General features: G+C 37.9%; 1 protein-coding gene across 1 annotated transcript; it reads left to right on the plus strand.

Annotated features, from left to right (window-relative positions):
* The first annotated feature begins 3,054 nt into the window (after positions 1–3,054).
* On the plus strand, positions 3,055–115,769 carry LOC149167945 (protein ALWAYS EARLY 3-like). Its single transcript, XM_089433264.1, has 12 exons — positions 3,055–3,145; positions 28,579–28,856; positions 29,033–29,089; positions 53,399–53,761; positions 53,854–54,032; positions 54,361–54,643; positions 79,836–80,081; positions 80,209–80,373; positions 113,435–113,575; positions 113,717–113,932; positions 114,315–114,626; positions 114,786–115,769. The coding sequence occupies exons 2-12, from the start codon at positions 28,617–28,619 to the stop codon at positions 114,996–114,998; spliced, it is 2,415 nt and encodes an 804-aa protein (XP_089289390.1). The 5' UTR covers positions 3,055–3,145; positions 28,579–28,616; the 3' UTR covers positions 114,999–115,769.
* The last annotated feature ends 28,410 nt before the right edge of the window (positions 115,770–144,179 follow it).

Raw genomic sequence — 144,179 nt, forward strand, 5'->3', positions numbered from 1 at the left:
AATAATCTTTTAAAAAATCACATAATTAAAACATGATCAAAATTTAAACATACACATCATTGTAGGACATCTTCAAATTTCAAAATTTTGAATATCATCAAAGTCATCAACACATGGAATTCCATCATTTGGCTCATCTAATGAGTCATCATCAATGCTAATATAATAAGGAAGTCATAAAGACATTTCAACGAGACATGTGACATATCGTGGCAATAATGTATCAAACTTTTGATATCATACCACAAAAAATATTTCATCTCCAAATTTAACCCAGAAATAAAGTTTTAAGCATACTTCTAGTTTTAATGCCCTAGGCCATGGAATGACTTGAAATTGATTATACATGTTCGATGCTCTTGCATAACTCCAGTTTCATATATTACCCTGGTATTGTTTTAGCTATAACCGTGTTGGAAATCATAGACATCAACAAATGCATGACTCTGATTGGGGTACTATTGGAGGTCTAGTTGGAAAAATTAAAGATAAGAAAACCCTATCGCTAACTTTACAGTTGGCCTCTAATCGTCAAAGAAATTCTGAGAATATTAGTCGGAACGATTACACTCGAATTTTTGTATGCTTGTTAGATGAAGAATGTTTGTGCAGAAATTAAATGGTTAATGATTTGAAGGTGGAGTTGCTATCTAATATCTGTACACCGGAGTTAGGACAGATAAAAAATTGTCTACGTGAGATCATTTAACTTCTACAGTATTCAGAGTTCATGAATCAATGATGTTCTTTATATTTGTTGCACGTCTTTAGTACATCTTTCTGTTAAACTCTTACAGTTAGAATGAATTAATTCAAGTGTTAGTTGACAACTAGTCCCTTCACTGTCGGGTTGTTACTCGCTTCGTTTAGGTTCGATTGGGTTCATTGAGGTTCGATTAGGTTCGATTGAGTTCGATGAGGTTTGGGTTCGACTTTCAGGTTTGCCGAACCTGAACGAACTTCAAATTTTTTTTACAGGTTCGCCGAATTTCGAACCTGAAGCTTCAGGTTCGCCGAACCCTGTGACATAGGTAAAAAGGTGGCGTATCGGTACTTGGGATGGCCCGAAACGTCGAAACGGCCTTGAAATAGGGTTGAAACACCGTTGGCTGTACCATACAATGTTTCGAAACTTGAAACGCCATATGGTATGCTAGCGGGTGTTTTAGCCCTGTTTTGGCCGCTACATGTCGTGTTTTGGGTGACAAAAAGGCAAAATGATTTTTTTTAGCTTTTTCGAACAACTCAAGGGGTGAAGAAGGGAGTGGGCCCCTTCTAACACCCAAATGTCTATATTTGAGCTCTCTCTTTCTGCTCTTGATATTTGTGCCATTGGTGGTGCAAGTGCAATTGAAAGTACTAGTAGAGTTGCCTCTTTTATTGAACAAGTATCTTTTTCTATTTGTGATGAGGATGAGTTTTATTAGTAATGATATGTTAATGTAGCCATAATTGTTTTAGCTCATGTTTTATTTCATTTTTTAGCACATATAGCCTCACATATAAAGGTTGATTTTGGAGCCTTGGACGTAAAGCCTCATCTATAAGGCTAATTTTGGATATTTGCATCATGTAATCATCTGTTGGAGTTAATATAAATTTGGATTTCCTTGTAAATATCATTTATATGTCATTCTTTCTTTTCGGCCGCATTTCCATTCGGGGGCTGCGTTTCAGGCCATCCCCATTTCAGAAACTTCTAGATGTTTCGGCATTTCACATAACTTTGTTTTTCATGCTTGCGTCTTGGAGGGTGCATTCTATATTGACTTATAGCATGTTGACTTGGTTACAATGCCTATTTTTAGTTGTACGCCCTCTCTTGGTGATTTTTGATCTAATTTCCTTCGTATTTTTGGTATGAGGGTGAGCTTTCTTAGAGAGGCTAGTGTTCATGTATCTTGACATGGTCAACCATCAGACAAGGAGGGATCTAACTGCTACATTTTATATTATATCTATGACTTGCCATAGAGTTTGTTAGCTATATTATTTCTATAAAGAGGGGCTTTCTCTCCATTGTAAGGGCTGTTCAGAATTGGAGATTGAGGAGCTCTTCCCTTGGATTACATTCATACATTATATGCATGGAGCTTTATGGAATATTGGAGGTGTAGCATTTTGTTTAGGTGAGGCTTTCATGCGTGCAACTCATTTTTCATATGTTGTTTTTAGCTGTAGGAAAGCCTTGTAATGTTTATATAGGCCTAATAATGAAGTATCTGTCATTTGGATGGTGTAATTTGAGGATGCAATCCCTCTTATGCTTCTTGTGTTTATCTTGCACCTATCAAAACTAGTTGTTGTTAAAATTTGTGTACCATAACCTCCATAAATAAGTTAATGAGCAGCAATCCTAGCTATCCAAGGTTGATTTTCTATAATAACTCTCAGCCAGCGAGGGTTATTTTGTGGAAGTGAGCTCTCATTCACCTTACATATCCATGCACCTGCCCTCTTAGATCCATACTTCCTTGACTCCATTTTGCCCAATGTTTGATTAGGCACTTGGTGCTGTGGTTTTCTACCTTCACCTTTGGTTCTTTTATCATTTACTTCTCCATCCATACTATAACCATTCATTTTCCATAGGCTAAGTCTTCAATAAATCACCTTGTGCCTCCATTCTATAGCCTTAACAATCCTATGCTTAGGGAAATCCCCCTTGAGTTGGAGAAGAGCCTACCAAATGTGAGAGGAAGAGTTATTGTGGTGATAGTGGGTAGCTTTTATAAGTTACGTAAGACTAGCTTCTTGATGCTTGGGACTTTACATCATATTGGAAGCCAGATTTTGTTGTAATAGGGTCAAAGCTTTGCTTTGCAGTCTTTTCATTCACTTGTAGCTATTGAATATGGTAGTATGACCATTTTCAAAGTTCCTGACTGTTTGTTCATGTTCAATATCTTGTGAACTCCACCTTTTAAGTAACTATTGCATATATCTTATTTTTATAGATATGGACATGGAAAGGTATTAAGTAGATATTTTTAATGGAAAAATTAATTAAGTTATGTTCCAGCTTGTGTTTTTGTACTAAGTTTCTTATTTTCTTTTGTAGATGAAAATTTTGGTCTAGACGCCTTGGCAACTTTGGCAGATTTATCTCTAAATGGACTATTGCCATCTCCTACTGTTGATTCTGGTAACACAAGCCTTTCTTTTTCGTTTTTTTTTTTTTTTCACTCATCTTTGGTTGTACTTTCTTGTTTTTGAAATAGTAAATAAATGGAAGTATCGTTGAAGGCAGTACTGATAGTCCATATTTCTAAATATTATTAAATTGAAACATTCTGAAGATTTTGAGCAATTTAAAGGACACTAGTGATTTATGAATATCATCATTTTTAAACCTGGTCAGGTTAAGATGATTGCTTCTACAAGTTTATTACGTTAGTACCACTTCCATGACATTACAATGCAATGCCTTTGATAAAGTTGCTACAAATTGATTGAATGCTTAGCATTTTGATAGATTCATGTATCAAACTATTCCGCCGGCATGGATTTGATTTCAGTTTTCCATACTTCAAAGTTCTAACATACAATATGATCAATTAAACAATTTAAAATGTCTAAGACAATTTATTGTCAATCCATATAAAATGTTTCATTTTGCCTTATACTGTGCTATAAATCATGTTTCAATTGTAATTTTGAAAATTTGCAGTCTCTATCATTACATGAAAATTGGTGAGGCGATTGCTATTTTTCTTCCAAGTGCAAATATGAAGGTGGTCATTCAGGACAAAATAATTAAACTACAACTGTTTGTCCTGAAGTAAATGTATTCTGGTTGAAAAACATGTTAGAGAACTCAATTTGCTATGATGAATATCAAAATATTTGGGTATGTCATAAGAGCTATTTCTTGCTGGAACTTCAATGCATAGGAAAATGCTCATCCTGCACTGGAATTAAAGTTTAGTGGGTCTCCCTCAGTCATCATCTGTTTAATGGATCCTTGCAGCATCAATCAGTAGTCACTGAAGTACTCATCTTATGCTCTTCCAGACGTGTTTATCGACCTAGTGACAAATGGTGTCCTTGCGCTTGTCATGATTACCTCTGCATGGCTTCAATGGTTGCAGTTGAATTTTATTTATTTTTAATCCCTTTGCTGACTTCTGACAGGACTTATGCTATTCTGGCCTTTAAAGAATTCCTGCATCTGCAGCTCACAACCACTTTCTGAACATTTCCAGCTCATCTCCAAGGTCTAGCTAAAATATTTGGAATTACAAGGCATCTTCAGTTTCATCTATATTCTTTAAAACATCTTCTGTTGTGGTTCTGTGCCATTCCCACAAGTTCACTGCCCCAATCAAATAAACTGTTGGAAAACTGAATAGGGAAGCATTATTAATTTAACGTTTTCGTAACATGACATTTACTTGTGATATTTTATTTTTCTCCTTAATTATGGTTATGTTTTTTATCATCAAATAAATGCCAGAAACAATAAAGATCACGTGAACACAAGATATAGGCTCCATGCCAGGGCAAAACCCCTTCAAGGGGAAAACCCATCAGAATTTTCTTTTCTTATCAACTTCAAAGGAGACTTCCAAGGCCAAACAGAAGACCTCTAGCTCTCAACCAACCGGCCAAATGTGTTTTCTTCACTTCTGCAACATTGACCCTGTGGAAAGTCTAGCAGAATCTAGGGACCTCGCATACTTCAGATTTCGGTCTTCATAAATGTACTTTTGATATTTGTATTTATTCAAGAAAATAAATATTATTTTTATAATATATGTCAATGAGTTTCTTGCTCATTGAAATAGGTTTAGCACATGTTAACATGCTATAGGTGAGTCAAAGAGTCAAAAGAAAATGTTGAAGACCTTAAGGTCATGTCACACCATGTATGTTTATGTATTAGAGTCAAGAGAATACCTCCAAGCAAAGTCAACAAGTCTCCGCCAAGCAAAGGAACCACCAAAGAAGCTATCCGAAGCAAAGACATCAAGTCGGCCTAAAGGAGGTACAAACCTCTATATATAGAGGCTGTCCACTCCCTCAAAAGACAACGCATTCATATCTCTGAAATCAGCGAAGTAAGGAGGCAAGTAAAGGGTAACGAAGGATGAAGAAAGGGTTTCCAACTGCAGCAAAGAAGAAGGGTACACAATTGAGCTCAATAGGACTGTTTCTAGGGCAAGCTGCAGTCACACGTGCGAAGGGAAGAGCCTCTTCCTGCGGTCATTATAGCACTACCATCACAGTCCCATAACTTTGTTGGTTGGGCAATCTAAGTAGGCCTATAAGGCCTCTCTTTCAAGCGAAGAAGGAAGAGGTCAATATCACAAGGAATACAATCACACGTGCGAAGAGAAGGAGGATGTCTCTGCTGTCATAACAACCCTTTCTTTACAGTGATACAAGTTCGTTGGTTAGTGAAGAGAAGGAAGGGATCATCATAAGGAAAGGGTCTCATCAAAGGTATCTCTTCTAGAGCAAGTGCAACAAGATCTAACAACAATTGGAAGGAGGACGAAGTGCCGGAAGAAGGAAGTGCCGAGGAACAAAGTGCAGAAAGAAGGAAGGACTTGACTTGTACTTGGAGGATATTCTTGTCGAGGGTCTAGGGTTTGGAATTAATCAATAAGAAGCTTCAATAAGAGAAACTTACTAAAGAGTTTTCCTCTCAAGAGAAGAGAGGCCTTGGCAGAGAGCCAATATCTTGTGTTCTTGTTCTTATGTTTTTGGTAGCAGTTTAATGAAGTACACACACATGCATTTATAATAATAAGAAGAAGATTAAGCTAACAAGAAAAGTAAAAAGACTCCACAAATCGTTATCAAGTCAAGAAGAATCACACTACACTTGATTGCCCTTGATTCTTCAACAACTCTCGCCAAGATACCAGTCAACCAAGCAGCGAAATGTGTTTTCTTCACTTCTGCAACTTCGACTTTGTGAAAACCCTACCAGAATCTCGGGACCTCACATATTTCAGATTTCAGAAGACTTCAAACATCAGATCTTTAATGACTTCAAAACATCTTCCTTTCAAGGCTTGTCTAGCCTCCTAATGACCTTCGCATGCCTTACCAAACCACAATCCATCTCTCTCAAGTAGTGCGCAAAAATGTGTCTCTGAGTACAAAATCTTTCTTTATATAGCCTTCCAAGTGGCTTTTCAAGCCCACTCTAGGTTGACTTTGACTGGCTGGCCGACTTCTTCTTGGGAGCTCACCTCGACACTTCAATAGCCAAAAATAAATGTTGTTTTCTTGATATAAGTACCCAAATGGGTCCTTTACATCATAACAATGACCATGACTCAATACAAAGACCTAGAAGCATACAATGGATGCTTGACCTATTGACCAAATGACATAAGCATGAAACCCATGCTTTATAAACAATTTTTCTTTTGTCTTTTGGTCAATAAATTATATCATGACATGAGACAAATAATAATTATGAAGGCTGATACTACTGACATTTTCCAACACTCCCTCTTAACTAGGGAGGTATTCATATTTGTTTAATTGGCACAAGGAATTTATTCACTTTGAAAAATTCTCATAAGAAGAGTATTATAAAACAACATGTACAATGTTAGATATCTAGATACCATCTAGGCAAACTGCCAAGGTATAAACCCATCTAGGTACCATCTAGGCTACTTTCCAAGGTACCATCCCAACAGTGATCTAGGTGTCATCTAGTCTACCTGCCAAGACACCAGGTGTCATTTAGGCTACTTGCCAAGACACCAACCCTAACAGGGTTCTAGGTATCATCTAGGCTACCTGCCAAGGTACCAACTCAACAAGGATCCAAGTGTCATCTAGGCTACCTGCGAAGGCCCAAGACACCAAGTGTCATCTAGACTACCTACCAAGACACCAACCCTAACAGGGTTCTAGTTATCATCTAGGTTACCTGCCAAGATGCCAACTCAACAAGGATCTAGGTGTCATCTAGGCTACCTACCAAGGCACTAACAAGGATCTAGGATCTAGGCTACCTGCCAAGGTACCAACCCTAATAGGAATTTGGATATCATCTAGATCAAGATACCAACCCTAATTGGGATCTAGGTATAATTGAGACTAAGATATCCACCCTAACAGGGACCTAGGTATCATCTAGATTGCCAAGATACCAACCCTAAGTACCATCATACAAGCTATTCAGCCTAAGGTACAACAACTTATCAAAACTTCTGTCTGAGGTCATTATTTTCTTTGCATGTTTCATCTTCAAGTAATAATGAGGTTCTCCATCTTTAATCATCAATGTGGAATCTTCAATATCATCATCACAACTCCTTCTTTCGATCATGCCCATCATGAAGTCTTTCTTAGGCATGAGATTTTACCTTTTGTCTTGTTCTTACATCTTTTTCACACAATCATGTACTTTTCAAGATAGGGGAGGTGCTTTGATTTTCCAAGTTTTAATATGAGGCTCCCTCTAAATCAAGGCTTCTTCTTCAAAATTCTTTCAAGATTAAAATTTTCCTTTTAGGGTCCCTCTGAGTCTAGCTACAGCTTCTTGACTTCATATTTGACGAATAGACTTTGGAATATACTTGCTCTACTCTTAAGAAGATATAGTTAACTAAATTTAGACATGGAATAAACAATAATATAATGAAGAAAAGGAATAGAATGCTTATCTTTTGAAAATAGAAGAAGCTTCCTCTTTCCTCGATATATCATTATAGATAGCATGCTTCCTTTCATGGTATCGCGGATCACAGAGTTATCTTCTCACGACATGTTCTAGGTCATCCATCTTGCACATAATTTTCATCTTATCTTCATTCATGAAGGCATTCTATTGAGCCTTTCCGACTTCAAGTTGTTCATAGTTTCTTCACAAAAGTGATCTTCCTTTTTGACCTTTAGGTTATCTTCTCACATTGCTACCTTCCAACCCTAAGATGAGCACATCTTTATCTTCATAGATGTCAGGCACCGTATGTTGAGCTTTCAACATCTACATAATTGAACTTGCCCAACTAGTTCTACTATGAAAATAGAAGAAGCTTCCTCTTTCCTCCATATCTCATTATAGATAGCATGCTTCCTTTCATGGTATCACGGATCATAGAGTTATCTTCTTACGACGGGTTCTAGGTCATCTATCTTGCACATAGTTTTCATCTTATCTTCATTCATGAAGGCATTTTGTTGAGCCCACCAATGTGATGCAAAGAAAAAGACATTAATTAGTAACTTAGTTCATTTCATTACTTATTTACAAATTACAAGTATTTATAGATATTATGAATTGTAAATTTGTAAACAATTTAACTTGAAAAGAAAAACAAATTGGAAATTGGAATTGCTTACTTGGTTGATCCACAACTCTTTCCATCTTTGCCAAGTTTTTGCCAAAGGTACAAGTTGCCATATTGAAAAGAGTAAGTTGTCTATGTATTTCCAACTGGTTTGCATGGCTAGGGACCATGTGCTCCAAGCAATCAATCCATCCAGCTCAGACCTCCCCATCCTGCAGATCTCCTAGCTGAGCTTTATAATGATATTTTGGGTTTAAAAAATACCTAGCTGCATGTATAGGACGATGGACTTGATTGTTCCATCTGTTATCAATGATCTCCCATATACGACCATATTTAGCTAACTTGTCCTTGTAAGTTGCCCGTATTTGCTCCTTTGCCTGATCCATAGCCTCATAAATGTAGCCCATGGCCAAATTTCCCCAACCACCATCCTTAGCACTTTAACAAGGGACTCGGTAATTTTCACAAGCTCTACAGGCCTTTTCCAAAAATAATTGTCAAGCACTTTCTTTGTCTTTGTTATCTTGTGTACGAGCCCACCGAGATTCAGTCCAATCATGAAAAGAAAACATTTTCTGCAGGTTTTTATGTTGAGCATTGAGACATTGCAACATGAGGAAGTGAGTTGCAAATCTTTGTCCCAATGTTTTTCCTCATTAGGCTCAATACCCATGAGTGGTTGTAAATGTATTTTGTAATGCACTTGGCATGCTCTACAGTGTTTTTTACCCACTCCACTTTGCCTATGTCCTCAAGCATGAGGTCTATGCAATGTGCAACACATGGAGTCCAAAATATGGTCCTATATTTTCACTCAAGCATCTTTCCAGTAAGAACATACTTTAAGGCATTATCGGTGATGACTTGCACAACATTTTGCTCCCCAACTTCCTGAATAATGTCATTGAAATGCTCAAATAGAAGGGTTGCATCCTACACCTTATCAGATGCATCAATTGATCTCAAAAACATGGTTCCTTGAGGGCAAGAAATAAAGAAATTAATGATAGTGTGGTTCTTTCCATCGGTCCATCCCTTTGACATGATGGAACAACCTGTTTTGAGCCATGAATCTTTATACTTGGCCAAATACTCATCAATGGAAGAAATCTCTTTTTGCAAAAGAGCTCCCCTCAAGTCATGCATACTAGGGAATTTGAACCCGTTTCCTGCAGCTATAATAGAGTCCCACATAGCTTGGTAATAAGGTGAGGAAACAACATTAAATGGGATATCTGCATCATACCACCATCTAGCAATGTATTGATGAGAAGTTTCTTTCCATTGTTTTTTCCAATGTTGATGCAAAGTGGGTTGATGATTTGGCTGGGCGGAAATGGGATTAGAAGAGGCAATGTTGGCAGAGGATGAGAAATAACTTTGGATGTTTATTCTCTTTATTCCTTTTGATAGTTGGCCAAAAGAAGGATGGGCATACTGAAAGGGGTCATTGGTGGAAGTGATAGAAGAGGAGTCTTGAATCTCATAATCATCATACCCACTCTCTTTCATGGCTTCTAATAATTCCCTCTTCCATGCAATGTCATCTTGGATGGCCTTCTCCCTCGCCTTATCCTCATGAAACTTTCCAAGATTGGAAAGGTATTCTGCCCTAATAGGACCTAACACTTCATTTAGTGCATCACACAACTTTACTTGGCCTCTTACCCTAGCCAAGTGTTCTTTCAATCTAAGAATACCCCCACCTCCAATAGGTTTATGGCATAATTTGCATATCATTTTTCCATCAATCACATTACAATGAGTCCATGCACTGTCCTTGCCTTTTGGAGCCATCTTTGCTTGAAATAATTAAAATTTGCAAAGAAATTTGCCATTTAAAAAGTATTGCAGCTAAGAAACATGGAAAACCAAAGCTAAATTTAGGAAAACAAGTGCACATGTAGCCTACAAAATTTGATAGCATAGATGATAGAAGTTAGAAGTTTATAACACATAAAAAAATTTAATACATGGACAACAGTCAAATGAGGAATTTTCAAGTGAAAATCCTTACCTGGAAATGCAAACTAGCTTCCTTAGCCTTCTCTTGAAGATGCCAACTCCACTATAGCTCCAAACTATCTCCAAAATAGCTCCAACTCCAACTCTAAGCCTCCAAGATGACTACTCCAGCAAAAACTCAACACCCTCTAAGCTCCCAATCAAACTCACACATACTCCAAATGCGCTGTGTGAGACAAATGAGAGGGAGATGGGCATTTTAAAGGGTTGGAGAGGGTGTTTTTGGAGGGAAAGAACACTTGCTTTCCCTCCAAAACACCCTAAACACTTGGAAAAAAGTGCTACATGGGTCCTCTGCATCCGTGGTAGCTAATCGATCTGTTTAGGACGGAACTGACCGGTGTGATCACAAACCGGTCTGTCCTAAACCGGCTGGTTAGGACCGATTTGCTCAATTTTATGGCGAAATGGTGGGTCAAACTAGGTTTTAAATGCCAGTTTTACTCGTTGGGCTAGCTAATTGGTCGGTTTAACCGATTACTGGTTTAGATCGGCCGATTTTTAAAACAACAGCTAGGAGTTTGAGGAGGCAATTTCGTGGGGTTTTGGAGGAGTTTCCCTTTGGGAAAAGCGTGCATTTTATTGGAGATCGATTTCTGTAGCTCATTGGCAGATTGGGAAGGGCTACACAGTTTTGGGGCCTCAGTGACTGGTGGACCCAACTTGAGATTTTTCTAGGTTTTGGTGGATTGGGTGTGAGGAGCCTTCTCCTATTTCTTCAGAATTTTTGGAGCATTATTGAGGGATCATTTCAAAGTTTGCCTCTAGCAGCAACAACAAGAATAGTAATTTTCTGGGCAGTGGGTTTGAACTTTGGACAGATTAGGCCTATTTCTGTTGGAGCTTAGATATTCACCTGGGTATTGCATGCTTGCAGTAGCAAGCCTAGGTTCTATCATTCTACTCCATTGTATTCAGCATCCAAGAAATATTTAATAAAATGGCTCAGATTTGTTGCTTCTATTCTATGATTTACTGATCTATTTTTGCTTGTGTAAAATTGTGCTTGCATGGATGGATTTTCTTGTTGTAGCTTAGCGCATGTTTTTGATATTCATTGTATTTCCTAGTTTGGGATATTACAGTGGTATCAGAGTCGTGATCTGACCAACTGTGGGAGGATTTCTTTCTATGACCCTGAAGGATAAGTAGAACATCACTTACAAAAGGTGCAAGTACAGGAGTAGAGAGTGGGAGCTGAAAATTACCCCAGATTCAGAGACTTTAGAGCAGGGAGTAAACACAGTAGAAATGGGAGATAGTAATAAGGATTTGATGGCCACAACATTTAAGAGCATCTTGAGTGCCTTGAATGATTTGGTCAAAGGGTAGAATGATGTTGTGAGAGGGCAAAGGGAGGTGATGGATGAATTGAGGCAACAACGCATTAGGGACAACCACAAGGAGTTTATTGGAGGTGAGAGTTCAGGAACATCTAACCACATGAAGAATGACATCCCTCAGAACAACACCCTTATTCACCATGGAGCAACCAAATGCGCTATGCCTACATTTCTGGCTCTGGGGAGTGGGGAACAACCTGATGCTGGGGACATGCCTATGGGGGATTACTTTTGAGAGTGACAGTCCATGGGGGTGGAGTTTCATGAAGCGATTAATTTCGGAAATTTCTGCCAGCTTAAGCATAACAACCGAGGCAAGGGAGCAAGCGGCTCATCGTAGCGACACATGGTCGGGAGATTGTACCTTTGTACATTTGATGGGTCCTCTAAATGCACTGCGAGGGCATGGGTGGAGAAGCTAGACACCTATTTCCACCTTAACCAGATGTTGGAGGTAGAGGCGATTAAGTTGGCCGCTTTGCATTTGGAGGGGGATGCACACAACTGGTGGTTTGATGGATTGGCTATGTTGGGGCATGCTAACACAACTTCTTATGAGGAGTTTACCAAGAGGGTGTTGGAGCATTTTGAGCAGAGAGACCCTCAATCACATTTCTGGGAGTTAATACATTTCTAGGAGTTATTTAGATTGGTGGCCACTGAGCGCCCCCACCAGTACTAGTTACCACCCCTAGATAAATGGGCAAACTGAGATCGTGAATAAATGGTTGGAGGGGTATTCGCGGAATATGTGATAGGGAAGAAGCGTGCATGTGTGAAGTGGCTTCACATGGGAGAGTACTGCTACAACACCACTCACCATATGTCTATCAGTATGTCACCTTTTTGTGCTCTTTATGGTTATGATGCATTATCATTTGCTGACATGATTTTTGGAGACAGTCGAGCCCCCGGGGCAAAGGATTGGATACAGGAGAGCCAGGATATCTCAAGGGCCCTCAAAGACAACCTTCATAGCAGCGCAAAACTAGTACAAGATGTATGCAGATAGGCACTGCGTGGAGAGGCATTTTGAGGTTGGAGACTTAGTGTTCTTGCGTCTCCAACCATATAGACAATCCACATTGAAGCACAAGGGAGCTGAGAAGATCAAACCCCATTTTTATGGACCATATAGGGTGATCAGGCGAGTTGGGGAGGTGGCTTATGAGCTAGAGCTTTCGCCAGGAAGCAAGGTGCATAATGTGTTCCATGTATCTTGCCTAAAAAAGGCCTTGGGACAATAGGTTACAACTGCAGTAGAGTTTCCACCCTTGAATGACGAGGGTCATTTGATTTTGATACCTGAGGCCATATTGCAGGAGAGGGAGTGAAGGCTTAGGAACAAGACTATCAGTGAATACCTTTTTAGGTGGAAATATTTTCTAGAGGAGGACGCTACTTGGTGTTAGTTTTTGTAGTATCAAATGTGTTCTAGCCACAAAATTTGGTGTAGAGGCTAGAATACATGAGATCTCCAAAACCCATAAATCGTTCCTGGAAATTCTGCCTAGAAGTGTCTCAATTAGATTATTAATCGATTTTTTTATAAATTGTGGAATATGGTGAATATGGTGAATTAATCAATATTAATTAAGATGGGGCGTGAATCATCTAGAAACTCATGCAAATTGATCCATAGATGGTCCTTGCCATTGATTAAGTTTTAATCTTGGCTGTTGGTGCTCCAACAATGGATTATAAGACGAAGTCGATGTGGTGATGGAGAGATCATCTAGTGCAGATACTCAGTTGCCCAGGCAGTTCGATTTTCTCAGTAGCAGCAACTCAGCAGAGAAGATAGAGATAGAGGGTGAGTAGCAGGTGGAAGAGGAGGGAAACAACATTCCAAGAGGAAGATTTCTACTTCCCGGAAGAGGCAAAGGCAGGAAGGCCAAAATTTATAGAGGTCTAGCATAAGCTTTGCGCAGAGGGTGATGCAGAGACCTAAACGCAGAGGCTACGGAGGGAGTTTTAGAGGCAGAAAATAGTTGTGGGGTGAGAGAAAATTCTCATGATATTTTTGCCAGTATTTTCCTAAGATTAGATTGCTAGCTGGGCATATAAATTATTGTACTCATAATTGTTGCTAAACATTAATAATAAAATCATCATCTACTGCACTGGTTTTCCCAAGTTGGCTTGTTTCGGCGACAATTGTCCAAAAATAAGTGTGTCAAAATTATTGTATGTGTGCTAGAATTCCTTAGTTTCTAGTATTTTACTTTCCACAATATTTTTATGGTGAAAATTGCAGTAGTGATTTTATTTGTTGTTTGTTGTAGAAAATAAACTGCATAATTAAATTTTCAATTAGAAGATAAATTTCCAGTAGCTGCAATAGATAAAATTACACGCTTGGGAGGGAGAACAACTTTTACAACATCCATCATTCATTGCAGTTGCTTGAGGGCAATCAACATTTAGGAAGGGAGGCCTGTCATGTCCCCAATTAATAATTTTGCTAAGGAAATTCTCAATTTTGCAATTTTGGCGATTAATATAATATTTGATAAAAAAAACTTAGGAGAAATAAGTTGTGGAAGCTCAAATTTAATTTTGATAAGAAATAAAGGTTGCACTTAGGAGAAAAGGGAAAAATTAGAGTGAAGTTAAGTGGTGGGGGTCACTTAGGAAGGAAATTGAACTCCCTAGGAGAAATCGAACCACATGATAGAGGGGTCAAGCAAGGGGGTCGAATTGGTGGAGCCCACAAGGATGGTTGACAAGCAATTCTAAAAGGAAGGGAAGAGCTTCATTTTTGGATCATCTTGTCATTTCATATTTCAGAATTGGAGAGTTTAATTGAGCTGCTTGACAAGTCAACCAGTGTTGTTTAGCATAAGGGATTTCCAGGCGGAAATTCCATCGCTTCTTTAGGGGACTTCGAGTGCCACTCAAGGAGAGAGATTGTGGCGAAATCGTAGTATTTTGCAGTAATTTCTTCAGCCTTTGCGAGTTTCTAGAGGATGTAGTGGAGGATTTCGTAGGGGTTAGAGGAACTAGCGTTTGTTGTCCTTTGGGATGGCTATTTTTTGGAGATTTTCCCTTGAGGAGGATGAATTGATTTTGAGATATTACTGGACTGGAAGTGCTAGAGATTTGTGGGCCGAATTTCTTCTTCTTTGAGCCAAGGTTTACTGGCTATTTTCTGCGCAGGGGTTGAGCAGTGTTATTGTGTTGGATATTGGAACTAATTTTGGCCGGGATTTTGAGGAGGGAATTTTGTGGGGTTTTAGAGGAGTTTCCCTTTGGGAAAATTGTGCATTTTACTGGAGATTGATTTCTGTAGCTCACTAGTAGACTGGGAAGGGATACACGTGGTTTTTTGGGCCTCAGTGACCAGTGGACTCAACGTGTGATTTTTTTGGGTTTTGTTGGATTGGGTGTGAAGAGCCTTCTCCCTTTTTTTTTGTTGATTTATATTAGAATTTTTGGAGCATTATTGAGAGCAGTGTTGATAATATCGGCAAAATATCGGTGAGGGTCCAAAAAACATCTTATGGGCAATATCGGCAAATATTGACAAGCATAAAAAACAGTGGTTTTTTATCATAGATTTAAACATAGCCGATATTTTCAAAATATGGCGATATTTTGCCGATATTTTCAAAATATTGTTCAAAATATCGTGATATTTTGATAAAAATATCGCGATATTTTCTTGGCGATATATCGGTTTGCTGAAAATATCGCGATATTTTCGAATATCGCCAATACTATCAACACTGATTGAGAGATCATTTCAAAGTTTGCCTCCAACAACAGCGACAACAATAGTAATTTTCTGCACAATGAGTTTGGACAGATTGGGCCGATTCCGGTTGGAGCTTGCTTTGATATTCACTTGGGTATTGAATGCTTGCAGTAGAAAGCCCAGGTTCTATCATTCTACTCCATTATATTCAACATCCAAGAAATACTTAATAAAATGGCTCAGATTTGTTGCTACTATTCTATGATTTACTGATCTGTTTATGCTTGTGTAAAATTGTGCTTGCTTGCATGGATGGATTTTCTTGCTATAGCTTAGCGCATGTTTTTGATATTCATTGTATTTCTTAGTTTGGGATATTACAATTTCTCTCTTGACTAGGGTTTCCTATTCCAAGTACCATCTAGAGTTTATAATCCCTAGATACCAATGACCTTCAACAAGACGAAGACTGTAAACCCTAGAGTCCAACATGTAACAAAACCCTAATACACTTCATGTTAGACCCTTTATTCATTTATGCATAAAGCCATAGTCCTCCATGATCACTGGAACCTGCTACAAAGCCTTCTTCAAGGTCTCATAGTGTAAGACATTGTCACTTCCACCGCTGTCACGATCTTTCTATTGAGCCAAGCCAAAGCCAAAATCTGCCTTCTAAGATGTCATGATTGTTCCAAGAGCAATGCCAAGTTGATATGTTCTTAAGATGATTAATTGATGCTTACTGCTAGATCCTTCAAGTTATGCTTTTTCCACTAGCTCTAAAGACTCCATGAAAGTCTTTCTCTTAAGAATTTTAGTGTCACAACCTAAGATGAGCTGCTTGTCTTGACTTTATGTCAATGCAGGGCTTATTCTAATATTGCTTTCCGCAGGTGTCTCTGGATTAGGTACTTCTAATATTTTCTTGTGACTTGAACTCCTACACTAGGGTTTCTCATTTTATTGCATATGCATTTTGAACAAGCCTACAAGGCCTTCCATACAAGTCAACCTAGATCCTCGACTAGATGTTTTCTCCTTTTTGGCTAGATGACTATTTCTAGCCTACCAAAGTTTGATTTAATTTCTCAAAAAAGGTAATTTGAGGAGTTGCTTTTCCTGTTGGAACTTCGATTTCGTCTACAAGACTCTCAGCGTAGGTTAGTTCTCTTTGTAGATCTTTGAAAAGTAATGATAAGGGCATTTATGGCGTGTTGCTCAACCCTTCTAATTCCTCGACCTCTTATCAACACCTTCTATACTTCCTCAGATCAGATTGGAAGAGATTGATTGATACCAGTACGTAGCTAGACTCTAGATTAGTGAGGATCCGTGGGACCTCACCTTGCCACACGAGATCTCAGCAGCAGTTCCGTCTCAGATCCGTTCCTCGGAGATAGACTAGGTCCTCCAACATTCAGCTGCATGTGAACTCCCCGAGGATGTGATTTAGTGGACAGTCTGCACTTGCCATCGGCTCTTCATTGGGCCAACAGACTTTGTTGAGTTTCTTTAGTGTTATTCATTCAGCCTTAGATGTTAGGAGAGATGGGTTTGATCCTTAGACCTATTAGCTCCTGGATCTTCTCCGCTAGGTCCAGATGTTGATTTACTTCATGAATTGTATGTTTGATTTACTTCATTTATTGTATCTTTTATAGGAGACCGTTTGGTTCTCGTGCTTTGTATATACATCAGTGTACTCAACAGACCCTTTGACCTACTTTGTGGTCATTAGTTGGACATAAATATAATTATCTTGTCTTATCTAGGAGGGTTGTCAAGCTTCTTCAGAATTTAGATATAGTCATCTTTCCAGCTGCCTTTACTTTGACCTTAGCTCTGATCCCATGTTGGAAAACTGAATAGCGCAGCGTTATTAATTTAATGTTTTACTTACATGGCATTTACTTGTGATATTATACTTTCCTTCTTAATTATGATTATTTTTTTCATCATCAAATAAATGTCAAAAATAATAAATATCATGTGAGGAGAAGATGTAGGCTCCATGTCAGGGCAAAACCCCTTCAAGGGGAAAACCCATCATAATTTTCTCTTCTTGTCATCTTCAAAGGAGACTTTCAGGACCCGACACAAGACCTCTGGCTGTCACCAAGCTACAAGTCAATCAATCAGCCAAATGTGTCTTCTTCACTTTTGCAACTTCAACTTCTTCTTTGCTGCAACTTAGACTTGCGGAAACCCTAGCAGAATCTAGGGACCTCACATATTTCAGATTTCAGAAGACTTCAAACATCAAATCTTTAATGAATTCAAAACATCTTTTTTTCAAGGCTTGTCTAGCCTCCTAATGACCTCTGCATGCCTTACCAAACCGTAGTCCATCTCTCTCAAGTAGTGGGCAGATGTGTGTCTCTAAGGAGGATGAAATCTTTCTTTATATAGCCTTCCAAGTGCCTTTTCAAGCCCACTCTGGACTGACTTCCATTGGCTGGCCGATTTGTTCTTGGGAACTTACCTAGACACTTCAATATCCAAAAATAAATTTTCTTTTCTTGATATAAGTGCCCAAATGGGTCTTTTACATAATTGCAATGACCATGACTCAAGACAAAGACCTAGAAGCATACAATGGATGCTTGACATATTGACCAAATGACATAAGCATGAAACCCATGCTTTATAAACAATTTTTCTTTCTTCTTTTGATCAATAGATTACATCATGACATGAGACAAATAATAATTATGAAGACCGATGCTAGTTACATATTCCAACATAAACAACCTTGTTAATAGAAGAACTTTGTTCTAGCATACCTTGTGTAAGATAAGATAAATTGATGTACGAGTACCCTTTGTTTATGGGACAAAGGACCCTAGCCACGAAGGAGATCCAATATGCAAAAATTCAGTATTGCTTTTCAATTGTTATTTTTACCAGTTAGATCACTTATATTTAGACCACAAAATGAACAATAATAGAATAAATACTTTTATTAATTTCTTTTTTACAATATATCAAGTACAATAGATGTGTAGGGCTCCAACCATAGATGAAGCGACCAATCTTCTATCTCCCAGGCTCCAACCTGTATTATGCCAAGCACCAACTTGGACTTTTCAAGGCTCCAACCTTATCAATTTGAGGCACCAACCTCTAGGGCTCCAACCCTATCTCTGGTACAGGGTTCGACCTGGTTCATTGAGGACTCCTATCCTCTAGGGCTCCAATCCTATCTTCCAAGGCACCAACCTTGTCTCTATGAGGCTCCAAGAATTCTTCAAGGGTGTTTGTATATCTTCAATAGGATTCTTCACCTTTCAATTTCTGATGTTCAATCAGCTCCAAAACAACTAGTGTTTGACTTCACTTAATTCCACCACTAGACTTCACTCTTGCTATGCTGCAATCATAACTTCAAATTGAATCTGGCAATATAAACTAGGCATGATCACAGTCCAAGAATAATCCTTGTCACAGTTTGAAGATAATACATTAACGAAACATTTGAGTCACTGTTCAAGTAATTGATCATACTGTAAGAGATCACAGAAGGTCACTGTCTGCACCAAGAGTATGCTTATGTCACGAAGCTGCTGCAATCTACATTCTGAGCAAAGAAGTCACTGTAATTATACAATCCGAGTAATACCACAGTCCAAGCTCCGACCTATACCTCAGTCCACAGTCCGAGCTGTGATTAGCTGTTACAGGACTGAGTTATATCACAGTCAAGTAATGGCGTCTATACCGCAGATCTTTATAGGCTGTCCGAATCACTGAATTAACTGCTAGAGAGGCCGAAGTGCAGTCCTGAGGTGGCTGCCCACAGGGCCAAAATTGCAGGCTGTAACAGGACTGTAGTCCGAGCTAGAGTGGTCACAGATCCGAGCTGCAGAGGTGACAGTCCACGAGATTCTGCAATTCTGTCCACAAGCTATAATCCGACCGTGAGAAGGGTAGCCAAAAGAATTGCCAACAGTACTGTCTTCAACAAATCCAAGCAGTGAGCTCCCTTCTGTCCACTGGTTTAAGGACTGTAACTATATACTGTTCTTGAGCTGGAAGAATAAAGGAATTTTTGCCCCAAACTGTAATTTTTATTCCTCCTTGGTCTCTGTCCTGCTCCTGTATTAATCACCGAAATTTGTTGATGAGAAACCAAGTCAAAAATGTGTATTAATAGTGTTTTTGCCAATAAAACCGAAGGGACACGTCTTCAGGATGGAGGCTGACATGAGTAGGCTAGTGTAGGACAGTCCAGAATTATATTCTTAACTTAAAAATATCAATAACTTTTAAACCACTTGGAGTTTCAGGCTGAGTAATAGCTTGTTGGAAAGAGAAAATTATGCTCTTCAAGATGGTGTAGGTGTCATCATGGAATTCTGCCTCTAAGATAGTAAAAAATAATTTTTAATGTGACTGATTAATTATTAGTGCAGAAATGAGGGCAGGGTAGAATGCCTTGAGTGTTGGGCTTCTTCGTAGATTGATTTCTTCATTGATTGTCTTCTTAATCATGTACTTGCCTTCTTCTTCATAGAGTCACCATCATCATGTCCTTGATTGCCTTCTTCATCACCTTGTCTTCTTCAACATATGGTCACCATCATTATGTAGTCTTCATTATTAGGATCACCGGAGGTAAGGACATCAAGCTTCACATCATTGGAGGTAGGACATGTCATCATGTGTATTTCTTCTAGGCCTTCATCAAGTACAGTGATATGGTAGTCTTTTATTATGATCAAGATACATGATTGACACTTCATTTGTGTCTTGACAACTTAAACAAGAGTTGTAGTCATCCTCTGGCATCTTCAAGAATATTTGCCATCCAGTCACTACTGCCATATCAATGATTGACATCAACTATTGACATCAATGACAACCTAGATTAACAGACATTCTCTAAGCAAGTGGATCCTTAATGGGGCCTCAATGCAAGGTGTCCAACAAACTGTTAAGATAAGTCCAATGCCTAAGCGAAGAACACTAAGTCACCAAACTATTTGAGGTGAAGCATCCACTGGGAAACTGTCACAAATGTTCGAATCCTTCTAGGGCAATCTCTCATGTTCAAACATATCTCAGTATGTCACAAGGTTCGTCGAACTTTAACCTTGAGGTTCGAATCGAGAGGTTCGGCGAACCTCATCGAACCTCATAGCCATTGACCAAGTCCATAGATCCAAACTCATAACTTCATGTCACAACTCAAGCTTGTAATTTATCCTTGCAGTTTCCATGTCCGTGATAACATCTGATGTTGATTTCTTACTATTTTATCCTATAATTCATCATGACGAACCTAATGGCGAACCATCAAAACATTCGAACTCAAACAGAACCTAATCATTGTCGAACCCGAACTCGAACCCGAACCATGTGACATTGTCTCAGACCATCCAGGGTTTGAACATACACCATATATCCCAAATCTCATGAATCACCACAACCATTGTGTAAACACTTTCATAGTAACTTCGAAATTTAGCACGCCCTAATTTGTTATGTTGTTATAATACATCATGCATCCAATTCACATTGTTGGTGCCTCATCTTCAATGTCAGATTTCCATGTGCTCTTTCCAATGACATCAGTTCTTACTTCATATCCATTGAGTGGCTCTAAAATCTTGGAAATGGTTGCCCATTTTGATGCTTCTGAATAATCCATGATAGTTACATTCATACTTCAGATTATCTCGGATTTCTATACTGTTCTTTTAACATATGTTTGGGAATGTTTTGAATCTTTTTATGGTTTTTGATTTTCTATTATGATATGGAAGCATCTCAAAGTGTGTCATGGATTCATCGTCTTATTGCTTCTGTTTCTGTCTTCCATTCTGATGTGTTATTTTGTTGAAACTTCTCTTTACAATTTTCTTCTTCTCCCTCCTTTATCCAAGCTATTCCCGTTTTGTAGTTCCAAAAAAGTTATTTATGTAGATAAATTAGAGCTATTGAAGTACTTCCATTCCTCTAATAGGAGTTTCTCCTCATTGCCGTTATCCATGATATTGGATGATTATGAAGCCCTAAAATAACTTTTACATGAAGAAATTCCGAAAGGTTTTGCTTATTGTTATGTCTTATATATGTCAGCCTTTGATGGGACCTGTACAGTTTTGTTCCATTTTTCTTCATTGGAAAATACTTCATATATATACAAATAAATATTTGCATGTTTAAGCGTATTGGCCAGTGATCCTGCGGACAACTCTAGCTGCCCTTTTATTGTTCCAGCCTCCAGGTGTATTTTCCAGTGTTCCATGGGGACATGTTCCCCAAGGTGGGGGATGCGCCCCCATGCTCCCCCATGCTCCGGGGATAGGGAAACTCTTGGGGAAATGTTTCCCCCACATCCCCTTTTTGGGGAAACTCTTGGGGGGGGGGGATGTTTTTCTGGCGACGAAACGCGACTCCTTTGCAGGGGGGACGAGGGGACAGTGGTGGGACGCAAAGGGGACGCCGGGGGGGATGCATATGTGTTTCCACATTGTTTTTGTCTAATAATTTTTATAAACTCAAAAAAAAAAAAAAAAATATATATATATATATATATATATATATATATATATATATAATGACACTATGTTAAAACTTAAAAATAAATAAATATTTAAAACAAAAAATTATATTATATTAAAACTTAAAAGTTAAAACATGGTACTTTTTGAGAAATTTACTAGTATTTCACTTCTCAGTGGTTTCTCTGTTTAATTTTAGTTTAGTATTCTATGGCTATTTTAGAATTCAACATAATGTCATTGTCATTGTCATATGATGAATTTACTTTTTATCATTTTCGATGTGCATTGCATAATTTCAATTGTCAAATGATGAATTTAATTTAGATGTTCCTTGCATCATGCCAAATGATGAATTTAGATGGAACATTGCATAATGTCAAATGATGGATTCAATTTAGTAATTTACTTTTAGATTTACAATGCAAAAATGTCAAATGATAATTTGTAAATGATAATAGTTTAATACCAAATGATGAACATATTTAGTGTTTAGCTGAACATTTCATAATTATTGAGATTTTCGATTTAGTTATTGACATATTTTTGGTATTTTTTTTTTAAATATTTATATATATATATATATATATATATATTTTTATATATAATTTTTAATTTTAAAAATTTTATGACTTTGACGCCCCCCCATTTCCTCGAAATTTCCCGAAATTTTGGGGTTGCTTATATACATCCCCTTGTGTGTATCCCCGCTCACACGCTTCCCTGTCCCGGAAACTTGTTGGATCATTGGTATTTTCCTTCCTTTGGAATACCATCAACTTGCCAAAGTCTATAACGAAATCTGTCAAATTATTTCCTTGTGGATCCAGGCTTATAGAACCTCCCTTTTTCCTTATCTGTAGAGGACCACTTTAAGATCCCACTATCCATTTCAAAGTTAGTAATTACCTGTCTTCTGTTTTGGATTCCTAGAAATACGTTTTAGTTTTCTAGACATGGGCCTCTGCAGATTTTTAGATCAAACGAGAATGAAGGAAATCGACATAAAGGAAATGCAATTAATTCCCAACTATTTTAAGGGTGGGTAGTATATCCAGTCATAGTCGTGTTCGTAAATGTCAAACAAGATGTACCTCCTATGACAAATCCCGTACAGTCCATAGAATTCAAGCTAGGATCATAGTGGTTCTCGAATTGCATTTTTTGTCTGGTCACTGTTTTAATCATCTTAAGGAGATATTCTATTCATTTGATGTGACTTCCTTTTTTGGACAAATAATAGGATTGGAGCAGAAGCAAACATTAAGGTTGAATGAACAATAGAATGCCACAGAGCAGCGTCTTACTTAGTGGATATCTATGGGGTCAAAGTTAAATGGATATGGATACACTTATGGATATACCTCAATTTTGCAAATATAGTTTCGGGAAAATATATAGTCGAAGGGTCCGGAAATAAACTTGGTGGGAATATTCGGAAAATTTTCAGATATTATTGGAAAATATTACAAGCATAAATTTGGATGTGGAAAAGACAAAAAAATATCAGAGACATTGATGACCTGATAAACTTTGGAAAAAATTGGAAATATTGGTAGAAATTAGAGATATTTGCAACACTGATGTGGATACCATATCTGATACCATACATGCAATGACAATATTTTCATGTAATAATTTGTTTAATCTATAATTTTTATACCCATTATAGTATCCAATAGATCAGAAAAAGACCATATCTAAACTACACTGCACTGCACTGCATACACAAGAGATGAAGATATCAGCCCACCCTGAAGAAGGCGCACCTTGAATTCATTGCAACGAAAAAAAATCACAGAACAGTGGATTTTTTGTTTGTTTGTTTGAATTCAGTGCAGAATGTTGAAAACTATCTCACATTGAGAAAAAGTGTTTTTTTGAGTTTTCCTACTAATACAGGTGGGATTTCCTTGCGAGTTGTATCTTGATATGCACCTTGACAGTATGATTACTGGAGCCATATCTGAGATGTAAGTGTGCGATATCTCTACCAGATATAGATATTGATAGACATGAAGTGTGGAGGGCATATCAATAACTTGTTATGGGTTGACAAAAAGTTTGGATTAAATCGGCAAAGGTCCAAAAATTGAAAAACTTGTTATAGTCGGGAGTTTTTTGAAAAAGTCAGCAAAATTAAAAAATACAAAAATATTCACTTTTTAGCATCTAAAATATCCACAACATCAAATAAATGCATTTTCACATAAACATGTAAATAAAGCTAATATATGATATGTATATGAAGTCTAGTGCTACATCACATATCAAAATAGTGAATCAACCCTTGAATCTTGAGTCTTGTTCGAGTCTCAACTCTCAAGAGTCAAAATATCAACAAAAAATATAATAAATGTATATCATGAGTCATCTACATGTCATAAAGTAATCAGTCATTGAGATCCTTTGCTCTTTTTACCGAAATAGGGAATGGCTTTGCCTTTTCCTCTAGAGGAAGAAGGCCCAGCCCCTGGAAATACAAATGGATTGAGTCGTCCTCTAGAAGCCGATAAAAGAGGTGGCCTCTGTCCTATGCTGCTGTTGCCCATCCTAGATGGTGTCACCTCCTCCTCGTCATCCTCATCCAGCTCCGCTTCCTGACCTTGATTCTGCTCCTCCTTTTGACATAAACATGTAAAGAAAACTAATATGTAATATGTATATGAAGTCTAGTGCTACATCACATATCAAAATAGTGAATCAACTCCTGAATTTGAGTCTTGTTTGAGTCTCAACTCTCAAGAGTCAAAATATCAACAAAAAATATAATAAATAATCAGTCATTGAGATCCTCTACCCCTTTTACTGAAATAGGGAATGGCTTTGTCTTTTCTTGTAGAGGAAGAAGGCCTAGCCCCTGGAAATACAAATGGACTTAGTCGTCCTCTAGAAGCCGATAAAAGAGGTGGCCTCTGTCCTATGCTGCTGTTGCCCATCCTAGATGGTGTCACCTCCTCCTCCTCATCCTCATCCAGCTCCACCTCCCGACTCTAATGTTGCTCCTCCTCCTCTACCTCTGGCTCTCCCTCCCTTGCAACTGCTACCTCCTCTGGATCCACATCCAACCAATCAGGGATTGAGTCCATGGTTGGTCTCTCAGTCTCGACCCTCCATGCAATAGTGGTATCAATATTGTCCAATGAGATGGTTTCCACATCAGGAGGTTTCTGAAGTTGTCTCGCCCACAATCGAAGATTGTAGTAGACATAGACCATGTTATTGAGGCGTTGGGACTCCAATTTGTATTAGGGTCGCAGATTGTAAATTAGTAGTTAGAAAATTTAAATATTAAAAATAATCAAATGAATTCAAAAAATTTAATTTGAAATTTTTTACCTATTGCGCTTTTTTCTGTGTATTTTGTCGTATACGCTCTAGTTGCGCTCACACCCAGAGGAACTGCATGTTTGGCCAAGCCCTCGAATGGCAAGCTTTTGGAGATGGGGTACTCTGCCACCATAGCTTGTCCACCAAGCCTCTACAAGTTAATAAAAATGAGAATCATAAAAAAAATTGAAATTCTAAACTTGAAAATCTGAAACAAACTAAAGCTTACTCGACATTTTGGTCGTCCTATTCTTAATAGTCATGGTAAAACCAAATGTGCCACCTCCCATCCTATATACCTCCATTTCTTTAGAAATATCTTCATGGTTCTTGCTCAAATGTCACCATCCTCTCAACATAAGTGAAGAATCCATCCATCACCCCAACACCAAATCTGAAACCACAAGCGTAAGCAAATGCAGGGTTGAGGTAGATACCTATAACACGAATGGGGCGATGGAGAGTATTGTTCCATCTCCCATCAATCACTCTCCATATGACCTGTTGTTTCTCTAGCCCCTCATCTCCCTTATCTTCATAATAAGGACAAATGGCTTCTTTGGCCCTATCCATGGCCTCATACATGTAGCCCATTGCGGGCTTGTCTCCGTCAACCAACCAAAGAACCCTTACCAAAGGTTCTGAAATGGCAGACACCTCCTCTACTCTTGCCCAAAAGCTCTGATCGTATGAAACTAGTTTGCGTATGCCCTCTCCCTCTGGTTTGCGGCTAATAGATAATGCAGGCCAATCCGGTGAAAGAAACATGCTCTTCACATCCGACATAGAATTCAATAGAGACTGAAGAGGTATGAACGCAGTGGCAAATCGTGTAATGGCAGGACACACCAACTCTTTGTTGTTAGTGAATCTTCTCATCAAGCACAAATGCATGATTATATAAAAATGTTGTTATGTTCTTGGATGATTTTACAATATCCCTCACAAGAGGAATCTTACCTATATCCTCCAACACCAAGTCAATACAATGAGCAACACAAGGTGTCCAAAACAAGTTAGGATACCTCTACATAAGCAACTTGTCAGCTGCAACATAATTTGAAGCATTGTCCGTTATGACTTGGACAACATTTCTTGGGCCTACTTCCTGAATGAAGATGTCCAACAACTCACATAATAAACGTGCATCTTTAATGCGTGCAGATGCATCAACAAATTTCACAAACATTGTCCCCTTGGGACAACTAACCAAGAAGTTAAGAAGGGTCATACCCTTATGGTTAGCCCAACCATCTGTCATGACTGTGCATCTAGTGTGTTCCCATGATGCCCTAAACTCTTCGAATCTAGAAGTGCAATCAGTCTTTTCATCTTGAAGAAGAGGCCCTCTCAATTCTACAAAGGTGGGGGCTTTCTACCTCGGGCCAATGACAACAACAACATCAAACATAGGTTGATAGAATGGGTTTGTCTTGGCAATGTTCAAAGGAACATCACCCCATAGAAGACACTCACTGACCAACCTATCAGCTTCTGCCTTTTCCTTTTTTTTTTAAAGTGTCGATTTGATGCTAGGTTGTGCACCAGGTGTGGTTCTAGGAACAAAAAAAGTTGAGAAAGCTAAGGGGTTGGGACATATGGGTGTGGAAGGTGATGCCGAAGAACCACTCTCACTTCCCCCCACTCTTGAGGCTCCTACAAGTTGGATTTTTAGTGCTTGTTTGGTGTCTTTTGCCTCCTCTTTATCCATCAACGATTGAATGGCATGTCGGATGATTTCTGGAGATAGATTTGGGCAAAGGTCTACATTTTGCCCTGGATTTGCCCCAAATGGAATTTTAATCTATTGATACCTCTGGACATATGCTTACTACACAACTTGCAAGTCAAATACATTTTATGGACCCCCCCAGATTCATGTATAGTATCAGGTTCACCATATTGCCACATAGGGTCCAAAAGCCTTGGCATTTTGTTTGAAACTTTGAACTTGAATTTAAACTTGGTCACATTTTTTTTTTGAAAAAAATTAAAAATTTCCCATCGCATAAGAAGCAAACACAAATGTAATTATTGATTTTAGATTTTAAATGCCTCTTCTCACTCACTTGAACACGCTTAGATTCACTAAACAAGGGTTTGAATTTTTGTCATTTGATTCTTGAAAGTTGAAGTTTTGCTTCAATCTAGATTCTAAACAATGTTTTGATTCAAAATTCTAAGCAAAAATAAGATTAAAACAAACTAATAGAATTATAGAAAGATTTAAGAAGCCATTTATGTAACAAAGACTAAGAGAGAAATTAAAATACATACCCGGCAACAGCAATTCGGCACTTTGAATCTCTCACGTTGAGCAGAGGACAAATCTCCAAATCCCCACGACAAAACTAGCAAATCTCCTCCTCTTGAGCAATGACAAACAACTCCTCTCTCCACAGGGATGAATGGGAGAAAAAACAGCAAACAAAGATGTGTTTTTTCCCCTTTTCGGTCGCTTATCCGCAGCCTGGGTAAGGTGCGGCAACTTTTTGGGTCGACTCCCGATTAAATCGGGAGTATTACGATTTATTCCCGGTTTTTCCCGACTTTTTCCACACTGCCCAACAATGATAATAACAATGAAAAACAACAACATTAATCACAATGACACTTAGAGCAAATCTCAAATCAATTAGAGCATTATTGTGTGTTAATGCAAGAGTGCAAATAAATGCCAATGATGCAGAAATACAATATGGATCATTGAACACATTCAAGATTGCACCATCTATAACTATATATTGTTATTTCATTTTCTGTTCTACTTTGATATGTTTGTACTCTTTTACATAGCTCCGAATTATATGGAAGCATAACTTTTGTGACTTTAGCATGTAATTAGCGGTCCTGCACCTATGTGAAGGGAGCTATCATTGTGAAGTATGATATCTCTTTGTGGGTGTTTCTTTCCCTGGGATGCCTTTTAGGGTTTGTCATGATTGTTTGGCGTTTGAGTTGATTTATACTATATGTAAAGTAGCAAGGCACTCTTCCTTTTGATAAATGGTTGGATGGAATTTTGGACGAGTTCTACATATAATTTCTAGTCTTTTTGATATTCTGTCAAATTAAAATTCCCTTTCTGTATTTCATGTTTTAAATATAATTCTCCTGAGTGCTTGTCTAAGTGGATATATTAATGTTGCAGTGCTGCTAATTGTTCACTACATGATTTCATTCTGCTTGCATGGGCAAGCTTAGTGTGTAACATGTACTTGAAGGATATAGCGGGAAGACAAAGGCTGGTTTTGTATTTGTTGAGAACGTGTGAATATTATTCTATTACAATTTGTTGTAGCATTTGCTTATTTGTCGTTCATGCACTCAGATATCATGTCTTTGAATATTATTAAACACTTCATTATATCTGATTAGGGTTTTTAAACTGTCGGTTGCATTTGCAGAGTCTTCAGTGCAGGTGAAGGAAGAGAAGGACAATGGCATGATAGAAAAGGGTGATAGAAATGCACGGCAGGTCAGAGTAGTTGGCAGTCATGAAGAAAAACCTAGAGTTTCATCAAACCGAGAAAGAGGACCCCTGTACAAGGCTTCTGCCAATAGTGTGGAAGTGGTGACAAAGGAAAAGCATCATGAAGATGCAAAAAAGGTTGTCTTGGATGGGGGGCATGTCAGCCCTGTTGTTGACATAAAGAAGAGGAGAAGAAAACCAACTGCACCAAAAGTAAGATTGAATTTAAGGTCTTTCAGACATAAAACAAGAATATTTTTGGTTATATAGTCAATTTCTTGTCCACTATTTGAACGCTTTTAGGTTATGGTCTACCTTTTGATAATTTTTAGTTTGTCTGAATTATCTTGTTGGGATTCTACTAAATGACTCGTATTGACGGCTTTCAGGTGCAGCAGCTAGAAGCATTAGGCGAAACTTGTTCAGGAGAGGTACAAAAGTTGGAGGTATAGGTTCCCCTTTCTTTACAAGTGTGATATATTTACAATGTTCTTCCCAAACTCATTAGCAAAGGTCTAGCTGATGTTTCTCGTAAGCAAACGTATTCAGTCTGATTTAATGTCATATCGAATTTTGTTTGAATTAACGCATATTCATAAAATGCATGAAGCCTCCTAGCTCAGCAGTTTGTTTTATTGTGTCCATGGGACATTGAGATTGCATTGCCACTTATTATTAAATATAAGGTCTGGGGTCATCAGTTATAATCCATCTTAATAGAAGTGAGATTTCTGAAATTTGCTTGTTGATAAAGTTTTGAAAGCAGGCTATATAGTTTTTTTGGAGACAACCTCTCTTAATTTACTGAAAAATATTTACAGACGGTAGAGCAAAAAGTGAAAGCATATAAACAATGAAAACCATAAAGTTCCAGCAAATGCTTCGCAACACTCAAAAGTGAGGGGAGAGTTGTTAGTAGAATGATTGTACACTATCTTTGAACTATCTAAAAGAAGAATACCTGCAAGGCCAAAGGGTAGCCTTGGCAGATATATTGATGCGATGAAATCCATGGCAATAAGAAGTTGTTCATTGACGCAAAAGCTAAGCATTAGTAGAAAGAGTGTTCACCATGGCAACTTATCTTGGCCCAACACCCAAGGGTTTGTTGGCTATTCACCTTGACCTACTCCAAATCTTCCAAAGATGATATAACAATGTCAAGTATGAACCAGCCTTGCACAAAACCTGTCTACTCCAATCTAACTACTTGGTGTGCAAAAAAATGGTGTAATATTCTAACTAGAAATTTACAGTGAAATACCAAAAGATGAACTAGCTACAACACAACTATAACATGTAAAATCTGAACACATTGCATGCAGTAACAAATTAGGACTCCATAGGGCAGAAATATTGAATCTGAGCCATTTTATTGATAATCATGGAGATCTGACTACAAATGGGATGGAAAGTGTGCACCTGGGCTTGCTACAGTAAGCAAGCAAATACCCAGGTGAAAATAAATGAACTACTCCACCCAAAATGGCTTCTCCAAGCTGCGCGTTCAACCCAGAAATTTATGCAACTGCTGTTCAATTTCTCATGAGTCCAATTTCTAAAAATATTTATTAGATAAAAACAGCAAAATTGGGAATTTACGTTAGTCAATTTATTTGTTGGGGATATGACAAATGGCCCCGAATGCTAAATCGCTGGCCATAATTTTGTAGGCAGCATTAAGAAAAGTGATGGCTGTCCAAGCCCCAATGTTTTCTTGTCCTGCATTCTTGGTAATACACTTAGTTACACTTTGATTGGGAATTTTAAAATGTCACCTATAAGAGAACATCTTAGAAGCCAAACAACAAAAGTAATCCCCAATGACAACCCATATGGTCTTGTCCAAGTTATAGGGAGGCCATCCATACTCAAAGATGTGCCATTCTATATGGAAAAAAGTGTAGCAAATCACCGTTAGAGAAGTTTCTTTCTAACCTATCTGGGCCCCTAAAAGATATCATCTCAAGAACAATCCTACAACAAGATTCTCTAGTAACAACTAGCACATATTCTACTAGAGAATAAGGAGAAAAAATGTTCCAGGTGGATATTGGTGGCAACCTGCCTATTCCACTTGGACCCCCAACATTGTCTTTTTCAGTTTTTCAGTTTCCTTAGTTGTAGCACAATTTACTATTTTTGGCAGTTTTTCGAGTCCTGAACTTTCAGAGTCGTTTTGAGGCCCTAAAAACGTTTTTAGGAAAAATGGAGAGACCGGAAATGTCCCAAACTGGCTTGACTGTTTGTTTTCGGCGTTCCTTCTGAGATTTTCAAAACGAGGTATTATGATAGCCAAACAAAGATTGTATGCCAAAGTTACGACCTCGGGAAGTTGATGTACCAATTTACCCAAACGAGGCCCACTGTTTTGGCGCTTTGTCTCCTAGGGTTAGGTTTTTGGATGTTTAGGGCTTTATATTGTTTCTCAATAATAAATAGGCCTTTGAGCCTCATTGTAACACAGTTCAGAGGCATGTAGCCACCACATCTCTTCTCAGAGATAAGTTACCATCACCCGAGCTAGTCTTTTTTCCATTTTGTTTGTAGGCATATTTCAGTATTTGATATTAATGAAATGAAGTGTTATTTTTACTGCATCTTTGTATTTATGGTTATATCTGTAATTTGTTGCGTTCCTGTTTAAATCCGAATCAGTGGTATTAGAGCAGTCTGCTCTTTCTCTGTTTTTCTTTGCATGTCCCCAACGAGGTCGGGATATAAGGAGTTAGGGCTTGAACTTGTCAAACCTTTGCAAGACCAGCGTCGCAAATCTCGACGGCCTCCCATGACGGATGAAAAGAAAGACGAGGGGCAGGAGATCCTATCAAAATCTTGCTCGAAGAAGCCCTCGAGCGACAAAGGAACGCGATGATGGACAATTTTGTCCAAATCCTTCAGCGGCTACCCAAGGGCGACACATCTACTTTTGGCAGCTACTTTGGAAGCCCCACACTCTTTAAGGTACAAGTTAACTTTGACATTCCCATATTTGAGGGTCAAATAGATGCAGACGCTGTAGATAAATGGTTAAATCTGTTAGAAGGATATTTTTCCGTTCATGTTTTTTCCAGCTGGGAAAAGATCACTTTTGCAGTTCTCAAAGCAACCCCCCACGTCAAGGACTGGTGGGAAACCTACTGTGAGCAGAAGGATGAAAGTACGAACTCACTGTTTTTAGTCGCACCCCCTTGGAACTTGTTCCGAGATGTCATCAAGGAGCAGTACTACCCTGTCGGGAGCTATGAGGATAAATACATAAAGTGGACAATGCTGCGGCAGGGAAGGGACCAAGATGTAATGGAGTTTACCAATGTTTTTCATACCTTTCGCACGAAGTTGGGTATCAAGGATTATGAGAACCATTTGGTTCTCAAGTACCGCGACTGCCTACACAGGTACATCCAGGATGAGATGGAGTTCTTGAACATCTCCTCGCTCGGCATGACATAACGATACACTGTCAAGATCACTGTTTTAAGATCTGGCCAGCTCGGATCCGACTCGGCCGAGATGGTCAGAGCCAGATTTTTTTTTTTTGACCTGGCAGAAAAACCAGTTCGGGAGGTTGAGTCATGATTGACTCGGCTGAGTTATTGAATGACTCGGTCAACCCGGCCGGATTCACATCTACTCGGCCGAGTCAATAAATGCGGCCAGTCACCCAAAAGGACTGCGATTTTTCTAAGTTTTTTTTTAAATTTTTAACGTTTAGTTGATTGTTGGGGACTCCAAGGTGTTTTATAAATTGGTTAAGTGTTATTTGGGGTCCATTCCCCTCTCCCAAACCCTATTTAACCCACTCAAATACTCTCATTCTCTCACAATCATCTCATGCATTTGAGTGAGAACTCAGTGAGAGTTAGTGAGCAGTTCTTGAGTTTGTTTTTGGAGCAGCAGTGAGGAGTCTTGGGCAAGGAACTTCTTGGGCAGCCATTTGGAGCAGCATTGAGGACTTGATTCTTGGAGCAAGCTTGAGGAGGCAGTTTGTGCCTAGAGGTATTTTATTTCACTTGTACAAATCTGTTTTTGCTTATTAAACTTTAGGTGCATATCTAGAAAGCTTAGAGAGTGTTTTTTGTGAAAGAAATGAACATTGAATCAATGTTTTTTTTTTTTAATTTTCAGATTGTTTGCTTTCATTTCCTAGTCAAAAATGGCACCTAGAGTGAGAGATCCTACTTGGGCATATGTTGAAATGGTTGATAGTCAAATGCATTGCAACTTTTTCCAAAGGAAAATTAATGAAGGTCTTGGGGGCATTAATAGGCTGAAACAACACTTGGCGGGGATTAGAGGCCAAATTACTCCATGTACCTCACCAGAAATTGGGGAGATTAGGAAGCAATTGTTAGCCAGCTTTGAGAAGTTTAAAGAAGATAAGGTTAGGCAAAAAGAGAGAGGCTGAAATTGGGAGGAAGAGGGAAATACAAAAAATGATGGCTACCAACCCCCATTATGATTTTGCGGGTTCTTCCTCTATCCCTCATATTGATGCATCCAACCCTTTCCGATATGTTCTTCCCTCTTTTGGTTCTGTTCAAGATAAGGGAAAGGGTAGAATGAAAAAGGGTGATATGACATTCAAAAGTTATTTCACTCTCTCTTCTCCATCAGATGCACATGGTCCTCAAGATAGTAAAAGTCAAATGCAGCCTACTTTAGATGACCATTGGAAGAAGGAATTTGAGGGAGACTGCTTGTGATTACATAGCTAGATGGTGGTATGATGCTGATATCCCCTTCAATGCTTCCCGTTCACCATATTATGAGCCTATGTTTGATGCCATACATGCTGCTGGAAAAGGCTTCAAAGGCCCTACTATGCATGAGCTAAGGGGTATCGTTTGCAAAAAGAAATTTTGTCCATTAATGAGTATTTGAAAGATTTCAAGGACTCATGGGCAAGAACAGGATGTACCATCATGTCAGATGGATGGACTGATCAAAGAAATCGTACCATCATAAACTTTCTTGTCTTCTGCCCACGGGAACCATGTTTTTAAAATCAGTTGATGCATCTGATAAGGTAAAAGATGGGCAATTGTTGTTTTAGCTATTGGATCAGGTTGTTGAGGAGGTGGGGGTGGCTAATGTTGTTCAAGTCATCACAGATAATGCCTCTAACTATGGTCTTGCTTGTAAACTGTTAGAGGAAAAACACAAGACCATCTTTTGGACCCCATGTGTTGCACATTGCATAGACCTCATGCTTGAGGATATTGGAAAAATAGATTGGGTCAAAAACAATGTAGATCATGCCAAAAGCATAGCAAAATCTATCTACAATCATTCATTGATTTTGAGCCTCATGAGGAAACACACTGGGGGTAGGGATATTATTAGGCCTGCCATCACTAGATTTGCTACTCATTTTTTGACATTGCAATCTATGCTTTCCCAAAATAGAAACTTGCAAAAGATGTTTTCCAGTGATGAATGGAATCAAAGCAATTGGTCTAACAAACCGGAAGGCAAAGAATTGAAAAATAAAGTTAATGAAGAAACTTTTTGGAGAAAGGCAACAGAGATTGTGAAGCTTGCTGAGCCACTGGTTAAGGTGTTGCGGTTGGTGGATGGGGAAAGGTTGGCTATGGGCTTCATTTATGAGGCTATGGATCAAGCAAAGGAGCAAATAAAGAGGGCATACAAGGATAGAGTGCCTAAGTATGGGCCCATTTGGGCAATCATTGATGAAAGATGCAACAATCAACTCCATCGCCCTATACATGCAGCTGGGTATTTTTTGAACCCACGGTATCATTATAAAGCTAAGGAGTTAGGAGCTTTGAGGGGGGAGGTCAGAGATGGACTGATTGACTGCATTGATCGCATGATCCCATTGGAGTCTGATTAGTTGGAGATATACTGATAGGTCACAACCTTCAGCAATGCCTCAGGTACCTTTGGGAAGAACCTAACAAAGATTGCAAGAGAAGCAGATGAGCGAGGTAAACAAAAATTTCAATTTTCAAATTCTTAATAGTTTTACTTTTTTTTTTTTAAATTTTGTTAAATCATTTATAATTTGAAAGGTGGATATAATTTGTAATTTTGTTGAGCTAACTCATTACACTTTATGTTTTTTGCAGCGCAATGGTGGGAGGCTTTTGGTGGCCATTGTCCTGAATTGCAGAAGTTTGCAATTCGTATTTTGAGTCAAACTTGTAGTGCTACTGGGTGTGAGCGCAATTGGTTTGTCTTTGAGAGGATTCACACAAAGAAGAGAAACCGTTTGGATAAAAAACGGTTAAATGATCTAGTCTATGTCCAATACAACCTCGGCTTAGACGAAACCAATTGCTGAACAAAAGACCTGATTCAGATCCCATTGTGTTGGAAGACATTGATCCAACATCAGATTGGGCAGTGGCGAGTCATCTAGCAGAGTTTGATCTTGATGAGGATCTTGATTTAGATTTAGATATCGAGGCAACAATCGAACATGATGTTCAGTTGAATGCAGATCTTGATCCACCTGTACTACCAGCTTCAGTCTCATAGCCAGCAAGGACTCCATTGCAGGCGCTTCCTCTGCTCAGCCACGACAGAAGCACAGCCGCATATCTTCTCTATCTCGCTTGCATCTGCTGCAGTTGCACATCTTGCTAGTGGTACCAGTTCTACGGTTGCAGTTGGAGATGATGATGATGATGAGGAGCCATGGGCCCCCCTGTCTGACTCTAATGATGATCCAAAGATTGATGGTCATGATCTTGGCTCCTCTGGTAGTGGCTACTAGCCAGTAGTACTGGAGTCTGGTCACCGTTTACTTTTGTTGTAGAGGCCATTTCTAGCCTCCTTGGTTATGTGTTTTTTGTTTTGAATCTTTGATCATGTATGTATTGCCATTGGACAGTGCACTGGGTGCCATTTTGATATAATGGATATATTCATGAGCCTACTTTGATCATATGTTGTCTTCCATCTATATTATAATGCTGTGTGTTTGGAAACATGAATGAAAATCTTTAAAATTATGTTTTTTTATAAAAAAATAAATATTTAATGTATTTTTTACAACGACCGAGTCATTGAAATCGAGCCGGCCGAGTCGATCCTCGGCCGAGTCGGAGTTTTAAAACATTGGTCAAGATCGAGCAAAAGTTTAAACAAAAGAAGGGAGACTTTGGATCTGTGAATCTGAAGCAAGGGAAGGTACCTCCAAACCGCAGAACAAAGGACAAAGCCAAGGTGGGGCAGCCCAGGACAACCAGCGAAAGCCACAAGAAAAGAACAACACTGCGAAGTCGAAAAAGGACACGGGAAAGTGGTGTGAGTTCCATAAGAGCTCCACTCACAACACAAGTGAGTGTGAGGCCAAGCAGTCACTGGTGGCCGAGCTAAAGGCTTCAGAATCAGATGCATGTTTCGACTCTAAGTCAGAACCCGACAAGGGGAATGACAAATGGAAGCAGATTATTGATGCGGAGTGCAACGCCACCATTGACACCACGAAGATCCAGAAGGAGGAACCGAAGATCCAGAGGAGCGTCTCTTCCACTCCCAGATGTGGGTAAAGGGTTCCTCGCTACAATTCATTGTCGACAACGGGAGCCAAAAGAACCTCGTTTCGGTATAGGTTGTGAAGCGGCTGGGCTTACCGACCACAACACATCCACAATTGTACACCATCGAGTGGCTTCACCAAGGATGGGAACTTCGCGTGAGCCAGCAATGCTTCCTTCCATATATCATCAAGCCCTTCACGGATGAGGTATTATGTGACATTGCTCCCCTTGATGTTTGTGATGTATTATTAGGCCAACCATACTTATGGAAGCGACATTCTGTTTATGAGTCAAGGCCTTGTGCTGTTATTGTCACTTTGGGAAATAAGTTGTACAGGATACCAGAGGTAGCACCGTCCATTGCCATCTCTTTGGTTGTTGCAAAACAATGTAGTAAGCTCATTTCCAAAACTGGGAAATTTGTTTTCCTAATGATACGCCCTTAGGGAAAGAAGAAGACAGTGGCCACGACCTCCAGACAAGGCCCCTCTGCACAAAAACAACAGATGGACAAGGTCGTGGACGGGTACGAGGACATCTTCACCTCCCCCGCAAGGGTGCCTCTGCACTGTCTGGTCAAGCACTCCATCGCTCTGACCCCAGGTGCGCCGTTGCCTAATGGACCAATCTGTCGACGCTCAGTTCTGGAGAATGACGAGATCAAGAGGCAGATTCAGGAGTTGCTGCAGAAAGGCCACATCCGGCTGAGTTCATTGCCCTGTGGTAGCCTGATCGTGTTGGTACAGAAGAAGGATTGGACTTGGAGACTCTGTATTGACTATCAGGCGCTGAACAAGATCACTGTTTGGAATAGGTACCCGATCCCATGGATTGATGACCTTTTGGACCAACTGAAGGGGGCAAAATATTTTAGGAAGATTGACTTGAAGTCAGGATATCACCAGGTACCAATTGAATCTCCGATGTGTGGAAGACAACCTTCAAAACCAAGGAGGGCCTTTTCGAATGGTTGGTTATGCCTTTCGGTTTGACGAATGCTCCTGCAACCTTCATGATTCTGATGGATGACATCTTGCAGCGATTCACCAACTCATTTGTAGTGGTATACTTGGATGACATCCCGATCTTCAACTAGAGTTGCGAAGAGCACCTCCACCACATTCGACAGGTTCTCCAAACACTGCGGCAACACAAACTATGTGCCAATTTGGAGAAATGCACTCTTGGCATGACCCAGGTTCAGTATCTAGGATACATTATTGATGAATGGGGGTTGCATGTGGATCCAACCAAGATCGGAGTCATCCGGGATTGGCCAGCTCCAACCACTTTAACAGAGCTCCGCAACTTTCTGGGTCTTGCCAATTTTTACCGCAGGTTCGTGTTGGGATTCTCTCATATATCTTGGCCCTTGAGTCAAGTCACCAAGGGAGGAGCGAAAGAAAAATTATTTTGGTTTGAATCTCAACAGAAGACATTCACAGAGTTGAAACATCGCCTTTGCTCTGCACCAGTGCTCACATTACCAGACTTGCAACAACCATTTGAGATCGAGACAGATGCCTCTGACTATGCTATTGGGGCAGTCCTTACTCAACAGGGGCATCCAGTGGCATATCACAGTGAGACACTTTCAGACACAGTCCAAAAGTATCCCACTTATGACAAAGAGATGTATTCCATTATGCAGGTCTGCTGACAATGGAAGCATTACATTTTGGGGAAGGAAACGATCATCCACACAGACCATCGACCCTTGCAGTTCATACAGACGCAAGGGAAGTTGCAGAATGATCGCCATTAGAAGTGGTCCACATACCTGCAACAGTTCCATTTGAATATCAAGTATAAGAAGGGCAACACCAATAATGTTGCAGATTGCCTCAGCTGACCACTAATCATGGCGTTAACCATCGTGCTCAACTCTTGTGGGCACGAGACTTCTGATTGGCCACTTCTCTACAAAAGCTATCTAGAATTCGGCCACACATACCAGACGCTCTTGGAGGGTCAGCAAGTTCCAGATTTTCACCTCCATGATGCCCTATTTTGCCGCCTCGGACACCTTTGTGTTCCTTCAAGAGAGCCTGCCAAGATGATTTGGGAAGTACACTACAGTCGGCCAACCGGGCATTTCAGGGTCGAGAAAACGGTGGCCGTACTGCAGAAGTATTTTTATTGGCCGAATCTCCGACAGGATGTCAGGAATTACATCAGATCTTGCACTTTTTAGGCCATTGCCAAACCGGCCACCAAGAAGCAAGGCCTATATACTCCGCTGCCTACCCCTAATCGACCTTGGGAATCCATCTCCATGGATTACATGTCAGGCCTTCCTTCTACTAAGCATGGCAATGACTGTGCTTTTGTATTCGTCGGCAGATTCTCGAAGATGGCCATTATGGCAACCTGTAAGAAGAATATCACAGCGGAAACCACTGCTAAACTCTTCTTTGAACGAGTGTGGGTACACTTTGGGATCCCACAGTCTATCATTTCAGATCGGGACAACAGGTTCCTCAGTACATTTTGGTGCAGTCTCTGGTCGATGTTGGACACCAAGCTCACTAAGTCCACAACTTTCCATCCCCAAACTGATGGCCAGACAGAGGTCGTCAACATGATGATCGTACACATTCTACGGGTGTACAACTCAAAGCATCCACGCAGATGGGACGAGAGCCTCCACTATGTCCAACACAGCTATAACTGGGCTCTCCAAAACTCGACTGGCCACAACCCTTTTCAGGTGGGCTTGGGATTCCAGCCACTATGTCCGATTGATGTGGCCATGCCATTTGCAACTACTCATGCAAATTCGGCTCATGTCTAGTCTGAAACCGATAAGGCAAACAACTTCATTGAGCACATACAACATATCTGCCAGCAGGCCCACGACATTCTGGAGAAATCAAATGCCAAGTACAAGCAGCGACATGATCAACATCGAGTGCCACACAAGTTTCAGGTGGGTGACAAAGTTTGGTTGCATTTGCAAAAAGAATGCCTTACTGGAGCCTCTCAGAAACTCAAACCACTCCGATATGGTTCTTACACCATTACCAAGGCGGTGGGAGACAATGCATTTGAGCTTAGCATTCCCCTAGTCCTTGGCCTGCACCCAATGTTCAATGTGGATTTCCTTCGACCATATTTCCCACCATTGTTAGACACTTCAGACATTGCAGAACAACTCACACCTATAGAGTTAAATCCAGATTGCATGGAACTAGCCACAACTGATCGGATAATGGACACGCAGATCAAGAACACCCGATAACAAAGGATCCAGCTATATCGAGTTGTCAATGCAGGCCAACTCCTTCACCAGGGCAAGTTGCTCACCAGTGACCAAGTTCAGCAGAAGTTTCTTCCTCTCATGGAGGAACTCAACGCAATGGGGGCCATTGCTTCCTAAGGGGGGAGGAACTATTCAGGTGGATATTGGTGGCCACCTACCTATTCCACTTGGACCCCCAACATTGTCTCTTTCAGTTTTTCGATTTCCTTAATTGTAGCACAATTTACTATTTTTGGCAGTTTTTCGGGTCGTGAACTTCCGAAGCTGTTTTGAGGCCCTTAACGACATTTTTAGGGAAAACGAAGAGACCGAAAACGTCCCAAATTGGCTTGTTGATTTGTTTTTGGCCTTCTCTTCAAGATCTTCGAAACGAGGTATTATGATGGCCAAATGGAGATCGTATGCCAAAGTTACGACCCTGGGAAGTTGATGTACCAATTTACCCAAATGGGGCCCACAGTTTTGGTGCTTCGTCTCCTAGGGTTAGGTTTTTGTATGTTTAGGGCTTTCCATTGTTTCTCAATAATAAATAGGCTTTTGAGCCTCATTGTAACACAGTTCGGAGGCATGTAGCCGCCACATCTCTTCTCAGAGATAAGCTACCATCGCCCGAGCTAGAATTATTTCCATTATGTTTGTAAGCATATTTCAATATTTGATATTAATGAAATGAAGTGTTATTTCTACTACATCTTTGTATTTATGGTTATATCTGTAATTTGTTGCATTCCTTTTTAAATCCTGATCAAAAAATGCTTTGAAAATGATGGCCAAACATATGTAATAAACATAATAACTCCAAATACAATAATCATTATTATCATAATAAATATAATAATTAGGTTAATGGAAAGTCAAGGGTCACACATCCCTTCTCGTGACTAGTCAATGCATATAAGTATATTGTCAAGAGGCTGATTGTAACATTATCGTTTCTTTATCAATTATTTATTAATCAATATATCTTATATACATGTAGAAATATTCCTGCAATCTTGTGTTAAGTAGGTTTGTTTATACAATATAGTATTGGAGCCAACTCTTAGCCAAACTCATGGGTTAAAATTCATTGCCACCCACTATTGAAATTTGTATACCCTTAATTATAGTTTTATGTGGCAACAAATTTTCTCTCTTCTACAGCCTGTAAATGCATCTGTTCATTGTCCTAAGAAGTCCATATAACCAGATTCATCTGTAAGATCCAATTAAGTTGACAATTACCCATCTCCCTTACAAGATGTTGTACATTGCTCGTTGTAATCTGTGCCACGTTTTGTCATACACATTTGCTTTTGCACCAAATCATCGTTGCACCCTCCAATTCTCGATTTCATATTAAATTGTCATATGCCTTTTCATATAGACACATCCTCCCCAAGTCATTCTTAATTTTATTTTTTATGTTTTGAATTGGAGAATCTTATGCATTCAGTTTGGTTTGTAAAGTTAATTTATAAGAATTTAAATTCAAAACCTTATATACATTGTATATAACATAAATTTTGCAAAGAAAAAGTACAACACCAAAATGGGTAATAATAACAAATCGCACATAGATTTTAATCATTATAAAGATGAAGCTAATATTGCTGTGATATTCCCACCTAGCAGTATTGCTAAGAGGAAATATCAATTTTGCCAATTTTGTCTTCTTTGGAATTTACACTTAAGAAAAGCAATGTTCGATGGGGTCGCGTCGCCCCACCTTTCCTAACTACCTCGCGCTCTTGGGACTTGGGGTCGAGAGGGGGACGTTTCCCCATGGTCCCAAAAAATAGGGTACGCAAGGAAACTTGAAAGGGGTCGTTTCCTCCAATTGGGGTCCTTTCCTAGGTGAAAGGGGTCTTAAGGGGTCTTGAGCGGTCTTGAGGGTTTCTTTTCCCTAGAAAAAATTCGCAATTTTTTTTATGAAACAAAAAAATCGTACTTTTTAATATTTGTTGACCGACCGTGAAGGGTTTACATTATGGCCATTTCACATTTCATTTTCTGTTTGCTCCTTCGTTGAACTGAACACTGCCGCCATCGCCAAGCAGCCTTTTGTCTGCTCCTTTGTTGAATGGAACATTGCCACTCATGTATCAGACTTGGCTTTTATATTGTTCAGTAAGTTAGTAGACAAGTAGTTACAATGTACAGTTACAAAATTACATGTAGGATGTATGATTATAACTACTATCAGACTTGACTTTTATATTATTCAATATTCATAGTTCATAGTTGGAAGTGGAACATCAATATGGTTTAAAGTATAATTTTATAATTTATTTTCATTGTGCATTGTTAGTAAATCAGTAGACTAGTAGTTACATTGTACAATTACAAAATTACATGTATGATGTATGATTATAACTTATATGATAATGATATCAATGATCATGCTTTTCGTTTTAAATTTGTTTCATTTATATGATTCATCGATTTATATTTTATATTTATAAGTTTTTAAGACCCTGATGTCTCCCCAAGTTTCCTAAAAATTTGGTGGGGAGCTTTTGCATAGGCCGCTCCTGCGTATCCTCGCTCTCTCACCTCCTCATCCCCAAAACTTGGTGGAACATGTTAGGGTCCTATAATAATAGGATTCATAATTTTGAATTGACTATGGTTAAGTCTTGTAATATTGTACATACCTTTGCTTTTTGCAAATGTTTTCCATATTAAAATTAAAAAATGTGAAGAGGGTATGTCCTAAAAGAAATATCAAAGGACAAAAAGAATAAGAAAAGATAAAAAACAAATGAAAAAATATGAACCCCAAACAAAAACAGATCATGAAAGTGTGCAAGTCCAAGTGCCACTACTCTTTACTTTACTGTCTAAAATAATGGTTGTGTGCAACTTGTCATACATGCCACAACCCATGATAGTCAAACTGTTTAATCTTGACTACTTCATGCTTTAAATTTCCTATTTATAGTTAGAGAATAAAGATCTGGCCAAACTATTTAATCTTGGCAGATCAATAGATAGGTAGAGAAATAAAATGTGCTCATAAGCTTAATCTGAGCCATTGGAAGATATAAGGTTAGAAGTAGATAGTTTACTTTTCAAAAGAAAAAGGAAAGGAAAGGGTCTGCTAGCTTAAATGCACCCAACAAAGTGAAGAAAAAATGTTAGGGTAAGTAGAAGAAAGGTTGTAGAAAGTACAAAGTTGATTGAAGCATAAGAACATCTATCATGTTTAATCGTATGTTTCAGTGTGCAGGAGTAGTTTTGAAAGTAAAAGGATGTTCACAAGTACATTTGGCTAACTTCTCCTCATTCCATTTCACCCCCACTAAATACTTACTAATTTCCCATTTTACCCCTTCATTTCTTATGAAGACACCTTTTCCCTTCATTTTCAACCTTGCCCCTTGGTTTCTCACATTCCCTAGCAAATTACCTTCCAAATTCATTCCCCTACCCAAAAACCTTTTTTTCCCTAGTGTGAAAACCCTTTTCCCCTTTGAAAAAAGTCACTTTCCACTTGATTAATTTCTCAAAAAACCACCAAAAAACCCATAAAACCTTTATCCTTAGTTTTATCCCCCCCCCGCATTATTAATAAACCCCACAATTGACCATTTTCTCGACTAAACTTGTCTAACGTGCCACTCTGGTGCGGTAAACTAATCCCTCTACATAAACCCCAATCATTATATTTTTAATTCCGCCATTACTCATAAATCGATTACAAATCAATTGTAATTACCCCTGGGCCCCGCTAATTTCTGCCCTGATTTTCCACCGTGCAACTTCACCGCGCGACAGCTGTCCGATCTGCCACCCCTAGATCTGACGGTGCGCATCTGTATCGTGTCCATTCACATCCCGAACTTTACCCGCCTGAGAGCGCGCGATATGAGCGATTTTGCTCGACCCCTTTTGGCTATGTGGCAGCGTCGTGTGAACTCGTGTGCTCTCGGGAAAATACCGACCGATGGCCAAAAGCGGTGCGATGGCCCCTTAACCCGCCTTCCTGCGTAAGAGAAAACCGTCACTATTCATAATGAATTTGCTCACCATTTTCTAACCAATGCTGGTTAAAAGGCGAAAGACGCCCATTTTCACCCTTTTTTGCTGATTTGCTTTGTGAAAGCTTCCTAAACTTTTGTGCGCCACCTTGAGCTTCTCCAACTAGATTTGAGCATCCACTGCCTCTCGAACACACTCTAGAAGCCCAATTTAGCCCTCTAGTGCACCACTGAAGCCACAATACCCCCTGTAGCTGCCATTCACACCAGTTTGCAGTCTGAACCTCAAATTCTAGTTATTGGATAACAAACTAGAAACGACCATCTCAGTTTAAAATCGCACAGTGAATTTAGGAAATAATTAATTGAATTTAATTTATTTCCCCTAAATTGAGAATATTTCCCCCCTGAATATCCAAACCCCTATCCTGCAAACTGCCATTAACCTATCACTACCCCTGAGTTTTCAAAACATCACTGCTTCAGCCTGTATAAGCATGATTCCCACATTTATCCTAAAGATGGCTGCGTAGACCTCCCTAGATGTCAGACCTGTGTCAACCCCTCACCTGGACATTGACCATTTGGCCCTAGCAGACAGGGATTTCCAAATTAAAGACACTGCTACTCCAGGCCACCTTCTGAAAATCCACTGCTGGAGTAAGGATAGGTTTCTAAACCATGTAGATGACATTCACCTTTGGGAATCCAATTTGCCCAAGTATACATTCCCAGAAGTTCACCCATTCCCAGACATTGTACATTTTTGTCATGCCTGCTATTTCCCAAGCCAAAGGGCTATTGTGGCACCAAACCATGAGTTACTATTCACCATTACTGCTGAATCCATCAACTAGATGCTACAAATCCAACCTAGCCCTAATCAGACCCCTTTGTCCATTGGAAATCTGTTGGACCTGTACATCACACTAGACCCAGTCAAAATCAAACAAATTTTCCAGAATTTCATCATTGAGGAACGCCATACTCCTACAGACACTCCACCCTATGCTGCCACTATTTTTTCAGAGAGGCGCATAATCACCATTCTCTCATGCATCCTAGGATACACATCAGATGAGCATGTGGATGAGGTCATCATGGCCTTCCTGTCCATTTTCACTCCAGGCAAGCCTCCTGCTATTATATATGATTATGCTCAGTTCATTGCAGACAGAATGCATGAACAATTCACCAGATTGCCCACTGAAAGAGTTTTCAAATACTCTTCAGTGTTGTTCTATATGTTTTTGTATTACCAGACATGCAAGTTCCCTGTGAAGATCCATAAATTGGACACCAAGGGAAAGGAGAGATCAGTCATCTACTGGACACCCTTGGTCCAGAAGTTTTCCACAACATTCACCTACAAAGACTTCATAGACTTTTGTGTACCCAGTCATGAACATGCTGACTTCTAAGACTCGGCCTAGAATCAGCCCATAGATTAAGAGAGTACTGCAATTGGCCAAGAACAACAAGGTGGGAGATTGGTACTTGTACCAAAACCACACTGAGATCAGAATTTATGGCTGTGAGCTAGCCCCCTATAAGTTGCCCAAATACCTCCCTATGAGGATATTTGCTCTTGAATACTTCAGACAAATCATCAACTCTGATGAGGTCCACTTCCTAGCTTATAGGAAGAAAACCTAGTTCAAAGTGAAAAACCAAATGGGCCCATTCATTTGCAACAACAGAGAGGCTGGACCAGAGGCCAACAGGTTACTTCAACAAATGAAATTCAAAAACAGTTTCATGTGGCACTATGACCCTCATGGGGTCATAAACAAGCTTAGACTCAGGGTCAAGTTGGGAGCATACGTCCATCACCCAAGACTTGACATTGAACAGTTTGCTAACCACGATGAGTGGGTGGAGAACACCTTGATTGATATGGACAACACTGTTGTGGATGTAGAGAACACACTCATTGATCTTGGAAGACAATTTGATCACAACTCTTTTCTGCAGGTTCCAGAACAAGGGGAGCCAATGAACATTCCTCCTGTCATACAGACCCCAACAAATGAAGAAAAGAATCCTAAGAGGAACAGGGAGAAGGCATTTAGCTCTGCCATGGAGACTACTGATGAGCTGTTTGAGCCAAACAAGAGGGCCAAGTTGAATCTTGTCTTTGAACAGGAGGAGAACATTGCTTCAGAGGAAATAACTGACACTGAGGCAATGGGGCAGAGAAGTGAAAAAACAACTGCATCAGGGGAAACACAGCAGCCATCAACCTCCAACACACAGATGATAGAGAAACAACAGAATATGGAGGTTTCTTCCTATGTTAGGCCAGCTGACAAGGAAAAGGATATCAAAGATAGATTCAAAGAGATAAAGATGAGGAATGAAAAATTGAAGGCAGAGACATATGCCCAATACCTCAAGCTTACACTGCCAAACCAGACCAGACTGATGTCAACCTTTGACATCAAAGCACGAAAAATGACCTCAGCAGTACAAGAAGACAAATTTTGAGGTGTTGGCCAGGGATGTTCATCCCATTAATCAGATAGAGTTCCACAAGCAGGCTGGAGAAATGATTTACTCCACCCTCACAGAAAAGGCCATGGATGCCTTTAAGCTGAAAGATTCATTGGATAATGTGACAACCCAATTCAAGCTGGAGAAGGCCTCCTCACAGGCCAAAGACACCAGGATAAAATCCTTGGAGGACTTGATCATTGAACTAGGCCATGACCCAAGTGATGTTAAGGCCACAGAGAAATTAATCAAGAAGAAGAATGAGGACATAACAACCCTCAAGAAACAGCTTAAGCTGCCTCATTTACAACACCCACAGACAAAGGAAGTCTTGGAAAGCCAGACCAATCATGAGGAAATGATGGATGAGGAAATGATGGACTTAGTGCTGCAGCTGAATGACTAGTTAAAGGAGATGGAGAAAGAACTAGATAGCTTGATGCAACTCAATCAAGCTAGTCTGGATAATGCTCCTGCAACTGTCATTCCAATAATGACCACAACTGTACCTTCTACATTGGCAGCATCCTTAGCTCCTACTGCTCCAATGGCCATTGCACTACGGGCTATTACATCAACAACAACAGGCTCCACATGGGATGAGGCAAACAGGTTGGTCAAAGCAATGGAAGAAATGTCGATTCAAACCAATGAGATGAACAAACTTAAGAAGAAAGTCACCAACCTAGAAATAGACTACAAATTGGCCCAAATCATGCACAAAGAAGAACAACAGAAGGCCACACGGATGAGTGAAAGAATCAAAAGCCTGGAGAAAGAATTGACACTAGGTGAGCCTCTAGGTCAGGCTAAGCAACAACTGTGGGCCAATATCATTGACTCTGTCAATGATTTTTGGCCATCCATTCAGGTTATTTTTGAACAGATTGATTTGATAAAGCAGGCTACAAAAGCCATTCAGAAAATCAAATAAGAACTTGGAGATATGCAAAAGGAGGCAACAAGAATCATCCACTTTCTCAACTCCAAGAACATGTATGAGCTGCAAGAACTTGAGATACTTGACAAGACAGGTACAATTTTGGATGTCAAAAAAGTCCTCACTAAGAGGAATTTGATGTTGAACTTAGAAGATAAGTGTTAAACCATGCAACTAGCCGTTGACAGGTTCATGGTTAAGTTCAAACTTTTGAAGCAAAAGGGATTACCTAATCCCTTAGTTATAAATGATAAGCTAATGACATAGGAAGATTACAATAAGAAGATCAGGGAAGTGGCTAGAGATCAGGTAAACACTTCATCCATGAAGGGCATACCAACAGGCAAAGTATTGTACCAAACATTTGAAAACTTGTTTTACCTCCAACATGAAGTAAAACACCTTTTTAATAATAAGCCAACTTTTGCCAAGTATATAGAGGCAGATGAGATATACTGAAAAATGCTCAATATCCAATTACCAAATGAGGAAAGATGGGAAAAACTGAATGATTTACTGTAGTAAAATACACAGTAAAAAGTAAAAGAGCATAGTAAAAGGATATTGATAGGTCAACAAGGGTAAAGTGTATTAGATGAAAGAGTATCAGATGAAAGGTTAAAGTAAAACAGAACATCCAACGTGAAGACCAAACAACCAACCACTGAAAAGGGCAAAAGATCAAAGAGCAAAACCAACAGAACCTAAATAACAGGGACAATAAGTAGCAGTTCAATAGCCGTCTCTATCTTCTTGCATGAAGATATTTCTTTTTCCTAGATTAGTTCTCAGTGCAGTTTGAGATATTTTGTAATTCTTTTTTGTATAAATACTTCATAATTCGAAGTATTAGGGTGGATTATTATACATTTGTAGATTTATTTTGATCTTAAAACCTAAGGGTGATTGTACCACTTTCAAGTCAAAAGACTAGAGCAAGTAATAAAAGCTTTTCACTACAGGATTCATGAGATGAGCCATTTGCAGTGATGTATCTTCTTTGTTTGATTTTGTTACCTTATTATCTGTTTCATAATCTTAGATGTGTTCTAAATTTGAATGAATTAACTGGAGATATCACTCAGAATTTGTTTAAGTACACTTTGTTTTGCACAGTTAGTCATTTACATGTTTTCTTCTGATACCTGAATTTGAGAACCCTTGATTGCTCTCCCATCACGGTTGACTTTTTTTCATTCCTTCCAGAGTCCGGCCTGGGGAACCCTTAATTGCTCCATGGATCCAATTTGAAACCATTTCACCATTTAGCCTTTGAGATCTGCAGTAACTCATCTATCTTCCCCTGTAGACGCTGTTTTTAGAACTGAATCCAGTCTTGTTTGTCTGACATTCGACCCCATAGCCCAATGGTAAAAGCAAACCTCTGTTCATCTAAATAAAGTGATCCCACCACCCAAATTCAAACCAAAAACCAAGTGCAAACAAAAGCTAGCCTAAAATCATCTTAACTAAAACAAAGTTAAATTATAAAGGGAGAGCCCTCTCTGAACATCAGGAAGGCTAGGTCCTGATCTCCAGAAGTGGTTTGTGGTTAGCTTTGACTTTTCTTCCTTCTTTAACTTCGAAAGAAATATCAGAATGATAATAGAACATTGAAGAAAAGTGGGTTATGGGCCATTTGAGTTTTGAGAGCTAAGGGAAGGCCCAACCTAGGAGAAGAGGAAGAAAATCGAAATGTTGGTGGAAGGTGGGGACCACTTGCGGAGAAATACAACCCCCCTTACAAATACACACTTCTTGGAGGGAAAACATTAGGGAGTTCGATGGCTGGGCCCCACATGGGCAATTGGGAGGCACAATGGCAAAAAGAAGAGTAGGCACTCATTTTGGGAATTCTGGATCATTTGAGCATTCAACTTGACTAGCACGCATAAGCTGGAGATCAATTCTGCATGTGCTGTTGAGCACAAGAGATTTTCAGGCGAGTATCTCACCCCTTGCTTCAGTGGACTTCGAGTGCCAACCATAGGAGGGAATTCCATCACTTTCAGATCAATTCGGGTCCAGGGAGCATTGCAGTGGGAGTGTGGAGGAGTTTCAGCAATGATTGGACAACCCTTTTTCATGCCACATGTGGGACTCAAGGAGAGAAAGAATTTTGGGCTGAGATTTGTGGGAGAGTTTGGGAAGGAGTTTTGCTGAAGATTTTAGCCATTTTGGGGACACTTAGTAAAATAATTTATAGGTGGGATGAAATACTAGCAGCTGGAGGAGCTAGGGCAAATTGGGCCAAAATTCTGAGGTTAACATTTGGCCAATTCCTTCGTGTGTTTTTGTGGGTTATTGGAGGAGAGCTTGGGGTTAATTTCTCGGAATTTTTTGAGCACTGGGGGAGGCCCTAAAAACCATTTCTTGTAGCCAACAGTTCAGTTTTTTGGGGAGATCAGTGCAGACCCATAGAGAGATCAATGAACAACTTTTCAGGAACTAGTCTTCATCACTTGGCTTTGTTGCACACTTTCCAAACACTAGATTGTAACCCCATGATTTTATAATAAAATGGCTCAGAACAACGCAATTTTTGACTCAATATATGGTGTCTGATTTGTATGTATATTTTATTTTGTGTTCTTGCTATGTTTGCTTTGTTTATCGTTGTATATTTCCGTTAGGAATATTATAATTGCCATGAAAATTATGGACAAGATTGAGAAGTCAAAAAAGGAATTAGTGTATAAATTTGACAAATTAATAGAAAATACACCAAAAGTATTGAGTGATAGAATTTACAAGTCAATAGAGGGGTCTACAAGTCGATGGATGGAAGTAATAAAGGTAATTATTCATTGCAGATGTGATAGGAGATGGATTCTGGGACATTTATGTGAAGACAACTTACTACACTATTCTAAAATAGTGGTTGAAAATGAAGTAGGAACGTTGACCGTAGTGAGCAGAATCACTATCAGATACAATTCATAATTCAACAAAGACAAAGAATAAAGTATAACTAAAGCATATAGATAAAGGACTGATCTACTAAATGAAAGATTAGATCAGTTGACAATATTATCCTTAACTTACAAAATCTGCCATTAAGGCCAAATTCATCCAGTATGAATTAGGAAGGGATTTAGGGTACAAGCAGTTGGTCTAATAAAATCCAAATGGAAATACTTAACATTGATAATGAAGTAGTACCAAAAAATATGAGTAGACTCAATCTGAGGCAACAAAGAAAATAAAAATGAAGATGGGATCCGCGAAAATGAAACTATTGCACAAAAAGACCAAATACATGTACTAACAAAATATACTATGCCTCATATTTTGAAGGCTAATAAGATCCGGGTTCCAAGAAAAGAGGAAAAACCCTACAATTTCACTGGCAACCAAGAGGCGGAAATTACAATACAAAACACTAAAGCTCAAAGGAAACATAAAAAATAGAAACATAACAATTCTTGTAGATTTTGGTAGTACTCACAATTTTGCTAAACAACTAATTCTCAATATGTGCACCACCAAGGACCTCATAGTTTATAGTCATTGATGGAGAAAAGGGTCAAGCAAGTGGGAGGGTGTCATAAAGTCTCAAATTAAATACAAGATTTGGAATTAGAAACAAAAATCTATGATCAACTACTTGACGCGATGGGTATGGTGCTAGGTGTTGAATGGTTGATGTTGTTGAGCGCTTATACCACCGGCCCAGAAGAACAAAACATGGATTTCATTCACAATGATTGAATTTATAAATTATATGGGATTGGAGGTTCCCATCACAACAAAATTAAATTACACATAATGAAAAATGGACGGGAAATATGGAGGAACATACGACAACAAAAGCAAACAAATTATGTTACCATGGAGCAACAAGGTTTCATACTAAACAATTGGGTCAAAAGTCTTCAAAATATGATGCATAAACTACATAGGAATGATGCTGGCGATCAAATCAGGTCCAAGTCAAACCTTTATAACAAGATAAGGACAAAACTAATCTTGCCAAGCAAACATGCTTGATTACCAAGGATCTTATTTATTATGCTTTGAGGATAAACAATTATTTAGGAGGGTAAAATTGTAATAAACATAACAATATTAAATATAATACTAGTAATCATCAACATCATCATCATACTAAGTATAATATTTAAGTTAATGGAAAGTGAAGGGTCACACTCCTTGTCATCATGTGACCAATAAATGCATATAAGTATATTGTGACAAGGTTCGTCGTAACTTTATTAATTCATTATAACCATTTATTACTCAATATATCTTATATACTTTCAGCCTCATGATAAACATTTTCTCTTATCTCAACATACACTTCACCTCTGAAGGCTCTTCTGCAAGAGACCCGTCATCCTTGTACTAGCAAAGCACTATATCTGGAACCACCTTAATCTTTAAAAAGTCTAGGAAGAATTTGGAGTCTTTATCCCCATCTTGAATGAATTACAAGTGGTAACATACTTGAGCACATTGACCATTGTAGTCTTATCCTTGGCAAACATCTATCTCTAGCTATATAGTTTGGTCATTGGGTTTTTTGGAAATGACTTGATCGTTTTGTCACTAACAGTTTGTTCTTTTAATTGAAAGAGTCTATTATTCTTTAATGAGATATGGAAAAATTAAAACAATGCAACTATTTCGAAATCTTCCAAAGTTTATATAATTTGAATTGAAGTCAATATATAGTAATTAGCCATTAGATTTTGGGTATCTCTTTGATTATACTTGCTCCAATGGTCTATCCTAATATGCATTATGTTTGTAGCTTATTACTATTGTGTATTAAATTTTGAATATCACCTACCCCATTGTAAATATTTCATAAATGACTTAGTCAAAGATACCATCCAAGAAATCCTTAGGAATCTTAATTTAGGAGAAATTACGAATTCACATTGGGAAACTCAATTAATCCCAGGCAATAACATCTTAAATGGGTCCACAAAGAATTACAACTGCCTTAATTGCACAAATACCTTCATTATTGGGCCCCTTTGTGCCATTGTGGATTGAGATGTCATTCCATTAAGTTGTTGTGACATGGCTTTTGGTGAACCCTACCAATTTAATACAAGCTATGTTGCACGAATTCGCGAACCTAGGGGTGGGGTTCTTGAACCCGTCCCAGAGTCTCGTCCCCAAGTACCGGGTTCGGGGACGGGTTATTCTAAAATGCACCCAAAAGAACCGGGTTCTCCGAGTAAGCACTGGGTTCTTCGCAACCAAACTTTGGGTTCTTTTGTCTAATTGGGTGCGCCAAACCTTGACAAGGGGTGCATGGAACCCCAAAATCGGGAATGTTAAGGTCAATTTTTTTTACTGCTTTTGTTGTAATTCTTTTCAAGCTCGGCCTTTTTACTTCTCTTTTTGCCATTTTGACCTAGAGATGGCCACTGTGGATTCATTGTGTAGGGCGAATGTCATTACAATTGTAGCTATGTCGCTGGAGAGCATGCTGACTGAAGATCTAAGTGATGCTGATGACATGGATGTTGATGACATGGCTTGAGGAAGCCATTGTTCAATATTTTGAAATTTCCTAGTTCATGTTTGGAGATGCCTTAAGGAAAATTTTGATGTAGTATGACAATGGACGTATATCACGACATTTGACGTTATTAACTTATGTTACTTTATTTTATTAACTAAAGTGCATCTTAACTACATTTCTCTAATATTTTACATCCATTTTTCCAGGTTTTCTTAGTTTAGGATGCCGTTAGAATTAGTGCCAGTTACAGAGAAATGTGAACTGGACTTATTCACGTTAGCTGTGTTGACCTCTGGTGTTATTAGATGTGCTTCAGATTGATTGGCATTTCCATGCATTTTAATAGCTTTTGTTCCTCAGTTTGTGTGTGATTAGATCAGTCAAAGATAGATGCATCTGATTCTGTCATGGTGAGAGAGTTCTTCTAGATCCATTGCATATGTTTTTAAATCGATGCTTCAGACCAAGCTACCATGGTCCATCATTAGGATGAATCAAAAGACATGCTGCAGAATATATGCTTTGTGATAATAATTATCTCACTGATCATGAAGGAATAAGGATACATGCTGGTGATTTATAACTTATAATAAATGAAATATCATTGTTTTTTGATTAGTTGGAAGGCAAATGTCCATTGTTACTTGGCCAGTGGGAAAAATAACTATCCTGCATGGGGAAATTTCTTTTTCCATGTTGACCAGATGAAATAACTATTCAAGTTCTCTATATATGTCAACTTGTTGTGCAGGCATACAGAATCATCTGTTAAGAGTATACTTTATAGTCACTACCTGCCTTTCCATAGTTATATTTTTATAGGTAGTTTATATGCGAGCTGATATAAGAATGTCAATGTATAGCCCCTACCATGCAGGCAGTATTTTATATTTCATAGGATAATTGAATTAGTTTAGAGGTCAATGCATTCTTGCATTACCAGGCACAAGTGAATGTCATGTTCTCGTGTCAAGGATAAAAAATTGATTGTGATAATAAATAGTTCAATATAACAATTGATTGTGATAATAAATAGGTCAATATAAGTTTACATCTTCTCTGATGGTCAGGTTATGCTTATAATGTGAAAATCACTTTCTTCATGCAGGCTTTGGTTGGAGATGGAGGAAAGTTTCGAAATAAGCCAAAGAAAACAACAAACACACATGCCATTTCTAAGCAGGGTAGATTGGTGAAGAATGTGCCTTTGTCCGCCGAAGATCCTGAACTCACTGGATCAGGTGGGCCTGTGTCAGACCCGGTAATACAAAATCCTACTGCAAGTCAAGTTAGCTTAACGACAAGACTTCGAAGCAGACGCAAAATGCCTTTAGAAAAGGTTGTGGCTTCAAAGCCTGTGGAATGTCCAGATAAATGTGAGAAAATTGTATGCAATGAACAATCTGAGCGACTACACAATGCGACTGTGTTTTGCCCTCATACGGTCACAGACAGGGCATCAAGTTTGAAGGTTATCCTGTTTTTCTTTTATGGTATTTTCATGTGCTATTCATGGGTTTTTGAAGCTAGTGTCCTGAATATGAAGTCATTGTACTTGTACAGGCCAAGTTTATTCATTGCTTATCATCTGCTAAGGTGCGTCGTTGGTGTACGTATGAGTGGTTCTACAGTGCCATTGACTGGCCATGGTTTACTCGGAATGAGTTTGTGGAGTACTTAAATCATGCAGGCCTTGGGCATGTTCCTAGACTTACTCGTGTTGAATGGGGTGTTATACGCAGGTAAGCATTATGGTAAATCATCAAGTAAGATTTACGATTGTTTTCAGGTCCTAGACTGGAACCTTGCATTTATAGTTTTTATTTCTTGTGTACTTGCCTGACAATGCAGACCGGGAAACTGTAATTGGTCATGAATGACTTGCATCATACTTTTAGATGATTTGGTTATAGAAACCTTTAAATAATGTTGGAAAAGACTTTATGAAAGGTTTTGTGGTTTTGTTTATTCACATTTTATTTTGGTTTCATTTTTGTAGAGGTCTTTGCATTGCTTAGAAGATATATTTTTTTGTTGTGAAAGTTAGTGAGTTCCTTCACCATTTTACAGTTCACTTGGAAAGCCACGCCGACTATCTAAACGATTCCTTCAGGAAGAAAGGGAAAAGTTGGAACAATATCGTGAGTCAGTTAGGAAGCACTATAATGATGTACGGTCTGGCATTTGTGAAGGTTTGCCCACAGATTTAGCTCGGCCGTTATCTGTAGGACAGCGTGTTATTGCTTGCCATCCAAAATCAAGAGAAGTGCATGATGGAAATATCTTAACAGTCGATCGGAACAGATGTAGAGTTCAATTTGACAGACCAGAATTGGGAGTTGAATTTGTGCTGGTAATGTTCTGTACTCCTTACAACATTAATATGGGTTCGCTCTAACTGATTATTGTAATTTGTAGGTACTGTTTTGGGATAGAGAAGCCTGACAAAAAATTTAATGTCTGGTATTTTGAATTATTAGAGGTAGAGAGGAAGCTTAAGAGCATTTAACAGAACAGTCAAAATTGTTGTTTTATATTACTGAATTTTATGATGGCTAGTTTTGGTTGTAGTTTCAAGGTCTACAATTTGATGTTTAGTTTTTAAAATCAAATATTCTTGGAGATATCTTTGGAAAGGAGCTAGCGAATTAAAGTCACATTTAATATGATGTCCTACTGGTATTTATATTGAAAGTTGCACATCAATAGGATACAATATCTATAAAGGCTAGATGGTTCTCATGGACTATTGGGAGGCTGATATTTGCATATGTGAGAACTTATATGAATAGAATCTTGGTACATGGTTAATGATTGAGTGGTCAAAATGAAATATATTTAGTGACATAACTACCTCTAAATTCCTCTACAGCCTATAGGCTTCTTATCTTAGTATATATATATATATATATATATATTTTTTTTTTTTTTTTCCTATTTAAATAGACATATCAATAGAACACAATGTCTATAAAGGCTAGATAGTTTGTTTGGACTATGAGAAGTGATATTTCCATGTAGGGATTGACTGCCTAATGACAAGCCTGAAGGATTGCGTGGTTGAAAACAAATACTTTTAGTAACATAACTATTTCTAAATTCCTCTTTCTTTTTCGAATTTCTTCAAATTCAATGTGTTTTGCATAGGATTTCTTCATTTGTTGGCAATATATTAACCTTATGTCAATCTCCTTTTGTTTGGGATGCTTGCCATCTATGTTAGAAGCATTGTTTTAAGAAGTGGTCCAAGTCAATTCAGGACCTGGTCAACTTGACTGAGTTGATTGGTGGCCATATTGACTCTTTCTTTTGCTTGGTTTGGAGGGCTGGTTTTTTATTGAACCAGTCGAGTCAAATCTTGACTCGGACAATTCATTCCCAGACCAACCTTACTCAGTTGAGTAGCTACTAGTCCCCACCATGGTGGACTCAACAAGCAAAATTCATTTTTAATTAAAAACAAGAAACCCAACTCCTAAACACTACCACTCTCTTTCTTTTCCTGCGAAAAGAAACCCATACTTTCATTCATATAGAAAGGAAAATGCATTTTGTATATACACTTGAAGTGTGCATTCATCAAGGATCTGCCCAGATGATTGTGTGGCAAAAACTTTGCATAGATAATACTATCGTAAGTATGCTTACAATCTTCAAACAAAAAGAAATAAAAGTAAAGTAAAAATATTAGTACAATTAGGAAGAACCAGTGATGTGGACCTGCTGCCAAACCTTGGGCTTGGGAACCACTGTAACCAGGGCCAAAACGCCCATCAATGACATAGGAGGGTTTTCTTTGCTAACTGTAAACTTTTTCTTCCTCCACCTGATTTTTTTCTGACTGTAATTTTGTTACCTAGATCGGTAGTGTAACTACCCCACACTGATTCTGGGTAGTAGCATTATAATCCTGAATGCCCCCTTACTCTTTGTCTGAACTCTCCAAATTTTCTTCTTCTTCGGCCTCAGAAGTATGTGCATCTGAAAATTGCCACTGTCGTGGTTTGTGTGTCACTTTCCTCTTTGGGGAATTTTTGATCTATGGGCATGTGTTCTTCAAATGTCCTGTTTGGAAACAATTCCTACATCTGAAAGCTGCATTCTCATAGTCTAGAGATTGAGACCACTGTAGCTCTTTGTGTTTTGGCATAATGTGATATGCTACATTGGTAAGCCTTTGCATGCATCAATCTCCACACATATCCTAGCAAAGGTGAAGATGCCCTACTCAGTTCTATCACAGTTACCAATATCCTCTAGAACCTTATGGTGCCAAAAGGGAAGAGGAAGATTTGTGAGCCTCACCCAAACCATTATTTTTGATACCACCATGTTTGTTGCATCGAATTCTTGGAACCATGGGGTTATAAAAGGTCCAACATTTCCCCAAAACCATGGCCATTCATTTAAAACAAAATCATAATCCTTCTGTGAATCAAAATGGACAATGAAAAATTCTTTGGAGCATAAATAAAGGTCACAAATGTCTTTCCAAGAGGAAAAACTCCATTGATGTAATGCTTCTGGTTTTGGCCAAAAAACATTAATCGACATATAAATGCCTTAGTTTGCATGGTAGAGAAGATGGTATTTATCTTTGAATTATCAACTTCCACTATTGGGGAGAGCTCCGTTTGTTCAAAAATGTATGGACCCGATTTGTTTTGTATTGGTTCTGCAGAAGATGAGGGTTTGTTTTTTAAAACATCTTTAAAAGAGGAGGCTGTTGCTTTTGTGTTCTAGGACCTAGAACTTTACCCTGCAGCCCGAGTCCCTTTGTATATGATAGTCCTTTATCTAGGCAGAATTTTCCAGAACCGTCCCCTTAAAATTGAAGGCTTTGTTGAAGGGTTGGAAAGTGTCATTTGTCCCCAATACTCTATTTCAATTTACTTACTGTGTTGGATCTCCTCACCCAGAATGTTGTGGTCTTCCCGAATAAATTTTATAAAATTTGAAAAGGTTTCTGATCTTGCCAGCTTTGTCTATTATTCAGAACATATCCAGAATATGAGTGGGTCACAGGTTGAGAGAAATGTACTTGAAACAACATCGATATCAACCTGCCTTGCATATCCAAAACCTCCGGAACAGAGCATATACAATAAATAAAAAAATGGATTTGAGTGGACTTATGAAGAGACTCAAAGATTCTTAGGTTATGTTGACCATGCGCCCTGCATTCACCAGACTTGATAGTTGCAACAATGAAGCTCTAGCACCAAATTAAGAACATACCCCCTTGGTATATGAAGACTGCAACTCCAATGTGTCCAGTCTTGAGAAAGTGCACCCCCTTCGCCACACATCCCATCTCTATTCCATTCTTATAGGAAGATTGAAGATTGAAAAAAAAACCTTAAATGGAAGTCAACCCCCATATCTAAACCTCCACCTCCAGATCGGTCCCAGAGCAATAGTTGAGGAGAAACTGGCCATATCTCTGCTAGTGAGGGTGTAAAAGAACCCCATTCAGAACCACAGTCAAAACCATAAAAAATGCCCTTTTACCAGAAACCCCAGGTCTCCGTGGGAAGAATCGAGCCTACCATCGCCGCCTTGCCTAGCAGCTCCAGAAAATGCAACCCTAAGTTGTTCGCTCACCATTTTTCCAGCTTCGTGGGTTAGAATATATAACTTGATAGCAATAATGTTAGAAATCAACCGTACCACTGTGTTTTAAAAACTGGACGACATGAATCAGAAACTGGTCAAATGAGCCGACTCATTAGGCAACCGGGTCGAACTTGGCAAAAAACCCGGTTTAAGGGCTGACTTCGCCAAAAAATCACAAAAACTGGACCAAACTGATGGTTTATGACGGAACCGACCGATTTATGGTCAACTGGTTGGTTTATTGCCAAGCCAACTACGGACCCCACAGAACGCAGTTTTGTGAGTTTTTAAGTTTTTCAGGGAAATTTGGGGTTGTTTTCCTCCAAAAACAACCCTTCCAAGAAAACCATGCCTACTCTCTCATTTGCTTGACACATCTCAATCCTGGTAATGTTGGCAATTAATGGTAATGTTAAATTCTTAAAGTAAAATGATGAAAATAAAAATCCTTTTACTTAAATTTTTAACATCACCATGAAATGACTCAGGATGTTTGAGAGTGGTTTCGACTTCATTGGATTTCATATGGAGAAACTAGAATTTTAGATTTCACTCAAAATTTAGTAGACTTAAAGGTTTTCCTGATTTCATGGTTTGGGGGTTTGCAATGTTTCCATTTGATTCTATCATGCGTGAGGGTATGAGATTTGCATTTGATCAAGAGCATGAAGCCCTTTAAGAACCTTGATGTTGGAGGCAGTGATTGTTGAACTTTGTTAATGTTGGTGGTATTGGTTGTTGAACTCCTCTACCGTGGCCTTAACAAGAATGTACCCTTCACTCAAAGGAAAACAACTGGTTAGGCATGCTTATATTTTTCTACCACGTTATAAGGTTGAGGAGATGAACCCTTTACTCAAACCAAAATCATTGGTTAGGCATGTTAAACTTTTTCAATTGTTATCATGTTATAAGGTTGAGCAATACAAGTCTGAAGACTTTGAGCTAGATGATGTTTAAGTATCTCTTGTTGATGATTAGTTTTTCATCGAGTTTCTGAGACATGGAAATGTGGGAGCTTGGGGATATGCACAAGGGGGACGTATATAAGCAATCCCAAAATTCATGGAAATGTCCAGGAAACGGGGGCGTCAGCGGCAAAAATTAAAAAATTAATATATAAAAGTAAAAAATAAAATCCCAACAATATGTCAATAACTAAGTTAGTAAATAGTAAATCTTAATAATTATGAAATTTACATCTAAATATGATCATCATGAATCATAATTATCATTTCACATTTCTGCGATCATCAATGTAAAATTGTAAATCTAAAAACAAATTAATAAATTGAATCCATCATTTGACATTATGCAATGCTCCATCTAATTTCATCATTTGGCAATGGGAATTAATATTATGCAAGGTACATCTAAATTAAACTAATAATTTGACAATTGAAATTACAAAATGCACATTGAAAGTAAATTCTTCATATGACAATGACATTATGTTGAAGTCTAAAATAGCCATAGAATACTAAACTAAAAGTGAAAATAGAAAGCAGTGAAATACTAGTAAATTTCGCAAAATGTACTAAATAATAAATCATATCTCCAATTTGGTGGCTTCAAGTCACAAAATGAAAATCACAGCTCCAAATGTCTCAGGCCTTTGGTCGATGGTAAATACGACTCACAACAAATTGTAGATGGAAAATGTCGAGCGATAGTAGCAGGAAAATCTCGGGCAACAAGGTAAAATGTCGAGTGACCGCAAAAGGAAAATGTTGGGCGACAAAGTAAAATCGTAGGTTTAATGAAAAATGGATGAGAAATGTGAATGATTTAGTGTTCCACGGGGATGCGTCCCCCAGGGTCGGGTGCACGCACCCCTCGCACCCCACGCACCCGGGACAAGGGGACGTCTGGGGAAACGTTTCCCCACGTCCCCCTTTTGGGGAGACGCAAGGGGGGATGTTTCCCCAGTGTGGGGGACGCGACTCCCCTCAAAATGGGCTATGCGTCCTGGGCGTCCCCCTTCAAGATGGGCTATGCGTCCCCCCCTTAAATTTGCTTGTAAACAATGATTAATGACAGGGGAAACCTAGTATTTGATCATATTGCTTACTAATGCTATGCAATTCATGGTAATGTTAAATTCTTAAAGTAAAAGTGACATTTTCCTTTATCTTTCATTTTCATCTTTTTACTTTAATTTTTAACATTACCATGAAATGACTTAGGATGTTTGAGAGTGGTTCCGACCTCATTGGATTTCATATGGAGAAAGTAGAATTTTAGATCTCACTCAAAATCCAGCAGACTTAACAATTTTTCAGGGATTCAGGATTCGATGGATTGCAATGTTTCCATTGCATTTTATCATGTACAAGGGTATGGAATTAGTATTTAATCAAGAGCACCAAGCCCTCTGTGTACTTTAGAGTGACTTTTAAACTTATCACTCCACTGTTTTTGAGTTTAGTTATATCAATTTACTATTCCAGTCTTTAGATTTCAGTATCTATTATAGTCTATTTTGCTTAGTACTAATTAGATTCTAGAATGATGAATGATCAATTTTAATTTTAAATCAATTTACAATCGAGAGTGATGAATGATGAATTTAATTTTTAAATCAATGTAGATTCTAGAATGGTGAATAATGAATGATGAATATGTATCAGAGTGTTTCATTATTGAATCTCATGGTGTATGGATGAATCATGTATGTATTAGTAAGGATGATGAGTATGGACCAATGTATTTCATTACTTAATTCAATTTTGTATGTATCATTGTATTTATGCTTTCATTATTGAATATGAATTTGAAATATATATATATATATATAGCTCGACGTCCCCCCGTCCCCCCTAAATTTCCCTAAAATTTGAGGGTACTCCCACACGGCCCCCTTGTGCGTCTCCCCGTCCCGTAGTCTTGGTGGAACATTGGAATGATTATGTTTTAAAGTTTTAATAGATCCTTTAGTTTTTATTTTTCGTATTTTTTAAATTATATTAAAACTTGTAATTGTTTAAATTTTTTATGTTTTTAATTGTTATTAGCAAAAAAATTTGGGGGACGCTTTTTGTCACCCGGAAAACATCCCCCTCGGAGTTTCCCCAAGTTTCCCCAAAAAAGGGGATGTGGGGAAACGTTTCCCTAGGAGTTTCCTTGTCCCGGGAGGGTGGGGGAGTAAGGAAGAGCGTCCCCCATGCTTGGCGCTGCGTCCCCGTGGAACACTGTTGATGATATGATTTCTAGTAGCGCTAGATCAATGATGAGTTTCATGAGTGACCATGTTGATCAGTGATTTGTAGTTTTGATGTCTATTTTTGCTACTACTACTACTACTAAAGTTGTAGAGGAGTTTTAGGAGTCCTCAAACTCTGAGCCATATTATTTATGTAGCTCATGTTGATGATCCCTTGTCTAGCAGTGGTGATGACTTTGATCATGAGGAGGAGTGATCATGTTGTTGATCACTGATACGTAGACTTGTAGTAGGTCAATGGCCCCATAGCTTAGAGCATTGTTTTCGGACTCTAGAGGCCATTTAGAGCCTCATTGATTATGTATTTTGTAGTATAATGCCATTTATAATGCTAATTTATTTGTAGATCTTATAAATGTCTCATAGCACCTAATGAAACAATCTTATAGTGCACATGTGCATGAGCACTTTGCATATTTGTCCTCCTCCACTCCACAAGAATGGATTATTGACTTTGGACCAACCAAGCATATGGCGAAAGACCAATACCGCTTTGGTTGATCAACACAATGTTGAGAAAGTGATTATTTATGATAATTAAATTGTAGCTATTTTAGGATGTAGCAATGTTGTCATCGACACTACCAAATTCATTGTGACCAAATCTTCTCTCTTATTATTGCATTACTCACACGAATAAAATAGTCGAATTTTGGCTATATTGTTGGGTATTAAAAGACATCGATGATGGTTTTAAAGTGGTTGACTTTGTATATTGTGATGAACCGCGAGCATATATACAAGTTGAGGAATACTAGTTCCTTGTCAACATGAAAGCCTAGTTCTCCGTCAACACATGAAATACTTTTCGTATTGATGGCTAATGCTGATGATACTAGTAGGTTGTGGCATCAATGTTTGACTCATGAAAACATTAGGTCCATGCAACATAATGTGTAGTTTGCAAATGGTGGAAGATCTTCCACAAATTGAATCACCTAGTGGTGACTAAGAAGGACATATACTGGTCCAATAAACAAAATTTACTTATTACGAGATTAATGCAATATATCTGCAAATATAAAATATAAGATTGAGTAGTATGAGTTCATTGATGACTACAATAATTCTCTTTGTAGTGTATAAATAAACATTGATTAGTCACAAGGTGAGGGTTTGTGTGATCCTTGATGTTTCATTAACCAAACTATTATATTTATTATTATTATTATGTTTGTTACATTGTTAACCCTTAAAGGATGTTTTGTCCTCTCTGTAGTTGAGCATGTTTTCTGTGTCCATCATCCTTATTTGGTTGCAGGTTTGACTTGTTTCAGGATTCGAATGTTGGTGAGGTTCCTTTGTAGTGTTTGCGTCATATTCCGAAGTCTTTTGATTTGGTTGTTTAAGGTGGAAACTTGATGCTCCTTGGTTTAATATTTCCTTGCTTGTATGTTCATTATGTTCCTTGCCCCTTTTTAATTAGTTTCAAATCATTTTTCGTAAGTGTAGAGTTTTCAACCCCCTATAATTTATAACATGTTACTTTTGCACCTAAGAGCTAGGTAATGTTTGAATGTTGAGAATTTCTATTGTCGCTGAAGTTTTACATAGAGCCATTTTTGATTGGATCTGGTGTCAACCAATTCTTTGTCTTTCTTTAGTATTGCAAGGAGTTGTTCCTGGATAATGCCACATAAAGGGAGTTAGTAGAAAACACCCTAATGCATGGAGAATTTGATGACACTAATCAATAAGTGGATGTGATGATAAGTTGATGAAACACTGTAACATCGAATTGGTCCCCAACCAAGAAAAAGAATGTGTCAATTCCTCCAAATACACAACTCAACAAATTTGAAGATTGCCGAGGAGAGATCTAGTGGAGGGAAGAGGTAGAAGCCATTAAAGAGACTTGATCTAGGGCCTTAATTGTAAGAAGCCCAACTGTAATAGATCTAGGGTAAGAACCAAAAACCTTGGGGTGACTAGTTTTGCAGGCCACAATCATCAGGATTTGATATAAATTGATATGCGCATAGATTGACAACACAAATACTCTCATACAAGACTAGAACAATGAAGAAAGATAGCAAGCATGTAGGTAGAAAGGAGATTGCTTCATTGTACATATATTATACACTTGTTACGAATAAAATATATAAAATAATATAAATATAATGTAAATGATAATAATCATAAATAATAATTAGTTAAGCTAGTAATTAGGTTGAAGAGGCATGTCTGATAGGACATGACTCTTCATGAAGAGACACTTGCCTGATATATAAGCAAGCCTCTCGTTCTCATTGTATATTTGATCCGAATTGGATCCATAGAAAGACTGTCGAGAACCATGACTGAATTAGGACGAACAAATCTCAAAAGAAATCCAAAACAGTATCAAAAACACCCTGAACCAGTGGCCATGGTAGCCGACGTGGAACAACGAGGACCTTGGTCAAAGCGCGTTGACCGAGGCCCATGGAGACCGCGTAGGAGGCCAAAATAGCCCCTGGGAGCCCCAGAATGGGAAAAGGAAGAGGTTTTTGATGCGCTAATTGTGCATCGCTAGGCGAACAGGGCCCTGAAGGGGAAGCTCGAGCACTCGGTCACATCGGGAGCCAAGAAATCGCGGGTGGAAAAAGCGAAAAACACTAGCATACGAAGGCGGGACCCGCGCACTAGAAAACCGACGGTATTGATCGGGGCACCCTTGAAGGGTAAGAGGTTTTGGATAGGAGCGAAGTGATTCCATACATCGATCGACGCATGGCAGGCGAAGGTGAGAGAAAACTGCCGTTGATCGCGCATTATCGGTCGAGCAAGTCAACCGCGCGAAACGTGTGCATGGCATCGGATTTGGAGGGCCCAAATCGGACGATTGAGATCACACATGATGGAAAGAAGCGGAATTGACAGGGAATTAAGCCGCGTTCTAAAGGGATTTGGAATCCATTTGACCGCCACGGTGGACGAAGAATGCATCCGCGACGTAATTGAAAAAATGAATCGACGAAGCATGCTCGCGCCATTTAGAGGAGGACAAGTGGCCACTCCCTGAGCGTTCATGATGACGCCGAACACTGAGAACTCCAAGCGCAGCTGCAGAAGGTGAATCGACAGGTGGAAGAGGAACCGAATAGGCATAGGGATCGAAGGGCTAAAGCCATGAACAGAGAGTGTCGAATCAGTTAGAGTTGAGTTGGAATCAGAATTGAGAAGAGTCCAAGCAACCAGGAGAGACAGTGAACAATGAACCCTGAGAGGAGGACTAAACACAGAGAACAGTAAAGCCAAGCAGAAGAGATAGAGGGCTGAGCTGACCATAGGCAACGTCGAGCACCAGAGAGCTTGAAGATTCGAGCCTTCCCATAAAGGAATATGTCTGGACTGAGCATCACATTTGGCTCTTTCCACTGTAGACCAAGAGGTCATAGAGCTGGTAGGAAGAAGAAGAGTCTGTATACTCCAAGTGGCTTGGGGAATCCAAGAACCACCCTGCCAAGCAAAATCTGCTTCAGGAGAACTCATATTGAGTCCCTGTATTGTAATTTCTCTGCTTGAAGACACAATAAAAAAGGCCGCCACTGAAGTTGGACTGGAGATGTAGCCCTGGAGAATAGGGTGAACTCCTTATTGAAATTCTTTGTATCCTTACAATTGCTTATTGTATTTCTCTGCTGTCTTTCCATTTTATTGTCTGTGTATTGGCAATCTGATCGATCTGCTGTTTCAATAACACAGAACACACACCAGCACATGAGTTTGTAATACCTTAGTTTAATAAATCTTCAATTGATGTCACTCATAGGGTGAATATCAGATCAAGTGGTATCAGAGCAAGAGGCTGTAAGGTTAGACAAGCTTGTGTTAGTATAGCTGTGAATGCTCACACGATCAAAAGCTCAAATCAGGAGAAGGAGAGTTGGTGGAAACCAATCCTGAAATTGGGAGAGTCTATCCTCGAAAGACCATGTCAGAAGAAAGTTCTATGGGGCCAGACCCTCAATTTATAGAGAGTTTCCTAGCTATAAAGTCTATGGTTGAAGAAATGTACAAAGACTTTAGAAAGCAAAAGGTGGAAGATGCATCAGGCTCTAAGCAAGAGAAAGAAGAAGATGAGTTTCACTTCCATGACAACTCCAAAGGAAAGGGGAAAGAGGAACACTTTCTCACACCTCCTAATAGCCCTGTATATAATAAGAAAGCATCTTTGATTAAGTTAGATGTTAAATTTGATTTCCCTATATATGATGGAGAGCTAAATTGCTGAAAAATTGGACAATTGGATTAGACAAATTGATGTGTATTGCAGGGTACAAAACATAAACTTAGACAAGAGTAAGATTCAGCTGGCAAGCCTATGCCTAGGAGGCACTGCCTTGGTTTGGTGGGAAGGTAGAACCCAAGCTGATATGAAAAAACATGGTAAGACCATCTCTGTCTGAGTGACTTTGTTTCTACAATCAAAAAGCAGTTCTATCCATTGGCCTACATGCAACAAGCCATAATGAGTTGGAAAACTCTTCAGCATTTGAAGGGGCAAAGTGTACAAGGGTATACTCAAGAGTTCAGAAAGAGAGCGTTGACATTGGGTATCTCACTAGACTCACCAAAGACTCTTTTGAAGTACATTGGTGGTCTACATAGCTACATGAGGCATACCATCCTCATGTTTAATCCCACTAGTATAGATGAGGTATCTGCACAAGCTACTCATTTGGAGGCTAGAGGAAAGAATTGTAATCCAGAAGTTGGGGGACCATCCCAACCCACTGTAAGCAAGAGCAAGGAGAAAAGAAAACAGTAGTGGAAAGCAAGGAAGGCTAACACTACACAGAAAGCCAAAGCTTCATGCACTCACTATAAAAAGGAGGGGCATGATGATGAGCATTGTTGGATTCTGCATCCAGAGCTGAGAGCTAAGAAGTCTGAGGGCAAGAAGAAGAAGACAACTGCAACTATTCAGAGAGATTTGGGGTCAGACTCGGGAGATGAAACAACCATAGCAACCATTGGTATAAAAGGTAAGAATTCTGAAGCATCTATTAGTAATTCTGCTCAATCTGTTATTGATGAAGAAAATGAGAGAAAAAGACATGAGCTTTTCCATATTCAAGTTATTTCCAAAAATCAAAATATTGATACTTTGTTTGATAGTGGCTCTCAAGTAAATTTGATTTTTGAAGCAATTGTAAAGAAATTGGGATTAGCAACTGCACCTGACAAGAAACCATACCCATTAGGATGGTTGAATGATAAAGCACAACTACAAGTGACTAGACAGTGCAAACTCAAGTTTTCTTTTGGGTCAACATTTGTAGATGAGGTTGAGTTAGACATAATTCCTTTGGATATATGTGGAATTGTTTTAGGAAGTCCCTACTTGTATGATATAAATGCTATTTTCTATAGAGCTGAGAACAAGTATCTACTGGTTAAAGATGGAATCGAATACTTTTTAAGAGCTCATAAGCTCAAGAATAATTATACTCTCATAAACTTAGGACAGATGAAAAGAATGATTAATTCATGCAAACAATTCTTACTGATGGTTCAAAAGGAAAAGAAACTTGATAAAACCAATGTGTTTGAGGGCTGTAATGCTGAACAACAAGCTGATATAGAAAAGGTTGTTTCAGAGTATGATGTCTTGTTTCAAGAACCTAAAGGTTTGCCACCCAAAAAGGGAATAATACATGATATTATTTTGCAGCAAGATGTTCCATTGCCTAACATTGGGATGTACAGGTTGTCTGCTTTAAAGAATGCCGAAATCAAGAAGCAGGGGCAAGAGTTGCTCGAGAAGGGCTTCATCAGGCCTAGCACATCACCATGTGGGTCACCAATCGTTTTGGTGAGAAAGAAAGATGGCTCTTGGAGAATGTGCATTGACTATCGAGCACTGAATAAGATAACAATCAAGAATCATTATCCCTTTCCTCGCATAGATGATCTTTTAGATCAATTGAAAGAAGCTGTTTATTTCACCAAGCTGGATTTACACAGTGGATGCCATTAGGTCAGAGTTGCAAAGCAAGATGCATGGAAGACTGCTTTCAAAACAATGCAGGGATTGTATGAATGGCTGGTTATGCCTTTTGGCTTGACTAATGCTCTTGCTACTTTCATGAGATTAATGAATGATGTACTCAGACCTTTTCTCGATGATTTTGTTATTGTGTATCTGGATGACATTATGATTTTTAATAAAACGTGGGAAGAACATTTAAAGCATGTTAAGCAGACATTAGATGTTTTGAAAAGAGAAAAACTTTATTTTAAACTCTCAAAATGTGAATTTCGCAAAACATCTCTAAACTACTTGGGTCATATAGTAGGGGGAGGTGAATTGAAAATAGATCCCTCTAAAGTGGCAGTCATTGTGAACTGACCTAAACCCAGGTCTGCTACAGAAGTGAGAAGCTTCCTAGGAGCAACACAATATTGGAGAAAGTTCGTTTCTAACTTCTTCTCAATTACAGCTCTCTTACATGCTTTAACATGATTGAAAAAGGTGTTTCAGTGGGGAGGCAAACATCAGAAAGCCTTCGACACCTTGAAAGAGAAAATTAGTACAACACCTGTACTAGCACTGCTAGATTTACAAAGACCATTTGAGATCCAAACTGATGCCAGTGACTATGCCATGGAAGCAGTGTTGACACAACACGACAAACCCATATGTTATCATTCTGAGACTTTTAATCCTGCAGTAGTTAACTATCCTTCATATGATAAAGAATTGTATGCATTAGTTCAGAGTGTGAAAAAGTGGAAATATTATTTAATGGGCAAAGAGACAGTAATACATATTGATCATCAACCACTTCGATATCTACACTCCCAAACTAAGTTGCAACAATCAAGACATTACAGGTGGATGGATTTTCTACAACAGTTTCACTAAGTCATCAGATATAAAAAGGGCATACATAACAAGGTTGCAGACATGTTATCCAGATCCATTATAAATTCATCTACCATACTTAAGCATAATTTTGTGCTACATGAAAGCTACATAGAACAATATGCTCAGGATATGGATTTTAAAGATGTATATGCAACTTTGAGTCAAGGCAAAAGAGTAGAAGAATTGGACTATCATATAGAGGACCGAGTCTTATACCATTGTGGGAAACTCTGCATTCCACAGACTGAGAGGATAAAGATAATTAGGGAAGCACACACTTCTCTGATACCAGGTCACTTTGGGGTAAGTAAAATAGTGGCACAGCTGCAAAGATCCTGCTATTGGCCGAAAATGAATGAGATAGTTTCTAGATATGTAAGAGGGTGTGCCATGTGTGCTAAAAGCAAGCCCAGCAATAGAAAACTAGGCTTGTACACTCCATTGCTAGTTCCTTCTCACCCTTGGGAAAGTGTTTCCATGGATTTTGTTGGAGGACTGCCTAAATCTAGAAAAGGTCATGATTATCTATATGTTGTTGTGGATAGGTTTAGCAAAATGTTTATTTTGATACCTTGTAGTAAACAACTTACAGCTTAATAAACTACAAAATTGTTCTTTGAACATGTATGGGTTCATTTTGGATTACCCACTTCCATTGTATTTGATCGAGACACCTGATTTGTGGGGAAGTTTTGGTCTAGTCTGTGAGAACTGATGGACACCAAGTTAAAGAAAAGTACAACTTTTCGTCCACAAACAGATGGCCAGACAGAAGTAGTAAACAAGACTGTGATCCAGTTACTGAGAGGTTATTGCAGTAAACAACCTAAGCTTTGGGATGAACACTTGTGTTATGTGCAACATACTTACAATAGAGCCAAACAATTTTCTACACAGAGATCTCCTTTCGAGACCTGCTTTGGTTTTACACCAAGGTCTCCTTTGGATTTTGTCTTTGGTAAAGATACCATGGTTGATGGACAAAATGATGTGGATAAGGCAATCAGGTTCATTGAACAGATCCAGGAGATCCATTAGGGGAAGTACAAGAACAGTTGGAAAAGAGCCAGGCCAAGTATAAGGCTAGGCATGATAAGCATCGGATGGAGCATAGTTTTCAAGTTGGAGACCAAGTCTGGCTGTATATCAGCAAAGACCGGAGACAAGGTGAGGGTAAAAAGCTAAAGCCTATCAGGATGGACCAATAGGATACTTGAGAAGATTGGTGAAAATACGTTTCGCCTTGATCTACCAGCTTACATGCACATCTTACTCAGTGGTAAATGCAGACTGCTTGAGATTGTTTGAACCTTCAATGATTGAGGACCCTGAGAGCAAAGTCAATTGCCTTCTATTGATGACTTGCTACCTAAATACTTCAATGAGTTGCAGGAAGACACAATGTTGGACGGGAAGGTGAGGGCAACATGCAGGGGAGAAGTTGAGTACCTCAAGATTGGGCTCAAGGGTTCAAAGCCGAGCAGTGCAAAGTGGATTGAGATTGAATAAGTGAAGAAACAGTATCCTCACTTAGTCGATGCTTGAAAACCAACTTTTGGTGGTCCAAAAGCTTTTCAGTAGGGAGGCTGTGATCCGAATTGGATCCGTAGATAGACTGTCGAGAACCATGACTGAATGAGGTCGAACAAATCTCAAAAGAAATCCAAAACAGTATCAAGAACACCTTGAACCAGTGGCCATGGCAGCCGACGTGGAACGACGAGGACCTTGGTCAAAGCGCGCTGACCGAGGCCCATGGAGAGACCGCGCAGGAGGCCAAAATAGCCCCTGGAGCCCCAAAATGGGAAAAGGAAGAGGTTTTTGATGTGTCGTGCATCGCTAGGCGAACAGGGCCCTGAAGGGGAAGCCCGAGCACTTGGTCACATCGGGAGCCCAGAAATCATGGGCGGGAAAAGTGAAAAACACTAGCGTACAAAGACATGACCCGCGCATTGGAAAATCGACGGTATTGTTCGGGGTGGCCTTGAACGGTAAGAGGTTTTGGATAGGAGCGGAGCGATTCCATACACTGATCGACATGTGGCAGGTGGAGTTGAGAGAAAACTGCCATTGATCGCGTGCTATCGGTCGAGCAAGTCAACCGTGCGAAACGTGCGTATGGCATCGGATCTGGAGGGCTCCGATCAGACGGCTGAGATCACACTCGATGGAAAGAAGCGGAATTGACAAAGAATTAAGCCGCGTTCTAAATGGATTTGGACTCTGTTTGACCGGCACGATGGAGGAAGAACACATCCACGACGTAATTGAAGAAATGAATCGACGAAGCATGCTGGCGCCATTTAGAGGAGGACAAGTGGCCACTCCCTGAGCGTTCATGATGACGCTGAACACTGGGAACTCCAAGAGCAACTACAGAAGGTGAATCGACAGGCGGAAGAGGAACCGAACAGGCATAGGGATCGAATCGCTAAAGCCATGAATAGAGACAGTCGAATTAGTTAGAGTTGAGTTGGAATCAGAATTGAGAAGAGTCCAAGCAACCAGGAGAGATAGTGAACAATGAACCCTGAGAGGAGGACTAAACACAGAGAACAGTAAAGCCAAGCAGAAGAGACAGAGGGCCGAGCTGACCATAGGCAGCGTCGAGCACCAGAGAGCTTGAAGATTCGAACCTTCCCATAGAGGAATCTGTCTGGACTGAGCATCACATTTGGCTCTTTCCACTATAGACCAAGAGGTCATAGAGCTGGTAGGAAGAAGAAGAGTCTGTGTACTCCAAGTGGCTTGGGGAATCCAAGAACCACCCTGCTAAGCAAACATTGCTTCAGGAGAACTCATATTGAGTCCCTGTATTGTAATTTCTTTGCTTGAAGACACAATAAAAAAGGCCGCCACTGAAGCTGGACCGGAGACGTAGCCCTGGAGAATAGGGTGAACTCCTTATTAAAATTCTTTATGTCCTTATGATTGCTTACTGTATTTCTCTGCTGTCTTTCCATTTTATTGTCAGTGTATTGGCAATCTGATCGATTCGTTGTTTCAATAACACAGAACGCACACCAGCACATGAGTCTGTAATACCTTAGTTTAATAAATCTTCAACTGATGTCACTCATAGGGTGAATATCAGATCAATATCAATCATTCTTATTCACACATTTAATATATAATATTTGTATCCTCATGGATATCTTTATATTCCAAGTCTTTTGGAGTAATTAATTTGTAGAAGGAACTTGGTTCGCTTCATTTGGTATCAGAGCAGTCGACCCTTTGGCCACTTCATTGCTGCACAGAGCTCGTTCTTTGATCCAGGTCTTTGACCATCAAAAATCGCCAACCTTGTTGTCGTCGTCACTGAAGCATTCACTACATGTTTGGAGTTTCTTCGTCTTCAAAGACCCTTGGCCATTTTTTTTAAAGAAGAAAAAAAATTACATAAAATATATATATATATATATATATATATATATATATATATATATATATATATATATATATATATATATATATTTAAAAAACTCAAGAAAAAAAACCAAAAATAATCATAAAAGTTATATATTAAAACAAAAAAAATAAAAAATAAAAAACATACGCATTACCTATCCCGGCGTAAGAAACATCAGTTGTCGCTGCCTCTCAGCCGCCTCATCCTTTTCGAGTTCTGTAGCCGCCAACCTAAGGTCGCAATAACTGACTACCACCTGACTTGCAAGCTATAGGATCTCGACGAATCGTCTTTCAGTTCTCCATGCCGGCTATTCCACAAACATCCGTCCAAACTCGAGTTGTCGTTTTTCCGCTGCCCCTGTTTGGCACTCTTGACAGATTTGCGTCGCGGCCACTCCCTTCCTCCCTCTAAACAGACCACTGAAACGTCCTCCGACAGGCCGCATCAAACCGTCACCACCTATTCATCCGTCGTTTCGAAAAACAAGTCATCAAATCCGTTATTCGTACAACGCTTGTAATCAATAAACAATATGTTTGTACAATTGGTTTATATAAACTAACAGTGCACTATACCAACCGTACTATAATATCAGTCATTATACAATTGAATCGCTTCATTTGGTATCAGAGGAGTTCGGCCCTCTAGGTTGCTTAACTGGTGCACAGAGCTCGTTCTCCGATCCTGGCCTTTGGCCATCAAACTCCATCAACATTGTTGCCATCAATATTCAAGTGTTTCGCTGCAATTTGAGAGTTTCTTCATCGCTGATTCGTCAGAGGCCTTTTGCCATATTTAAAAGAAAAAAAATAAAAAAATAAAACCAATACATATATATATATATATATATATATATATATATATATAAAGAAAAAGTAAAAAGGTCAATTGGTCTATGAAAAAAACAATTATATAAAAAAAAGAAAAAGAAAAAGAAAAAAAAGTACAAAAAAAAGTGACAGCAATACGGAGCCAAAGGTAGACAACCACCACAGCTCCCTCCGTCACCCATACATTGCTGCCCAACCTCATAGATAGCGGCTGTCCTTCGTTGACCAGTTGCCTGGACTGTCGAATTCCCTGTCTGCTACGACATCTTCAACAATCTGCCACCACCATTGTGCAACACCACACATCGTTGCCATCCCACACCCTTGTCTCCCTCGTACTACCCACTGCGTCTTTTCCTATACTCCCGGCTTCCGCTTCGTCTGCTCCCTGTTCCGTTGACCCCTTCCATGCTGCTCTCCCCGCATCAACCACATTTTGGTATACCCTCACCCTCAACTCGCACTATCGTGTGTCCCTCATGCCATTGACCATGCTAGCCGCTGTTCCGTCGTCCATTCCTGGGTTCCGCCATCCAGTTCAGCCGCGCTCCGCTCCCCATCACTTCACTCATCTCTGCCGTCGAGTTTTCATCGGCCCTCCGCATCTACACCACGTCCGTTCCCACGCCACCAGTCTCCTCTGCTACCACAACCGTCCACTGCTGCTACCATCGAGCAGTCCCTCTGTCACAACTTTTGTCAACACCTCCGCGTACCTCGAGTTCAGTCAACCCATCCGTCGTCTGGTTGAACTCCGCCATCCACCGTTTTCATTGACCCCCAACCATCACGCCATTCACATCCTATCTCGTGCCTTTTCATTTTATGCATAGGTTATATAAGCCACCATTACATTACATTGTGTTAATTATTATATATTATATTATATAATTTATAATTATAAAGTTTTATAATTATAAGTTTTATAATTTATAATTATAAAGTTTTATAATTTATAATTAAAAATTTATATAAAACAAATTATTATTTTAAGAAAGGAGGGGAAATATATTATCAAACCCCAAGTTCATCTTAACAAAGTAAAAATAGAGTCAATTGCTGATGATAAAGAAATTGAGTGTATTCAGAAATGAAAGAGGGCAGATTTCCTGAAACTTTAGTAAAAGTGTTGACACATTAGTTAAAACCAAAGGATCACTCGCAGGAAGAGATATCATAATCTCTATCAATCCTGCTGAAAAAAGTAATTATGTTAGTCCTAAATGTGCTCACCAATTGGTGATTCCTGAATCAAGTATAGTTGCAACAAATTTTTTTGGCGCATATGACAAACAATACGATATAAGCAATCTACACCTAAGTATTGGAGATTACACTTTTACCTCGCAATTCACCTTGAAAACCTTATTTCTTGACGATAGTGACATTGTTTTGGGATCACCCTGGATGGAAACTCTAGGATCTGTCATCTTAAATGCGAAGAAAAAGTTTTTAACATTTTCTTACAAGAAGAAGAAAATAACACTCCAAGATGTTACACTGAAACCAAATTCAGTAACACTAAAAGATATATCAGATATTTCAAAAGTAATGTCTCAAGAAGGAAAAAAAGTATTACAAAATATGCAAAATGAAATTGACAAAATCACTATTGAAAAAAATGAAGAAGTTTCTCGACTTAAAAACGATAGTGAACAATTACTGATGCAAATTAAGAAACTTAAGAAGGCTAAGACGTCATTAGAAAACAAGGTACAACAACTTATTGAGAAGGAAGCATCAAATATAGGAATTCCAGTTGATGACACAACAACAAATACCGATCCAATGAATATGACAACTCAAGAAGACAAGTTAGTTGAAGAAATGCTACACTTAGATGTTGCAGTTCAGACAATGAACACCCCCATTGAATGTTCCATAACCAACTCAACAACATCTTTGTCAGAAGGAAATCTAAAAATTGCCACATGCCCAATAAGGGAAAGTAAAGTCCCATATCGGCATCCAAATCATAAGAATAGACAAATTAACTGCGCTATGTATCGGGACCATTTAGACCAGAAACAAAAAACTCATGTTCTAGAGAATAATGATGTAACATCAATCCAGTCTTATGCTAACAAGTCGTTACAAAATTCTGGTAATCACAATGCTACTCAGAAGATTGATCTGGGATGGTCTGATCCCTTCTCAGTGCGACAATTTTGTTTGTCACTTAGAAGATCATATCAGCTTGTATCAACAAAGATGATTGCCCTTGAAAGAAAGTCATTTGAAGTCGAAAAAGAGATCAAGCCCTTTCTATCGACTAGCTTTGAGGACAAAGCTTTTTGAGGAAGGAGGCAATGTTACGAATAAAATATATAAAATAATATAAATATAATGTAAATGATAATAATCATAAATAATAATTAGTTAAGCTAGTAATTAGGTTGAAGAGGCATGTCTGATAGGACATGACTTTTCATGAAGAGACACTTGCCTGATATATAAGCAAGCCTCTCGTTCTCATTGTATATCAATCATTCTTATTCACACATTTAATATATAATATTTGTATCCTCATGGATAACTTTATATTCCAAGTCTTCTGGAGTAATTAATTTGTAGAAGGAACTTTGTTCGCTTCAACACTTTTTTGTATTATTCTATAGAGTATAGTTATATAGTTGTGGAGAAAATGAGAAAATTTGAGAGACTCTTTAATGAAATACTGTAAGTGGGTGTGTGATGAATTTATATTGAGTCACCCAAAAGAGATAAGAATAAAGAACAAAGTGTACAAATGTACATACGTAATCTATGTTCACACATGCTTGCCAGACTAAGTCTCATCACCCCATTTGAGAGACTCTTTAATGAAATACAGTAAGTGGGTGTGTGATGAATTTATATTGAGTCACCCAAAAGAGATAAGAATAAAGAACAAAGTGTACAAATTTTCATTCGTAATTTATGTTCACACATGCTTGCCAGACTAAGTCTCATCACCCCATTTGTCATTCTCTTGTGGTGGTATGTTTGCTGGAAGGGCTAGAGGGACATATGGAGCTTTGTGATCCATTAATAGCTAGAGAGCCTTGTTGCAGCCACACAACTAGCTTGACCTTTGTTTCCTGTGTTCGTGCACTTGCCTGCTTACATGTTTGTGAGACCTGTTTTAGCATGGTCCTTGACAAAAAATGAGTGTGTCAACAACCATGATTTGGAATGTTTTGGATAGGATGTGGCTCATAATGTAGATGGCCCCTATCCAAGAACTACAAGATCTGATGCAAATGTTGTGAATCCAAAGGGCATTTCTCTGCGTGGGCCTAAATATGCAAGGATATATTGACCCTAATCTAATGTAGTTAATATGTATGGGGATATCATATTATGTTCTTGCTCAAATTTCAGTATAATAATTTTCTCAAATGCGGGATATTATATTGACTAAATTATGACATCCATATAACAATTTTGTTAATTATATTCTAAAATAAGCATGATAACAACTTAGGAATCTTTCTGGTTGTTTGATGTTCTTTGGGTTGTTTTTGTTTGTGGCTTGATTTCTTCATTTATGGGCTGTTTTTCTTTCTAGTGATAAATCCTTTTTTGTTGTTCATTATGGTAACATTAACCAATGTTAGACAACAAGTCGTCAAACTCAAAACCCAAGAAGTGACCCAAAATTCCAACTTTAGTAGTATGTTACCATTGTGGATAAGATCATAGGAGGTGGGGGGGTATGCATGGATTTTCTGAGTATAACAAAGAATATAAATTGTTAGACACCGGGCCAAAAACTTATCTTTTTGGGTGGACAGGCACTGGATTGAAAATATGCTTTCTTTAACATCAATCGGAAAACTAGAAACAATATATTTGTTGAAAACAATATAATAAAATAAGGGAAGATAAAGTAATTTACTTTAATTGGTGTGCTTCCATTTCATTTGGTTTGGCCCGTTGTTGAAATGTGATGATCCCGTAATGAACTGCCAATTGATATAAGAGACTTGGTTATGAGAATGCCTACGCAATACTTTTGAAAAACGAAAGGTAATACATGGATTGATAATAAGGAGTTGGTGTAGCCTTATGGTGGACTTCAAGCATGTTCATTAATTCTGGTTCATGAAAATATAAAAGGAACATGCCACTAATCAATTTATTTATAGTTTCCTCCAAAATGGAAATGCCTTGAAGGCCACCGATCAGAAAGGGGATGATAAAGATTCTTGTTTTTGTGCGAGGATATTGATTGAGGTGATTGAATTTGTGAGAAAGAAAATATTGTCCAAGTCATCATGGATAACATGAAGGTTTGCGAAGTTGCCTGTTCAATTAACAGGGCCCATATAGGATTGGAAATTTCTGACTGCTGTGCTTTACAGTGTTGAAACCTTTTTTCCCGAGGAAAACCATATAGGGAACTCTTTGGGACTATCCTTCATTTGTAGATGCAACTGGTGCAAACCCATGAGGGACAACGAGTGAGGCATGCAACAGAGTTTATCAACCCAGGAAACATCCTCAAGGCTTCTTGCATGGAGCTCTGAGTGCTCAATCACTTGAGCTAGGCCACTAAGCTTAGTCTCGGAATCCTTTGCTCAACATGATGGGGAACTTTACTGTATATGGATGATTTATTGTAACTGAAGGAATATCCAGATGTTCATTCGAAACCCACATATACCCTAAGTCATATATTAATGGTTTGCAAAAATGGGGCTCTTGAAGGTATCTAAAATTAATTTTTAAGCTTTAGTTTTCTGATTTTCCTTTTTTTCATGTTAGTAGCTTTTCTTTCATTTTATTTTGATTTTTTCAATATTGAAAACTTACCGATTGTTGAGGCTCATTTTGCCTCCGACAGTCTTGTCTTGAAGCTTGTGGAGGCGAGACATTCCTTAGGAAACATGGTCATAAGTGATGTTTGGGCTCTGTTGAGGCTGTCCCAAACTGGAGATTTAAGAGGTTCATTCTTGATGATGATTGGTGGGCTAGGGAGGATTACATTTTTACCTTTCCTGAGACAGTTTTTAACATGACATGCTTTTGTGAGACAAATACACCTTGCATGAGAAATGCATATGATGAGATGTATAGAATTGCTTGAGAAGATTAGGTTTGCCATTAAGGCAAACAGGCTGAACTTGACAATAATGCTGTACAATTTAATAAAGGACATAATGTTGAGAAGATGGAACAAATTGACAACTCCATTACATCTTTTTCCCATTGCATTTAATATTGGGTGTTATCATTGAAAAATCTCTCAGAGTGGGGAAGAGAAGCAAATATATAAGAAAGCTTGACAGAGAAATTATTAGCGAGTCCCAGAGTTGTTGTGGAGCTTCGTTATAAATTTTTTGCCTTTGTATCTTTACAGGGTATGTATTCAGGCGTGGCCATTATGGAGGATAAGAATATACCATGAATCTGATTAGATAGTGGAACTGCAAGATTGGAAATGGCTATCGTTTCCAGATCGATCAGTCTATTATCATGGGTTTCTTATTTTTCATTAGATGAGATGCTAAGTTGCACGAAACGCCGAAACATTTCGGAGTTTCCGAAATGGGTACATTTAGAAATGTCACCTCCCAAAAATGGAAAGTCGGTCGAAATGTCATATATATGTGTGTGTGTAAGTGAATAACAAATAATCTTGCAAGAAAATATGGAATAAGACCCACAAATGACAATTTAGAAAGAAAACAAAGTCTATGTTAATTCTCATAGAAGATTACATGATGGTCCAGTTTTGACCAAGTTTCAAAGTTTCGGGTACGGGCATGGCCCGAAATGTCGGGTTCCTAGCAGTTTTGTGCAACATATATGAGATGAATTACAGTACATATGGCTCAACCATTTGACAAACAAAACTGGACTGGCAACAAAGAAGGCTGAGGAGGTTGTAAATGTTCATTTTAAAGACCGACTTTTGTCACACTTTTGTTCTTTTGTTTGATTCTTTCTGGCAACCTTTTTCCAGTAACCACATTAGACAATGCTTGCTTTGGAGGTAGAACCAAACATGTTTGATTCTAAGAACATTAGCAAAAGCTGGTGAAGCTGGTCACTTAGATCACACAGTATATTCTTGATATAGCATTTAATATGATCTTTTTTTGGGAGCAGTGATGCTGTGAAGACCTGTGTTTGTTTGGAGGAAATGCTTGCCTTATCAACAAAGTCCACTACAGTACTGGTAAAAAAAATATTGGCCATTAGAAAACTAATCAGTTTGCCTTTAGAAAACTAATCAGTTTAGAGTTGCTTTTCCCTTCCAAATCTATCTAATTTTGCAACAATGAGTTTTAGACTTCTAAATAGCACTTGAGAATTCTTATACAATTTCAAAATGCCCTTTCCTTAAACACCACTTATTTGCTGCTCTGATGTGTGGTTTTATGAAATACTTGTGATCCATACCATAAATTATATCATTCATTGATTTAAGAGCTGATGTGTTGAATTTGAATGAGTATCACTTTTTATGAGGATGTGAAAGCCTTGTATGATGGTTATGCACACTATAGTGAACAACTTAGTTTATTTCTCTCTTTATAACATTTTAAGATAAATGTTAAAAGAGGATAGCTGGGCAATTTCATGAAAATTATTCGAGAACTATTGCCTAAATGGGTAAATGAGCTCCAAGTTGAGTTGTAAGAATCGGCAAGGGAGAATCCTCTTCAACATTTTCCATCTGGTTGATGCCTCTTGAAGACAAGGTAATCCTTCCAGAGCAGGGTCTTTTTTGTGCCAGCAATTTGATAAGCTAAGCTTAACAACAAAAGCAATAAATGCTGTGTTATTCTAATGGGAGCTACAATTTGTATTATGGAATTTTATTAAAGTAACATGGCCGAGTGTCAGCAGTTTCTTAGGATGGTAAGAAATGGCTTATTTAAAAAAAATGGCTATTTTCCAATGAAAAGTAAAAGGCACTGCAATTTTAGCTATTTAGATGTAAAATGCAGGGATATTGTAATTGATGGAAAACTCAATCAATGAAAGGTATGCCAAATCTGTAAAGAGATTATGCAGAAGAAAGCAAACGAAAAAGAGCAATAGGCATAGAGCAAGTAAAATAGCCGGAAATCTCAGTTGGAAGGATGGAATAAAGCCGTTGAAGGCTATATTAATCAATGAAATGGAATTTTCAATGTTTTACTCTCGTTTTGGCCATTCATCTTAAATGGAATTTTCAATGTTTTACTATCAGTCTCGCCATTCATCTTAAATGGAATTTTCAATGTTTTACTATCAGTCTTGCCATTCATCTTCTTGCCATGTCATTGAATTTCTATTTTAAAGCTCAGCAATTACACTTCATTTTTTATTCCATAAAAATATGTCATTGAATTTCTATACTAAAGCTTGAGGATCTTTAAATAGGCATTTTAAAGTTGTCTAACCTGATAGTGATCATCAACCCTGTAGCTGATATTCTTCATCATCTATTGTTCTTAATCTGCTGATTGGATATTAGCCTAGAGAATTGGAAATTTTGGGTGTCTGATGAACATTTCTTTAAATTATCTGAAAATGGAAATGAAGCTATGCACCATTTCCTGTAGAAGTTTGATTTTTATCCAGATATTAATCAGACTTCAGTGCTAAAAATTCTCTTACATGCATCAGGATATTGATTGCATGCCTTTGAACCCATTGGAGAATATGCCAGAAGCCTTGAGAAGAAAAACTGTGATCTTGGATGGTATGGGCCAGACATTTGAGGACTCCCAACTGGAGATGAAATCTAGAGGATTGGGTGTGGGTGTTTATCCAAAGAATATACAGAATGACAGAATGGATAAGTCGGGGGCAGAACCTTCTTTTGGCCCCCCTTCTAAATATTCTTTTAACACTCTTTTGAAGCAGGCAAAGGTTTACAATGATTTTTTTTTAGTTGTGAATTATTTTTTCATGTTATCCTTTTGTTTCTCTAGGTTAACTTTTTATTGAGATTTTTTTCCATACTAGAATATAGCCATAAGTATTTTAATTCATACAGGGTGACACAGTTGATTCTGTTATACAAGCAAAAGCTGCAGCTAATGAAGTTGTTGCGGCTACCCAGCAAGCATTGTATAACCAGCCTTGTACACTAGCACAAATCCAGGCCAAGGAAGCTGACATCCGGGCACTAGCTGAATTGACTCGTGCACTTGATAAAAAGGTCAGTATCTGGTAATTTATTGTCAATGTCCTTTCTTCACAAGCAGGCAAGTTTTCTTCAAGTCTATTTGGAAAAAGTTACAATCTTTTATCCTAATTATTAGTCTTGGTCATTTAAACTTTTGGAATTTCATAAACCTATCAATCACATTGCATTCCCAATCAACATGACTGGGAAAAGGAATATAGGTTCCCCCTGCCTTGAATTTCATGTTAGTTTCTTTTGTATAAATTGGTTATATAAAGTTTTATTTTATATGACATTTTATATAATTCTCCCCTCTTTAGCCTGAAAGGGAGAATGAGAGTGCTGTTACCTTGCCAGCGCCACACAATAGACTCATTTAAGAGCTCAATATGTTAATTCAAATTGTAGGAATTGAACTTGGGTGGGGAGGATAATGACTATCCTCCTAGCCACAAACCAAGCTAGACCCAGTCGACACACACACAAGTTTACTTGCTTCCATATTAAATATATTTAGATTCTAGTAGTATTTGAATGTATTACGCATATTCAAATACTATGCATAATATCTAAATATGCAAATGATACTATTCATACTGGCCTATATAAATCAATAATATGGTCAGAGGATCCCTCTTTGCCACTTTAGAGCATCGTCTTACCATCTTCGGGTGGAAATAAATCTCCGAATTTTGCAGTTGGAGAGGCTTTCCGTTTTATGTCACTTCTAGGAGATTGAGTTGGAGCAGCACGTCATCTTTGTATGTTCCATTTATTATGAAATTAGAGGGAGGTTCGATTGCATTTACTGGAATACGGGTGGGGGGGGCTCCTTCATGACCATATTCCTCTATCGGGATTGGAGATGTCTATCTCTTTTTATGAGGGATGTGTTAGGACACAGATCAGAGATCTTACTAGGACCTCCTCTGGCAGACTCCATCATGCATATCACTTCTTTCTTTCGTTCTGTCGTGTCTGTTAGTGGCAGCAAACAACATGCAGAAACCTAGGATACTTCCAGCACTAAATTTGCCAGACCACAGACCTTCTTTTGCTCATCGACTAGCCGGCCTGCCCCTACAAGGCACTTGAGGAGTTCTGGTGCTTGTTCTCAGCACAGGCCCATTGCAGCAGTTGTCAGCCCAAAATATTTGCTCATGCAGAATATGCTTGGCTGTTTTATGCAATTATGATGCGTTAATATATTTTTGTTGAGTTCTTGACTGTACTATAAGAGGTATTGGCCATGTTCCTGATGCTAATATATTATAAATTTATAGTATGAAGTTATGATAATGCACTAACAAATTGTTCATGCCACAGTGTTTGTGAAACATGGTAAAGGGAGCAAGCTATGGTATTTTTATAAGTAACTGATGGATCAAAATATATCGAAAATGCTAAAGGGTCGAAACGAATCTTTCATGAATTGCTCTTTTTTCATGTGGAATTGTTTCAAGTTAATCAAAGTTGGGTGTTTTATGCTATAAATTTACCTATGAAAATGTACAAGGCCTGTGGTGGATTCTTTTGTTGTTGTTGTTAAGTTTACTATTTTAACAGTTAAATCCCAGGCTAACATGGTTGCTGGATATTGGGATTTTTTGAAAAAAGTTAAAAGTAGACTCTTCTAGTTATTTAAACAGAAAATGAAACCAATTTTGAGCAAGCTAAACAAAAATGAAAAAACAACTAGAAAATAGAAAGATCAAAAGTTTTATTGATGCATGAGAGAGGATGACCAGTGCCTAATTGATCATTGGGCTATTGGAGTCATCTACTATTATGTGGAGGGCATACATTTATCTATAATCAGGGATCTAAGGGCAACCCTAGGCATGCTACAAAAAACCTATATGGTTGTAAATCAAAGCTACAATTTATGCATGAAAATGATTCGAGCATGCATCAATTTCAAAGTCAGACATAGGTGTTTGCTTTCCTGAATATTACTAAGTCTAGTTGCTACTCTTTGAAGAAACTAGATATGAAATATTTAAAACAAGCAAAACAAAGAAACAAGGGATAGAAACCACACCTAGATGATAGCCTTTGTTGAATTCTTTTGCATGCATAAAGAAAGCTCCAATCCACAAGTTGCTCACACTATGGCCTCACACAACATAAAAGTAAAGATTCCCAAAATATTTGCTCCGAGAAAAAGAGATGCTCTACTATATCTCACTAAACAACAATCATCACAAATGAAGGAATCCATTTATTTATGGAGTTCTTGGCTCAACCACCTCATACTGTAAAATAATATCCTAATGACCATATTTGATGAGTCAAATAAGTAAAAAATTATGCTACAGAGCCCTTGAATTGGTCATCAAATAATATATTTATCTTTTCAAGAGAGGATCAAAGAAATACGGTGCATGACTAGGAAGGCGTATCCAACCGGTAAAAGTAAACTAATATCTAAGACAAGTGTTCCCCAAGGAATGGTGCAAGGTGGTTGCAACCATTCTCTAAAAATAGTGAATAACAACGTCCAACAAGTGCACCCTCCAAGATGTGAAAATTTCAAAACTGAAAACCTATTGCAGCAACTGGAATTTATTTTCTTAATTGTTAATTATTTTAACAATTTATCTGCTACGACAAATATCAAATAAATCACACTGCAACCTTCACAAATAAAATACTGTGGAAATAATAGCGTTGGACATTGAGAAAATACTAGCACACCTACATAAAAATGACACTGTTTATATGGACAAATGTCCCTGGAAAAACCCAACTTAGGAAAATTGGAGCAACAATGAGGGTTTTTATTATTATGCAACAGACTACAGTGAATTCTGAGCACAATCTATGGATGCCCAACTGGCAATCCAAACAGCAAGAAAATCTGGCCAAAATTATTTAAAGGAGTCCATGTTACCCAATTCATTTTCCCCCAAACTCATCATTTCCATGAATTCATTACCTTGTGTGAAAATCGTTATCTGCCAAGTCAAAGAGCTATACTTGGCCGGAATAATGGAAGTCTGTTTTCCATAACTTCTTAATCCATTTCCCAGGCCCTACAGATAAACCTCCAAGTTCTCTTCACCCTTTTTCAGTTGATTCCCTATTGGAGATTTATCAAAAACTCAATTTTCAGCAACGAGCCAATATTGAGTCATTTTTGCTTGAAGGTTTTGAATTGCCTCGAAACAATCCACCATATTCTTCAGCTATCTTTCTAGAAATGTCCAGACAGGTTATTTCTATGGTTTGTTGTCTCTTAGGCTACCAAAGTGATCAGTGGATTGATGAAGTTATCTTAGGATTTTTGTTAGTATTTTCGTTTGGTAAAAAACCCCTCATCCTTTTCAATTTTAGCCAGTTTATTTCAGATGTCATCCATGAGCAGTTTTTAAAATTCAGTGCAGAGGGATCTTTCAAGCATCAATCAATATTGGTGTATTTATTTTTATATCATCAGTCTAAAAGATTTAAAATGCCTCTCCAAAAGCTTGATTCATAGGGAAGGTCACACTCTGTAACAGTGATGTAGTTCCGAGAATATCTACAGACATTAAAAGAGCTCCGCATCTCAGTGAACAATCAAAGGTGGGAGATTGGTATCTATATCAGAATTTTATAGAAATCAAAGTTTATGGTTGTGAATTGCCACCATATAAACTACTAGTTTTTGTGCCAATGAGGATTTTTGCTCTAGAGTTTATAAGGCAGAGAATGAATATGGATGAAATTAATTTTGTATCTAGGAAACAAAAATCCCAATTCAAGTTGAAAGCTCAAGTTGGTCCATTCATAGTAAACACTAAGGAAACAAACAAGGAGGTTGAGAGTTTATTGAGACAGATGAATTTCAAGTTAAGTTTTAGCTGGCCTTATGACCCTTTGGGAGTGATCTCATCAATTAGAAGTGAACATAAATCAACTCCTTATATTCATATATCAAAACCAAAAATTGAACAGTATGCAAATTAGGAAGTATGGGAGGAGAACACTTTGCAAGAAGTTGAAGAGCATATTTCCAGCCAAACAACATTAGAGACTCCAAGATTGAAAGAAAAAGAGTTAAAGAGACCAAGTGAGATTATGTCCCCTACTAGTTTAGGTTCTAAGACAACAGAGTTCAAAGTTTTCAAAAGAAGAAAGACAATGAGTACAGAGGAAGAATCATCAAAGGTCAAAGATACTGAGGTCTCCACAACAGTTAGGTTATCAAGCGAGCCTGTGTTTTCTCTGTAGCAAACTGAAGAAATAATTCTTGATACACCTGCTTCCCCTTCTTCTAGTCAACAAAGTATCTTTTCTAGGTTCAGAGAAATGAAGAAGAAGAATGAAATGTTAAAGACTGCTACCTATTTTGAGTTTTGGAAGTAGACCTCTACTATTCAAACCAGACTACTGTCTGCATTAGACCTTGACAGAGGACAATTTCAATTGGCATTTCTTGAGCCAAATGTTCCAGTTCCTAAAAGTGCAGAGGATTACAAAACTTATGTATTTTCTTTTGATACAAAACAGGTTCATCCCATAGATCAAATTGATCTACACAAATAGGCTGGTGAGATGATTTATTCATCTTTAACAAGTTCTGCCATGGCAACTTCAAAGCTGCAAGCTTCTCTAAATAATATTCATACTCAACTCAAATTAGAAAAGATGTCATCTTTAGCTAAAGACACTAGAATCAAAGCTTTAGAAGATCTTGTAATTAAATTAGGATTGGATCCTAATGATGTAAAGGTTGCTGAAGAAATTATTAAAAGTAGAAATGTAGACATCCAAGCACTAAGAAAACAGTTGAAACTGCCTACAACAGAGCATCCTCAAGCTCAGGAAGTAGGGAAATTAGAGAAGGAGAAAGAGAACATGCTACGCATGATCGTTGAATAGAACATTCAAATACAAAAAATGGAGGCAAATATGGAAAAATATTGAAAGAAAAAGAACAACAAATTAGTGCAGGAATTTCTACATTACAGAGAAAATCAACTAGCCAAGAAGTTGTCAAAATCTATGGGAGATCTATTATTAAGAAATGTTGAAATAGAGAAACTAAAGGCATCACTGCAAAGAATGGAAGACAATAAAATTAAGGTAGATAATGCATACATCTCAGAAGTACAAAAGAATTTCAAGCTTACTAAACAACTTGAAAAATATATGGATGAGTCAATCAGTGCACAAACATTATCAGAATCCAAGGAGAAAATTTGGATTGATATCAATTCAACCATTTTAGAATTGTGGACATCTATTGAAATTATTTTTGAACAAGAACAATTGGTACATAAAGCAAAAGCAACCATAGCAAAGATCAAAGAAGAACTGGACCACAAACCTGGAGAGGCAACAAGGATCATCAAAGTGTTAAACTCAAAAACTAAAGATGAGCTTGAAGACATGGGGATTGAAGATAGGACAAATGTAGTCCTAGAAGTTAGAAAGGTGTTAACAAAAAGGAATTTGATGTTACAACTGGAAAACAAATGCCAGAACTTAGAAGCTCAAATAAAAAAGTTCCATAGAAAGTTTTCTATCCTTCAACAAAAAGGACTCCCATCCTTAAGAGATTCTCATGGTCAATTGATTCCATAGGAAAATTACAAGTACAAGTTACATGACATAGCAAAAGATAACTTAAAGTTGCTAAAATAAAAGGAATTATTAGTGGCAAAGCTTTTCTTGAAGGTTTAGAAGATGATTTTTTTTATTGCTCATGAGGTTTATCATCTTTTTATTACGAAGCCTACTTTTGAAAATACACAGAGGTGGATGAAGCTTACAGGAGGGTAATCTAATTTTCATGCCTTGATGATTAGAAGTGGGATAAGTTTCTCGAACTTATTGAGTAAACAAAAAACAAATTTTCTTGGTGAAGTTGCAACGAAGATAGGAGCAGGATCAATAAAATCAATAGAGTCAGATTCCAAGGCATCAGTTACAAACGACATCCTCGAATAATGTTGTTTCCACATAATTAGTTTTAGAATCCCTATTTTGAGTTGTATTAGTTGGAAATATCCAGATTATTTTGGATAAAACTTTATTTTTGGTAAAAGATTGTATTAAGTTAGATATTTTTGAATTACACTCGATATATACATTGCAATTCAAAGTAAGAAGGGTTGACACTTTGAGGGAGCCAAAAACACTATTGTATTCTTTGAAATTTCTTGAAGATAATCAAAGGCTTCTGACTTTAGTTCTAGCAACATTTGTGTTCATGTGAGTTTTTTTCTGTGTAATATTTCTGGTTTTCATCATATGTTCAAGGTAACATAGGAGTTAGGGTAAGGCTAAGTTAAGGATTTACAACCCACTGCAAAGTTATAATCATTACTAAGAATAACTAATTGAACAAGTTGTTTAAATTAGTACCTCTGCATCATTAAATTGTTGCCTTCTGTCATCTCTTGAATATATATGTGTTAGTTGTAGAAATTTCTCTACACGCTTCTGCTATATCTGATAAATTAAGTATTCAAGATGAATGCTTAATTATCATATCTCTTCTTCTTTCATCTATACAATCAATTGAAAAATTTCGCAAGCTTTTAGATTGTATAAGTATAAATGGTTTGAATCATTGGTCATCCATTTAAATCAAATCCCTCACTTAGATGCTTTGACACATTTCCCGAGCCTAGAACTGTTTGCAAAGGATAATGCATCATAATGAAAAGGATAAGGCATCATAGCCATATAACACTTGAAATGCATCATAGCCATATAACGGTCTAAATGGTAACATCTTGATCGGCATGTGGTATGAAGTGTTGTAGCAATACTCGCCCATGTGTAGCCACTTCACCCATGCCCTTTACTGTCTTGATTCATATTTAGTCAAGTACCCCTCTAGCCATTTATTACTATCTTCTTCTGTCCATCTGTCTGTGGGTGATAGCTCGTACTAGGGTTAAGTTCTGTGCCCACCAATCTGAATAATTCCTACCAAAATCCTCCCCTAAATCTGCTGTCCTTATTACTGACAATATTCTTGGGTAGACCATGTAGCCTAAAGACTTGAAAGAATAACTTCGCCACCTGGGATGTTGAGCTCCTAGAAGAGATTCTTAGAAGAGATTGCAAAGAACTGGGCATACTTAGTTAGTCGATCCACCACCACATAGATACAACCCTTGCCTTGCACTGATGGAAACCCTGTGATGAAGTCCATTGAAATGCTTTCCCATTTATGTTCTGGAATAGGAAGTGGCTGAAATAAACTTGTTGGATGTGTATGCTCATTATTCTGTGGGCATACGTTGCATTCAAAGACATACTCAAAACATCCTCCTTGAGACCCTTCCATGAGAATCTCTCCTTGATTGCCCTATAGGTCTTAAGGTAGTTCAAATGTCCTGCAAGTGGAGAATCATGTACTGCCTTTATAACCTTATCCTTTAAATTGATTCTGGCACCAAGTTGTTTTTGTCCTTATCGTAGATACAACCCTTGCCTTGCACTAATGGAAATCTTGTGATGAAGTCCATTGAAATGCTCTCCCATTTCTGTTCTGGAATAGAAAGTGGCTGAAATAAACTTGTTGGATGTGTATGCTCCTCGTTATTCTGCGGGCATATGTTGCATTCAAAGACATACTCAAAACATCCTCCTTGAGACCCTTCCAAGAGAATCTATCCTTGACTGCCCTATAGGTCTTAAGGTAGTTCAAATGTCCTGCAAGTGGAGAATCATGTACTGCCTTTATAACTTTATCCTTTAAATTGATTCTGGCACCAAGTTGTTTTTGTCCTTATCGTAGATGATATCATGAACCACCTTGTATCTAGTATCTTGTATCTACCTATCCAAGATTTAACATACCATCTTGTTCTTTGAATACTCCACTAATAAATGAGACTTCCAACCAAATGAAGTGTCCATAAAATATAATGTTGTGGGTTTCCTAGAAAGTGCATCGATAACCACATTATTTTTCCCCTTGACATACTTGATCTCAAAATCATAAGCCTAAATTTTGCTCACCCATTTTTGCTGCTAATCATTCAATTCCTTCTGATCTGAGAAAAATTTGAGGCTGTTGTGATCAGTCTTAATTTTTAACTGATTTGCCACCAAATATGGCCTAAACTTGGCCAATGCATACATGATGGTTAGCATCTCGTTGTAAAATATAGAGTAGTGACACTCATAATCACTAAATTTCCTGCTCTTGAAAGCAATAAGGTGGCCGTTTTTCATCAATACTGCTCCAATCCCTTTATCTGAAGCATCACACTCCAAAACAAATTGCTAAGAAAACTCAAATAAGGCTAAAATAAGACAAGTGCTCATTACCTCTGTAAGTTGCATAAAATCCTTCTTTGCCGCATCCGTCCCCAACAAGTGTTGCGGCGTTGCCAATTGAGAAAACACCTTGGCAAATTGCCTATAGTAGGTGTAGATACCCAAGAAGCCCTTCAACATCATCACATTCTTGGGAGTAGGCCATTCAATGATGGCTCAAATCTTCTCCTGATGCACTTGCACCCCTTCTCCATCGATCATGTGCTCCAAATAAAGCATCTTTGTCAATCCAAACTCGTACTTGGATAATAATGTATAAAACTGTTGTTCGTCCAATATCCTCAACACTTCCTCCAAGTGTTGCACATATTCCTCCCCAGTTCTATTATATACCAAAATGTCATCAAAGAAGACTATGTCATGTCCCTTCTCAAATACATTAGTAACAAGCTAAGTAACCTGACACGGGGATTTGAGATTCGTAGGATTATGGGGATTCGAGTGTCGGATTCAGACACGTGGACCCCCTGGAACATGACACATAGGATTCGTTAAATATATATATATATATTAAAAATTAGATATTTCTTACACAAATTCATTGATTTCAAACATAGATCTTCATCTAGATGTTAGTTTTACTGTCGACAAAGTAAGTTACTAACATTATAGCATCCTTGAATTTATAGGTTCGTTTTCGCTGGATTCGAATCCAGTTTTAGAATTTAGAATTTATGATTCATTGATTTATGCCAGTTTGGTGTGACACTGATGATTATCAAAGAAGGATTTATCACCAGCATATCAATCAAAATACCTTGGAAAGCACTGGCAGCTGAAAAGTGTGAGATTAATGTGGAGGACTTTGAGCTGGTTCTTGTTCCACGAACTGAGTTCAAAACATCCAGTAGTTCTGAAGATTGTTCTACTTCAGAAGTGTACCCCAGTGTGTCTCCTTCTCAGCGAAATTCAGAGTAGGTAGAGGGCTGTGGTATCCATGTAAATGGGGGTTCCACCTATCTTGTGTTCAAGATGGGGTTAAGATGATTGCCAAGATGGTGGAAAGACTGCTGCTTGGTCTCTGTGTTAAAATAAAAAATCTTATTGTTGCATTTGAGCAAGAAACAGAGACTTGTACTACAAACTTGGGGGTTGAAAGCAGCTGTCAGTCTCAAAGCATTCTTGTCCTTCGAGTGCTCCAAACAGAGTATGGAACAGATGTGTCTGGAGATGCTTGTGAAACTGCTGACCTTCATCCAGATGATATAACAGGACTTGTTATGTTGACAAAAGTTATAAACTTTAATGGTGTAAGTGTTGATCTCTATGATGGGATAGGCAAGGATGCAGAACCAGGATGTTTGATAATCACCGGTGTCACACCCAACTTAAATTTATGGGTTCCTTTTCGCCGGATTCGAATCCGGTTTTCGGGACACGTGTCCTAATGGGACACGACCCGGATTCGAGCGTGTCCCGTTAGGACACTACATGTCCCAAATTTAGGATTCGAATTAGGTCGAATCGTGTCCGATTCGTAGGATTCAGACACTTGAGGAAAATCCAACGAATCCGATTTCATAGGTAACAAGGTGTTGCTACACAATTTTGCACATTTTTGACTAAGGAAGAGGGCCCCACACTTTCGATTTAGGGACTTAGGGGCCAAATCAACTTTATTTAACTGCTAGTGGAATGTGGGGGCCACCCACATAGGAGTTCAAATTAGCCATTCGATATGCTTGGAGGGAAAATCGAATGGGTGGATGGAGGGGCCCACATGAGGCTAAGGGGGCCCAAGGAGTTATAATGAGAGATCAACTTTCATTTTGTTTTCATTCTGAATATTTGACAAACAAACTCACTCTTGTACGCTTTGCTGCTTAGCGAGTCTACCCACTGTTTAACCACGAGTCTTTTGTAGGGAAGATTCAACCTCTACTTTGGGGGACCATTTGTTGTTCCACAGAGATTGCAGGAGTTTCCAACTATGATTCACAGCTCAACCAACCATGCAGAGGAAGGGACTGCGTGTTTTTTGGGCAGCCAAAAATACACAAAGGTTGATTTAGCCACCCAAGAGGGCGAAAATCCAAAGTCAAAATCAAAGAAATTCTCTTCTGGGTTTTTTTGGGTTTTGTCCAAGGAGTCTAAGGCTAAAAGGGCAGAATTTTCTGGGCAGTTTTTGGGCACTTTCTAGTAGGCCAAAATTCAGCAGATGTAGCCAGAGAGTAGCTCCCAAGAGGCCGAAAATCCAAAGTCAAAATCAGAGAAATTCCCTTCTGGGTTTTGTCCAAGGAGTCTAAAGCTAAAAGGGTAGAATTTTCTGGGCAGTTTTTGGGCACTTTCCAATAGGCCGAAAATTAGCAGATACCAGATATAGCTGGAGAGCAGCTCCTAAGAGGCCGAAAATCCAAAGTCAAATTCAGAGAGATTCCCTTTTGGGTTTTGTTCAAGGAGTCTAAGGGGAAAAGGGTAGAATTTTCTGGGCACTTTCCAGCAGGCTGAAAGTCAGTAGATATAGTCAGAGAGCAATTTCCAAGAGGCTGGAATTCCAAAGTCAAAATTAGAGAAATTCCCTTCTGGGTTTTTTCCAAGGAGTATAAGGCTAAATGAGAAAAATTTTCTGGGTAGTTTTTGGGCACTTTCCAGCAGGACGAAGTCAGCAGATCAACAGTTTACTAGGACATCGCAGAGCATAATAGCGCAGCAGCTGAACAACCATCTTTCCGGCTATTCTACCACCTGGGTTTGGTCCAACTTGTCCTTGAGACAAGCCCAAGTGCACTTCTCCATTTATATATTGTACTCATGCTCTCATATTTCATAATATATAGCTCAACAGTTTTAGTATTACAATGTTTCATGGGTGTTTGCTAAAAGTTTTTAATTTTCCATTGTTGCACTGTTTGTTTAATTGGTTTATCACTTAAATTCCTGTTTAGGAACATTACAGTGGTGGCCTTGCTGTGTGTAACTAGTAAGATCATGGGAAATTTGGGCATGTATGCACAATGATGAGTTACAACGTACACTGCCCATGGCTCAGGGGAGATTCAGTATGCAGGGATTCTGTGGTGGAATCCGTTGGAGTGATGAGAGGTTGGCTCAGTTGAGGAAGGTGTTAGACCAAATCCATCCTTATCCTTACAAGATAGACACTAGAGGTGCACAAGCCATGGGAATACAACCATCTACACTATGTGGGGAAAGCCAACAGAATCATGGCCACCAGATCTCCTGGAAAGGAGCAATCAGGCTAGAGATAGTTAGAGGATGAGTCAACGAGACGATTTTGCTGGTGGAGACCTGCTCTTAGACATTAGGTGCCTAAGGAGGGGATTGAACATGAGGTAGAGGACACGCGAGAGTGTGAGGATCAGAGGATCACATTGGTATACCCCGTGTGGCACAAGAGTCACCATTGTTGGAGGCCTCTTTTATAGCACCAGTTGACACCTTGGGGGAGAAAGTAGAGCATACACCCATAGGACCATCCATTGATGAGGTGTCAGGAAATATCCCCACTGTTGATGAGGAGCCAATAGATACGGAGGCATCCAAATCAATGACATAGTTGCCGACGATAGTCACCTAAAGCTGATTGATGAGCTTGTCTTGCATGTCAGGTTGTCTAGGGAGGAGCAGTTGGAGGCCCATGTCGAGCCCATGATGGAGGATGTGTAACCATCCTTTGGGCTAGCTAGTGATGAGGGGCAACATAGAGACCACACGTTGGGATTTCAACATAGTTTGCTTCAGAGGCACACTGACAAGATCTACAACGTTATCAAGCCCATCCTTACGCATTGGATTGAGAGAGGCAGAGTTGTCTAGACATACCAAAGGGGATGACCAGGTTAGCAGCACTGTTGGGTCACCTTTGCCCATTGGAGAGAGAGAGATAGAGCTACCTAGTCAGATCTCATGTGTTGACTTGGGTAGTGGGATGAGACAGTCAGAGTTGCACAAGATGCAACATCCGCATGTTGGGCTCAATGTTGCACGAAGCGCCTCCCCCGGTTCCAAGCCCCGAAGCGCGTCCTGTACAAAAGCGCCTAGGAAGCTTGGCCGGAAGCGCGCTTCCGAAATTCGGAAGCGCCGCTTCCGAATTTTTTGCCACTTCCTGGAAATTCGGAAGTGTGGTACGGAAGCGCTGCTTCCAGGCATCCGAAGTGCGCTTCGTACGACGCTTCGGGCGTCGGAAGCGTGGCGCTTCTGTACGCTTCTGGAAAAGCTTCGCGCTGTTTAGAAAATTGTTTTTTTTTCAATTTTTTTTTTTAAATTTTAGGTGAGTTTGCTTGTTAGGGGTGGGTCCACCTTGGGTTAGGGTGAGGAATGAAGGCAAAAAAAATATAAATATAGCAGATGCTCCCTCATGTTAATGTTAAATTCTTAAAGTAAAAGTGACATTCTCCTTTATTTTTCATTTCCATCCTTCTACTTAAATTTTTAACATTACCATGAAATGACTCAAGATGTTTGAGAGTGGTTCCAGCCTCATTGGACTTCATATGGAGAAAATAGAATTTCATATCCTCTTCAAAATTCAACAGACTTAACAATTTTCAGGAATTCAGGATCAATGGGATTGTGGCATTTCATTAGATTATGTCAAGTATGAAGGTATGCAATTAGCATTTAATCAAGAGCACCAAGCCCTATATGTACCCTAGTGTTGGTGGTGTTAATTGTTGATCTCCTTTGTCACGTGGCACGCCCTTAGCAAAAAATTACCTTTCAATCAAGTCAAAATCATCGATCAAGCATGTTAAGCTTTTTCTACCATATTTTAAGTCTTGAATTAGGTAGTTTGATCAAAATTGGGCAATGTTGACTAATATCCCTAGACAATTGAGGTAGAGGCAAAGGCTAGACAAGAGGAGAAGAATCTAGATTCTAGATGGTTGATGCATCTAAATGGTTGATGCTCGAATAATTAATCATTAATGTACAATGGATGTTATATCTATCTTGATTTATGGAAAAATATGCATGTTTTCATGTCTTCTACAACTAATTTGGTATCTGGGATGTTTGTTTTGAGTATAAATGCAAATATATATATATATATATATATATATATATATATATATATATATATAGCAGACGCTTCACTTCCTAAATTTTTGGAAAATGACGCTTCCGTGTCCCCGCTTCCAAAAAACGTCCCCGCTTCGTGCAACATTGGTTGGGCTTGTTCTATGTGCTAGAGTTTGTGCATTCGATCCCTCTCTTGGGGTTGGATGGCGAGAGATTTTGAGTTGGTACTCGGTGGAGTGGACTAGACTCATGGAGATGGTCTTCATTCATTGTAAAGCTCAGTGGGAGCTCTCAGACATTGAGGGTGTTGGAGGCCCAAGTTGGCATTGGGATCCAGGTAGGGCTTCCTATTTGATGTCAGACATGCGGGATGGCTATGGCATTGATGAGGTAGTCAGCCCCATGCCTGAGCACATGCTTCCGTCAGGAGAGCTCCAGTTGACGCTAGTGGTCAGGTGGTTTGTGAGCAACATCCATTGGTTGTTTTGGCATGTTGGTTGCGCATGGGGGTGCAGGATGATTAACATTCTCTGGCAGGGGCTGGTTTGAGGAGGTGGAATGGGTAGGCCACCAGACCGGATATTGTATGGAGATGATGTTCTCCCATTGAGGTTTAGGACTCGAGGGTCACAGACGATCAACACAATAGAGATGTCCCCCTAGCAGGAGTGGAGTTAGGGTGCTCAGGTCTACCAGGATGGACGAGGGGAAATGGCGCATGTCATGCAAGATAACCATATGTTACAGCCTACAGGGTGGTACGATAGTAGACAGTGGTACACAAGACTACACAGAGTTAGGTCGTAGCATTCAATGTTATATAGAGGGATGTGGCCTGATGCATACAGACCCAATTCTAGGCCATAACACCCAGTGGTGTGCAGGGCTATGCAGCGAGGAGCAATGGTCTGCAGAGGAGCATGGAGATACATGGTGGTATATCATAGCATGCCGATTTACACTGTGGGGTAGGAGGAGTGACTCACATCGTATTGAGGACGTGCAGGGAGTGATAGGTGCAGTGACACAAGCAGGACACAGGAGGATACATAATGGTATAGCTGTAGTCAGGGTAATCCAGTGGTGTACAGGGATAGGTTGCGGCCTACAGTGGCATTTCATGGAGTGCGATGGTACTTGGTGGTATGTAGTGACACATGATGCGGTGCAACGAGCACTTGTAGCTTTGCCTCCAGGGAGACTTATGGACAGGGATAGTAGGTGTACCGTTGGACACAACTCACCTAGGATTGATGAGGACATTGTCGAGCATTTGAGGACACCATGTTTAGTGGAGGCAGGGCCTCGAGGGAGTTATCAGCAGATTCAAGGCGGAGAGAGGGTCGTTTGTAGGATTACTCTTGAGCATTTTGGCATACTCTTGATCATACTCTTTGGGACATACCCACCCATCATCCTCCAGTGTTGCTTACAGTCACAGATAGTTTGGTTGTTTCACTTTGACACTCTCCATTCAGGCAGCAGGGCACGAGGGACTCACCCTAGGCACTTGGATGAGACACCACATGTCATGGACCGAGAGGAGACTCGCTAGTTGAGACACTTGGTAGGTGCACGAGTTGACGGTTACAGACTTAGGGAGGGCATGGTTGATTGTCGAGGTAGCATATGTTCCACCACTATGTTCACACTTGGGGAGGTGACCGAGAGGGAGTTACATGGTGCTTTTTCAGTTGGACAACTTGAGGCATTAGGGGAGCATGAGGTGCAGAGGATAGTGGTCCTTGTTGGCAGGATGATGCCTAGGCTTCTTGCAGTACCTGAGCACATCATTAGGAGCTGGGGTAGCAGATCTCGTTGTGTGATTTGGTAGGCACAAAACAACTGGATATTTGCAACACGGGTTCTTGATGCTTAGTGCCTACCTATTGGATACCTATAGGAGGCAAAGACAGGGCAAAAAGGGGTCCCAACAACAAGCAACATATCACGCAATAGACAGAGAGGATTGGGGTTTGTGGACCTCAAGTATGGTTATGGGATCCAGGGCTCCAATGGATTGGTGGGATACTCCATTCCTTAGTGAGCATGGTCAGGATAACAAGTGGACTGATTCATTCACAGGCGGGTACATGGGTGATCACCGAAGTCCTCACTATAAGACAAGGTAGATTGTTGCTCTGGATTTGGCCTAGCCATGGAGTGATAAGCGCTGGCACTATTGAGTCACTTTGGCAAGATTGGCCTAGCCTCGATCATCGCGTAGATTATGGCCGAGAGTTATGGGAGAGGAGGTTCTGGTACGAGCATGCTAGGCAGTCATTCATGACACGATGTCAGCAGGATAGGTTCGTTCTGCGATGGGCAGAGGATTCTAGCATAACAGGGTTGAGTAGTTCAATTATTCGTAGAGGTGAGCTGGTTTCTAAATGGGAGGGTCATGCAAATCTCCCATTTGGTTTTAGTGATATATTGATGGTGTGGGGAACTTCACCGGTGTGGCAGGGTGATCAACAGGAGGAGATCAGGGGAGGCCCGGGTAGAGGAGGGTTCAATTTCACCAGGATTGGATTGCATCTTTAGGAGTTTACTCTTGTAGTGCATGAGATGGACTATTCGGTAGAGCAACTTCATGAGGATTTGGGAAGAGTTTTACATTGTCAGGATGCTCTACTGATTGGTGATAGACACAGGGGTTCTAATGCCCATATCAGGAAGGATAGTGAGTGGAGCAAGGGGGGCTTCATGTTGATCAGGTTGGCTTGGGATCCTGGTATCGAGGGACTCCTTCACTATAGGATAGTACAACGACCAAGGACGATCTAATGGCACATTTGAGACCTTGGTGGAGCTTGTAGTGATAGTGGGGGTCCATAGTCAGAGAGGGTGTTTGTTCAGGCATTGCTTGAAGGCAAGCGATGTTTGGTGCATTGGAAGAACTTGCCAGATGAGGATGCCACCTAGGAGGGTGAGCATATTTTGGAGCACCTAGCTTTAAGGTTGCTTGAGGGCAAGCAACATTTGGAAGGGGAGGACTGTCCTGTCCCTTTCAAATACCTTAATAACTAATGTTCCACCAAGACTCCGGGACGGGGAGATGCAGGTGCGGGGAGACGCACAAAGGGGACGTGTAGGAGTACCCTCAAATTTAGGGAAATTACGGGGGGACGGGGGGATGTCGGGGTATATAATTTTTTTTCCTTTTTAATATATATATCAAATTCATATTCTATAATGAAAGCATAAATTCAATAATACATACATATTTGAATTAAATAATGAAATACACTGATGCATACTCATCATCCTTACTAATACATACATGATTCATACATGATCCAATAATGAAATACTCTGATCCATATTCATTTTTCATTATTCACCATTCTAGAATCTACATTGATTTAAAAATTAAATTCATCATTCTAGATTCTAAATTGATTTAAAATTTAAATTCATCATTCATCATTCTAGAATCTAATTAGTACTAAGAAAAATAGACTATAATAGACACTGAAATCTAAAGTCTAGAATAGTAAATTTATATAGCTAAAACTCAAAAACAATGGAGTGATGAGTCTAAAAGTCACTCTAAAATACATAAAGGGCTTGGTGCTCTTAATTAAATACTAATTCCATACCCCCTTGTACATGACAAAATGCAATGGAAACATTGCAATCCATCGAACCCTGAATTCCTAAAAAACTGTCAAGTCAGCTGGATTTTGAGTGAGATCTAAAATTCTACTTTCTCCATATGAGATCCAATGAGGTCGGAACCACTCTCAAACATCCTGAGCCATTTCATGGTAATGTTAAAAATTTAAGTAAAAGGATGAAAATGAAAAATAAAGGAGAATGTCACTTCTACTTTAAGAATTTAACATTACCATGAATTGCAGAGCATTAGTAGGGAAATGTGGTCAAATACTAGGTTTTCCCTATCATAAATCATTGTTTACAAGCAAATTTAAGGGGGGATGCATAGCCCATTTTGAGGGGCGTCCCCCTTTTGGGGAGTCGTGTCCCCCACACTGGGGAAATGTCCCCCCTTGCGTCTCCCCACGTCTCCCCAAAAGGGGGACGCAGGGAAATGTTTCCCCAGACGTCCCCCAATCCCAGGTGCGTGGGGTACGAGGGGTGCACACACCTGACCCTGGGGGGGACGCGTCCCCGTGGAACACTGTTAATAACAGGGTGCTGCTACACAATTTTGCACATTTTTGACTAAGGAAGAGGGCCCCACACATTCGATTAAGGGACTTAGGGGCTAGATCGACTTTATTTAGTTGCTAGTGGAATGTGGGGGCCACCCACATAGGAGTTCGAATTAGCCATTCGATATGCTTGGAGGGAAAATCGACTGGGTGGATGGAAGGGCCCACATGAGGCTAAGGGGGCCCAAGGAGCTATAAAGAGAGGTCAATTCTCATTTTGTTTTCATTCTGAATATTTCAAAAACAAACTCACTCTTGTACGCTTTGTTGCTTAGCGAGTCTACCAACTTTTTAGCCATGAGTCTTCTGCCAGGAAGATTCAACCTCTACTTCGGGGGACCATTCGTGCCTGCCCTAGGGAGGCTATTCCATAGAGATTGCAGGAGTTTCAAGCAACGATTCACAGCTCAGCCAGCCACGCAGAGGAAGGGACTGCGTGTTTTCTGGGCAGCCAGAAATACGCAGAGGTTGATTTAGCCACCCAAGAGGTTGAAAATCCAAAGTCAAAAGCAAAGAAATTCTCTTCTGTGTTTTTCTGGGTTTTGTGCAAGGAGTCTAAGGCTTAAAGGGCAAAATTTATTGGGCAGGTTTTGGGCACTTTCCAACAGGCCGAAAGTCGGCAGATGTAGCTGGAGAGCAGCTCCCAAGAGGCCGAAAAACCAAATTCAAAATCAGGGAAATTCCCTTCTGGGTTTTTTTTCTGGGTTTTGTCCTAGTAGTCTAAGGCTAAAAGGGCATAATTTTCTTGGCAGTTTTTGGGCACTTTCCAGCAGGCCGAAAGTCAGCAGATATAACTGGAGAGCAGCTCCAGAGAGGCCGAAAATCCAAAGTCAAAATCAGAGAAATTTCCTTCTGGGTTTTTGAGGTTTTGTCCAAGGAGTCCAAGGCTAAAAGGGCAGAATTTTCTGGGCAATTTTTAGGCACTTTCTAGCAGGTTGAAGTTAGTAGATTAGAAGTTCACTGGGACAACGCAGAGCATAGTAGAGAATCAACTGAACAACCATCTTTTCAGCTATTCTACCACCTGGGTTTGGTCTTGCTTGTCCTTCAGACAAGCCTAGGTGCACTACTCCATTGATATATTGTACTCATGCTCTCATATTTCATAATATATGGCTCAGTAGTTGTAGTATTACAGTGTTTCATGGGTGTTTAAGAAACATTTTTAATTTTCCACCGTTGTAGTGTTTGTTTAGTTGGTTTATCATTTAAATTCCTGTTTAGGAACATTACAGGCTGACACATATTTGTGCAATTGCTTATTGAAAACATGGTTCATACAAGATTGGAAGGTAGCATGCACGTTGGTCAACTCTCTGGGTTGATTTGGGGTAGCATTGGATGTGCTCTAAGCATCAAATTTTGTAGGGAGGCTTGGGCACAGGTATTCCAAAGAACCCAAAAATCTTTTAGGGAAATTCCACCCAGAAGTGATTTTATTAAAATAATTAATATTTTTAATGGGGTTTGTAAGTCTAAACTTAGAAAAATTAAAATATTAATGGGTATTAATCTAACAAGGGGTGGAACTTCTAGAAAAAGACACAGATTAAGCCAAAACGATTTGAGCCTTTGATTAAGATGTAATCTGGGTCGTTGGTTGTCCAACATGAAGATATAAGAAGTGGCTTGAGAGTCATTTGGAAAACACACAGAGAGATTGAGAAAATCGATTTTCTGAAGTGAGACGTTCTCAGGAGGAAAATCGATTGAGGAGATCTTGCAGCATAGGGGCAGTGAGAATCCGGAAGAAGAAATATCTAAAGAGTATGAGGCAAAGAGAGAACAGAAAGACGTCCAGAGGAAGGCTGACGCTGGCCCATGCAGTGTTGACACAGATGGACCGTAGTCCTTAAGGGGAAGTCGAGTTCCTACTGAGGGAAGTCGAAATTCTATTGCCAGAAGCAAGGGTGTGAGTTTGGGAGGCAAAAATTTGATTTCTCAGCCAGCTGAGGATCAAGAGAGGCAACATAATAACTAGGAGGGGTGACGCACAAATTGCCTAGGGTGACACAATTCTGCGCAAAGGCCACATAGAGGGTGACGCAGAGCCTCCAGAGCATCAGGATCAGTTACTGATTCTCTAGTGACAATGTGAGATCATTTCACTAGTCTTTTGTTCAGTTTTCTCTCTGTATGGGATTGCTAGTTCATCATCCTAGAATTGTACTAAGAATTTCTCCTGCATAATACTAAACCCTCAGACCTATTGCACTGGTTTTCCTGAATTGGGTTTTTCTGGGGACTTTTTGTCCAAAAATAAATGTCTTATTTGTTATATTTTTCTTTCTTGCTCAGTATTTTGTTTCCGCATATATGTAAATTAAGTGAAGGTTGCAGATGTATTTTCTTCGATATTTACCGTAGAACATAGTAAATAACTTGCATGATTTAAACAAGTAGGAGAAGTAACATTAGTTTGTTGCAGTAGGGATTCTGGCTTAGGAATTTTCACATGGTATCAGAGCTAGTGCAGGTGAGACAAGAAGAGCAGAACTAGAAACCCCAGCGTTGAGCAGAAGGGGAAATCGAAAAGCTGCAAGAGGTGGCAAGTCGAAACGCCAGAGGGTTTGCGCAGTTCTAGCCAGAGGGCCAAAAGCTCGAGGTAGTTTCTCTTCGAGTGAGTTGACAGAGAGAGAGTTTCTAGTTCGAATTTTTTGCAATAGAAGAGGGAGCAACGCCAAGCCTCAGCGTGACGAGAGGTTGGTGGACACATATTTTTCGGTAGGTAGCTTTGCCGGGCTGAAAAGACGTCAGAAGAAAGAAGCAGCAGAGCATAGTGAGGGAATACTATCTTAGTGATTTCTTGCCGAGTAAATCAACATTTCTCAATTGCAGAGTAGTAGAGGAGCAACATCTTACGAGCTCCATCACAGAGTTCATAAGTCAGCGTAGGAGCTATGTAGTAGGGAGAAAGGGGGAGCTGTTCGACAGTTTTTGGACGAGATGGCAACAGGTGGCTTGAGGGATTAGGACAGGTTAGACGGGGCTTCCAACTATGCCTTTTGGAAGGCAAGGATGACTTTCCAACTAGATGAGCATGCCCTCAAGATGTATGTTAATAATGTGGTAGTTGTCCCGGTGGATGCAGATTTGCTGAAAAAGTACAGAGTTGAGATGGCTAAGGCGAAGAGGATGATCTTGGATGGAGTCAAGGATCATGTGGTGTGCCACGTTGCAAGCAAAGGGACCGCGAAGGAGATGTGGGATGCTGTGGCCCCATTGTATCAGGGATCTTCTGAGCAGTGGAAGATGTACTTATAGTAGAAGCTGAGATTTGCTCATGCAGAAGGAGGAGCGAGTGGATCCATTCCTCACAAAACTGAAGGAAACCCGTGATGAGCTGTCAGCGGCGGGTTATACACCCCAAGGCTCGAAGTTAGTGAGACTGGATCTAAATTCTATCTCAGATGATTGGCAGATCTTTGTCCAAAGTATCTTGGGCATAGCAACATTGCCAAATTGGGATGAGATGTGGGCATCTTTGAAACAAGAAGAGTTGAGGAGAGACCTGCTCAAGGTTAAACTTGATGGAGCAACAACAATAGTGGGTCGAAGCCTAAAGCAGAAGAAGAGGATAATGCAACCCTTGCATGGAAGGGACAACATGGGCAACAGAGACATAAGAAGGACGTCTCCAAGGTGAAGTGCTTTAGATGTGGCGAGATGGGCCACTATGCATCCCAATGTCCTTTGAAGAAAAAGACAAGGATGAGAGGCATGATCCTAAGGTTGCAGCCACGAAGATTGATGAGGAGGAGTTCACCATGACATTTGAGATACCTCCAGGAGGGAGGTGGGCTGATTTGGAGCTGTAGTTAGGAGGACTGCAGATGGGCAGGATCCTTGAGGAGACCACTTCTTGGATCATCACCTTGCTACGAGAGCCCATTATCAGGAGTAGCGGGATGGTGGTGTTTCAGTTGGTGCCATGTTGTGTTGATTCGACAGATGCAGTGACTAGGAGAGCCAAAGACTGAGTAGCGCAACATAGAGAGGTAGCAGTGCGAGGAGGCACAATGCTGAGTTTCAGCAGCGCAGTGGCTTCAAAGGCAACATGGCACTAGCAGCAGTCCGAATTTCAGCATTGAGGAGTATCCACTGGATACTTGTCCAATTTTGGGTGTTTTCAGTTGCTTCTCTCAGCAACTGAGTTGTAGTACGGATGCAATGTTAGCAGTGGCAGTGCTAGCAACATAGCAGATGCAACATTTGAAAGGGAGTTGCAGTATGAATGTAGCATTGACAGTGGTAGTGTCAAAGGCAACAATACAGTAGCAGCAATAACGCAGTAGTTGATGGACAACATGTCAGGCATTAGCAGCGGGAAGATGATGCTTGAGAGTCAGAGCAATATACAAAGAGGCAGTGTATTGCTAGAGCACATTCCTCGCTAAGAGGGAGTGTTGATTTGGGGTAGCATCAGATGTGCTCTAAGCCTCAAATTTTGTAGGGAGGCTTGGACACAGGTAGTCCAAAGAACCAAGAAAGTGTTTTGGGAAATTCGACCCAGAAGTGATTTTATTAAAATAATTAATATTTTTAATGGGGTTCCTAAGTCTAAACTTAGGAAAATTAAAATATTAATGGGTATTAATCTAATTAGGGGTGAAACTTCTAGAAAAAGCTATGGATCAAGCCAAAACGATTTGAGCCTTTGATTAAGATGTAATCTAGGTTGTTGGTTGTCCAACAAGAAGATAGAAGAAGGGGCTTGAGGGTCATTTGGAAAACAAACAGAGATTGAGAAAATCGATTTTTTGAAGTGAGAAGTTCTTAGGAGGAAAATCAATTGAAAAGATCTTGCAGCAGAGGGGCAGTGAGAATCTAGAAGAAGGTTTTTCCGGAGAGTACGAGGCAGAGAGAGAACAAAAAGAAGTCTAGAGGAAGGTTGATGCTCGCCCACGTAGTGCTGACGCAGAGGCAGCACAATCCTTGAGGGGAAGTCGAGTTCCTGCTGAGGGAAGTCGAAATTCAGTTGTCGGAAGCCAGGGTGAGTCTGGGAGGCAGAAAGTCGATTTCTCAACTAGCAAAGGATCAAGAGGAGAGGCAGCGTAATACCCAGGAGGGGTGGCACAAAAACTGCCTAGGGTGACGCAGTTCTGCGCAAAGGCCACACAGAGGGTGACGCAGAGCCTCCATAGCATCATGAGTAGTCACTGATTCTCTAGTGACAGGGTGAGATCATTTCACCAGTCTTTTGTTCAGTATTTTTTCTGTATCGAATTGCTAGTTCAACATCCTAGAATTGTACTCATAATTTCTCCTGCATAATAATAAACCCTCAGCGTTGCTGCACCGATTTTCCTGCATTGGGTTTTTCCGGGGACTTTTGTTTCCAAAAAATAACTATGTCCTATGTGTTGTATTTTTCTTTCTTGCTCAGTATTTTGTTTCCGCATATATGTAAATTAAGTGAAGGCCGCAGATGTATTTTCTTCGATATTTTCCGTAGAACACGGTAAATAACTTGCATGATTTAAATAAGTAGGAGAAGTAACATCAGTTTGCTACAGTAGGGGTTATAGCTTAGGATTTTTCACACAAAGTCCTCATAAGGGGTCACGTTCGCATGCCCCAAATTAGTTAAGCCATGGTACCACCAATTATGTGCTTCTCCTTCTAGGTGTAGACTGACCAATTTAATAGCATTAACTTCATTTACTTGGTTCAACTGAAAATAGATGTCAAGCTTCTAGATCCATGGCCTCATTGTGCATCTAGTATAGCCATCAAAGTTTGGGAGGGTCAACCTTCCAACAATACACTGCAATTCCATGTTTTATGTGGGTGCTCCCCTAAACCCTTTTTTTATTGCTGCCACTCTTCAATAGACAAAAATCTTTGATGCTAATTGCATCCTGAAAGCCATCTCCCATTTACTGATATACCCGAAAATTATCTCTCAATTGCATGTTTTCTTGATTCTGCTGGTTATGCTGGACTAGCACACAAAAATTTAGGCTTAGTGGGTCGAGATATCCCACTATAGATATAGGGTTGACTTTTGGGATTTGTTATGACAATATTTTGAGATGTTCCTACCCATTCACCAACATATGATTCTCCATTGTTGCTTTTGTTATGGTTTTGCTGTCTCATTTCTTCAACCATTTCTTTTTGGGCCTTTGCTAAATCATTCAGAGCTTTTAGAGGGCCTTGAAATGCTGCTTCTTCCTTATCTGAACCTCCCATGTTGACCCCTTCTGATGTAGTAATGATTTCTTCTCTGTGAAATGGAGAGTCTGGTTTCAGATCAATTTGTAGTTGTTTTTCTTTGCTCCTGTATCTCTGTCTTCTATATGTCATGTTTTGAAAATTTTCCGAGGTCATATGTATTGATACCACAACTGGTTAAGACCATGCCTTGATACCACTATAGTGTATCATGCTGATTTAATGCAACTAGAACAAAATTTTTTCACTGAGAAATTTCTTCGAACAATTGGTGTGCCAAAACAAGCGACCAAATTTTTCTTTGAAGAGTTTATACAAACATTTTGTAGACATACATTATATAAAACACTTTGTTAACCAAATAGAGAACACCTTTTGCAAGAGATGCAGATGGGTACAATCCCAATTTTATTGATCAGATCTGAGAGTTTACAAGGAATTTCAATAAGAACTTGAGAAATTAACTTCCAACAAGGCAACAAGTCAATTCGGGCCTCAAAAAGGTATGTTCAGTACCAATCTTGAATCCAAGAGAACTTGTCCTGGCAACAACAACTTCAATCTAGTTCAATAACAACCTTTGATATGAACAACCTCCAAGAAAATACACCAATTCGATCCACAAAGGATAGTCTTGGCTTCAATGAAGAAGGAAACTCGACCTTAAGACAATTTCCACTGAACTCCTAAATAATGCCAAAATTACAATCCACAGGGATAGATAAATTTGTCCCCTTTTTGCAAAGAACCAATCGAGATCACAAAATATTCCGAAGACAATCTCTGGACAATATCTCAAGCTACAAGAAGATTAGCAACTCATCCCACAGATGGAAAAGTCTGATTGTTGGTAAATTGAGAATTCGACATTCTATAAATATGATCAGCTGAACTTGGTGTTATATAAAACTAAATAGTCTGTAGTTAGTAAGTAATTAGGAAAAGGGCATGATCATTCACCAATAGGCACCCAGGGCTGTATTTAAGCCAGGGCCTCCCATAGTTTTAAATATTATTCATTCAATCAATTAATATATATCTATTTTTGAGTTTAAATGCTCCATTTGGTATCAAAGCCAATGATCCTCGGTCACATCAATTGCTGCATCGCTCACGTTCCTGTCACCATTCTTCCGTTGTGTTATGTTGTCCAATTCACCACCCAGCCACCATTGTTCCTTTCCACACTAGCTGACATGCCCTTTCACACTGATTGTTGCAAGACCCTGTGACACCTGTCAACTGCTACACCCGATTCGGCTCCGTCCCATACACACTGATTCCACCAATTTGCTTCACTGTCACCATTCCGCTTCGCTGTCCCTGGTCGCTTGACCCACGTTCCTGTCACCATTCTTCCGTTGTGTTATTTTGTCCAATTCACCACCCAACCACCGCTATTCCTTTCCACACTCGCTGCCACACCCTTTCACGCTGATTGTTGCAAGACCCTACGACACCTGTCAACTGCTACACCTGATTCGGCTCTGTCCCATACACACCGATTCCATCAATTCGCTTCACTGTGACCATTTCGCTCGTTACCATTCCGATTCGTTGTCCCTGGTCGCTTGAAGCTATTTATCACCCACCAATTCCCCACGTCTTTCCATCGACTCATCCGCTTCTTCCATTGTCGTTGTCATTTCCATCGTCTGTTCAGGTTTATATATGTATTGAGATCTATATTATATATAAACATCGTATTATATAATCAACATTATAATTAATTATATAGTTAATTAATATAATATAATTATATAATATTATTTATTAAAAAATTATTTGATAAAAAAATTTATTTAAAAAAATTAGAGTCAGGTTGAGAAAAAAGGTTAAATTGGATAAATATACGCCACCACATACCCGATGAATGTCGGCGTCAATGTGAATGGTCGATTTTAGTAAAGAATTGATTGATCTTGAGAATAAGGTGACCGTGCATTCCAATGAAATCAAGGAGCTCCAGGATACAACAAAGAGAATAGAAAGTCAACTTGAGCATAACCATAATGAATTTGAAAAGGATCATGCAATCCTTTCAAATACGGTGAATTTAAATCATATAGTCAAGCAATGGTGATGTTGACCTGTATTTTTGACAAGTTGAAGATTACATCCGATCAAATACCCAGAATAATGAAGCTACTCAACGTCTCAATTCTCCGGATTCGTCAAACTCGTCAGAATCACATGAGAAAACCAAGTCTCCAAAAACATCGTCCATACACCATCAACAAAACAGTAACATGAATTTTCAAAATATGCAGCTCTAGAATCAGTTCTCAAATATGCTGCTTGCGAATGAATACCCTCTCTTTACTCCTACATTCCAACATATCAACGAAGAGCAAAACTTGAACTCTCCAAATTTGATGGTAATGAGAAGAGAGGTGCTGCATGGTTCAATAAAGCAGAAAAATATTTCGAGATTTACAGTATTGACAATGATGACGAAAAGATTAGGCATGCATCCATGCAAATGGAAGGGAAAGCATATAATTGGTATATGTGGTGGAAAAAGACGACACTTGCTATCAGTTGGAGGAAATTCAAAAAGGCATTCTTTAAAAGCTTCCAACGTGTCAAGGAATAAGAGTTCTTCCCGACACTCATCGGACTGCAACAAAAAGGAGATGTGGACGAATACACTTGAGAATGGGAAACGTTAGCTACACAAGTACCTGGATTATCAGAAACTCGTCTCATTCAGTCATACATCACAGGGCTTAAACCCCATATCTAGGCTGAGCTTGAGCTTCATGACATCACTTCTATAGAAGTAGCAAGACAAAAGGAAAAAGTTGCTGAAAAGAAGCACGAAAAGATGTAGTGGCCAAAAGTTGAAAGAGTATATTCGAGACGAAGATTTTCCCAAGCCACGAACATGGATAACACAAAATATGTTCCACCACATCTTCATGAAGGAGAAAAAACTAACTTGGAAATGCAAAGAATGAAAGAGGGCAAGTGCAAACATTGTGGCAAAAAATGAGACCCTAAACATAGGTTTGCTAAAGGAAAAGAGACCAGGAACCTGTATCAATGTGAAGCAACTAATTCTTCAGACAATGAAGAATTAGATGGAGAAGAGATTGGAGATTCTCTAGAACTAGATAACGAGAATATTCCGCAGGTTTCATTATCGACCATGACAGGTATATCACAACCCTAGACATTAAAGTTAAAAGGACATATCAAGAAGAGCAACGCAATGGTTTTGATCGATACCACTAGCACCCACAACATTTTGGACTCAGCTATGGCTAAAAGACCCAACATTTTCACATTTTCCATGCCCAACATGAAAGTTATGGTGGCTGGCAGTAATAAAATTGAAAAGGTATGGAAATGCCATGAAGTCAAATTACAAATTCCAGAATATAATCTAGAGTCTCCGTTCTACACTGTACCATTAGGAGGAGTGGATGTGGTCCTATGTATCCAATGGCTTCAAGCCATAGGTACTTACTCTACCAACCATCAAAAGAAATTTATAAAATTTAAATGGGAAGGGCAGAAATACAAGTTATATGGGTTCCAACCCTCTGAGAATCAAATTGTATCATCATCCTAGATGATGAAAATGATTTGGGAAGGAGCACCAACTTATTAAGTACAATGTCATCAATTAGAATTGTTAACTTCAAATCTGGTCAACGAAGAAGCACTGGAAGTCCAAGAGCTAATTCCAAGATCTTCCAATGAAAAAGTATTCCAAGATCTTCCAATGAAGTTTCCTCCTAAAAGAGAAATCGAGCATAGTACCAAAGTCAAATTAGGATCAAATCCCATCAACATCAAATCGTATCGATATCCACATCATCAAAAAATCGAAATTGAAAGATTAGTCCACGATCTTCTAAAATGTGGCATTATCACAAAAAGCAAAAGTTTGTATGCTGCTCCCGTTGTATTAGTTCGAAAGAAAGATGGGTCGTTCAGATTATGCGTTGATTATCAAGGACTAAACAAAATAACAATTAAAAGCAAGTTTCCAATCCCTTTTATCGATGAAATGTTGGATGAACTACATGGAGCTAAATATTTCTCAAAACTAGACTTAAGGTCAGGGTATTACCAAATTAGAATAAGGTTGGAAGACATAGCAAAAACTGCATTCCGAACACATGAAGTTCATTACAAATTTAAAGTAATTCCTTTCGGGTTAACCAGCAACAACATTCCAAGCTACTATGAACGAGCTATTTTGTCCATATCTAAGGAAGTTTGTGTTAGTGTTCTTTGATGACATTCTAATTTATAGTAAAACATGGAAGGAGCACCTACAACATTTGGAGCAAGTTCTTACTGTATTAGAAGAGCATCAATTCTATGCCAAGAAGTCCAAATGCACTTTTGGGAAGGAAGAAGTAGAGTATCTCAGACATATAATATCCAAGGAAGGAGTAAAAGTAGATCCTAATAAGATCAAGGCTATAAAGGAATGGCCCAAACTAGTTAATATCTCCAAGCTAAGAGGATTCTTAGGATTGACCAGGTATTATCAAATATTTATTAAAAACTATGCCATATAACCGCACCTCTAACGAACCTTGTAAAGAAGAACTCATTTCGATGGAATGATGAAGAAAAAAAAGTGTTTTGAAAACTCGAAGGAAGTTATGTCTAATGCCCTTGTATTGGCAACTTCATACTTCTCAAAATCATTTGTAATTGAGTGTGATGCTTCGGGTTCTGGCATAGGATCAGTACTAATGCAGGATGGTCACCCAATTGCATTTGAATGCAGGAAGCTCAATAAGCGAGAAAAGGTCATAGATGAATGACTTACTTAACATAGTTGAATCCTAAAATATGATATCTAAGCAAGAATGTCTCAAGTCTACATACAAGAAGGAAATGCTTGCTATTATGCACGCATTAGCCAAATGGAGACAATATTTCTTGGGAAGTAAGTTCTTAAGATGAACAGATCATAATAGTCTTCAACACCTCCTCTAGCAGAAAACGCTATCTACAGAACAACAAAAATGGATAGAAAAAATTGCTACCTTCGACATCGATATATTACATAAGAAGGGGAAAGATAACGTAGTAGTTGATGCTCTGTCTAGGAAGGATGAAGAACCATCATCACTTGTAGTTTTGGTTGTTGTTCCCAAATGGCTTAATTTGGTTCGAAGTGAATATGCAAAAGATCCAGAAACAAGTGCTATAATCAATAACCTTCCTTAGAATTCAAAATTTGAATGGAAGAATGATATTCTATGGTACAAGGGAAGAATTTATTTGAATTCAAATTCCAAATTTAAAGCCAAGATTCTCAAGGAGTCACATGTTCCATTGTCAGCCTGACATATAGGGTTCTTTATAACCTACTATAATGCATGCCAATCATTCTTTTGGAAGGGAATGAGTAACAATATTAGAAAATATGTAGCAATATGCGTTAAATGCCAAAGGAATAAAAATAAAAATATTATGACACCTGGATTACTTCATCCTTTAAATAACCCGAATCAGAAATGGGAAGAAATATCAATGGATTTTATCGAGGGTTTACCTGTGTCTAAGCGTAAGGATAAAATTCTTGTAGTAGTCAACAAACTCACCAAGTATGCTCACTTTATTGGAATGAGGAAATTAGACTCATCAAAATAAATCACACAGATTTTTTGCAAAAATGTTTACAAATTACATGGATTTCCCAACGTCATTGTGACCAATAGAGATGCCAAATTTAAGGGTAATTTTTGGAAGGAATTTTTCAATCATATAGGAACCTATCTCAACATGAGTTCAGCATACCATCCTCAAACAGATGGCCAAATAGAGGTTGTCAATAAATGTTTAGAATCCTACCTACATTGTTATGCCACAGACAAACAAAATAAGTGGGTTTAGTGGTTACATCTCGCTGGATGGTGGTACAATTCTGCTTACCACACGTCAGCGAAAATGACTCCATTTCAAGCTCTGTACAATTACGAACCTCCAAAATGGAAGGACCTTGCTATCATCGAGACAAAACTTCTAGCTGTTAAAAACCATTTAGAAGAAACCCAAAAAGTTGTCCAAACTCTAAAAGAAAATCTAAATAATGCAAGAAATCGTATGAAGCAACACGCTGACCGAAACAAAACCGAGAGAGAATTTGAAGTTGGAGAATGGGTATTTGTTAAACTTTAGCCTTACAAGCAGTTGCCGCTAAAACAAAAGGGAAAAAAATTGGCACCAAGGTTTTATGGACCGTACCAGATCAACAAAAAGATCAGCGAAGTAGCATACAATTTAAGCCTTCCTAATAAAAGTTGTGTTCACAACGTTTTCCATGTACCCTACCTTAAAAAGGCACTTTGCGAACATCAATCAACACAAACAACACTTCCGACCTTAGATGACGAAGGAAGGGTCATTCTAGAACTAGAAGGAATCATCTCCATTAGGGAAAAGAGGCTGCGATCACGAGTAATCAAAGAATACCTGATCAAATGGAAGGACTTACCAGAAGAAGAAGCTTCTTGGGAGATAGAAGCATTGCGTCAACAACACCTGTCGTTACGTATGCTTTGAGGACACAACATCTTTTCAAGGGAAAGGCAATGTTGTATAAGATTAAATAGTCTGTAGTTAGTAAGTGATTAGGAAAATGGAATGATCTTTGTTCACCAAGAGGCACCTAGGGCTGTATTTAAGCCAGGGCCTCCCATAGTTGTAAATATCATTCATTCGATCAATTAATATATATCTATTTCTAAGTTTAAATGCTCCACTTGGCCCTTTCAATTATGAGAAACTTGGCCTCAAAGAGACAATAAATTCTTAAGAATTCAGCTTTTCTTTCAGTGTAAGAAGATCTGGAATAACCCTCTGTACTCTGATTATCAAGCTGAGCGAATGGCACTAGAAAACCTAACTTGGCCTCTAGAAATATGTGTATTTTCCTTGCACAAATCGACCTCCCTGTGCTGGACAATTTCAGCCTTGGTGAGGGACAATTTAGCCTTCAGAATTCAGCCTGCTTTGTGGAGTGAATTCACCCTCTTTGGGAGAAACCAACTGGGCCTCTTGGAGTGACAATTCGGCCCACAATCAAAAGGATCCCCTGCTATCCATTGTGAGAATTATTATACAATCTTAACCTGAACTCGGCCTCCTAAAGGAATGCTAATGTCTAGAACAACTTAGCCTCCTAAAGGAAATAGACTCCTGCAAAAATGAATTTTCTCCAATTCACTTGCAAGAAGATTAGTAATAAATCTGACCATATATACAATTCCAACTAGGGTGGCAAAAGAGTGTACTGAAATTGGATATAGGCTAGTTAGAGTGGCAATGGAATCCACCGGAAGTAGTTGTTATGTAAAAATTAATTAGTTTTAGGTTATTATTTGTTTATTATTTAATTTTAGATTAAATTAGACGAAAGGGCACGATCATAAGATCATGCCCTTTCCCCAAAGGGTGCCGATGGCGATATATAAGCCAGGAACCCCATTGTAATCATCTATCATCTGTCTATTCATTATTAATAAAATATTTATATATATATATTTTCTGTAAATCAGAAGTTTTTCACTTCACTAGTGTGTGAGGATCTCGCTTGAACACCTTTGTCTGAAACTCGTTTGAGCTCCACTCTAATGGCAATGAGAAATGACAAGATAGAATGATGAGAAATGATCTCCAATCTCCTTTTATAAGATTTCATTGAGTTTTCTCCAAGCTTCTAGAACTCCTTTTAATATTATTTTATTGATGAAGTCACTTTTTTCCTCTAAGTGACTTTTTGCCCCTTTTTTAATAAAATAATTTTTCCCCCCTTTTATTAATCATAATTTACCCCTTTTAATATATAATAGCATCAAAATTGGGCAAATCTCTTTTGGTCCCTTTGATAATTTTCCTTGTCGCTAGCGTAAAGGAGACAATTAGGCTGAGCAGATATAATAGCTCCAAGCTCAAGAAAAGGGGGACATTACATTTTGCACATGATGGTTTTGCCCATGGTATTGGGGGTTTATGAATGCTTCGACATGTATATAATGTACTCTAACATTGTATTGAAATATAATGAAAAATCAATCTGGTTTTCCCTGTTTTGGGTTCTAGGAGAAAAATCACTGTATATTTTCTGTCCTCGCTGTTATCTATATATATGTTTTAAAGATTTCGTTTGCATGTAATTTCTGTACAGTACTAAAACCTTTATCCATTGCTGTTGAAAATAAATAGCAAATATGAAAGAGAAACTGCTGCCAATCTGTGTTGAGAGAAGTCAATGCTTGACTTTCAGACTGTAATAGCAAATGTCTGAACAATAATACAGATCCTAGCATTTACATAAGGTCCTCTCTTCATAAGGTCAGTAAATATGGTTTTGTTGAACCTGTTGGCACCAACAAGCAACTAAATATCGACAACCAGCTTTGCAAACTGAAATTCAAAATGCAAATTAATGTCATTTGGTTCCTTCTGACAACCAGATTAGTTGGTAATGACTTCCACTTAGATCAAATTGTTTTGGCAGTCGTGTTAAGCCCCTTAGATGATGAAAGGAAACCATCTGGGCTCTGCACCTTCCAGGTTTTGGACCTGGTACTACTATGATTGTAGGCTTTTCCAAAAGTTGATTAGTTTCAAAAGCAAGCCATGGGATGTGCATGCATAATACATATGCAGTTAGGTTTTCCAGTTTTCATGAATCAATATATTAAATCGTGTGAACATGTAAATTCTTTATCGCATCCATTCATTTATCTGTTCTTTACACATTGTCTTGTAAACTATAAATATACTATCTTGAAAACTGAAAACTATGGATAGGTATCGTAACGTTTGCTGGGGAAAATTAGGCATGCATTATTGCAAGATGAATTAGTGTTCACGGGGAAAGTACAAAATGATTCATTTCAGAGAGCAAAAGAAAATGCAAATCTCTACCCTAAACTGATTATTTTTAATCTAAATAACTCTCCATCTCCTCTATAGATTTCTTGTCCATAGCCCTAAATTATATATATCTATTATTTTTCTATACATAAATCTAAAGAAGTTAACGATTTTCCATTCATTTTATCCAAGCAAATGTTTCAGGTATAATTTTTTGAATAATTTTTTTGTAATTTATTGCATCTTGTTGCAATCTAGTGTCAATATTATCTACATCCTTTATTAGAAGAAAACAGATTTCAGATTCCTATCAAGGACCATTTGATATTTATTTTCTCTCTCAGAAAATGATATTGTAAACAGCATACCATGTGTTAAAGTCAGTCATTGTCCCTCATAACAGGGCTTTCCCTAGTGGACACAATGTGTCTTGCTACTTTTATAGGGCCCTTGGGATTGTTTTGGTGATGATCAAAGTTTATGTTGTTGTGAAGCTACTTCAAATTAAATCAAGGTATATGGTTGATGACCATATTAACTAGAATAATGTAGGCGGCACCCTCAGTATTGACATGATGTTAGACCTTAATGATTGGATGCTGTGACGTTATCAGGAAGCAATATTAGTAGAATTGAGAAATATGAATGACGATGTCGATGATCACAAGAAAAATGGAGAGGCCATGAGAAATTCAGAGAATTTCCGGAAACAGTATGCAACTGTCGTTCATCAGCTCAGGGATACAAATGATCAGGTAATTCTATAGGAAAAACTGAAGCTATGTATTAGTGCCGCTGATTAGAAATGCAGCTTTTTGTTATTTTGTATGCCATTTTTCTTTTACTAAAACTATCATATTCAATAAAAGTAGTGGTTTTTTTTTGAAATTTCTCAGGTTACTTCAGCTCTTGTATACTTGAGGCAACGGAATACATACCAAGAAAACTCGATGCCTCCATGGCATCGTGCGATTCCACTTCCTTTGGCTGTTGGAGGTTCAAGTTCTATGGATCCAAGTGCTTCTGTCACATCGGATACAAGTCCACAGATTGGGGAGATCATTAATAATTCAGGGAGGAAAGCAAGAATGCTTGTAGATGCTGCAATCCAGGTACTATTTTAACATATCTTGGCCAACTGTTGACTTTCTTTAATGCAAATCATCACTGCAGTAAAATGGGCATAGAAATTCTTCTTGGATGCATGTGTGATCTTTCATTAAAATATTAGATTTTATAGTATGCAGTTATCGTGGTCTATGAATGCTGCTGAAATTTGGTTTTGTAACAGAATTATTGGAAAAATCTACATTCCTGAATGCCAGAGACACTGTCATTGGGTTCAGGTCTTAGATAAAATGTCCATGGAAATCTGGGTGTCCTTTTGTCTTTGTAGATATTTTCTACTGGATTGTCAAAATGCACCATGCACAAAATCAGCACTTTTATTAAAAAAGACCTTCATGCTGAAGCTATTTTACTCATTTTATCCAGGCAATGTCATCTTTGAAGGAAGCTGATGACGGGCTTGCAAAAATTGGTGGAACTTTAGATTCAATGACTTCTCTACATGCTTGTGTTGATTCTAGCAACACGGGAGTGAAATCAGGACATCAGGTTGATTCTAGCAGATGTGCTGATCAGGAAACATTAAGTTTCTGTGAGAATTCGACAGCCTCTTTTGCACCTGAATTGATAGCAGATAATGCTACTGATGTTCAGCAGAAAGGTACCTTGGATAGGAAGGAGGCACCGGTACTGTCTGAGCTCATCACGTCATGTGTTGCTGCCTTGCTCACAATTCAGGTACGTTTATCTGGGTTGCACTTGGTTTTAATGGTTGAAACTTTTGGAAATTCCTTTTTTTATGCTACATTTTTCTTTGTGAAATATAATTGCAAGGGAAGCATTGATCTTAAATTGGTGTACTTATCAATAAATTTTTGCATCCTGATTGTGGTGCAGACTTGTACAGAGAGACAGTATCCACCATCTGATGTGGCACAGATGCTGGACAGTGCAGTTACAAGTTTGCAACCCTACTCCAGCCATAATCTTATTATCTATAGAGAAATACAGCAATCCATGGGTGTTATTAAGAATCAAATTCTAGCACTGATACCAACTCACACAAGCATTTCTGTGGCGACAGAGATTCCTGCTGTGCCAAGAAAATAAAATTCATCTTTTGTTTTTATTTGATGAAGGATGCGTACAGAATCAGTGGGAAATACTACCCTCTTATGGGATCTGGATTCACCCTCGAGAAATAATTTAACAGTTGGGCATGCATGAATAAGTCCATATGCATTGTGGACAAAGCCAGTGGGTTGTGGCTGGGATCAATTTGCTGTTTCGTGTTGGCCAGTTGTTTTATGTATCATGCACGAAGGCATGAGTTCTGCCACATTGGCTCCTTTTGATGTTGGTAGTTTCCAACCAGCATGGCATGTTCTGTAGAAATTATTTGGTGCCAGTAAAAATTGTATCAATGTTTATTATATTATTGATATGTGAAGTCTGCCGAGGCATGTACAATGGATCAAACCAAGTTATACACAAGCTGTATCCATTTCCTTGTTTCTTTTTATTAAGCAAGTTTAAGTGTAAAGATTGTCATGGTCAGGGAAGTTGAGCATAGCACATTTTGCTGTGGAGGTCAAATATTGCAAGTCATCAAGATCAAAATCAGGTGGTCTACTGTTCAGAGTCAAAGGAATAGAGTTCGTTAGCCTTCTAAAAGGTGAACCAAACAGGTGTGTTGAGAGGGGCCATTTGATACTAGTGTCTCTCACGCATTGTGTTTAGATAAGTTATTACTTCATAAGCTCAACAGGTAATGTTGTGCACTTGCATATTTTTTAAAGGCACTCTTAAAAGAGTTGCCCTCATGCTTATTTTAATATTATTCAATGGAATAGTGGGTCAAAAGGCTATTAAACTCCTAAAGTATCAAAGTAAAACACAGGCTAAGCTGAGCGATGATTTCATTGCAAACGGCTGTGCTTCTTGGTGTATTCCCTGAATGTAATCTGTAAATGGAAATTAGAAAATGAGACTGATAGAGAGGCTTCATAGACTTCAATTATGAGTTTCAAATGTATATGCCATGTTAACATAAACATTGCAGTTCATTAAATGATTTCTATGAATTTTACTGAATGGTTGGTTGATCATACATTCTTAAACTATGGAGATACTTTGGACTTTCTGAAAGTGATTGTTATTATGATTGAAGTTATTCATTTATTTTGAGATGATGAATCAATAAAAATTGAGAACATTTTTCCAAATACGATGGAAAGAGGGGGTCAATCGCTGCAAAATAATGTGGTGCAAAGTTTTGCAGCGGCATTCCTCGATAATACTGATCATTTTCTGATATTTAATGGTTATTGGCTTGCATTCGTCCTGTAAAACTGTTCTCTGTTTGGCGGTTAACTCCTAGCTCCATGTTTAATTTTGATTAGTTGAAAAAGTTTCTTTTTGGCTTGCGGAGATTTTGACAAGTTTAAAAAGTTTTTTTTCAAGCTTCTAGATATAGATGTAGAGAATAAGCTTGTAAATGCTATTCTACAATCGTAGTAAATGATAATGATTACTAGCAATGTTTGTTTTTATTTTCAACCTTCATTATGCTATTTAATGATACTATAAATTTCTAAATTGTTGTAATTTTTTGAAATGGAAGGCATACTAAAAGCAGGGTTAACATTTGTTGCCCTGTCATGGATATCGAAAATGCAAACATAACTAATCTTAAAGAATCTTTTGTATAATAATTTGCTATCTATAAGGTGGTTTTATATGTACAAAAATTTATAACAAAATATATTCACATATTTTTTGAATGGCAAGTTAAAAGAATGGTTTATTATCACATTTTTTTGAATGCCATGTTAAAAGAATGGTCACAAAAAGTGATTCTTCTTTTTTCGATAATAAAAATGGTTACAATGGTAAATAATGTTGACGTGTTTGCCAATTTTTAAGTATCATAAGAACTTCATATTTTATTTCCAAGAAAAAGAATTGCACCTTATATTTCAAGAAGAAAAGGAATGTAATTGCACCTTATATTTTAAGAAGAAAAGAAGTTACATTCCTTGTTGCAATACCTAATAAACAATATGGTCCACATAATGTCTAATAAACTAGGTTATATGAAAGACTTTGAACTTGTTCAACTATACTATGTGAAAGGGTTATAGTTTCAAAAAGCAGGGGCTAAGGGTTAAGAACACATGCTTTCTCCTTGGAGGTGAGAGACTCAAAACTAGAGTGGGTAGAGTTTGTACATGTTTGATTGGTATTGAATTGTTGTGATGAGGTTCGAGGGGTAGATGCCCCCCTAGTGTGGTATCCCCACATGATCATTGATGGGAGTGTCTCCAAGAATTTTAGCCCTTGCTATGTCACAAGTTTTTGCTAGTTTCACTTGTGGGCTGTTTGTACCAGCTTTACCCAATTTTTACATAGAAAAAGAAGGAATGAACAAAACATATAAAAAATAATACTAGATCAAGCAACACTACATGAGTGAATCTCAAGCCCATTTTAGCCATGGAAACATAGGTAAGATCCCTTGAAATGAATGCAACAATGGGGAACATTACTCCATTAGAAGAGAACCTCCCTTATTTTGATAGAGCACCATCATTTTAGTTATTTTTTTCCCAATAAAAAGGTTGTCATTTCTTTTTCAAGAAGAAATGATGAAATTACATTTTTCATGTGTATAACTAAGGGGCATAGAACCAAAAATAAGTTGCCATCTCCAACTAGAAAGAATGCATCTAAGCGCCAACAATTAAGAATAGAGCTCCAAAATGCAAAACCAATTGGAGAGGATCTCAAGCACTATTAAGAGGCTTATAAAGATCTAGGCATAAAGGACTTTGTCATCATTGATACTAAAAGAACTACTATAATAGGAGGTGAGTACTGCAAACATCTAGGGAGGTGTGACTTGGACCAAAGAGTATCAAATCCTATAAAGGCAACCCACTACATAGTAGTAGGCGACACGAGCTGTAGCCATTATGTTCCAAGAAAAGATACCCAATCTTGAATAATCAACGGATTCGATAGTTGGGGTTCCAAGCGAATAAAAACCTTTGCAATGCAAAAACATTGATAAAAAATTAGGGTAAGAAGGAAACATTGCCCCCATGCACTAGCTTATTGTTATTTCTCTAAAATCCATGACAGTGAAAGTCACCTCACTCAAGAATATGTTAATGAAGGAGAAAATGATTTTTAGCGCTTGAGGGCCAATAGATGTCATCTCAGTCAATAGAACTCCATTTAGGAAGAAGGGATGGAAGGATACCAATATAGGTCTATCAAAACCACCAATAATGAAACCACAATTGTCAAGCAATTGGAAGTAAGGGGAAATCCCCAAATAGCATATATTTAAGAAGTTTCCACAACCAGTGAATCCCAAGAGATGAAGTAAGCCCAAAATTTGTTGTGCCACTAGTGTAGAAAGGTGGTGTGTAAAGCTTCGTAAGCCATTGGCCAAGGAAACTAAAGGAGAGAGGATAGATAGAGGGATATACGATACAAATAAAGGCCTAGAAGTTGAAGGCAACTAGAGGAAAACCCTAATAGCCTTATCTCCCTATTATCATCATTTTTGTTATAAATCCTCAACATGTTTGAAAAATCTCTTTTAGAATTGGCCAATAATAGATTTTACTCTGTCCAACAATTAAGGGTTAAATTTTGTAGCTTGAGAGCATTGTTTTTCCACTCAACTAGTTTGAGGTCTCCATACCTTGCATTCTATCATTCTCTTATGTAAATAAATCTTTAGTAGATTCTACCAATCTTGGAGTTTGGCCCAATTATTTGTATCTCTATGCAAGCTTATCTTGTAAGAGACATTGTTAATTTTAGATAAGCATAATATCCTTGTAGCACCACACATACTATGGTTGACTTATTTGGCTCAATCAAAAAATCTTCATGTAATTGATTTACCAATCAAAGGAAGGTTACTAATGCTCAAGGCCCTAAACATAGGAGTTTGTTTAATATCACCATAAACATATTTAATTACATGAAATACTTAAAACTCAAGTTTTGTTTTTGTTTGTTTGTTTTTTAAATAGAGTTCCATTTCTAGTAGGTCATTATTCCTAGGAAACAATACAACTTTAGTGAAGGATTCTCTATCCACTTTTTGAACCCAAATAATATGTGTATATGAGTGACAAAAATGCATCTTGAAGGTCAAAATGATAAAGAATGTTCCCATGGTTGTCAAATTTTATGTATGGCACTTGATATTCAATTAACATTTAGAAATACAATAGTTAATTAAATATTATACCCAAAAAATATCAAACAATAGAAATAACTTGTATTTTTATTTGATTTAAAGAATTTCATCTAATATAAAAAAGACAATTTACATCAACAAGATAATTTGAGCTCATCTATTCAAAGCTTTGATACAAATGTGGTTTCAAATTTGTGTTTAAACCTTAACACATGTCAAGAGGCTATAAAATAATATTTTTTCATCAACTTTTTGCTTCTTGGTTAGATTTTGTATGACATGAACTAACCAAGTCTATTTTGTTTGACTAGAATGGTCCATATCCAGAGTAGTACACTTAACTTACTATGAAGGGCTTTGGTCTAATTGGCAATGTAATATGCTTACTATGAAAGCCTGTGTTAGTCCACTTGAATATTCCAACAATGACAATTAATCATGCTAGCCATTTTACTATTTATTTATCAAAATTCACAACAAATACTTGAAACTAACTATTTCAACAATAAACACCATGAAGCAACATGAGATAACCTTATAGCTTTTTAGTGGGACACCCCAATGAAGAAAAAACTCACTTTCAATAGTTCTTATGTTAAGTGCAAAATTTGCAATACAATTTATTATGCTAGACACAATTAAAGCTAGCTTTGATTCAACTAAAATCAAATAACAAAACAAGTTCATAAAATGCTCAAAATTGTTGTGTTCCAACAAATAATGGCTTAACCTTAAATATCAAAAATTGCATTTTCATAAGAAATATTTGCACAAGGAACTATTATCTTTTGCAAAATTTCCATTCAAAGTAACTAAAATGCCAACTTCTCTCAACCACATCATTGAAAATTGCATGAGTCATGATTGCTCACAAAAGATTCTTTATTAATTATTATTAAGGAAATTAATTTGTTTGGTATCTTTTAATTGAAAACTATAATACGGATTTGCTTGAAGAAAACAAGTCAAAGTTAGTGGCCCTTCAACTTTAGTACTATTGATTAATGCATTTTTCTCACATATATAAAGTTAGTGGCCATCAAATGAACCCTTTCTAATTCACAAGAGTGTTTATTTGGCAATGTGAACCATTTGTGATATGTTATCCATGCCCCTCATGTGGTTGTAATGTTTATAGTCATTTAATGAACAATTCCAAAGCAATTTGAGATTTGTTTAGTTTCCATTTTAGATTCTATGAATCAGTTTCAATGCAATTGAGGATTTCTTTAATAATAAAAGATAAATTATACAAATATTTTTTTCTTTTGTTTCTATCTCTAACACAATAATATGAAGATAAAAGGTTTTATTCTTAACCAATCTTGATTCACATATAAATTTATTTTTTTCCTAACAAAGTTCATTGGTTTTTCTTTCCTTGTAGTGTCTCTTTGATTGATTGCTAAGTCTTTAAGGTTATAATTATCTTTCAATAAAATTCTTTTTTCAATTATGAGGATGCTCAAATTATGCATAGAGAATATTATATCAAAAATTGTTTATAGACATGGTTAATAATTGATCCAAATATTCTAATAATCATGATTCGTTTTTTTTAAATATGCTACTTGACCTACCAAATGAGAATATTTGTGTAAACTAAAAGGACATAGGCAAACAATACCAAGATAATTTTATTTCTTATGCCAACACAATAATACAAAAATAAAGTCTTACTCTTAACAATACTGATTCACATGGTTTTTTTCCCCTAAAAATGATCATTACTTTTTCTTTCAGTGTAGCGTTTCTTTTATTGATATCTAGATTTTTAATATTATAATTTCCTTTCAATAAAATGATCCTTTAAATTACAAAGATATTCAAAATTATGCATAGAGGGTATTTTATACTCAATCAAATTGATAGATAGGGTTAATGATTGTTCCAAAATTTTTAATAATCACGAGAATAATTAAAGTAGATTAGCTTACCCACAAAATGATAAGATTTAAGTAAACAAAAAACACACATTAAGAGAATGCAAAAATCATCCTTGCATTGGGAAGATTAAGAAGGAACAACTTGAAGTTTTTCAATAAGGTAAAATATTAATGGAAAACATGTTTATTGTAATTTTATGTTATCTATAAGTCATGAAGGTGTAATTCTTTATTCTATGAGAAAGTAAACAATGCTATGCAAAATACAATGCTAGAGCAAGTACAAATGAAGAGCGAGGTTATAAAAAGGGACATTGTGCAGTGTCTTTATGTTTTCACCAAGTTTTATTTATGAGTGAGTGTCAAATAATGAATACTCAGATATGAAACCCTAATGCATGAGTTAAGGCAAAAATATTTCCGCCATAGTGTGTGGGGAGAGTTCAAGAGGGAGTACCACATATACAAGTAATAGTGTTTGGTTGTAGATAAAGGGTGAAAACTATGTAGCTCTCATGCAATGTATGGTTAACCCAATTATGTGGTTGTAGAGACATTTCGTGTGGCGAATATGATGTTGTATGGTTCTATGTTGATTTGAACATTACGACCCTAGATTAAGTGTTTTGCAAGATATGTAGATGCTAGAACAATAAGGCAATTATAATAATATTAAACTTGATTGATAAGTCTCCCACAATGGTTAATTCTTATATAATTGTGACAACATGGTAAAGTTTTATTGCCATTAGTATTAAGATGGTAGGTGTCCAATATGCTGAATCGACATGTATACAACCCATATATGGAGGATTTCCATATAGAATTGTTGAGCACCATGGCTGGGTACCTATGTGTCTCGATAGATGGAGGCATGGCCACAGGGTCACCTATTAATCAATGTGTGACTTTTTTGCCTAACGTTATTGTTGCATGGATTTATATGATCAATCCTTGGGAATATCGCAATAAATTGGAGGAAAATTCCTAAAAAATAGGGGCTAATTCCTCATTATTTACCAAAGGAAATAGGGGATCAAGAATAGACATAAATTGACTAATTATGGGTCAGATCTTCTCATTGAGCGGAGATATAGCCTATTCACTTGCAAGTTGTGCTGAAAGTGGAAAATCAATTGTAATACATCTCTATTCATCTAATTAATGCAAAGAGGCTTGAGAGTTTTTTCTTAGTTGGGTTCCCCTAGAAAAATATTTTTCATGTGTGATTTTTCTTATTGCATATTTATAAATGTTTTTCTAAATTATAAATTAAATTCTGTAGATTAGTAGTGTATAGTTGTGTCTCTTGGTTTTAAATTAAAATTATTGAGTAGTTGCAATTCTATCACCATATTTCTACATGGCACCAAAGTAGGATTCACATTAGAACAAAAATTTCGAATTTGTTCCGTAGGAGGTTCGAATTTGAAGCTTTAGTGTAGCAGGATCTCTTCAGAGTTGGGAGAATGGCCTTCAATGGACTGAGATTAGAGTATGCCTTGGAAGGAAACTTGAATTTAATTGCATGGAAGGATCACATCGAGGTGGTGATTGATGACAATGGTTTGCTAGAATACATCAAGAATGATGTTGCAAAATCATTGGAATTTTATGCCCATAAACTAGCCCAATGGAAGAAAGATGTAGCCAAGGTGAAGAGAATAATCTTGGAGGGTGTATGAGACCACATTGTCTCGAATATCCATGGGAAAGAAACTCCTTTCGCAATGTGGAAGGAAGTGACAAAGCTATTTGAGAATAGTAGTGACCATAGAAAAATGTCCCTCAAAGACAAACTTAAAAACATTAAGATGCAGAAGAATGACACTATTCCACAGTATCTCACCAAATTTACGCAAGTTCAGGATGAGCTTGGAGGGGTTGGTGTGAATGTTGCAGAAGATCACTTGATGAGACTAACTCTTCTAGGCCTTCCCAAAAGTTGGCATAGCTACTAGGACTTGGTGAATAAGAGGGAGAAATTACCAAATTGAGAACGCTTATGTTATGATTTGTTACAAGAAGAGATCAAGCTAAATACTAGAGATGGAACCTCATCCAAGGGAGAGGATGAAGAAAATTTTCCATTGGTTGGAAAGGGAAAGAAGGGAAAAGGGAATAAATCTCAAACCAAGCTAGAATCCAACCAAGAGGGAAAGAAGTAAGACTTGTCAAAAATAAAATGCTTCAATTGTCATGAATTTCGGCATTATGCTACAAAGTGTTCGTACAAAAAGTCTAGCAAGAAGAACTCAAAAGGAGTTGCAAGTGAAGCATTGGCTTCACAGTTTGAGCTAGAATTTACCCTTATCACATGCATAGAAAACACTATGATGGGGATTGTCTGGTACTTGGACTTAGGTGCCTCGTTCCACATGATAGGGTGTAGAGAGTTTTTCAGTGACCTGGAGGAGAAATATCTCCATACTCATATTGAGCTTAGGGATGATGGAAGGTACAATGCTACTGGGATTGGTACAATAACCTTTAAGAGGGAGTCAGGATCCCATCTTCACCTCAAATATGTCATGTTTGTTCAGGCCTAAAGAAGAATCTCATCTTTGTAGCAGTTTTGGAACATCATGGTTATGATGTGATCTTCAGTAAAGGGAAAGCATTCCTGAGACACATAGCCACTAGACAGGTGAAGCAAATCGGGGTTCATGTGAAAAACTTGTATAAAATGGATGTGGAATATTGTGTTGTATTAAGTAGTAAGGTAGATAAAGCACAAAGTCACGATGTCAATGAGACCTGACATAGAAGATTGGGCCATTTGCATCATGGTGCCCAGAAAATTATGCAGCAAATAACCATTGACCTACCTAAAGGAGCACTTGGGCAGTAGGATGTTTGCAAGGGTTGTACCTTGGGGAAGTATCTAAAATCCACATTCCATGAATGAGACAACAAAGCACATGTAGTATTGGAAAGATTCCACTTTGATGTTTATGGACACTTCTCGAAAACCTCCACTACCAGACATAAGTACTATGTTATTTTTATTGATGATTTCTCGAGGAGGTGTTGGACATTCTTCAAGCAAAAGAAGGATAAGACATTCTCAAAGTTTGAATAATTCAAGGTACTAGTTGACAAAGAGATTGGTAAGAAGGTGAACGCTCTCAAGAGAGACAATGGAGGTGACTATTTTTCAAATGAACTCAAGGATTTTTGTACAAAAGAAGGCATTCGAAGAGAACTGACAACACCCCACAACCTGCAATAGAATGGGGTAGCTGAGAGAAAGAAATGAATAAATGTTGGAGTTGTGAGAGATATGCTACATGACCAAGGCATACCACTAAATTTGTCGGTAGAGGCATGTAGCACAAAAATCTACTTGTAGAATCAGAGTCCTTAACAAATTCTTGGTATGATTACACCGGAGGAGGATTTCGTAGGGATAAAGCTAGATGTGTATCGCTTCAAGATTTTTGGAGCCTTTAGTTAATTCCATGTCTCCAAAGATTCGAGGAAGAAGCTTGAGATGAAAATAGAGTTAGGATTTTTTGTGGGTTACACCAAAACTCCAAACAATTACCGTGTGTACTTATCATCCCTCAAAATGATAGTTGTGTGAAGGGATGTAAAGTTTGATGAGGAGAAAGTGATGCAATTCTCTCTTGAGAGGTAGCGTTAGATCTCACCAGAAGAGGAGCTTTTAGCTCCAAAGGACGAGCCTCAGGAAGTTGTGGAGCAACCACAAATGGAGGATTAGAGAGGAGGCAGAGTGGAGACATACAGTCAAGCATAACCATCCAAAGAATGAAGAAAAAGAACTAGGGAAGTTGATAGATTAGTGCAAGATGCGAGGAAGAATGTGAGATCTCCTTCAAATTTGCACAAACAAAGGAGGTCACTTGAGAGGTACACTGGCTACATGGCTCTATGATCGAGCTTGTAAAGACTGAGCCAACCTCTTTTGAGGAATCAATAGAGAAACCTGTTTGGGTTAATGCAATGGTAGAAGAATATCAATCCATCAAGAAGAACATTGTTTGGGAAGTGGTCCCAAGACCAACAGATAAATCAGTTGTGGGTTTGAGATGGATCTCCAAGGTTAAGCATGTAGCAAGTGAAAGCATAGAGAATTATATGAAAATTTTATGGAAAAAGGATTGTCTCAAGTTGAGGGAATTGACTATGAGAAAACCTTTGTTCCCGTAGAAAGGTATTCATCCATTAGATAAAATCTTGCATTGGCTGCATGGATGTGATGGAATATCCACAAGATGGATGTAAAACAACATTTATCAATGGTGTTATTGAGGAGGAAGTGTACATAGATAAACCAAAAGGTTTAGAGACATTTGATTAGGAGTCTCATGTGTGCAGACTCAAGTGAGAATTGTATGGTCTCAAACAGGCACCCCGAGCTTGGCACACTCAGATGGATAGTTATTCACTGGTTTGGGCTTCACCAAAAGTGAAGCGGATGTGAACCTTTATCATATATTGGTAGAAGGTAAATTTCTTATCGTTGTTTTATATTTTTATGATTTAATATTGACAGGTGATGAGAAACTGACTAACTCTTGCAAGGAGGACCCTGCAAGGGAATTTGAGATGAAAGACATGGTCTCATGCACTACTTCCTTAGACTGGAAGTATGACACAGTTATGGGGAATTGTTTCTGTCTCAAAGAAAGTATGCCATTGATATGCTGCAGAGATTTAGTATAGAGAGTTGTAAGCCCATGGAGACACCTCTAGAGACCAAGTGGAGGAAGGAGAATGCACCTTCAAGTGAAAAGGTTGATGCTACCATCTACCGGTAGCTAGTGGGTTCACTGATGTATCTTGTGAACACATGACCAAATATTTTCTATGCAGTCAACCAATTGAGCGAGGCTGCAGTTAGGCTGACCAAATTGTATTGGAAGGAAACTAAGAATGTTTTACAACACCTTAGAGGCACTACCCAATATGGATTATGGTACAAACATACAGAGGGAGTGAAGTTGTGTGGCTTCACATATGTAGATTAGGGAGGGATTCCATATGACCGAAAGATTACATTGAGTGGAATTTTTAGTGTTGGGTCCGCAACAATTTCCTAGTACAGTAGGGAGCAAAGATTAGTGGTGCTCAGTTCGGTAGAAGTAGAATACATGGATGCAAGTCAAGCAACATGTGAGGTGATCTGGATGAGAAAGATACATGCGGGATTGTTTGGTCAAATGATTGATCCAACTGTGATCTATTGTGATAATATGATTTGTATCAAGCTCTTTGAGAATTCGACATTTCACGATTGATCCAAGCATACAGATATCAGTAGCATCATTTACGGGACTGTGTGTAGAGGAGGATAATGTTGTTACAATACATTATGATAGAGGAACAAGATGCTGACATATTGACAAAGGATTTGTCAAGAGGGAAGTTTGAATTCCACAAGTGTAGGATAAAGGTGGTTGATAATCCGTTTCTTGCTAAGAGAGAGTGTTGAGAAGTGTAGCAAGAAAGTCTCAATTTGACTTTGCCTTGGCCAAATTGATAAAATTCAAATTTCCACATCAAAAAACAAATTGGAGGTAGTTAACTGAGGTGACATGGCTCTTGTCACTCAGTTAGTTCAGTAAATTTGAGTTAGAGGGCTTGTAATATAGTTAAGTATATGTGATTGCTAAATTTTAGTAATAAAGTTCAATTATATCCATTTGTGTTCAGTTAAACTAGTTCTAACAGTTAATGGAACTAGTGGAAGGTCAGTTGTGTAGTGGGGCATCAATCTAACTCAATGATCATCGAGTTAATTGATTAATCAACTCAAAATAGCTAATGCATGCAAGGGATTTGAGTTCCTAAAATGTGGTGTAGACTCCAAGGCACTGTAACAAGCAATTGTAAACTAGTTTGAGTATATAGGTGTTGCATGCAATTAGATGATCAATCCTTGGGAATTGCACAATCAATTGTAGGAAAATTCCTTAAAAATAGGGGCTAATTCCTTAGGATTTGCGCAAGGAAATAGGAGCTCAAGTAGAGACATAAATTGACTAAGTCTAGGTCAGAAATTCTCATTGAGTAGAGAGATAAGTTATTCACTTGCAGATTGTGCTCAAAGCGAGAAAGAAATTGTAATACATGTTTATTCATCAGATTAATGCAAAGAGGCTTGAGGGGTTTTTCCCAGTTGGGTTCCCCTAGAAAAAATATTGTGCATGTGTGGTTTTTCTTATTGCATGTTTGCAAATTTTATTCTAAATTGTGAATTAAATTCTGCAGGTCAATAGAGTTGAATTGTGTCTCTTGATTTTAAATTAAACTTCTTGATCAGTTCCAATTCTATCACCATATTTCTACACTTTACAAACCAACCAAAATTTTATCAACACCGATAAAGGAAGTCAATGGAATATAAGCTCAAGAATACCAAATGGAAAAAATTCCAAATACTTGGATCCATCAACAAATCAACAACTTTCTAAAACAAAACAAAATATTGCACATTACATTGCAAAGGATAAAATCCTTAAAAAATACTCATCTTATTAAACATGCAAATTATCATATTAAAAATGCTAAAAAATATCCTTTGCAAACATTTATTAAAAAAAAAAAACATTATATAAAGACAATTTCAAAAATATTTGCATTCTTGAAAAAGATATCATTTTTCTTTTTAAACATCATTTGATCTAACAAAATATATATATATATATATATATATATATATATATATATATATATATATATAGATATATATATGCAAGTACGTCGATTACATTGTACGTGGGGGTTGGCATTCCCCTCCAACAAACTTATACACAACACTATCTACCTAACTATATTCAGCAATACAATATTGTTTTTATCAATTTCCATGCCAACAATCACTTTCTCTTAATTTCATCATATTAAACATGAAAATTAGCATATTAAGCATGCTAAAAACATCTTTTGCAAACATTTGTTAAAAAAAAAAAAACCATTTTTTTAAAATAGCATTAAATTAAGGCAATTTAAAAAAGAATCCATTCTTGAAAAAAAAAAAATCTCTTAAAACATCTTTTCAACTAAGAATTCTTGGAAAATAACATTACGGAAAAATATCTATATATATATGGCTGTACGCCCGCTACGATGTATGTCGGGGATCGGGGTCAACCTTCCAACTACTCGACTGACTTCAACTCCGATCACTAATACAATATTATTTTTTATCAATTTTCGTCCCTGTAATCACTTTCTCTTACTTTCTTTTTGCTGAACTTCCCACTCTTAACATCTGCCCTACACGCAGCACCTTGTACATTGGGGTTAGGATGATAGTTGCAACTAATGTGTATGCATTACCACCCCGCCTTCCGACTACTCAATTGACTTCAACTCTCACTATGGTTTAAATATTTTTTTATCTATTTCGATCCCAATAATCACTTTCTTGTACTTTCCTTTTATTTCTTTATAAAATAAGTCACAACTTGCAATCACCTATATTTCAATTAAATATTTCTTGATGTCCCTTCACCCTACCCCACTTCCATCGCATATATTATTGCTCATCTGCAACCTTTTAACAAAGTTTTCCTACTTTTCTCCTTTGCGATTTCTATTTCATAATCTTTTCTTAGCATCCTCTTTACATTGCTTCTTTAAAATTTCTATCCAATTAAAAAAAAATCAATTTCACATTGTCAATCGTAATCTCTTCTTAACAAGCAATCTCCTAAAGAATAGAATTAACGAAATCCACATTTGTTTAACAAACCTAAATTATTTTTATTTCTTTTTACAATGTGAATCAAACTAAATCTTTAAACAATTCATAACAATTTCTATATCAAAGCATACAAACAATGTGTTATCTTACTTAGTAGCTGACACACCGCCCCAAACATTAATCACAAGATTCACTGGAAATTCCACAAGATCATTGGCGATCATTGGCATATGTTTATATCTAGTGACTACAAACATAACACTGTAATGACTACCTATAGAATTCACACGATTTCCAATTTCAAAACTAGTGTTATGCTATCAATATAATGAGTCGAGACAACCCCACATTCTCTATCCATCTTATTGCAAGCGGAAAGCAATTTTTTTTAATAAAACTAGAGTAAAATGTTATGTATGTAAGATATGGAGCACACAAACATCTTACCACTATGCACACACTTCCCTACTCTTTTTCGAAATATCTCGCCATGATATCTCATCCAAACACGCACATTGTTCTGGAAAATATATGTCCCTCCACTTGAATTACAAATCCAAACAATCAGAGCCGAACAATACTCAACCAGTGGAGCAATACAAAACCAAATTGAGCTAAGCAACACCATAAACCATTGTTCTCTTTGATCTTTGAAACATCGTTGTTCTTCTCTTGGTAGTGAAACATTTCAATGCATAACGTGGCATTCGGTCTTGACACACCACATGATTGCCACCGTGCCCACCCTTCCATTTTAGATTACACTTTGATCCTTCACCTCCGCGTTTCCATCGCAATCGTCCAGCAAGCTATTAGACGAAAATACGAAGAATATTTTGGCAACAATCAATCCTGGCCCTGGCCCTGGCCCTGGATAAATAAATAAAAATGAAATTACTGCCATCGACATCCACCAGAGGTCCAAATCCAAATGTAGGTATACTCTATCGGCAAATAATATACAAATATACTTGTCATATAATTTTTTCGTATTTATTTATAATTTAATTTATATAATTATAAAAATTAATATAACATGAATTAATAATTGTTTTCATCAATAATCATTCAAAATCAAAGTAATTGTTTATTTATGGTCAATTTCAAGCAATAAAAACTGATCAATTGGATAAATAAATAAAAATGAAATTACTGCCATCCACATCCACCAGAGGTTGAAATGTAGGTATATTTATTGGCAAATAATATACAAATATGCTTTTCATGTAATTTTTTCGTATTTATTTATAATTTAATTTATATAATTATAAAAATTAATATAACATGAATCAATAACTGTTTTCATCAATAATCATTCAAAATCAAAGTAATGGTTTATATATTGTCAATTTCAAGCAATAAAAACTGATTAATTGTATAATTTACTTTAATAATAATAAAATTTATTTTTATTTAAAAAAAAAATTAAAAAATAAACATAAAATATCACCAAGATATATCATAGTGTGCGGTAATTCATGAGAAGCATATGATTGGTTACCGAATGATATTATAGGTATCTTAAAAGATTTTATGATGGGAGATTTACCTTTAGTTAAATTCATTTTTCGCAAATTAGAATGGATTCATGAGAGAATTTTACTTCAAATTTAGCTATGAATTTGTTTTACACAAGTTTCGCTAATTTTTTTAATTTATTTTTCACAATTTCATGACTCTCCATTTACACAATTCTATTGTTTTTTAAAGTTTCAAAATAAACCTGACAAGTTTCTATTAGTTAGAAGATTGAACAAATCGTTTCAAAATAAACATGACAAGTTTCTATTGGTTAGAAGTTGATGATTTGAACAAATCCATAGCCACCTCTAGTTGTTGTCAGTGTTTAGTACATGAAAAAATTGTAAAAAACCAACAATAATGAGAATTGGCGATGTGAGCAGAGCCCATTGGCGATGGAGTCTTCAACGTAGTATTTATTGTTTTATTTAATTATAATGGGTTAAGGTTTATAGACATGTGATTTTTATTTTCCCTCCTTATATGAGGATGCCAGTGAGTTCCGTAAGTGTGACAACATTACGATGAGGTACTTTGGGCGGGAGCCTTCTCCTTCCAGTATTTTCTACAATTGCAATAAAACCGAAGCCAAAGGAAATATTTCTGTTAGATGCTGTAAAAGAAAACAATTTTTCGTACTATTGATATAATATTTCAAAATACCTCAAAAGTTAACCGATCAAAGAAAATTACCATCCACTCCTAGATATGAAGCATCCAAAACCTATAGACATAAATTTCACTTGCAATACTAGTCTTGCAAGAGTTTCAAATCTTTAGATGCTACTTGTTTAGTCGGAGGCCGGAGTTAAAAATGCCACCAAGAAATGTGTCATGGCCCAACTGCTTCTTCGGCTCGGCTGGACGGCAGGGCCCCACTAAGGTCGGGATTAGAACTATTTTACGATCCCAAAAACTTGAAAGATCCCGACTACTCCGACTAGGGTCGGGCCTGCCGCTTGAAGGTCAAAGGTGAAAATTTATGCTAGTGATAATTTATATAATTTTTTATTTTTAATTTCATTAATATTAAATAAATATACAAATTAAAAAATTAACAATTTGAATAGAATTAGCTAATGAAGTTTTAAAAGTGAAGTGTAAGATATCACGGTAGAGATTTCAAATAGAGAAACCATTTCCATACTTTTTCTACTCTACAGGTTTTGGCTTCTTCCAAACCTTCGATGAGTATCGAATGAATTCCACTATTTTGTTGTAAGGAGCAGATTGTTCGATGAGTATCGAATGAATTCCACTATTTTGTTGTAAGGAGCAGATTGTTGGAAAATTAATCCCAACTGCCACAATTATGATATTGACAATAACCATCCCTTTGTTGTTGTACTTTGTAGTACAACAACAAATAGAAAACCATATTTCGTTGCACGCAGAAGTTTTTTTGTTTGTAGATTGAAGGACGAGGATTAAATGAAATTCTGAGTGGGAGAACAAATTTCCATTCCACAACACATCAAGATAATTAAGAGAAAATGGCCATTTAATGCAAGGTTGGTAAAACTTATTGTCAAACTTTTATTTTGCAACTATTATTTGTATTTTGCAACATGTGCAGGCTCAGAAAACTACCTTTTGTACAATCACCCATACTATGTTTTAATACTTTGACCTGTCATGAATTAATGCGTTAAAAAATTGTATAATATATATAGAATTCTTTTGGTAAGTACACAAGTAATTATGAGAGGTCAAGAGGGAAAATCATGGAGCAATTTGTGGTGGGCATGTAAAAACAATTTAGTTACAGGTTTTATAGTGAGTTATTTTGCAACTCCTAGTGAAGCTTAAATCTCAGTAAGAACTCTTGTTTTACTCAGTTAAGGAGTCGCAACTCTGTACGAATGTATTTCATGTATTCGAAATTATAATCAAAAGTTTTGTTTTGTTGCTCCCACTTACTTTGTTTTACTCTTTTTAACTACACATAAAATATCTGAGCTTTTATTTATGTTTAGTTGCTCAAGTCAACTATGTGAATTAACCTCCACCACTGTGTTTTGTGGAGAATCCTCTTCCTGTGTAAAGGTTTATTAGTGTAATTGCATGTTTTTATTAGGAGTTAAAAGGTTGTTTTGAAGGAAGATTTATAGAGCATATTTACTAGCAAGAAGATTTTTTTTTTTAATTTTTTAATTTATTTATTTTTAAGTCAGAAATGGCAACATCAAGCAAAAGCTTGACTAATCCTCAAATACCTCAATTTAATGGAAACAATTATGATATTGGGTTATTACAATGAAGGCTTTGTTTTCTTCTCAAAATGCAACAACATATACCACTTTGACACAAGAGAAAATGATTTATTAAGGCACAATATGAAGAAGGATTTGAAAGCCCTCTTCTACATTTTTCAAGAAGTTCATGTAAGTATTTTCCCAAGGACTGCAGTAGCAACAAAGTCCAAGCAAGCATGGGATACCCTCTATTAAGCCTACCAAGGCATGGAAAAAGTGAAGACGACAAAACTACAAATGCAAGGAGATATTTTGAGACAATTTGTATGAAAGAGTCTGAAAACATAGACTCATTTTTTACACAAGTAATTGGACTGGTTACTCAAATCAGGTCTCATGGTGAGACACTTAAGGAAAAGAGAATAGTTGAGAAAATTTTGAGAAGTCTGCCAGCAAGATTTGATGCCATTGTTGTGGACATAGAAGAGACTAAGGATCTCTCACAATTTTCAGGGGATGAGCTTCGTGCATCGCTAATTTCTCATGAAAATAGATTGACTCGAGCAAAAAACTCCTCATTATAGCATGCCTTCAAGGCACAAGTTTCATTTGGTCAAGGTAGAGGTAGAGGAAGATTAAATGCTAGAGGAAGAGTAAGAAACCCACACAGAGGTGGAAGAGACTTACCTTCAAGCTTAAGTGGAAAGGGCAACAATCAAAATCCCAGTCAAGGCCCAAGCCAAAATCAAGCACAAGGTCAGAGGTATGATAAATCTCAAGTTCAATTTCATTATTGTAAGAAGTATGGTCATTATGCGAATGAATGTAGAAATAAGCAATATGATACAAGTAACAAACCAAGTGAAAATTTCACAAAGGAAAATCAGAACCAAGATAGCATGTTTTAAGCTTGTAATGTAGCACAAGAAAAATAAAAAGATGTATGGTTTCTAGATTCGGGGTGCAATAACCACATGACAGGGAACATAGAAATGTTTCCCAATCTAGATAAAAGTGTGAAATCTGAAGTGACATTAGGGATTGATAACAAAGTCTCTATCATGGGATAAGGAAGAGTCAATGTTATAACAAAGAAGGGGGAGAACAAGTACATTTCAGATGTCTATTTTGTCCTTGGTTTGAAGCATAACCTCATAAGCATTGGACAACTCATGCAAAAGGGCTAAAATGTATTTTTCAAAAATGGAGAGTGTACAATCTTAGATAAGTCTCCAAGCAAACAATTGATTGAAAAAGTTTAGATGACAAGTAATACAATGTCTCCCTTAAAGATAAAACTAGATTTGAAGGAAGAAACTGTGCAGGCACAAATGTGAATGAATTTGCAAGAGGATGAAAGAAAAGTTGCAGTTGTCACACAAGTAAACTTTCAAGTAGAGGTCAAAGATGAAAACTGGTTATGGAATTTGAGATTTGGTCATCTCAATTTGGGAGGCTTGAATTTGCTACACATGAAAGTCATGGTGAATGGGTTTCCGCTCATAGAAAAACCGGGAAAATTATGTGAAGGATGCATCTTGGGAAAACAACATAGAGAGACATTCCCAACAAGAAAGTCAATAAGATCAAAGGGTCCTTTCAAGATTGTCCATTCAGACTTATGTGGACCAATGCAGACACCATCAATTGGTGGCAACCATTATTTTTTAACATTCATAGATGTCTATACAAGGAATACATGGGTCTAATTCTTAAAACATAAAAGTGAAGCATTTGAGCACTTCTGCCGATACAAAGATCTTGTTGAGAAGAAAAGTGGACACTATATCAAAGTTCTGAGGACTAACAGAGGTGGCTAAAACATCTCAAATGAATTCCTATGTTTTTCTGGGAGCACGGAACTCACAAGCAATTTACAACAAGGTATACATCTCAAAAAAATGGTGTCATGGAAAGGAAAAATAGGAGCATTATGGAAATGGCAAGGAGTATGTTGAAGGAAAATCATTTTCCAAACGACTATTTGGCTGAACCTGTCGCTTGCACAACATATATCATTAATAGGTGTCCAACCAAAATTGTTAAGAATATGGTTCTTGAAGAGGCATGGAGTGGAAGAAAGCATAGTTTCACTCACATGAGAATGTTTGGATGTGTGGCTTATGCACATGTCACAGATGAATTAAGAAATAAGTTGGATATCAAGGGGCAGAAATGCATATTTGTTGGATATAGTGATGAATCCAAGGCATACAAGCTCTACAACCCATTAACTAAGAAGGTCATAATCAACAGAGATGTACAATTTATAGAAGAGGAAGCATGGGATGGAAGTTTAGAGAATACAATCAATGTAAAAACATGTATACCACATGAAGACAAAGAGGAATTGACTGCAGCAAGTGATTCCTCAACAATGACTCCTATTGCTATTCAAGTGTAAGAAATCAATCAACAAGTGACATTTTCAACAAATAATAAGACAATGTTACGCAGTCAAGCAAGTACTACTCCAAGCACACCGCAAAGACCCACAACGTCATATACTTCTCTCCAGTGATGAACCTCCATGTTATTTTTTTCTCCAAGTGCCAAATTCAAGGGTTCTGGGAGTCTTATAGCCAGTCCTCCTTTCTCATTGGATGTGTTACTTGGTCCCATTTGACTAGACTAAAACATTTTGAATCAACTTTTCCTCCTTGCCAAAGAAACCCCTTGATTACTCTATTTGTTTATGAATGCTTGTTGGCGCCAAAATTGTTGTAAATTGATATATTTGTAGAGTTGTGAGCATGGATTTGATTAATGTCACTCTTTCGGTTAAGTTAAGTTAGGTCATGCCCCAATTTTGAACAAATTTTTTTCATTTTCTCTATGTATTTATTCCAAATCTCTGCCTTCAGGTTTTCTTTAGATATTGGGAGGCCGAGGTAATGAGAATGACTCCATTTTTCTTGAGAAGGGATTTCCAGTATTTGAGATATTTTTTGTAGAGAGCGTGGTGAGGTATTCCACCCATAAATTCTGCATTTTTTGTTATTTATTAGGCCTCCCGAGGCTTCCATAAAGCTATTTAGCACTTTTTTTATCCTTCTTTCTATAATGCAGGAGGCCCCTCCCATCACTAGAGTGTTGTCTGCAAATAGTGAATGATTGATACCTTTTACTTCTAGGGAGATTGTGAGACCAGTTAATAACCGATATCACCTGCATTTCTCAAGATTTTGACTCAAAGAGTCAGCCATGATGATATAAAGAAAAGGTGAGAGGGGGAAGCCTTGTCTAAGTCCTCTTGAGCTTTGGAAAAAATCACTTGGTCTTCCATTGATCAAAGGAGCGATCCAAGGACCTATTGTACATGATTTTATTATGTCAATTACCCTTTTAGAGAATCCAAATTTCTGAAGAACATCAAAGAGGAAGGTGAGGTTGACCCTGTCGAAAGAATTTTCCATATCTAGCTTTACTATCATTCCTTTTTCCTTCTTCAGTAAACTAGTGTGCAATGCTTCTTGAACTATCAGGATGTTATCAAGTATTTGTTGACTTGGAACAAATCCTCCTTGATTTTCTGAGATTATATCTAGGAGTATTTCTTTTATTCTGTTTGTTATTATCTTTGTAATGATTTTATAGGAAGAGTTACACAAAGATATAGGCCTGAATCTGCTGAATGTAGATGCCCTTGCCTCTTTTGGTACCAATGCTAGATATGAGGAATTTGTGAATCCTCCTACCTTATTTTTCCCAAAAGCATTTCTTATCATTCTAATCAGATCTTTTTTAATAATATTCCAGTTATTTTGATAGAATGAAATAGTAAATCCATCTAGGCCTGGGGCCTTGTCCAGATGGAGATCCCACACAACTGAGTAAATTTCCTTTTCTTCGACTTCTTTGGTGAGTTCTTTGTTTTCTTCTTCGCTGATTTTTTTGGAATGTGTTGTATAAAAGCTTCATAATCGGATTTTTCTACTGTGGTTGTTAGTATATTTTTATAATAGTTGTATGCCTCCTTATTTATTTCCTCTTGTCCTTTGACTTCTTTTCCTTCATTATCCTTTATATTATCTATTTGATTTTGTATTCTCCTAATCCTTGCAACATTATGAAATAATGTTGTGTTTTTGTTGCCTACCTTAAGCTAGAGACTTCGTGATTTTAATCTCCACTCCTCTTCTTCAGTTCTATTTTGTCTGTACATTTCCCAATATGCTTTGTTTTTGTACCATTTCCTTTCCTTTGTCTCTTATTGATGTTATTTTTCCTCTTGTACTCTCTCATTTTTTACTATTATTTCTACCTTCCTTTTTTGAGTTTCTATTTGATTGTTCTTTGCCCATTTTTTCAGTTCTTTTCTTAGAGCTTTTAATTTTGACTCCCATACATAGCTTGGTGAGCCTATTATCTGATTTTCCCACACATCAGCTATGATCTTTTTTGCTTCCTCACTCTCATTCCATATAGGGCTATATCGAAAAGGAGTTGGACCTAGATTCCCCATATTCCCTAGAGATATCACCATCGGCTTGTGGTCCGAGGCTATATTGTGAATAATCCTTGATTTAATATCGCTGTAGTTGGTGGCTATTTTGTCTTGAATTAATATTTTGTCTAGACTTTCCTTAATATTATTTTCCCCAATCTTTTGTTGCTCCATGTATACTTCCCATTGATTGGAGGCATGTCCATTAGATTACATGAATCCATAATTGTTTCTACAATTTCCCTTGAAGGATCAACATGAAATTTCCCACCAAACTTCTCCTTTGCATTCAGAACTAGATTGAAGTCTCCTCCTATTATTATGTTGTTGTTTTGTACCTGTAAGAGATAATTTTTTAAAGTATTCCAGCATACTTCCTTGTCTCTATAATGATTTGGGGCATAAACATTTATGATGCAATATAGCTCTTTTGTAATTTTGTTTTTTTATGTATGTTTTTATCCCATGCTTCTCTTTCATTTGCTTAACCATCTCCCATTTATCTATTTTCCATAAAGTACATATTCCTCCCGAAGCTCCAACTACTGGTATTGATGTTCCTTCATAACTTCTTATTTTTTGAGTCATTTTCTCTATTTCCTTTTCACTTATTTTTGTCTCCTGGACCATGAGAATATCAGGTTTTTCCAATGCAATTAAATATTTCATTTCATTATGTTTTAGAGCACTTCCCATTCCCCTACAATTCCAAGATACTATATTCATTATCACTTTTGATTGTGGGTAGAGGGACCTTTCCCTCTTGTAGGATGGATAAATTTTTCTTTGCTCTTTTCTAAAAAGGTGTCCAAAGGTTGTTGGGTGCCCATTGCCATTTCCTTGGCTGCCACTTCATCTCTAATTTCTCTATTGGATTTCCTTCCTGATCTTTTTGGATGGTTTAGAGAGGAGAGAGGTATTTGGACAATGTTCGAGTGATTATTCGATCAAAGGTGGGAGGGGGAGGGCTAAGGGAAAGAATGGGAGAGGAAGGGGAGGGGATAGAGGGAAAGGGGAGAAGAGGGGGAGGGAGGAGGGGAGGAGGGAAGATCAGTATCCTCAAGAGGACTGAAAGGGTTTGAAACCAAGAGAGTAGAGGAGGGAGGAGGGGGGATAGTCACAGGCCTTAGGGAAGAGGGGGAAGAAAGGGGAGCTGAGAGAGATGGAGCTAAGATAGAGGGAGTAGAAGAGGGGTTTTGAAGGGGGATATGAGATTAGATATGGGAGGAAGGAGAGGGTTGAATGGAAGATTTATTAGTTGTCTTTTTCTTCTTTACGTGCTCCCATTCTGGGTTGTGAGTTTCTGTTTCTTCATTTTCTTGTTTTTTAGAGCATCTATTAGCAAAATGACTATATCCATGACATACCTTGCATTTGAATGGCATTTTTACATAGTCAGGCTATTGAATGTGCGCCCAACTATCTACTTTGATCTTGACTGCTTCCAGTAGCCCTTTTCCAAGGTTGACTTTCACACATATTCTTGTGCATGCATGCATATTATCCTTTGGCTTGCTTCTATCCATGTATTTTCCAAATGAATTTCCTATTGCCTTAATTGATTCATCTCCCCATGAATGAAGTGGGAGATGGTGTAGTCTCACCCAAAATGGCACTGCACTCGGCATATCCATCTCAAGGTCAAAGTATGGAGTCCACATGTTTAGATAAAGGCCCCTCCTTGTTTCCATGAAGTATGGGCCATGCCGCCATTTCTAAAGATAATATCTCTGTCTTCTTTTGTTTTAAAATGAAATGTATAGTATCCTCTACCATATAACCTTATTGATATTTTCCCATTTTTGGAGGCGATCCAATTTATTTCTACCCACTTAAGAACAGAGCAGGGAGATGGCCAAAGGCCAGTGAACTATCCAACCAAGCCTTGCTCAGAGAGAGAAAGCGCAGCACAACAAGGAAGGGAAGGTGGAAGAATTATTTCAGGTACATGTCATCTATTTTCTTCATGAACTTAGCGATAGAAGGCCTGGGTCGTGAAGGACCTAATGAGGAGAGCAGAGAAGCAAAGGCTTCTGCATTTTCATCCTGCTGTGCAGAAGGTTCAAAGGAGATATTTGGGACCAAACCACCATCCAGAGGAGGCTCTGGAGGGACCATTGAGAGCACTGGAGAAGGGCTGAGCCCACCGAGAGTAAGAGTTCGGGGTTTCCAAGGGAGGAGGGCATAAGCAGGTTCAAAAGTTACAGAGTTGGAAGCTTGTCCATTGTATAGGAGTCATGGTTATCATGCAATAAGTAACACTATTGATTAGTATGATTCTTATTTCAAAAGATATATGTATATGAAGCACCAATCCTAAACATAACTTTCATTCAACTTATTAATCAAGATGTCAAATTGTCATACACTTTCGTAAAATGAGTCCCAGTAGCACAACTAGTTTTCATCTCAATTTGACTCCAGTTTGACTTTCTTCCCATTACCTACTTTGCACATCATCCATTTATTGATCCAAGGTATATTGGCCATCATTCTCATCCAAATGTTCAATACTGCAATGTGTTTATGTGGTGTAAAGGACCATAGCCAATCCTGAATAGATTGGTTGTGCAAGTATTTGTCAACAATTATTTTTCTCCAAATATTGTCCCTTGTGATTGCCCACCATGCACTTTTCATGGAGAATGCAAGACTAAACCAGTGGAGGTTCTTGAATCCCCATCCACCCTGGTGCTTTGGTTGGGTAAGAATTTCTCACTTGACCAAGTGATGATATTCAACTGCTTTTGTCATTCCATAATAAATTACTCATACATTGTCGAATCTTGTGAATTGTAGACTTCACAATATTTGCAAGAGAAAACCAATACATTGGGATGAGCTTCCAAAGTTTATTTAATCAGAGTCATTCTGCAACCAATTGAAATCCATCTGTAGCATAAATTGTTAACTTGGCCTTCAATCTACTTTATTAACCAGTTCCAATCCTCCACATGATAGTAATTTCGATTGAGAAAAAAGTCCAAGTAAAATCCCACTATTGAACATGTGGTTCCATAAGGATTCTCTTTCCTGATAGGGTCCATAACAGTTTACGAGGATTACTAGATCATCAAATCCTATTAAATGTCCTTCCAGGATAATACCGACCATGGAAGAGAAAGGTTTAATGGTAGCTTACCTTGGATTCCAAAAGACAAGTAGGCCCCTATAATGACCATTTGCACCCATAGAGCATATACACCAATCTGGGAAAAAATTGTGGAGAACATTCTTGGCTTTCTCTATAGAGACCATGGTTCCTTGGGAGAATATAATCGAGGGCCACAAAATGGACACTAATCCATGAAGGGCTTGGATATTAGGGGTTTAATGTTGAGGAATAAGAGTGGACTAGAGGGGATATGTTCTCTTGATGAGCCTTCTCCAAATAAGCAAAGGTTTGTGAATGGATGTTCTGGATGGGCTGGTGGCTTTCTAAAAAACCTTAGGCAAAGAAAGATGATCTAGGGATACCAAAAGTGTGCAAAGTGGAGTTTTGGTGAGAGGAGTAAGAGATATTGAATATAGTGGGGATGGGAGTGATAGATGGAGGAGGAATGTTGTGCATAGAATCTTTAACAGCAGAAGGATGCATGGTGGATGGTCTGGGATTATTAACAATAGATGGTTTAGAAATAGGGATTTCAAGGTTATCCAACAATAAAACATCATTTGTTGAAGGAGAATGAAGAATCTTACCCGATATAGAATCCATCAAGGATGAAGAGTCTATAGACATAAAAGAATGATTCCTAGAGTTGACACACTAGCTAGAACAAGGGGCATCATTCTAGGAGGAAATGACATAAGATAAGGATGAATCAGTGACATAAAGACAAGGGTTGTCAAAGAAAAAACCAGAAAAAAATATTCAATATGGGTCTAAAAAACCTAGGGAAACACCCAACCCTTTAGTCACGGATTATGAAAATAAAACTTCATTTTCCTACTAGTTACAGATAATCAAGGGAACAAGGGTAGTTGGAGAGGAATAATACGGTGAAACAATGAAGCCCCATCATAGTTGCATACTAGATCTCGATCGACATCCCCACACCCTTCAACCCAAAAAATAGATCCATCTCATAAATCAAAGATGCCACCTTTTATAATAAAATCACTACCATTTATTATAAAAGGCAATGAATCAATAATTATACTATAAGATCACTACAATTTATTATACTCTAAGATCACTAGTGTGAAATTTTTTAAATGAAATGGGTGGTTATACCTCGAAAAATCACATATATTCAAATAAATAGGTGGTTTTTAATCATTTTTCAAATGTTGAATGAATAAGAATGTTGAACCATGTATAACAAGAATATGAAAAACATTGGACCATGCATAACAAGAAGATGAAAAACATTAGGTTATTTTTGTATTATTATAATTTTAAATAAATACTATGAAAACCATTGTATTATTATAATTTTAAATAAATACTATGAAGACAAAACCAAGCAATCAATCATACATTGAGTTAATGTCCTGAAAAATCAGATTGAGTTAATTGTTTTTTTACAAGATTGACTTAATCTTCAAAAAAGAGGGATTGTTAAAGGTAGCAAATGGTTTCAAATGTTTTTTTCTTTTGCATTGTTCTAAAGGTTGAAACAAGGTCCGAGTTTAGAACATTTGCATCGCCACATTATCATATGAAAGATGATGATTCCCCAACCCATCATTTAGTATATTTTTTGCCACAACCTATTTAATATCCAAATCCATAAGTTCCACCTTAGAGTAAGGACACAGGAATAGGCACAAGTAGAGTTACCTTGGGAACAACTAGGCATGTATCGAACATAAGACCCATTCACAGAGCATAATAGATGCCGACCCATGAGCAGAGCATATTCAATTTCATTGGATGAATAGCGAACAAGTAGAATAGATCCCCTTGAGCAGCACATCAAACACTTTATTATTGTTGGTTGTGTGTGTACCTTTGTTGGAGGTCGATCTAGAGAGCCTTGTTCTATTTTTGCATGGTAGCTAAGTCATTTCTTGGTTGCATATTGTGCATATGGACTCACATCTGCCTATGGAAGAACTGGTTTGTGAGTTATACATTCACCTGTGACAGATTTCTCTCAAAGATTATTTGTACATGCTAAAAAGGGGCTCGAATTACCTCATTGTCCTAAACATGTGGACTGCTAATCATTATTATTGTCCCCTTGTTGATCTCTGCATATCCTAGACTGGGTATGTTCATATCTATATTGTTATCTTTGTGGAAATAATAACTTGTGTTGTTGGTGGTACTATCTTATTCTAATAGTCATCTACAGCCATTTTGTGCACTCTAGTCCATTGGTATTTCTAATATCAGTCTCCTTATTTATTGAAGCATGTATTATCAATGGTGTAAGCATCATTTAATTCAATGCAAAGTGGATATCAGTTGTTCCTAAATGTTTTTATCATATATGCTTGGCATTGTTTGTGACATTTATGTTAAAACATTTTACAAGATTACCCACCGTACATAGTTTTTGCAATTTGTTTATGAAATTACCACAAAGAACAACCCATTAAACTTTGAAAAATGTGTGTGTTTCTTCCAAGATATTCGTGGTAGGTATCTTACACTTGCGATAATTTTTTAGCCTATAGTGAATGCCTTTAGAAAATTTCCTCTTTGTTCCACATGTAAGTGTCCCCAACAATTTTCTCATAGACATCAAGGGCATTGATTAGTTGCACTAACAATGTTTGTGGTTTCATGTCTATTTGTGCATGTAAAATTGTAAATGCTTCAACCAAGTCAAGCTCTACTTCGTTGAAAAAATCATCTTAGATGTTGACTTGATCAAATCAGTGCCATGTAGACACATCATCCTGCCAGTGTGGCCTAGGAAAAAAATAAAAATAAAAAAATCTAACCTACAGAAACCCTAAAGCTACCATCCTAAATTCCTTGATTACCTTTCTTACCTCATTTCACTTCTCAAGACATACATTTGGTATTTTTGGGATTCTAGAGATGAAAATTTCTTTTTAGCATGTTTTTGGATCTAATCTGGTACTACAATTGAATTTTTGGGATTCTAGAGATGAAATTTGTCTACCATCATGGTGTTGGAACTGATGAAAAAATCAAAGGGGAATTCATATATGATTACTATTACCGATGTATTTAGAGCCTGAATGTTAATGTATTATATCCCAATTAACTACTTTCCTAGAACTTTAGTTTTCTATATCTTGGAACTTGTGTCTCAAGGATATTTTTCCTATTTGCACACCCTTGCATTAATGTTATCAAAACCAAAACAATGATCAAACTAGAAAACCCTCTGAACCGGGCACTAGTAAAATAATAGACCAAAAAAATGGCTGACCAAAAACACAAAAATATTCATGTTTTTAACAAAAACATATCTATTATGTATATCCATGTGAACCAAACCATTTATACACAAATAAGAAAAAGTTTTCATTTATATAGCTTGTTGAGTAGAAAGTGTAGGACCATCCTTAAGTGAAACTATAGATAGAGTGGATCATTTTATTTGAAATTGGTTCTTAAACAATATATGGTATCTTATATCTTATATGATGGAATACGTGATTCCATATGCAACTTGATCATCCATGCCTATGCTAAAGTAGTTATGGAATATACCTTCAACACAAGAAAAACCACTAGGTGAGATTCCATGTAATTTACATTTAAGTGACATGGTAACAAATATGCATATTGTAATGCAAGTCCAAAATAAATGCTTGAGATACATATCAACTCAAAAGTGTGGTAAATATAGTTTCAAAGCTTCATTAACAAGTGGAATTGTATGTCGCTCAATGCTTTATTTCATTTGTATGCTGTGGCTCGATGACATCCTAGGAGTGAGTTGCAATCAATGGTGTTATACAACAAAACTGATGATCAAGGAAAATGGATTTCAATGCCAATATCTATTGTCTCATGGGTAATAAGGAAACCATCAACAATTGAAAGTCATGCAATAAAAAAAAGGTGTTTTCATGACATTAACATCCATTGGAAAGGTTTAGTAAAAGTATTTAGGATGAGTAATGGAGGGAAAAAAAGTGGCAAAGATTCAAGTGGCACATGTCTATGACTATAGAGAGATGTCAAAAGAGAAAGCTTTTAGTCAACTAGATTTTCCCAAAATTGATTGCAATTGCGAGTATGCATAACCAATTTGGATATCATGTTTTTTTATGGTTAATGTTTATTGCAAGCTTCTAGGATTTTGAATCTCTTATTTTTATTTTATAGAAACATGAGTTATTACATTTATCCCAGATTTATGCATATCAAATTGGAAGGAATGAGAGTCAGTTGAATGCATAACAAGTGTTTT

Source organism: Pinus tabuliformis, chromosome 5_1, assembly GCF_031772625.1.
Source record: "Pinus tabuliformis cultivar Carrire ecotype Pingquan chromosome 5_1, CPIR1, whole genome shotgun sequence".
Lineage (NCBI taxonomy): Eukaryota > Viridiplantae > Streptophyta > Pinopsida > Pinales > Pinaceae > Pinus > Pinus tabuliformis.

What these genes read in the sequence shown, in the direction of transcription:
- LOC149167945 (XM_089433264.1), top strand. Translation starts at nt 28,617, where the DNA reads ATGATAGAAAAGGGTGATAGAAATGCACGGCAGGTCAGAGTAGTTGGC. An exon ending in GAATGGGGTGTTATACGCAG is followed by an intron (nt 54,033 to 54,360) that starts GTAAGCATTATG and finishes ACCATTTTACAG; the next exon opens with TTCACTTGGAAAGCCACGCC. An exon ending in TGGGAGTTGAATTTGTGCTG is followed by an intron (nt 54,644 to 79,835) that starts GTAATGTTCTGT and finishes TACATGCATCAG; the next exon opens with GATATTGATTGCATGCCTTT.